At 37.2% G+C, this 144179-nt stretch overlaps 7 protein-coding genes and 4 long non-coding RNA genes across 13 annotated transcripts in view; 9 read left to right on the top strand and 2 right to left on the bottom strand.

Annotated features, from left to right (window-relative positions):
* LOC143412500 (uncharacterized) overlaps nt 1-1168 on the bottom strand; it is a 3548-nt gene extending 2380 nt beyond the window's left edge. Inside the window, exons 1-2 of the long non-coding RNA XR_013093021.1 lie at nt 705-1168; nt 176-328 (exon numbers count right to left, since the gene is read on the bottom strand). This is a non-coding gene — a long non-coding RNA (uncharacterized LOC143412500). The remainder of the gene's footprint in view (nt 1-175; nt 329-704) is intronic.
* Nucleotides 1169-20962: 19794 nt separating this feature from the next.
* LOC143413954 (uncharacterized) lies at nt 20963-22972 on the top strand. The gene is made up of 2 exons (XR_013094516.1): nt 20963-21077; nt 21400-22972. It is a non-coding gene; the product is annotated as an uncharacterized LOC143413954 (long non-coding RNA).
* A 14196-nt stretch (nt 22973-37168) lies between these two features.
* Nucleotides 37169-39887, top strand: LOC143412499 (uncharacterized). The gene is made up of 4 exons (XM_076873405.1): nt 37169-37477; nt 37601-37858; nt 38083-38205; nt 38395-39887. Exons 1-4 carry the CDS (start codon nt 37237-37239, stop codon nt 38631-38633), a joined length of 861 nt encoding a protein of 286 aa, XP_076729520.1. The 5' UTR covers nt 37169-37236; the 3' UTR covers nt 38634-39887.
* A 25381-nt stretch (nt 39888-65268) lies between these two features.
* On the top strand, nt 65269-68558 carry LOC101485990 (pregnancy-specific glycoprotein 22). The gene is made up of 5 exons (XM_004571729.4): nt 65269-65419; nt 65812-66132; nt 66459-66779; nt 67309-67629; nt 67824-68558. Exons 1-5 carry the CDS (start codon nt 65371-65373, stop codon nt 68087-68089), a joined length of 1278 nt encoding a protein of 425 aa, XP_004571786.3. The 5' UTR covers nt 65269-65370; the 3' UTR covers nt 68090-68558.
* A 13298-nt stretch (nt 68559-81856) lies between these two features.
* LOC112431495 (uncharacterized) lies at nt 81857-92029 on the top strand. Its single transcript, XM_076877324.1, has 4 exons — nt 81857-81920; nt 82649-82906; nt 91795-91937; nt 92024-92029. The coding sequence occupies exons 1-4, from the start codon at nt 81875-81877 to the stop codon at nt 92027-92029; spliced, it is 453 nt and encodes a 150-aa protein (XP_076733439.1). The 5' UTR covers nt 81857-81874.
* Nucleotides 92030-92078: 49 nt separating this feature from the next.
* On the top strand, nt 92079-94222 carry LOC112429749 (uncharacterized). The gene is made up of 4 exons (XR_013093018.1): nt 92079-92109; nt 92671-92928; nt 93017-93142; nt 93253-94222. It is a non-coding gene; the product is annotated as an uncharacterized LOC112429749 (long non-coding RNA).
* A 6637-nt stretch (nt 94223-100859) lies between these two features.
* Nucleotides 100860-104720, top strand: LOC101485708 (uncharacterized). The gene is made up of 6 exons (XM_004571727.4): nt 100860-101027; nt 102593-102907; nt 103076-103333; nt 103433-103582; nt 103711-103824; nt 104180-104720. The coding sequence occupies exons 1-6, from the start codon at nt 100979-100981 to the stop codon at nt 104353-104355; spliced, it is 1062 nt and encodes a 353-aa protein (XP_004571784.3). The 5' UTR covers nt 100860-100978; the 3' UTR covers nt 104356-104720.
* Nucleotides 104721-111073: 6353 nt separating this feature from the next.
* On the top strand, nt 111074-121300 carry LOC143413952 (T-cell surface antigen CD2-like). Its single transcript, XM_076877442.1, has 5 exons — nt 111074-111150; nt 117961-118278; nt 118445-118702; nt 118785-118991; nt 119680-121300. Exons 1-5 carry the CDS (start codon nt 111102-111104, stop codon nt 119808-119810), a joined length of 963 nt encoding a protein of 320 aa, XP_076733557.1. The 5' UTR covers nt 111074-111101; the 3' UTR covers nt 119811-121300.
* Nucleotides 113605-116796, top strand: LOC112435142 (uncharacterized). 3 transcript variants are annotated; one of them, XR_013093016.1, is made up of 5 exons: nt 113605-113888; nt 114331-114366; nt 114724-114874; nt 115241-115331; nt 115926-116796. It is a non-coding gene; the product is annotated as an uncharacterized LOC112435142 (long non-coding RNA). The 3 variants fall into 3 exon arrangements; XR_013093017.1 differs by having other exon boundaries at nt 114331-114874; nt 115246-115331; XR_013093015.1 differs by having other exon boundaries at nt 114331-114874.
* Nucleotides 121301-125342: 4042 nt separating the features above from the next.
* Nucleotides 125343-127354, bottom strand: LOC101487913 (uncharacterized). The gene is made up of 5 exons (XM_076877322.1): nt 127105-127354; nt 126218-126538; nt 125764-126021; nt 125615-125641; nt 125343-125533 (listed from the first exon to the last, which is right to left on the bottom strand). Exons 1-5 carry the CDS (start codon nt 127310-127312, stop codon nt 125343-125345), a joined length of 1005 nt encoding a protein of 334 aa, XP_076733437.1. The 5' UTR covers nt 127313-127354.
* A 12153-nt stretch (nt 127355-139507) lies between these two features.
* On the top strand, nt 139508-142154 carry LOC101487627 (uncharacterized). Its single transcript, XM_004571733.5, has 4 exons — nt 139508-139814; nt 139894-140115; nt 140231-140347; nt 141378-142154. Exons 1-4 carry the CDS (start codon nt 139508-139510, stop codon nt 141596-141598), a joined length of 867 nt encoding a protein of 288 aa, XP_004571790.3. The 3' UTR covers nt 141599-142154.
* Nucleotides 142155-144179: the final 2025 nt, after the last annotated feature.

The raw sequence follows: 144179 nt of genomic DNA, 5'->3' as shown, positions 1-144179 counted from the left end.
GATCAATTTTTCTCAGTGGGCCAGTAAATGCATGACGAAAATTATGGCATTCTTTCGGTGGAATCAGTACTCACAGGTAATAGTTGACTGTTTCAATGGATGCAGCATAAAAATCTTTTACTGACCTAATGCAATACATATACACTTTGTAGTTAAAGAATTTTAAAGTTCTTACTGTCATTATGGCAGCTACATCCTTTAGCTTTGTGCCCTGTTCCCCCGATCACTTTGCAAACACTTTCAGCAGACTGTCAGAGAGAAACTCAGCTCCGTCAGAAACCTTGACTGTAAAGGCATGGTTGGGATGCACTGGAATGCTGCATTTCATCTGAAATGACATAAAATTATTTTGAAATAACAGCAGGCACTGTGCTTGGTTAATAATCAGTAATGTTTTGTTGAATAAAAACTGTGTTTCCAGATCTTATGGGATTAAAAAAATCCAAAGATGTTTATTTCTGATTTGCAACCCAAGAACCCACAAGTTACAACCTCATTTTAGTTCAAGTGTGCATTAATGTGAGTCCAGTAATCACCTTTCTGACAATACATACAGGTATAAGTTAAACCTATGGCAGATTTTGGATTTCTCAGTTGTATTAATAGGGTGGTCTATTTGAGTATGCATGCACCTAATAATTATAAAAAACCTATTATAATTAAGTTACAGAAACCTTAAGCGAAAATAGAATATACTTTCTTACCATAACACCTTGAACCCACAATCCATCAGCTGACTCCTGGTGAAATGCAGAATAGATGTGGTCTCTCAATGTGCATCAACAAAAACAAAAACAAAAACAAAAGGACAGCAGGTGAGGGCAGGAGGGGTACGGATGTAAGCTAGCATAATACCGCTGATGATATTAGCTAAAGCTGTTCAATGTCCAAAATCTCACTAACACCACGGTGCAGTAAATACACAATGTAACTGAAGAGTCAGTTGACAAATCTATTCACACAGAAAACCAAATTATGTTATGAGTGCCTCGCAATTAGGTTTAATGTGATATTACGGCTCTTGTGCCAAAGACAAATTCAAATGAAAAAGCGCCAATTCTTTGACAACAGATAAAACAGCAAATAAGCTAACGGCTCTTTTTTAGCATGTTACATGGCGGCACTTTAGACGTTTAACTACATTTGGCTGAAATATGGTAAAAATTAATTCAAAAAATCAAGACATACCAAAAAACGTAGAGTTGGCTGCTTGACTTGACTGAGATGGATGCATTTTTTAAACCACGATCCAAAGCCCGCGAGATGAAATCACGCGTGGTTTCACGAGATTTAACATTGCTATCTTATTGATTTACTTCACCTGAACATGATATGAACAATTTAATACACCCTTTCTGCATATCATGTAGTTTTTACACTATATAGTTACATTTATCTTTAAAACATGAGGCAATTGTGTTAAATACATGCAAGATGCTTACATAAATCCAAGAGATGGCCAGTCCCTTTTTTTCAGTGTAGCACAACAAGACCCCAGCCTGATGGTGGGAATTGAACTCTCTCTGGAATTGAACGCACTTCACTAGTTAGATGACAAAGCATTTGGCTATAGAGAATCATAGTTACTATCGCCGTTTACCCGCACTTCATTGAATTTCTTCACTTTGACAGAGCACTGGGCAGAATTCACATTGTGCCAACATCCACCATGGGCCTTCTCCTGGTCCGCACCAGACCACTTTGCCCAGTGCCGATCAGGGGCCCAAGTCCAAGTCCTTATTAAAATAACTAAACTTAAAGTTTTTTTATTTAGTTGTTTTAATGTGTAATAAAAAAAACTGTTATAGCTTTACATTTAGTGAGCTATCTTAGCTATTTTAACATATGGCGGAGAGTAATGATGGGTAGATTACTTCTAGTGGAGTGTATCGTTCAATACCGACATCTGCAGGACAAAAGAAGTATTGCCGGCAAAGTGGCTAAAGCTTGTGCCAAGAAACTGAACTAGGTATATTTATTCTGACATCTGTTTTCCTGTTTACAAAACCAGCTGATGATAAAGTGCTAATCCAAATGAAAGAGAAGTCTATATATTCCAATTAATTTCAATATAATAAAAATAATATAATTGACTAATACAGTATGTAATGTTTAGAACAGAAAAAATACGTTATACTTTATTGTTATGCAAGGAAGTATAAGAGAAAAATGTGAAATAAAGGGGAAGTTTGGTTTAGGAATTATAAGTGCTTTTGACTGTGGGAGTGCTTGTGTACTTGTGTGTGTAAGGGGAAAAGGCAGATTTTTATTAAGAAATCAGAAGCTTTTGTTTGAGATCAGTTCTCCTGCTTTGGAAAAAACTCTTCCACATGGTACTGATGAGGCAGGAATACAAAAGCATAGGAGCGGAAAAACATATACCTTATTTGACATTATGAGATTACAATGATTCCAGACTGGAGAAAGTGTACTTTTTTTCTCTCTGGTTCCATTGTAACTTTTTTTTTTTTTGCTGGGCCCCCTTTTATTTTACAACATTGCCAAAATGTTATTATTAGAAGTGTTTGTGAACTGAAAATCCATAATGTGGGATACTGTTGGTCCGTGATTTGGACAGCCCAGCGCGTGCTCCCGACGCAGGGAAAACAAATTCTGTCAGTATACCTACATTGGCACCGTCGTTGTGCAGGTGAAGCCAAATACAAGATATGCATCATCATATTTTCTAGCCTTTGGCTTGGAAGAAAGTTGGTTTGGAAGCATATTTTGCGATGCTTCAACCTCTGCTTTGCTTTTATGTGAGAGCCCCCATCAAAAACCTGTCCATTATGCTAGCAGTATTCTTTTTTTTTTCTTTTTTTCTCTCTCTGGGCAGCGATCTCGAATATTGTTCCTGGGATCTGCTGGAGCCACTCACCTAGCTTGGGAGTCACTGCACTTAGTGCTTCGATTACCACTGGGACCACTGTTACCTTAACCCCCTACATCTTCTCAAACTCCTCTCTAAGCCCTTGGTATTTCTCAAACTTCTCATTCTCCTTCTTTCGGATGTTACTGTCATCGCTACATCTATCACTACGGCTGTCTTCTTCTGTTTCTACATCCACTATTTCTGGTTGGTTAGCCAACACCATTTTGTCTGTCTGCAGGACAAATCCAGGTGTGAGGCATGAAGTCATAAACCTTCTTGTAATTAATCCAGTGCACAGGTTGGTTAGCCTAATCTTGCAATCTTGGCTGTCTGCTCGGTCTACCAGGAGCTAATGTTTTGGGCCTCTGGTATTCTTGCCATGTGCCTGTTCATCTTAAATGGCCTGGTCCCATCCAACTTTGCCGGTAGTTGGATGGGACCAGTCCCTTCTGGGGGTCCTTGAGGATCAGGGCTGTCCGGCCTTTCTGAGTGTCTCCCATCGACTAGCTAGTTCATTTGTGCTGCCAGATGCTTATGGAGTGCAGTTAGCTTCTTCAGCCACTAGGCGTGAACTATGTCGGGGCCTGGTGCTGTCCAACTCTTGATACTGGAGACCCTTTCTTGGATGTCTACCACTGTGATAATTACTGGACCCTGTTCAGGGTGGTTGCTGTGATCTGTTTTTAGATTCACTAGCCACTGAACATTGCTGTTAAGGGTTGGTCCTTCTCCAATATGCTCTTCCTGTATTGCTCCACCAAAAGCCTTGGTGGTGCTGTTCTCATATTGTTCCCCTGGTACTACCCAATCTGGAACTTTCCATCACTTTCTCTTAGAACTGAAGAAGCTTCTCAGATGAAAGGTGAAACATCTTCAAGGAAACCTAAAGAGGTCCAGTAGCCATTTTATACCAACTGAACAACTGAATTTAACTTTGTATTAGCAGCACTTGAAGTCACCATCCTGTCAAGAGCTAATGAGTAAGTTCCAGTTCGTCTTCATAAATGCTTGTGCTGTGACAATGTGTGAATGATGTTGAATTGCCCAATCAAATTCTTAAACAAGGTAGGTAATTCATGCAATTTGGTCAGGGATGCACACAATTGCGCCCCGACGGGGCTCCAAGTGAAACTTGTGACTAAAAAAAACCTTCAAGAACGTAATGCATAATGTAAATCCATAAAGAGCAGTACATCTTAGAGCAGCAAAAACAGAGCTCATGACTATATTCATTTTTCTGTGTAGGTGTGTAGGCAAACAAAAAATGTTTGTATTTGTTTAATAGGCCCATTAGATTTCTCTAGCATGTGGTTCAGTTATCTTTGTACAAAAACAGATGTCCTTCAAAGAGGCACTTTTTACTTTCTCACTTTGAATACATTCCACAGCCTGTGCTGCCTGTACTTTTTCATTCTTACTCGAGTAAAGAAGTTGAATCAATACATAAACCAGAGTGTTTTTTTAACGCATGTATTAGTACGTCTACTTAAGTAAAGAATAACTGTACTTTTGCCACCTCTGAAGACACTATGGTCCATACTGTTTAATAAAGAGACCTGTAGGTTGTCTATGTCTGGGAGGCCTTAGTGATTAAGGTATTTTGTGGTGGCATATGTTGTGTTTCGGACTATATAAATAAAATAAAAACACACTGAAAGAGATTATTATAATATTCAAAATAAAGTCTAAGAAAGGTGTAAGGGGTCACCAAATCAGTCTGAAGCAGTATTATTTGTCATGGTCCAGGTGAGTGGCAGCATTTTTCCATAGAGCTACGTGTCTCCACCTCTAGCTGACCTCATTTCCTACCTTGAATCACACCTGGAGCTCATTATCACGGCTGTATTTAAGACCAGTGTTGACCACTACTCTTTGCCAGATTGTCTGCTATCAGCGTTAGCTCACATTCATGTATATAGCTTTCTTTATGATTTACATCCTCAGCACTTAGCTCTTGCATTTATATACAGTGGTTTGCAAATGTTTGGGCACCCCTGATAATTTTCATGATTTTTCTTCATAAATCATTGGTTGTTTGGATCAGCAATTTCATTTAAATATATCATATAGCATACAAACACAGTGATACTTGGGAAGTCAAATGACACTTATAGGATTTACAGAAAGTGTGCAATAGTTACTTAAACAAAATTAGGCTGGTGCGTAAATTTGGGCACCAAATTGTCGTTTTATTGATTTGAATACCTTTAGCACTAATTATTGGAACACAAAATTTGTTTGGTAAACTCATTGACCCTTGACCTACATACACATGTGAATCTTATAAACTTATAAGAAAGGGTATTTAAGGTGGCCAATTGCACGTTTTTCTCCTCTTTGCATCTTCTCTGAGTAGCAGCCTAAAAACAACTCTCGAATGACCTGAAACCAAATACTGTTCAACATCATAGTTTAGAGGAAGGAAACAAAAAGCTATCTCAGAGATTTCAGCTGTCAGTTTCCACTGTGAGGAAATGGAAGACCACAGGCACAGTTCTGGTTAAGGCCCAAAATGGCAGGCCAAGGAAAATCTTAGATAAGCAGAGGTGAAGGATGGTGAGAACAGTCACAGTCAACCCACAGAGCAGCTCCAAAGACCTACAACAACATCTTGCTGCAGATGGTGTCACTGTGTATTGTTCAACTATTCAGCACACTTTGCACAAGGAGATGCTGTATGGGAGATAAATGCAGAAGAAGCCTTTTCGCACAAACAGAGTCACTTGAGGTATGTTTCACACACATTTGGTCAAGCCAGCTTGATTTTGAAATAAGGTGCAGTGGACTGATGAAACAAAAATGGACTTATTTGGACATAACAAAAGTCAGTATGCATGGTGGAAACAGAACACAGCATTTCAAGGCAAACACTTGCTACCCACAGTAAAATTTGGTGGTGGTTCCATCATGCTGTGGGGCTGTGTGGCCAGTGCAGGTACTGGGACCTTGTTAAAGTTGAGAGTCGAATGGGTTCTGGTCAAAATCAGCAGATTTTTGAGAACAATGTTCAAGAATCAGTCACCAAGTTGAAGTTGTGCCGAGGGTGGATATTTCAACAAGATAACTATGGTAAATGGCCTGTATTTGTATAGCGCTTTACTAGTCCCTAAGGACCCCAAAGCGCTTTACACAACCAGTCATCCACATACAGGTGATGCAAGCTACATTGTAGCCACAGCCATCCTGGGGCGCACTGACACTGGCGCCACCACCAGTAGGCAACAGGTGAAGGACACAACGACCAAGACTGTCCAAGCCGGGACTTGAACCGGCAACCTTCCGATTACAAGGTGAACACCTAACTCTTGAGCCACAATCACCACGTTAATCCTGCAGAAGGAGGATCTACTAAATATTGATGTGATTTTTCTGTTGCACTATTGCACACTTTCTGTAAATCCTATAAACGTCATTTCCCTTCTCAAATATCACTGTGTTCGTCTGCTATTTGATAAATTGCTAATCCAAACAATGTTTTATGAAGGAAAATCATGAAAATTATCTGGGGTGCCCAAACATTTTCATAACACTGTATATAAATGCAAGAGCTAAGTGCTGAGGATCTTTTGTTGCCTTCACTGATATACATAGCTTCATATACATAGCCCCTGTAAACAGTTCCCTGCTCCCGTGCACTAGTATTTGTCATTTATATTTAAAAATTACATCTTTGTAAATAAATGTTATTCACACCATTTTTTGAGCCTCTGTGTTTCCATCTGTATATTAGGTCCATTCTGCCCCTTGGCCTCAGCGGCATTGACATTATTCTTTACCAAGAGATGGTGCTATTTTGCAGCATGCTATTACTGGATTAACTGTGTTTTAGTGGCTTATCGGACTTTAAGATTTGTACTATTAAAACTTGAGATTTGCCAAGCTTTAAAGATGACCTATAATTATTTGTATAAGTATAAAATATATCAATTCTTTGCATAGTGTTTAAAAAGTTAGTGGTCATCCGGATTAATAAAAACTAAATTATTATAACTAAAATCTAAATTCTGTAATACAGGTGAACTGATTTCTTAGGAATTTAAGAAATTATTCTCAAAACCCCTTTTAGTATCAATGAGATGTTTCCCTCTCTTCTTGAAAGCTAAAAAGGAAGAAAAACTGATGCCACCTCCTTCCATCCCCTCATCAATAAAACCTAACACAAAGGGTTTCTGTGAGGCGGTTCACTAACAGGACACAGCAGTCTGTTCAGAGCAGCATACGCTGAGCTGAAGCTTGAAAGCCACTGTATGGATCAACAGAAGCTGAACCTTGAACAGACATGGAAGCTGTTGTATTGTTGCTGTTCTTTCGAGTGTCTCATGGTGAGCCAAGTAACATTTTAAAATTAATGCTTAATTCTACATTTCAAAATAGAATAACATGTTTTACAGCTATGGGATCCAGTAAAGTCAGTGAAAAAGTTTGACTTTTTTCTTATGGATGAAGAATCTCAAACACAGAAAAAAATCAACAATAGATCTGTTGAATATAATTACAATTACAGAATGCTTTAACTGTTTTTAAATTACACTGTTTGGTTCCTTGTAATAATAATATCAAATTCTGATATCAATTTCATGTGGATATGCACTTAAAGTAAATACAGTTATGGAAGAAGAAATGTTTAAATAATATATAACTAATTTTAATCACCTGAATTAGCTCCATCACAGTTTTATTAATAATCAAATATGATGGAAGATGTACCATTTTTAGAATTTTTATTTATTTAATCTATTTAGATTTTGGAAAAGCCCTCAGTTATCTACAATATAAATGTGTTTTAAATGCAGTTTTCAGACACTGTCTGTGTAATATCAGTGCAAACACTGTTTATTGGAATATATCATATTTTTTATTTTGGGTATCTACTACAACTGTGGTATATGTGAACAGATTTCACATTAACAACAACTTGTCATAATTATGGGGGCAAGTTAACTGAAACATCAAAGTGTCGGAACTGTTCATTTTTGTCACAGCAGGCATCTTTACATTTTGCAGAAAGACCACAACCATTTAAAATGGCTGTATTATGATGGAGTGCTTAGAGCCACATTATGAAAAAAATATTACTGATCATTGCAAGAATAATGTCCAAATTGTGAGATTAAAGTGGAAAACCATTTGCTCTTGCTCTTGACGAAGGCGGTCGCGGTCGCTGTTGCTTGTCATGTGTTTCTTTGGTGTATTTTTTCATGTGCTATGTGCAGAGGTGTTTTTTTTCTGTTCTCAAACTGATCTCCCTGTTGGAGCTCAGTCTGGGGGGAGTTATTTTTTTCTCCTTATCTTTCCTCATGTGGTGCATTTTCCATTGTTATACCTCTCTGACCTGTCTTCCCCATGTGATGTTTTGTGTAATGTATGTATGGTCGGAGGGTAAGATGGCGCCGCCATTGCGTGCAATAGGTCGGCAGCCTTATGAAATTTCCCCTTGTGGGACTAATAAAGGTATATCAAAATCTATTTCAAATCCAAATGAAGAGAGTACACTTGTTTTAAGACAAACCGCTAGACTAGCTATACTCACTGAGTTAGTGAAATCGTACCTTAGAATCGAGGAAGGAAATGATTCCTCTTTTATTTCATAAACACAGTGTGGTGATCAGTATAAGGACTTTGAAAAGATGGTGCAGAAAGTTGTATCTGATGGAAAAACAATCCAACTTGCTGGAGTTGGCTGGAAAGGAAATGGCTGGTAATGGACAGATGCAAGGCTATCGATGGTTACACCCTTGTGCAATAAAGAGGATGTATGCTATGTGATGTTATACGGCTGATTAGTTTGTTTCACTAATTCATCTACACCAGGCATTTTGTAGAGAGTCTTGCAACCGTAGCAACAACTATAATTGATCACCAATATATATATTTTCTTAATGTGGCTATAATACTCTGTTGTACTATCTGAAGTATCACAGTAGATGATTCAGTAGTAATGATAAGCCAGCATGTACAAGCTAAATTAAAATCATTTTACTGTTTGGACTTCCAGACAAAAATGTCAAAACGTGACACTAATTCTAAAATAGTGCTGCTAGCTGAGCCTTAACACAATGTGCTTCACTCACAGACCTGTGTAATGTTAATGTTAATCTGCATGCCAATAAATACTTCTTCACATAGTGTGAACTGAGACAAATATTTATTAATGTTTCAAAATTTTCAGGTATGGGAACTTCCTGTGATGGCAGACAGGATGGAGCTCAGTGTTATGGAGCTTTGGGAGGAACTGTGGACATTCAACTGATGGACAGCACTGCAGAAATATCTAGATATGATCTGTCAAAGAATTCATCAAAAATACTAACTGTCAGAAATAATACGTTTTCTTCAAATAGCATAGAACATAGATATCTCTTTTTTCCCAGTAATGGAACATTTAGGATCAATGACCTTAGCAGGAATAACAGTGGTAATTATACCCTTCAAACCTTTCATTCAGATGGAAGATCATCAGGTGAGCGGACTCTACAGTTGTTTCTTCAAGGTAAGTTTTCCTTGTTGGAAAACGAAGCACGAATTAAAATTTTTATTTACTATGTATATAATATATGCCAATAAATTTCAGATACATGCATTTTGGACTTTCCCTGTTCTTAATTCGAGAATGTAATATATACTCTTGTTGTAATGAAACTATATACAATTTAATTGAATACAATTTGACTAAACAAAGCAAATAGGCAGAAACTTAAAATTATTACATCAAAATAAAAATTGTAGAGCATGATTAAAGGTCCTACAAGATACACACAAAGAAATGCTTGCAGACGATTTTATGCAAACAAAAAATGAATGCACACAGCATAATTGGTTTGAGTTGGAAACAAAAATTGGAATTCAGGTCAAACACATGGTTTAAATGAGTACTGTAAGGCTATTGTTGAATATAATAAAGACATTTATAAATACCTTTATGGGTGGAAAATAACCTATTTTTTATATATATTTTTTAACATTGGATTAAAAATGATATTGATCAATTAATGAAAAAGCAGAATCTTGAATTACAAATACTAAATTATGCACTGATATTCTCATTTGTGGTTAGGGAACAGTGAATTTCAAAGACAGACAATTTTATGTAGTTGATACACTCTGAGAACAGATATGTTTAATACAACTCACAACTTGTTACATTTGAACATGTGCTTATTGGCCCAGAGACTATTCACTGTTCACACACATTTTGTGTGAATTTTTGAACCAAAAAAATTTCAGAAAAAAGCACATGAATAAAACGTATAAAGTTTTGGAGGAGATAGGTCTGTCAGGAAGATAATGCCCCAAAACATACAACCAAGGCAGCAAAGTAGTGGCTAAAGTAGAATGCTAAGGTCATGAAGTGGCCTAGTATCCAGACCTCACTACTATAAAATATCTGTGGAATGACAGGAAGCTTTCAGTTTCCAAGTGGCAGCCAACAAACCTAAAAGATTTAGAGAGTTTCTGTGAAGTGGAGTTGGCCAAAACCCCCTTGTGAGATGTGTGCAAACCTGGTGACCAACTGTAAGAAATGAATTACTGTTGTGCTTGCTGAGAAGGGTTTCTCCACCAAGTACTAAGTCATGCTTTGCTTGAAGATCAAATACTTATGAATGACATTCGATCAATTTAAATCAAATTCTAACATTTATGTAATGTGTTTTTTTCTGGATGATTGGTTCTCTCTTCATTATAATAAAACTACCATAAGAATTAGAGACTAATCGTGTCCTACAGGTCTTGTGTCCGTAAGTGAGCAAACTTGTAAATTTAGCAGGTGATCAGAAAATTATTATCAATATCCTATGATAGTAACATAAGTCATTTGCGTGTGTGTTTCTCTCAGCTCCTGTGTCCTCTGTCCTGCTGGTTTCTGAGTGTCTGTCCCAGGGAGAGATGAGGGTGTCCTGCTCCTCTGAGGGAGGGGACAGTCCTCAGTACAACTGGACTCTGGATGGACGCACACTGACAGATGCTGAACTCCTTTCTGTAAATAATGAGAGTAACATCATCACTCTGAAACAGCACGTCTCAGGACATCTGGTCTGCTCAGTCAGGAACAACATCAGTAATGTCTCCAAAGAAGAGAGGATATCTACCTGTGGTGAGTGAGATTATTATAAACAAAAGGTAATATTCGGTTTGTATTGATTATGACCACTTTGTACAAATGGCATAACTCATCTAATTGTTTGCTGCATTTTTTCCCATTGTTTGCACCTGGGACATTAACGTGAATGGCTCTTTTTTTCCACTGTATTTCCAAATACATTTGTAAAACCAGCAAACAAAACAAACAAAAACAAAAAAAACGTTTTTACTGAGTTTTTTTGTTTGTTTTGTTTTCGTATGTCTTTCATTTTAGGAGTAGCAGCTTTGCCCCTGATCGGCGGTGTTCTCTCAGCACTGGTATTTCTCTTATTTGTGGGTGTAGCTGTCATCTGTGCTCAGAGGAAAAAACAGAACAAACTCTCTACAAAACAAAAAGGTACAAAACTTCCTTTAACTTACTTCAGTCTGACAAAAAATATTTTCCTTTATTTAATATTACCAAGAAAGTTGTGATTCTTTTTGATCTTTTTGATACCCGCTGTCTTTAACTGGGTTTAAATGGTTGGCAATGGCCAGATGCAAGGATAGCGATGGTTCCACCCTTGTGCAATAAAGCGCATGTTTGTTGTATCACAAGACTCATCTAAACGAGGTATTTTGTCGAGGGTATAACAGCCGTGGCAATTGTTTTGAAACAAGAAATGTAATTTGCACATTTCGACTTCATTCTCAAAGTGACCAGTAATATATATGTGTGTCTAATTTATTTAACTCTTGTTAAGAAATCAAGTTTCATGAAACGTCAAACTATTGTTTTGATGACTCACTGACTTTATTTGCTCAATTTATTTTCTCTGCAGAGGCAGAGAAAGATGATGACCAGGAAGTCACGTATGCTGATGTCAGGGTTATGCTGCAGCAGCAGGGGAAGCAAGTAGAGCAAAGGGTGGAGGCAAAGCCAGAGGTGGAGTACGGCCAAGTCAAGTTTTCAAAGCGACTTCGACACACTGAACCAACAGGAGTTGATTGTATCTATTCCACGAGCACAAAAGGTCCGTGTCAATATAGCTAAAGGTGATTTCCTATCAAAGGAATACAAAATATTAAAACTGATGAATATTTTGAGAAAATGCATCAAGTCTTAAGTTTCCTCTATGTTTAAATACTACCAGTGTCAGTGTTTTCTGCATTTTTATTCTGTTGAAGCTCTGAACAAATGTTATATGGTTGCAATGGAGCAGTTTCTCTTTTCAATTTAACTTTGTTCATCATTTGTTTCACTTCCATGTTTTATTATCATTATTAATGTATACATCTTTATAATAATTAAACATTAAATATTTTAGTTGACTTGTTGGGTCATTACTTAAAAGAAATGTTACTGGGTGTGGAACATATCAATAAACTAAGCAGGGCAGACAGTGATGACTATTTGTTTCAAGCCTATCAAGCCCAAGCCTTATTTATATTATATTTATAGCAAAGCAGACAGTAGGTGTGAAATAAAAATTCCAATAGTTTATTTATTCTTGAAGTAAATCAAATGATGAGACAAAGGAAAACAGATTTAAAAAAACAAACAAAAGAAAACCAACAAAAACAAAACAAACAAAGAAATTAGTAATATCATTGATGGTATGGAATATTAATTCATTAATGTCACAAATTTTTAAAAGGCCAAAATCCGAAACCTCCAATGCCAAAACCAGCAGCTCAACTTAACTTTAACAAAAAGGAAGTAGGGAGAGGCCACTTGGGGACACATAACCAGTTTTTGCCTCCATTTTTAGAGCTGGGGAAGAAAAAGTACTCAAAATAAAGTCAAGTATTTTACAGCCTTGTATTATTCAGACAGTTTCACTGCATGCCTCTTAGAGGTGTTAAGTTCCATCTCTGTTCTGTGATGCAGGAGTTGTTTTGTCTAACAGATGAGTTTTTGTCTGTTCCAGCTGTTATTTGTGTAATACTGTCTTAGTCTGTTTTTGTGTGTCCATGAAAATGTATGTAAGTCGGGTACATCCTTCTATATTTTATGAGGATTCTTCTTCTGTTAATGTATCACTCGTAATGCTCAGTGAGCCTCATTAGGAGTAAGTTTGCTTCTATCAGTGCAGACTCTGCAGTTTTTAATTTTACTACATTCAAAATGACTGTTGACATTACTGAAACTTTCCACTCACTGATTATTATTAGCAGCACTGAATGTGTGCAACAAGCTGTGAAAATGATGTATTATAGCTGGTGTGGTTCTGTCACAGGAAATTTGCGCTCGTTTCATGGGTGTCTAACCAGCTGGGGTGCAGTATGGTGAGGTTTAGCAAGTTACAACAAAGAAGGCATGAACTTAATTCACTGAGCACTTTTTTACTTAACAGGATGGTTCAAAGAAAGAATAAAAAGAATAAAAAAAACATTAACAAAATAGACATTATGAAGAGATCTTTTTAAGTGAAACATTCTTTTGATAAATTAATCAAAATGTATTTCACTCAGTGTTTTCCCTTTCAGTCAGGAAACTTTCCCCTCTATTTCATTTTCTAAGTAACAATAAACTCAGTGAGGAAACCAAATCCAGTGGTATACAAATGTTTGGGCACCCCTGATAATTTTCAGGATTTTTCTTCATAAATCATTGTTTTTTTGGATCATTTAAATATATCATATAGCATACATGCATAATGATATTTGGGAAGTCAAACGTTTATAGGATTTATAGAAAGTGTGCAATAGTTACTTAAACCAAATTAGGCTGGTGCGTATATTTGGGCACCCATGACGTTTTATTGATTTGAATACCTTTAGTACTAATTATTGGAACACAAAATTTGTTTGGTAAACTCATTGACCCTTGACCTACATACACAGGTGAATCCACTTATAAGAAAGGGTATTTAAGGTGGCCAATTGCAAGTTTTTCTCCTCTTTGCATCTTCTCTGAGTAGCAGCCTTAAAACAACTCTCGAATGACCTGAAAACAAAGATTGTTCAACATCATAGTTTAGGGCAGGGTGGGCAACTCCAGGCCTCGAGGGCCAGTGTCCCTGCAGGTTTTAGATGTGTCCTTGAACCAACACAACTGATTTAAATGGCTAAATTAGCTCCTGCAGTTCTCCAGAGGCCTGGTAATGAACTAATCATGTGATTCAGATTTAGTTCCCAAATTTATGCACCAGCCTAATTTAGTTTAAGTAACTATTGCACACTTTCTGTAAATCCTAAAAACATAATTTCACTTCTCAAATATCACTGCGTTCGTCTGCTATATGATATATTTAAATGAAATTGCTCATCCAAACAGTGTTTTATGAAGGAAAATCATGAAAATTATCAGGGGTGCCCAAACTTTTGCATAACACTGTAAAATAGTTTATGCAGATAGTACACCTGTTTTAATTATAACTATCACGACTGCATGTTAATGAGTCTGGTTTTAACTGACTGATTTTTTTTTTAACTAAAATTTCAAGACATAACAGAAAAAACTGCATGTGCGACTGCAGTTTTTATGTTGACCTTTTGTGAGTGTGTTTCACTTCCTTTATATAGTCTCTGGGTACAATAAAGATTTCTCCTTGTATGGTGAAACCAGGCGTGTCGTTAGGTCTGGCAGATCATTTCATGACACTGAGGCTCTCGGTGCTTCTAGAATGTTTCTTGATAGAAGTCACACATTGAGCTAAGGATTCACACATTTCTCATGTTGTTTCACATGTCTATTTTTCATGTAACTGAAACACAAACTTTTTTAAAAATATTTTTCTATATTAGCAAGAAAGAAATGGCAAGAAACAACCAGATATCTGTCACTATGAAAACACCATGCTTGTCTTGGTTAAACAATAGCATGGTTGCTATCCTTTTGTGTTCTCAGAATGTCTACACACATTACCATGCAAGGATAAATAAATATTGTTACAGGGGGACGCTCTTTGTTGCTCTGCAATTCAGTTCATGATTCCCAACAATCTTAGGTTATTCAGTTGATACAAAATCAAGAATTTAAGTACATCAGCGCTGAAGCCTGGTGATATGGCTGTGAACATGTGATTCAGGGACACAGGATCCATTAAAAAGCACTAGATTGTTTATTGACATGCATCTATTGCTGCATCCAGTAGCAAACTTTGGTGACTATTTAACTCCTATAATAACTCTCATAAATTAGGTCTGATAATGTCATATTATGCATTAGTAATTTGTTTTTCTGCAGTCCGATCTTTGTTGATGAGCTGAAATACAGTACGATATAAAGGTCTTGAACTATCCCTCATTTCTTTAGGTGGTTATACCAAAAAATTGACTTTTAAGTGCTTTAGAATTGTGCAAACTGTCTTTGCTTTCTCAGCGCATGTTTGCACATATTTCAACAAGTCACTGCACCTGTTTCTCATTATCCTAGCAATATATGAAGACATTAGGAATGGCTAAGGAGCTTTATACATTAATTCAACCAGGACAGTGCAAAGTTAAAAAATAAAAATAAAAAAGCTAAATGAAAAGGGTCAGCAGTATGAAGTTAGGTCATGCTTGAGATGTCAGGGGCTTTTCTTTCATTAAAAAAAAAAACAAACAACAGACTTGTGTAAAATCGACTAAAACATTAGCCTTTTGAGTTTAGGTCTAATTTACAACAGTGAACAATGATAGCCCACTGTTCACTGATATAAATAAGAGTTGTCATTTTTAACGTAAAAAAATCTATATATTTAAATGGTAAATGGTAAATGGCCTGTATTTATATAGCGCCTTACTAGTCCCTAAGGACCCCAAAGCGCTTTACATATCCAGTCATCCACCCATTCACACACACATTCACACACACATTCACACACTGTGTGTTAAAGGTTGTTCCCTTACTAGTGTGTAATTCTATTTTCCTTTTCTCAAAGCAAACATAAAAAAAAAGGAGTAGAGACCTGTCAGGTGTTTTTAGCTTTCATGAGCTACTTTTACAATCACAAATTGTAGCTTAATTGTATGTTGAGCATTTTTTTTTTTAGATTGGAGTAAAATTCCTGTAACAGTAGTAGGTGTAATGTTTCCCTCTGTTGGTTCATTGAGGTTCTGCAGTCACACTCATTCAAAGTGAACAGTCTCATAACTGACATAAGCCTTAAATAAAACAACAACAAAACAAACAAACAAAATCAGGTGTTTTTGCCTTTATTGGAGAGTAGAAAGGCAAGCAGGGAGTGTGCAGAGGACACTCAGCAAAGGGTGAGGGTTTGTTTTATAGTTACCTCCTCACCCCTGTGAGCTAAACTGGTGCCCTAGACAACAGTAACAGGAGTCGCATCTGACTTCCTGCCAATATGCTAAAGAAATGTAACTGCACACTTAAAGACATGCAGATGTGATTGTAGTGTGATCTTTTTTAAAAATGCCAGCTCTTGTTTTCTCAACCATGAAGATCATTTCCCTCTCTTCATGTCAGTCCAAATGGGTGTCTCAGAAATCTCCAATTCTTGTAAGTTTAAAGAAGAAGTAATGTGTCAACTGCTTTTACCCCATTTCAAACAATACACCGAATATAACAATGCTCTTTTTGGTCAGAGTTTTCACACATCCTCCTGTGAGGCTGCTCACTAACAGGATGCTGTTGGAGGCTGTTGCTGACGGTGTCAACACACACTGAACAGTGAGAAGGCAAAGATATATTTTTAATAAGAATGCATTTAAGTTAGGGCGAGCATGACCAGTGAGCTTGGTTACTGACACATGCTTATCAGATTTGGTATTGCATAAAGAAAAAGTGATGACGGGTGTACTCTCTAGTTGTGCAGTCACCTGTGCTCCAAAGGAAAAAACTAAATGATGAACCCAAAATCCAACATGTTTTACTTGTATTTATTTCTCTCATTTAATTTATTTTTAACAATTACAGATGTAGATATAGTCAGGCTTTAAAACTTAATCACCAAAATATTTAATTTAATTGTTACATTTTTCATAATTAAACAGCCAAAATTAAACAAAGTTTCATGGCCAATGAGGCAGGCTCAACTCAAACATACGTCTCAAAGTAAAAGTTCAGTGTGTTTATTCACAATGAAGTCGATAATGTTAAACACAGTGCAAAAAGGGGAAATCCTGCTCCAGGGAGGAAGGGAAAGGAATACAAGCATCCAATAATCCAAATACATGTTTGTTTGTTTGTTTGTGTGTTTGTTTGTTTTTAAATAAAATGGACGTTTCTTTCTAAACGAACACAACAGCTCATAGCCCTTTACTTCAAAAACATGGATTAATCAACTGCAGACACTACACTCTGGAAAAAAGAGAAAAAGACAGCAGGTATATAGTGGAAGCCTGGTTGTCCCAGGTTTACACTGCAACTTGAAAGCAGCTTACATTTGTGGATCTGTGGGAAGCTGGCAGCATTAAATGTTACTCAAAACCCCCACTGGGCATGCAATGTGATGTGCATCTCAAGCTATTTGTCCACACAAATTTAACGTTTTTTTTTTAACCAAGAGCAATGTTAATTATTTGTACACACAGAAAGGTTTTTGATAGGTGAGCTGAACTTAATAAAATAATGAGTAGTTATCCAGGTTTTAATGTACGCATTTGTAAAATAGTTTCACTTGTGGTCAAATTGCTTCATATTTGAGTGTGGATTCAAACACATGCACGTGACTCCTCAAAAGTTACACACAAATCATAGCACACATTTATGAAGCTTATTTTATGCAGGTGGATCATATCATACACATGTGTAACCCTTTAAAGACACATTTCTCTCCATAGTTTCCAGCATTATGGGGAACATTAAGTCATTTCTGTTAACTGTTGCCTTCAAATGCCTGTTTGTTCTAACCCAGTTTCTTCTCAGTTCTCCTAGTTACTTCCCCGTACTTCTACAGAAACCTTGCCAATCTGGACAACTGCTGCTTGCAAAAACATTTATCTCTATTTTCTGTTCTGACACCAATTCTCTGTAAACTGTCACAAGAAGGACTTCTCCCCCAACTCTCTGATAATTGCCAGGTGCCTACACACTACCTCCAATACATTTGTAAAGCTTAGTTTACGCTTGAGGATTATGTCATACAGATTTGGAATCCTTTTGAGACATATTTGCCTTCGTTGCATCCAGGATAAGTCCCACCTGAGCACAGCCAACAACAACAAGAGACAGACAGAAGGCCAACCTGGTGAAGTCAGCCAGGGAGGACTGAGGGACTATGACAGGGTTGTTACATTTTACATTTTAATGATCATGAAACTGATCTTGTGGCAGGCAATGGTGCTAGTTTCAGTCATCATGTAGCTGTAGTGTTTACAGCTGAGAATGAGCAATGAAACATTTCTCCCACTGAATGCAGGGCTGTATTCAGATTCTGGTATGAATGAATATTGGCAACAACAGTCATGAAAACCACTATTCACCCTATAAACTACAATCCTTAAAATGGTGATGTTAATTTTTAAAAATGGTTTAAGGTGTTTCTGCTTCCACTGTGGATGTAAATGCATTTACCTGCATGAGGAACATAAACTACATGTAAGTCACTAAAATATGAACTTTAAATGAGACTTTTGTTGAATTGGATTAAGCCAGTGGCTGAATGTAATAGACACTATGTGATGGGATAGTGGTAGTTGGTTGCAGATCTAAAAATAGTCCAGTGACAATGTAAATAATGACTGAAAAAGCCTGTGGAAGCTCTATGAGCTTCCTTTTATTTATGCCAAATAAGGTATATGTTGCTTTCACTTCCTTTTTTAGATTTACACATATGCAGTGAGAACACGATTTCCAAGGAGCCATTTATGACCAATAAGTATTGGAGATATGTGCATGCCATTTAATAAAGCACTCTGACAACTTCCAACTATGTCAACACACATTGAACAGTGAGGAGACATGGAAGCTGTGCTTGGCTTGATGGTGATTCTACTGGGAGTGCCTCATGGTGAGCTGATCAAGGTTTTTTTTTAAATATAAATAATTATTAATAATATGTTACATATAAGCAATGTGTTTTGAACCAATACCATTTTTTAAAATAAGGGATGTTAAAGCAGCTCTACTAATACTTGAAAAAAGAGATTTGTGCTTTTATTTGTTTTAAAAAATCAGGTTATATTCTTTTTGGCAAAATCTACAGTTTGTAACCCTTTGAGAAGAGCTTTAGTTTCTTTATGGACATGTCTCTAATTTTAGTAGCAGTGGCCCTGAATTGGATAAATTGAAGAAAATGGATGAACAGGCATTAGGTTAATTGGTGACACTACTTTATCTGCAGTGTAAATTTGAGCAATAATTGCATAGGTGGAAGGAAATGGATGGATGGATAGTAGCAGTGGTAAGATAAACATAATAATGAGATTTTAAAAATTTAAGACTGTTCTTTGTTTCTGCTTCTTTCTTCTTTTTGTTGTTTCTGTTAAATGTTACTTTGTTCATATAAGCACTTTATGTTATTGTGCCATTTTTGTATCTATTTGTATTTTTTCATGAAAATATTAGCATTTCAACTGACCTACTGAACTCTCTATAACTATCTGTAGGTGAAAAGAGTCTGAAAAGTTCTTCTATAGACATGGTATCCATGTTTTAGTTTTAATTGCCCAACAAATTTTATGGTGTTCGCTTTGGCCAAAACTGTGGAGGATCTGTTTAACTGTTTATCTTGGTTATTAACATGATTGCACTCTTGGAAACATTACTGTGGTGATTACTTGCACCTTGGAAAACTACTTCTGCAAAGTAGTCTGAGATTATATATTTATGGCAGTAGTACAATGCTCATCATTTTATACACACTCAATCAAAATAATGGATTATTCAAATATGCAGTTTGGTATTATGTTTCAATGTGGTAGTTCAGAAATATTTGTAACACGTACAACTATTTTACAGAAACTAACGAATTACAAATGTTTTTCTTTATTAATGTTTCAAAAGTTCCAGGTGTGGAAACTCACTGTGATGGCAGACAGGATGGAGCTCAGTGTTACGGAGCTTTGGGAGGAACCGTGGACATCCAGCTGATGGACAACACCTCAGAAATATCTAGATACAAAGTGTTAAATAATTCATTAAAAATACTAGATGTGAGAAAGAATAAGATTATTTCTAATACCATAGAACATAGATATCTTTTCCCCAGTAATGGAACATTTAGGATCAATAACCTGAGTAGGTCAGACAGTGGTAATTATACCCTTCAAACCTTTGATTCAGATGGAAGATCATCAGGCGAGCGGACTTTACAGTTGTTTATTCAAGGTAAATGCTTCCCTGTTGGGAAATTAAGCCATTAAAAGGTCTGAATTTAACCTTGTTTTGGTCATCTAAATATCTCACAAATCTCACATTTTAGATATTTGTGTTTCATGCTTTATACTTGGTTTTCATTAGAGACTACAACGAATGACAAAGATCCTGATTTTTTTTTAAAATAAAGATCATCTGTGTGTTTTTCCTCAGCTCCTGTGTCCTCTGTCCTGCTGGTCTCTAAGTGTCTGTCCCAGGGAGAGATGAGGGTGTCCTGCTTCTCTGAGGGAGGGGACAGTCCTCAGTACAGCTGGACTTTGGATGGACGCACACTGACAGATGCTGAGCTCCTTTCTGGAGATAATGAGACTAACATCATGACTCTGAAACAGCACGTCTCAGGAACTCTGGTCTGCTCAGTCAGGAACAACGTCAGTAATGTCTCCAAAGAAAAGAAGATATCTACTTGTGGTGAGTGATAGTAGGCGATAATCACAACTTTGACAATTAATGTCACTTTTTATAATGGTCATGAATTATCTCTTTTGCTCATAGGGTTCATTTTCATTAACTGCACCACAGTCAATGGGACAATGATATCGGGGTGGGTGCATAAAGCCAGTAACACCCAGTGTGTTGAACCAGCACAGATTTTTAAGGGTAAGGAGAACGGAGCTGCCATAAGTGATGACATATGGTGTATTAGAAATTGAAAACTAACTACATCCACTGGTGTCATTTTCTTATTTATCCCCATTTAATTTTTTCATAAAATCGTGTTTTCTGACTCAAATAACAGCTCTTTTTTAAAAATTTATGAAACAGGAAATTTGCCACTAATTGGTGTTCTCACGACGCTCATCATTTTCTTACTTGTGGGTATAGCAGTCATCTGTGCTCAGCGGAAAAAGAAAAACAGCAAACATAAAAAACAAAAAGGTACAAAACTTCATCTTTTTCCTCACTCACAATGCTCAGATTGCTTTTTACTCTTTTTATAAAAATAAATAATTATTGGAAATTTTTAAATGAAACTTTTTTGATGACTTAGCAAGATATGCCAGTTAGATACGTGGATAGTGTTTAACCAGCTACCTTTATCACAGAAGACAGATCTGCCCTACCATAAAGTCTAAAGCTTGCTAATGAACCCATTTCAAAAGTCATATTTTGTGTGAATCATTTTACATTATTTCCAGTCTTTGTGATAAAACTAACCAACTTTTTCTGCCGGCCCACCGCTCTACTTGCTATTCCTCAGAGGAAGAAGATGACCAGGAAGAAATCTTTGCTGATATCAGGGTTGTGAAACGGCAGGCGAAACAACTGGAGAGAAGAGCTGAACTAGAGTTTGGCAAAGTCAAGTATTCAAAGCGTCCTCGGCAGACGGAACCAACAGGAAATGCTTGTTTGTATGGCAACGTCCATAAAGCCATGTAATTTAAGTGGTCAGTGCTTATACACAGACTGCACAGCTGAAAGCTGATCAGTGAGGAGCTGCTGTCAAGATGTCTAACTATTTTTCGTTAAATGTGATTTCCCATCAGAAAAATAGACTATCAAAGGTGATACTTACTGATATAAATACTTACTGATATTTACTTTCATTGCACTTCCAATCTCTTGATTTAGTATGTTGCACAAATACTGTGAGTGCTTTCTGCATATATTCTGTGGAAGCTCTCATAGAACATTGTTATTTAGGTTATTGAGGGGAGGATCTAATCGTTAATCCAAGATGGCGCCAGTGTGCTCGGCAGGCTGGGCCCTCTACTGTTTGGAGTATCAGATCTCCTACCACTGTTATGCTGACAACATTCAAATCCATTTCCAATTGTCTGATGACCTGCCAGCTTCATTGAATCGTTTGTCTGACAGCTTGAGAGAGTTCCCAGTGGCTGTCAGCCAATTCTCTCATTTTAAATGAGAAGAAAACTGAGATTATGGTGTTTGATAGTCACACTCCACAAGATCAGCTAGCTGCCTGATTTGGTCCCTTTGCTTGCTTCTTAACGATACTGTAAGTAATCTAGGTGTTTTCCTGGATAGTTCATTTAAACTGGATAAACAGGTTTCCTTTGTGGTTAAATCTGGCTTCTTCCAATTGCGCCAAATTTCCAAGGTCAAACTTCTAATACCGTACAAAGATCTTGAAAAACTTATACATGCCTTTGTGACCTCCAGATTAGATTATTGTAACTCTCTCTACTCTGCACTCCAGCTCGCTCACCTCCAATGGTTACAGCTTGTTCAGAATGCTGCAGCTCGTCTTCTAACTGGAACTAGAAAGTTTGCCTCCATTACTCCTGTGCTCTCTGACTTACATTGGCTGCCTATTAAATTTTGTATTGATTATAAAGTTCTGCTGCTTACTTTCAAATGCCTAAACAACCTTGCGCCCGACTATCTCACCAACCTCCTCAGTCTTTATACTCCCAGCTGTTCTTTGTTATCATCTGGTCAGTGACTACGGGTGATTGTGCCATTGCCTCTGTAGCGCCAAACCTCTGGAATAGTCTTCCTGCTACCATTCATGTTTCTGAGTCCATTCAATTCTTTAAAGCACACTTGAAAACTTACCTATTCAACCTGGCTTTTCCAACTTGCTAATTCTCACCGCTCACTAACTGCTGTATCGTTACTCATTTCTCTGGATTGTCATGAATTCTCCCTACCCCTACTTAATAATGCCTTTGTTTGTTTCTCTATTTTACCTTGTTTTAATGACTTACTGTTTAGTGTAATCATTTTACTGTTTATTCCTTACTGTGAAGCACTTTGGTGTACCCCCTGAATTTAAACTTGCTATATAAATAAAATTGTATTGTATTGTATTGTATTGTATTTTTCTCTTTCCATTTGAATTTGACTTGTTTTTGACTTGGTAGAAGTTGGACCAGATCATCCAACTCAATTCAGTTTTATTTATATAGCACCAAATTACAACATGTTGCCTCAAGGAGCTTTATATCATTTGGTAAAGACCCTACAATAATACGAAGAATCCTTAAAACACAAATAAAGTAAAAAGGCTGAACACTTGGATGTTTATAAGACATCCAGATATCAACAATTCACCGTTAGTTGGCAAGTGTCCTCATTAAAAACACTGATGTTCAAATTACATAAAGGACAGGTGTGTGAGTCACTTTTTCATCTAAACATGTTTCAAATTGCTGCAAGTTGGATTTTACTTGGATTTGGCCACTGATATTAGTAAACAGAGGGACACTTCCAGGCTTTTTCAGCCTCAGAACAGGGGGATTGTTAACCTGCTGGTCCGCTGTTGTGCACTTTTTATAAGATGGTTGTTATCACAAAATACATCAGAAATTTGTTTAGCTCATCTTGAAAGTTGTAACATTAGTGGTGATTGAGCTATATCACTTCAGTCTACCATGAGATGGCTGGCCATTTAAAGAAAAAAACCCTCATTATTATTCATTATTAGTCATCATTATCACAATTACCTGGGTTTACGTACGTCTTAGAAAAAGGTTGTTCACAAACTCGTGTTTTTTTTTTCTCTGTTCCTGTTATGACACCAAGCTCAATTTTTCACACTACACTCCTCTTGTTTGTGCTCCTCTCATGTTGCCCTGCACTTATACCTTAACGGTTTATTTTGCTTTACTTGTTTTGCATTGGTTTATTCCTGCAACCATTTTTATCCCATTATTTTCCTTAAAGTGGTGTACTTGCACATTTTTAGTAAGGACCACACTAGATATGTCAATAACTTCAATCTACAATCATCACCCTGTGAAATAGGAAAGGAAACTTCCCATAAACAGGAAGGGAAAATTCATGCTTCTTCTTTTTGACAAAGCTAAAATTTGTGTTTACCTTGGGTGTGTGTGTGTTTGTTTCCCCGGTAAAGCAACAGAAACAGTGCACCAACAATAGAAGGTCACAGGAAGTGCTGGTTATGATTTACTGCATAGAAAGGATAAAATGGTCACAGGCAGTAATCCTACTTTTATTTCAGAGTTCCGTTTTTAAATTCTGGCTGAACTCAATTCAATGCAATAAAATTGTATTAATCCTGGTTCCAGGTCCAAGGTTGGCCCTGAAGGAAATTGGGTGTGTGTGTGTGTGTTCCGTGTTCAGCTGAGAGAAAGTGTCCCTTCACCCAGTTAGGCAAAAGTCAACAATCTTTGGTCGACGTGGGGTGGCCTTAAGGGAGGGGGAAAGAGAGTCAGAACAACAATCTTGTTATCTAAGGGAGAATTTTGTTATTTCTGCCAGTTTTTGCCTTGAGCAACCAGCTGGCGCCAGGGGGGCCGCATGAGTTGAGGATGGTAGTTGTTTTGGTTAGTGCGAACAAACTGCATCCAATTTTACAGTTGGTCTAATCTCCATTACTAGTCACCAGGTCTCTCAATTCCCATTGCAGAGCCATTAGCTTCTCCAAGATTTTGCCCATATGCATTCAATAAACAGTCTGAACTGTGTTTTAGTCCATTATAGTATGAAATAAATAAGATGGACCATATTATTATTTAATTATTTTTCTTTGGTGGTTTCTAAGTACAGGTCATCTTCCACTTCCATTACCTATGGTGTGCCACGTGGTTCTGTATTGGGACCTTTATTGTTTCTAATATATCTACTTCCTCTTCAGCATACTTTGACCCCTTTAAGGACATTTGCTATCACTGCTATGCAAATGACATACAGTTATACATTTCTTTTAAGCCCCAAGATGTTTCTAAGCTGTAGATTCTAAATCAGTGCTTAGACTCCATTAAAGGTTGGATGGCTGACAACTTCCTTCAACTTAATGAAGGAAAAACTAAAGTCCTTGAATGTGCTCCTGACAGATTTGCACCTAAGACAATGAAAGCTCTTGGTCCCCTTTTGACATTTGTGAAATTGTCTATCAGCAACCTAGAGGTAAACTTTTAACTTGGCTCTCACTTTGGATGTTCATGTCAAATTTCTGCTTCGGTTTTGCTTTTATCATCTAAGAAACATTGTTAAATTAAGCCCTATTGTATCTCACACCAAGCTGGAGATTGTTACACATGCATTCATTTCATCACGTTTAGACCATAGTAATTCACTGTTTATATGTCTATGCAAAAACTCCCTTGAGTGTCTGCAGGTTGTTCAAAACACCGCACACACAGCATACAAGACGGAGAACTAAGGGAGACAGGGGAAAACTTCACCCTGAGAAACCCTTTGCCACTGTGGCCCCCAGACTGTGGAACGCTCTCCCTCTGAGCTTAAGATCTGTGGACTCAGTAGTCTTTTTTAAAAAAATAACTAAAAACTCATCTTTTTAGAATTGCTTTTGGTTAACTTTCTATCTGTCTTTGTTTTATGCCTTGGTATTTCTGTGTGAAGCATTTTGTGATCTTTTGTCTTGAAAGGTGCTATATAAATACAATTTTACTTTACTTTACTCAAAGTCCTAACAAGAATATTATTTGCGGTTATTTTTAATACTTGAATATAAGCATAGCCATAGAAAATATGTAACTATCCATTTTAAACTAGTTGAAACCTCACAATTTTACACAATTATATACTCATGTATTTGTCTCATATGATTCTAATTACAGATGTAGGCCTTTCAGTATCATTATTTTAATCAGTAATGACATGAAACATTTGACAGAATTAAAGTAGGAAGTTTAATTGAGTTTTTTCTTGTTCTGTATTTAAAACATTTCAGTTAACTGTCCTTCTGATGTCCTCCACAAATTAATTTTTTTAAGCCTTTGCTGCCATTTTGATAAACAGTTGTTCAAGAAAAGGTAAGAAGTGAACAGATAAGTATGAAAAGGTGTGACGTTTCCCTCTACTGGTTTACAGATGCGTTACTGTTGCTTATGATAACGTCTGTATTGAGTGAAGTTCATTATTATTAGTTAAATATAAAACATACATTTCACCCCCACATTTCTTCTTATAATTATGAGTTCAGTGTGTTCTTTGAGTCTAACAAGAGTGAAAAACTTCATGAACTTCATAAAACTAAACATGATGCCTTCCACCCAAGAATGAGCTTTGTTTTCCACTCCAATCGCTCATCTCTGTACCCCTGTGATTTCAAAACAGCCATATATAAAAAAAAAACATCAACAACAAAAAAAAAAACCCTTTCTGTACATTAAAATCATTCGGCACCGCAGACTGTTGGGAAGAGCTACCCACTGTTGCTGTGGATTTGATGCTTTAGAGGTGACCCTTACAGACTGGTTGGCTATCCCAAGGTAGGTGGTTTGTAGTGCATAGAGTTAGCTATTTAAAGCAACAGTGAGTGTTTTCACCACGGATAGCCATGTAGATTGTTCTAGATCTGATGTAGATCTGCGTGATTTGGCACAATGGATAGCTACACCAATGCATCCATGTACTTCAGCACCATAGACAGCTACACCATGGGTGTTAGTGCTATGGACAGCTACCCTAGTGTGTCTGTGTGAGAAGAAGGTACAGATATATGTTAAAATATGTAGAGAGTAAAAGTAAAAGTTCTCAGAAAAAAAATTTAAGTACAGTAACAAAGTATTTTTACTCTGTTACTTTCCACCTCTTAACCACTATATGAGTTACCAGGATGCTAGTAACTCTGTCAAAAGGATTTCCCTCTGTTTAGTTTCTTTTGTTGCTCAATCTGAAAAAAGGTATTTTTTTTCCTGTCTTTTTAAAGTGTATATATAATTTTGTTTTAATGCTATACTTTCCTTTGTACATACATCATGATTTGCGCTGTTTTCATTTAAAGTAATAAAAAATGCTCTTCTTTCTCAGTCACTATTTAGTAAGGAGAGCTGTTACTGGTGGGTCTTTTCTTATATTGTGGGGCCATATAGTGTGAAGTTCTTTGTGGTGAACTTTGCACACTGACAGAGGCTCAGCTCCTTTCTGGAAATAATGAGACTAACAACATCACTCTGAAACAACATGTCTCATCTCATCTGGTCTGCTCAGTCAGGAACAATGTCAGTAATGTCTACATAGAGCAGAGGATATCTACCTGTGGTAGGAACTAACAGGAGACGATTGTTTGTATGTCAGCATGCATAAAATCAGGTGATTAAAGTGATCAGCATTTTTACACAGACTACACCGCTGAAGGTCCACAGAGGTGATGTCGAGATACTGAAAGGTCTATTAAATAATGAGATTTCCTATCAGACAAATTATCAAAGCTCATAAATATTGAATTTCATACATTTCACTGTTCTTCCACATTTTGAATTCTGCTTTAATGCATCCAGTCTTATGTTCCTGCTATGAACCTCTGCTAGAACAAAGTTTATGATTGTAATTCTCTTTTAATTTGAACTTGACGTAACAAAGTACATTTTGTTTCATGTTATTTAGTTTCATTGCTGCATAACACTTTTTGCTTCATAATTTAAATACAGTTCAGATCAGATGTCACTATGTAGCGCCAAATCATAGCATCTCAAGTAATATCACACAGTAAAACATTAGAGTATATTAAATTTGAGCACTGTCAAACTACCTGTTATAGAGATAATAATTCCAACAGCATTTATGATACTTGGTCATCAGGCTGGGATCACTGGGGCAGCACAGGTTCAACACTGTTGTAGTTTATTTGGACTTACAATACCCCTGGGGCAAGTTTAACACAGTTTTGTTGTTGTTCAGAGGTGCTAGTGTTTTTTAAATCAGCATCAGTACAAATATCAAAGAAATGTTCAAAGGCAGAACAACATTTATGGAGCCCAGTCCCGTGTCTGTAATCATGTTGCAGATTTTTTTTTGTTCAGTTCATATGTTAGATAAACAACCAAAGACACATTTAAGCATAAATGTAGTGACAGTGCCATTATTCTTGGTGTTAAAATCTCTTTATGACATTAAAAATAAAGCTTCTGTTTTATATTTGCTGAATTTTAATTTACTATATATTAATACAGTTTGCTTTTGCACAGACATATATTTATAAATACTGATGACTTTGCTATGGTTGAATGATGCCATTAATTAGTTGTTTCTCATCTCTTTGGAGTCTTTTTCACTTCAATTGTTCATCAACATAATTGATAAAAAAAAAGGTTTTAAAATAATTAAACATTTATTGCTTCTTTCTCTGCATTTCTATTCTAGTCACATCCTGCCTGGTCTGAGTTCACACATTCTTATCTGAAGATGATCAGTAATAACAAGAAATGGCAATAATGACAAATGCTTTCAGTTAGTACTGAAATACTGTGAAAGTAGTCACATCCTACCAGATCTAAATTTGCATGTTGTGATGTGAAACTGGTCACGAACAGGAAACGTGGTCAGTGTAGGGTGCGCCTGTTTGCATCTGTGTAAAGGAGAGTTTGTCTGAAGGAACCTGTGTTTGGACTGTAGTTGATGCTATTAGGAGTCCTTTAATTACCCCGGTGGTATTAGAAACAGCCCCTGTATAGATTTTGATGTAGACTGTTAGAGTCATAAGTCAAAAAAAATAATATATTACACTTTACTCGCTATTTTCCTTAAAAATAATGCTGCATTACTTGATTACTCCCTGCATTAACAATTCATTATAATTTTTACTTTGACGTACAAAGGAAGAGGATGTTTTTTGGTGTAATTTTAACTGTTTATGAATAATCACTCTTTCTCCTTAAACTGTCACTAGTGAGGAAGCACTCTGACACTGCTGACTGCATCAGCACACACTGACCAGTGAGAAGAGATGTATTAAAAACAGGAGCTTTAATATAGTTGTTTCCTGTTATTTTTGTATTTAGAAACCGTTCAGAAAATTGTCATTTAATGTGTCATTTGAACTGTTTGCCCAGTAAGACTTTTTGGTGTCAGGTTTCCCTCTACTGGTTTACAGAGGTATTGCATTTGCTTACAAATAAGTTCAGTGAGTGAGTCAGAGAAACTCTTATTTTTCTTTCTTTTATTCTTTCTTTCTTACTTTCTTTCTTATTAAAAAAAACGTGTACTTATTATTATGAAAACAGTGCTTGTAGGGCAAAGCTTCACAAAACCTACATGCAAAGCATCATGTTTCTCTAAATCATATAAATAGTATCGGATGATTTAACCAGAGGAGAGCAACTGAGGGGAGCTTCACAACAGGAACATTACAGAGACAAAGCATGACATTTAGACAAGTGTGAAATGGCAGCACAGTGTGGCTGTATTGTGGGATGAAGGCACAAACGACACGGGTGCTCTAGTTTTTTCCTCTGACTTTATTCACCACAAAACATGAACTGAACACAGCGAAACCCCTCCTCCCGACCTGGGTGTGAGTGGAGCCCTCTGGTGGGCCATCAGAGTATTTACTTTTATTTTGTATATGTACTTTGCTCACATGATCTGAATCTGTCAAGGCTAATGGGAAGAGGGACTCAGGAGATCACACTTCAGTGCATTTTATTTACACTGGAGTAATATATATTTAACATTAACAAAGTAGCATGTGAAACAGTGCTCCAGGGAGGGATCCAGGGAATCCACAACTCCAAAAAATAAAACATCTCAAAAACAATGTTTAAATAAGGACATGGCTTCACATTGCGATGAGTGTGGAAGTGATGGTAACACATTTCAATCAAGCTTCACTGCATTTCTTAGATTGAACTAAGAGTGTTTTAGATGATTATAAGCCTTTATTACCAAAATGGGTGGCGAGAAGGAGAGAGAAAGTTTTTAAGACCTGTGTGTGTCTGTATGGCAATAAATACTTGTTTGTATGGTCTAAACTGAGACAGATGGGAGCCACAAAACCACTATTTCTGTTTTAGATCAACATTTGCATCTGTTACCACAGTCATTCTGGTAAGAACTGAACACTCAAAACTGTGACATTTTGTTGTTTGCTTTTTGTCATCTAGCCATGTTTGACCTTAATGGCCTTGAATTATTCAAAAGATTCAAGGTTTAAAGCTAAAACAAATCTGATCTACACTACAACAGCACAAATGACGCAGGAAGTTTGGAGCCTCAGCGAGGATGGAGGTGTAGCTTTTTTTTTTAGTTTTTTAGGTTCCTTAACCTGCCAAATAAGTGCATAAGGGGCCATTTGCAACATCTTATGAGGGTTTTTACCACTCTGAGTCTCACTGCACACTGATTTAGAGACAGTATGCTGAATACAAGCAAGTTTAAATGGTTTAAAGCGTCACAGGAACCATGGCATTACAGCTCTGATCAGTTTCTCAATCATGAGCCTGCTTAGCCTGTACCTGACCTGTGATCTGATGATCCCTAAGCAGGTGGAAAAAAATCCAACTTTTATTGGCAGGTGTCCTGTCCTTCAACAGGATGTACATGAAATGTCCTAAACCAGGGCGCCTAAAGAAAACCTGTCAGGTTTCATCCTTCCAGAGGGGTAGACATTTTTGCATATGTCATCATTTATTAATCTGTTCTCCTTATAAGCAGGCCTGCTAAAGTGCTGTAAAACACCTCACTGAGAACAGTCACAAAGTGCGCCTCTCCAAATTACAGTGGGCTTCGGAGTAATTAACCTATTTGGGACATGTAATCACATTAGATGGTAAGTCCCTCTGTATAAAAAGGACTGCAGCGATTCAGTCCATTCCAAAATCACAAAGACAGTTTTGGACATAAGATCATATTGCTGACAGTGGATGCCCAAATATGTTGTGCGACAGGCTCCACTATCAGCAGTGGTTCAGTATACAAATTTCACAGCTACTTGACTGACAAATTCTTTTGGACTCCTGCACTTCTGTATAGCAGCTAGACTGCTTCATACAGTGATGCCAGTTCCTAACACCTGAGAAACTTGAGCATCATCCTCATTTCCCTTGTAAATATAACAACTAGCTGTAAGTTCCTTTGTTATATCTACTGATTTCTGACACTTTGAAACTCTTAAAAAGAATTTTGTGGTCATTTCACAAATGATTTTGCTTTGAACCACCAGATTAAACCTTCTTTCAAAAGTGCACTGTAAATACCTTTAGGATGTTTTAAATATCACAATGTTATTGATGCTGTTATATCAGACAGATTTCTCCTGTCTGAAAGGGAGAGGCAGTACAGGCTTAAGAAAGAAAAAGACTCAGTAATAATAAAAAGGGTGGCGATTCAGATGAAGATGAGTGGGTAGGATCCACAGAACAGTAGAGACATCATTTAGGGACAAGGTGGCAGTGAGTGATTTAATTATTGAGTATGCTTAAACAACATTTTTGAACTTCTTAGGGTAACTCTCCTGTCTGAAAGGGAGACACAGTACAAGTTAAGGAGAGAAAGGCCTCAGGCTCAGTATCACACCTGGCTGGGAATCCTGGAGGGAGGAGTTAAACGATAAGCATGATTGGGATTCACAACTGACATTGTGAAAGGAAGGAATTGTTAGAAATAAGTTTAATTATGTTTCATTTTTAAATTAATTGCAATTTATACTGATAATAGAGTTAATACACTCCTCATTAGAAGGATACAAGCATCCCATGGTGTGAAGGGTTAACAGGTAAGAAAGTTGAGTGTTTTTAGGTGAAATTGCTACACGCTTACACAACAGAAAGGGAGAGGATGCCTTGGCCTTGTGCGGGGGTATAAACTGTTGTTCCAGTAATGATGATGGCGCAACAACAAATAGAAACTATAAGGTGTCAGTTAAAGCTGACATCAGCGAGGAAATTAAACATGTCTGGTAACAAGTGCAGACTTCCTGTGTTGTCTCACACAAGCAGCGCTTTCCACACCTGCCTTGCATATTGTAATCAACTGTGGAGTATTTCAGATTGAAGCTTGCAGCAGTTCTCATCATAGATCATGGATCATTGTCTATTAAGAGAAATATGTCTCATTAGCATTGTAAATGTGTACGATATGACCCACAAGCGTAAACTAGGCTTTACAAATGTGTACAATGATTCATGTGTAACTTTTGAGGACTCACATGTGCGTGCTTCAATCCACATACAAATCTGAAGCAATTTGGCCACATGTAAAAATATTTTACAAATGCATACATCCAAACCTGAATAAATACCAGGGGCAGATCTGCTTAAAGTACTTGAACTTAATACATTCTGGGTAGTGATTAGTATTCATTCAGGTTTGAGACATATTTCTCTCAATAGTTGCCATAATAGGGAACATTAAGTCATTTCTGTTACCTTGCCTGCAAATGCCTGTTTTGGGCTAACCAGTTCTTTTTTCAGTTCTCTTAGTTACTTCCTTTGTACTTCCACAGAAACCTTGCTAATCTAGGTGACCTTAGACTACCTCCACTGCTCCATTCAGTCCCAACTCAAGTAAGACTGTTAACCACCCACTGGCTTTTTAAAATTAATTAAATCGACCTTTCGGACGCCATTTAATCACTTTATTCCCCTCTAACAAAGCTCCCGTGTGTCAGTCTGCAGTGCTGCAGAGTTCCCCCATACACTCCCTTTAATCCAAACAGACATGACAAAATGCACAGTGGACTCCAACACTCATCTGACAATCCATCCATGATCTGACCTTTCCAGCCCAACTGCCTGATCACGTTACGCTCAAAAAGGAGGGTGAGCAAAGCAGTACACATTACTGACTGGTACCCCACACTAATGGGATTATCAGGTTGTGATGAGTCCCTCACTGAGAGGCTTGATGGGGATAATGTGTTGGAAGCCATCAGTGAAGGAAAAGAATCGCCCAGGCTGGAGATCTTGTACAATATCAAACCTTTGTATAACTATGCACGCACTGGCTTCCTGCAGAAATGATATGGGATTTGGGATACAGTCAAGAAACTAAACACTTGAGTTCAGAACGCCATGCTTTGAGTTTTTGCGAGTTTATGATTTCTTGTGGTTTTGACGAGGGATTTGTTCTAACTCTGTGTTGGTTATGGTCTTCTGTTCATTCATATTCACCGATACTTTTTGGGTTTCTTTGTTTTTTGTTTCTTTAGTTTCGTGCTGAGTTTTGGATTATTTTGGGTTCAGTAGTTCCCTTTTGTGATTCCTTTCTGTTCCTCCAGTCTTTTCTCTGCGGTTTTGTCAGCATGACATCAATTGTAATGACATATACCAAACTTAATTTCCTTTATTGGGATTGTCCTCTTAACTACTCTGTTTACATTTTTTCAAACTGAAGAGTATGAAATGAATAAATTGTATATCTCATATCTCAATTCTATATCTTCTATGCTCAATATATTTTCAACTTCTTATTTGAGAAAACAGGACGTTTTGTCGACACGTGTGCATAAACATAGTTCTTACTTCCATTTTTAAGGCAGAGTAAGAGGAAGTATGTAAAACAATAGTCCTGCCATAACACTCGGACAGTTTCATTGCAACCCCCTCAGAGTTGAAGGTTCCAGCTTTGTTTTATAATGCAGAGAGTACTTATGCAGGGTTTGCTTTTCTCATAGATGTATTCAGTGCATTGATGGAGTTAGGGTATGTGAACCATGATTTCCTTAGATGATTTTTCACATTTCCAGTAGAGTGCTTATATATGACCTCTCTGCATTGAATCACATCTGTTATTAATCTCTGTCTCTCTTCCACAGCATGTCTTTTATCCTGTCTTCCTTCTCTCACCCCAACCGGTCGAAGCAGATGGCCGCCCCTCCCTGAGCCTGTTTCTGCCGGAGGTTTCTTCCTGTTAAAAGGGAGTTTTTCCTTCCCACTGTCGCCAAAGTACTTGCTCATAGGGGGGTCATGTAATTGTTGGGTTTTTCTCTGTATCTGTGAAGCGCCTTGAGGCGACTTTTGTTGTGATTTGGCGCTATATAAATAAAATTGAATTGAATTGAATATGTTGCTTACTTAGGCTTTGCTGATGTGTGCATCCATTGCAACATAAGTATATCATTTACATCCTATGTTTCTTGATCATGATTCTTCTTCTATCCATGTTCGCCATCACTCCTCGTGCTTACTGAGAGTAATCAAAAGTAAGTGAAAAATTGCAAAGCCTCCAGTGTGCAGAGTCTGCAGTGTTTAATTTAAATACATTCAGTGACATTCTGCTATTTACCACTGAAAACCTGTGTTATTACACATTCATTCTAAACACATTACGAGCCGTTTACGGAGAGAGATTTAAATTTGCATTGTTTTCATTTGTTTTCTTTATTCAAATACTGTAAGCAAGTTCTATTACTTTTGAGTCTGTCTGCTTTGATGGGTAAAAAAAAATATGTTTTTTGTTTTTGTCTAGAGGACATTGTTTCACAGTTTCATGTTGTGGCAGTGATTTGCATCCATTTAGTATTTACAGTTTACACTCTTTCTTTATTGTTTATTTCTCTTTCTTTCAAAAAGCAAACTTACGCAAACCTGCAAACATAAAAAGACGTCTCTCCTGCACACACTGTAAAGACCATGAAACAACAAAGCTCTCCCCACAGAAACCTCTGGTCTATTTTGAATTACTTCCTGTTTTTTTTCTTAAAATTTATATATTAAGACCATATGTGAAGGCTTTATTGACACTTGAAAGTTTTACCCCAGTAAAGAGTATTGCCTAGATTGTCTATAGATTGTCTATAGATTGCATAGGTAATTCCCCCAAATTACACCAGTTGAGGGAAAAAGATTCATTAACATTTGAGGATATTTCTTGAGATCAGTTCATTACAGCACACAAGCAAAAGCCTGCCTCACTTCTCTCTATGTCACTTCTATTTGTGTGGGCAAGTGGAAGTGAGTCACTTTATTTCCTGCTCTTGTGAAAACACCCTGTCTGTATCATCTACTGTTTGTTGTCAGTTTGCCTGAGGTTGACAGGAGGTTCAGCATTTGTTAATATTTTTCTATTATCTTTATTCTTTTAAGATTAAATCCACAGTGTTGATATATGAAGAGGATGGAACAGTTTCTTATTGTTGTGTTATTAGCAGGAGGAACTCATGGTAAGATTGTCTTCATAAAAAACACCAAACATTCACATTTGTAGTGTGATTCTTATAAGCTCATGTTCTTTTGAATGCATCTTTTTCAGCTTTCTTTCCAGTTGATGAAACTACATGTGATCTCAATGCAAACAGATGTCCATGCTCTCCTCTTCTTAAAGGAACTGTGTATATCCAATGTGATGTGATGGCTAATGCTAGTGGCCGTGATGTGAAGTGTTTGAAGGTGCTTCCCAGGGTGAACATAACTGTGTTTAATCTCAAGAAAGAAAAAATAATGATAGACAAGGAATTTAACAACAGACTACAGTTTATGAACGGGACACTCAAGATCACAAACGTGAAGAGGAATGATTCAGGTCAATACAGCATTGAGGTCTTTAATTCAAATGGAGTCCAAGAGAAAAACATTGTTTTCACCCTGGATGTTAAAGAAAATGGCAAAGTTGAAGGCAAGTTATATAACTTATTCTTTATTGCATAGTTTTGATGTTATTATAAAGATAATCAGACATGTAAACATTATGTGGCAGTAGAACTGTTAATCAGTATACATCACTTGGGCAACAAAATGATAGAAGATGAAATGACAAAAAATAAGCATATGCACAGAGCAAATGTACAGTGAACAGAATAGAACAGAACATTTCCTGATATATTATTTGTCTATCTATTGATGTTTCCAGTTATTTTTGCAACATGTGGACCACTACTCATATTCATAAATTAATCATCTTTTATTTCTCAGTAACTACCACGTAAACTTAAAAGGCACACTGAAACTTTCCACTTGGTCATTGATTATTATTAGTTGCATTAAATTTAAACATTAAGGTTGGAAAAAGAAGCACTGTAGCAGATGATAAGAACACAAGTAAATCAGAAACCATTAAAAAGCAAAGAAGAAACAAAGCTGAAGTTCTCAATAACTGGGTTCACAAAATAGGGTTGGAAAGAATAACAGATGAGAACAATAATAAATTGGAAACCTTTAAAAAGCAAATCTCACTGAAAAAGATGTACTTGGAGTGTATCAACGTGGATTTCCTGACACCGAAATTGGGGTCAGTTAATAAAGTTTTCGACCCCAATGTAAACTGCGTAACGGTACCTAAGAAAACCACACAGGCATTATGATTGTTGTATTTTTAACCTAATTCTGCAGCCTCAAAACCAAGTGGCTCGTTTCACATTTGAAACTTCTATGTTGCAAATACATAGACTTAGTTTGTGTTTGCATAAAAGTCTAATCATCTTCACATACAGGCTAATATTTTTTTAACTGAACCAAACTGTTACTATTAAGCTGCACATAGCTGTAAAAGACAATGACGGTTTTAGTAAACTTTGAGTAGGGCGGTTCATTTAGCTCTGTATTCACCAGCTCTTTGTTTGCTTCAAGCACTAAAACCACTTGATTCATTTTAGGAAAAGATCCTGGTTTGGGCTACTGGAATACATTTTAAAAGTAACCTTCCCATCACTGCATGCTCAGTGCCCAAGTGCTGTGTCAGCTAATGTGATGTGTGTTGCACCTTTCCACTTACTTGCTTGCTTTTCTTTAAATATTGATGCCTCTTTCTGAGATCCTTTCAAAATGAATATGCAGTAAAAAACAGCTTTGAGAAATTAGATCATTAAATAATCTGTAAAAGGTCAAAATACAAAAGATTACAAGAGCTTTGCTTTTCTCAGTTTCCATTTTGGAAAAATCACTTAATAACGGATTAAAATAGCCTTATTTTACAGCAGGTATTTTAAATGCTTGTAGAAAAGCATGGGCTTAGTGTCACATCCTCATTATCATCATGGTGTGACAGTAACTCAACATGCATATCAGCAGAACTCTGAAGCTACAGCAGCTAAATTAAATTCAGTCTTTTTTTTTTCATTTTCATTTGTGATTTTCGATTTTCCAGTTAGAATTTCCAAATTTTCATTTTGAAAAAGATCAGCACAAGTAAAATAGAACCCTTGCTGTGTTTAAGTCATAAACCTGTGTAGTGCTCATCGGCATGAGCACTAAATATTTCTTCACATAGTGTGAAGTGAGACAGACAGTAGGCACAAAACATTGACGATTGTTTTAGGTAAACATTTGCAAAAGCTGCTGCAATCCTTCTGGTAGGGACTGAATACTCCAAAAGTTTACAGTTTTGCTTTTGTTTACTTTTTTTATTTGCAGGTTTGGAAACTTGCTGTGACATTAAACAGCATGGAGCTCAGTGTTATGGATCTTTAGGTGGAAATGTGGACATCCAACTGATGGACAATACCTCAAAGACATCAAAATACCAATTGATAAAAAATTCATTAAAAATACTAAATGTCAGAAATAATAAAGTTCTTCCTAATGCTGAAGGACAAAGATTTGTCTTTTCTCCCAGTAATGGAACATATAGGATTCCTAACATGAGCAGGAATGACAGTGGTAATTATACCCTTCAAACCTTTGATTCAGATGGAAGAGCATCAGGCGAGTGGACTTTACAGTTGTTTATTCAAGGTAATTCCTTTTAATTAATAGAAATGTAATATTGCTTTAGTAAGCTTTAGAATTTTCTGCTTTTGCTGTTTTTCATTAAAGGCCAACTTAAAGACTTAACTCATCTGTATGTGTTTCTCTCAGCTCCTGTGTCCTCTGTCCTGCTGGTCTTGGAGTGTCTGTCCCAGGGAGAGAGGAGGGCGTCCTGCTCCTCTGAGGGAGGGGACAGTCTTCAGTACAGCTGGACTCTGAATGGACGCACACTGACAGATGCTGAGCTCCTTTCTGTAAATAATGAGACTAACATTATTACCCTGAAACAGCACGTCGCAGGACATCTGGTCTGCTCAGTCAGAAACAACGTCAGTAATGTCTCCAAAGAGGAGAGGATATCTACCTGTGGTGAGTGAGAACGTGATGAAAAAAGGTTGATAATTAGTTTTTGTTGATTATTTGTACTTTCATAAACCCTCAGACTGTTTGAGGTACATTCAATTAAAATGAGCAATCAGTAAAACAGTGATATCACATCAGTAAATCAAGTGGTCAGCTGTAATGGTATATTAGTAAATTAGTAAAAACATGCATTTGTTTACTTGTTTGTTTTTTATGTCACTTTATTTCAGAAGCAGGTATTTTGCAAGTGATCGGTGGTGTTCTCTTAGCACTGCTAATTTTATTAGTTATTGGTATAGCAATCATCTTTGATCAGAGGAAAAAACAAAACTACAAACCTACAAAAGAAAAAGGTACAAAACCTCATTTTTACTTCACTCAGAAGTATCATATTTTTGCTAAGACTATGTTGATGCCGCTGTCATGTAAATTCAGAAATGGATAATAAAGGCATTGTGTTTGTGATTTTTAGTCAGAATCAGAAATGACAGTGAAAATCAGAAGTCAAACTAATGTTTTAATTTGATCTTACTACTCTGCAGACGAAGAGGATGACCAAGTGGAGCTCAGAGCAGCAGTGAATTTGCAGGCCGAGATTGAGCTGGAGTTCGATGTCGAGATTGAGAGTGAAGATGAAGATGAGGGTGAGGGCGAGGGTGAGGCAGAGGCAGAGAAAAAGGTGGAAGTGGAGTATGCCCAGGTCAAGTTTCCAAAGCAACCTCGACACACTCAACCAACAGGAGATAATTATTTATATGCAACAGTCCGTAAAATGAGGTGATTTAAATGGTCGGTGTCTTTATACAGACTGCACCACTGAAGGTCCACATGAGGAGGTGACATCAAGACACCTAAAGACACTTTTAATTATCAGGCAAATACACAAAGCTCAGCTGATTAAAACAGAGCATCAATGCATCCAGTTTTAGGTTCCTTCCGTGTTTAATTACAAGCAATATGTGCGTTGTCTGCATTTGCATTGTGTTAAAGCTCTGATAGAATTAAGGTCATGATTGTAGTCATCCTTTAAATGAAAATGATTAAAGTAAAAAGTGTGGTGAACATTTCTATGAATTTCTGTGCAGCAAAAACTTGAAACAGTGATAAAGCATCAATGTAAATAAGGCCCAGCAAAGGCTCTTTAGACTGCTGGCAAACTTCTATAGATATGCAACAGAAAGCATCATCTATTGTAGTATGACAGTATGGCATGGCAGCTGCACGGCACAGGACAGAAATGACATGGCCAGGGTAGTGAGAACAGCACAGGGCACTGTGGGAAATCTTCTCCCAGATCGGGACTCTGTGTATGCTTGCTGTGTCCAGAAGAAAGCCAGCTGCTTTGGTGCAAATCCCACGCACTTGAGTAAATGACTGTTTGTCCGTCTGCCTTCTTGAAGGTGGTTTAGGACTAAGCAAGAAGCATTAGACTGAAGCACACTTTTTCCCCTAGAACAATGAACTCTATCACCCCCTGTGGACACACACACACACACACACACACACACACACACACACACACACACAGGACAACTGCACTTTGGAACATGTAACTACAATGCTACCGTATTTTCCTGTTCTGTATATTTATATATTATGTATCTTTCTGTGCTTTGTATACTAGTTGGTATTAAGCTGACCACATGCAATTCATGCATATGTGACTGCGTAATAAAGGAAACAACAAAGGATCTTTGACTCATTTAAATCTTTGAATCAGCCATTCAAAACAATGGACAATGCACAACAGAGCTGTAGGTGAAAGTTCAGGCAGGGTGGAGAGGGTGAAGATGAGTGTCAGGGTGATTTCTGAAAGAAGGATATTGGAGCTAGAATGAAAGGGACAGTTTCCAAGATGGTAGTAAGACCTCCTATGATGGATGGAGTGCTGATTTGGAGACAGAAACAAGAGACAAAGCTGGAGGTGGCAGAGTTGACAATATCAAGATTTACAGTTGAGTGTCCAGCATGCACAAGATTATAAGTAATTATATCAGTGGGGCAAGAAAAGTAGATTTAGAATGTAAAAAAGTAAACTGTGAATTTGTTTTAAGAATAAAGTGCTAACAAAAATGTTATCTGTGATGTGTGATGTACTTCTTGATCTGGTCCCTGAACATACCTGCAAAGGATGCAGCGTTTCCAGCTCAGAGTAACTCTTTATTACAAACTATGAACAATGCTTCTGATGTTGTCCACTCAACTCAACTGATGTAGGGCACCAGCTCCTTACTGTTAGCTTATCTTCTCTGCCACACACACCCTGGTCACAGCATACTCCTGTGTACTGTGAGACCAGGACGTTGCAAGTGTTGATCTTAAGCTTTAATCCACTATAAATAAATTCATGTAAATAAATTGTTGTGGGAACTTATGAAGATGTGTTTTCACTCAAGGAGTCAAGTTTGTAAAAGATTGATCTCCTAGCTGCAGGTAAATGTTTGGTCTCCCAAAGAGAAAATCTGACCGGCTCTAGTGATGTTTTCATTATTATTATTTTGGATCTGCTTGAATAAAATACTGCTTATAATGTGTTACCAAAATGAACATCATAAGTTCAAAAATATTGGCTGGTTCCATTTTATAAGCTATAGCTGTGAGTATGTGGAAACTAGTGTGTTTATTATCAACTGGTAAGGATTATTTCACAAAATCAAAATATGTTTACTTGACAAGGATAACAAGTTGAAATCGCAGAAGGGAATATGCAGTTTTGATTCATCTGTGATTATAATGTCACATTACAAACTTCATCATTCATTAATGCATATATATATATATATATGTGTGTGTGTGTGTGTGTGTGTGTGTGTGTGTGTGTGTGTGTGTGTGCGTTTGTGCGTTTGTATGTTCTGTTTACATCTCCTCCAAAACGTAAACCCTAATTTCTATGCTTAATATATTTTGGCCTGATTATTTGTAAAAAACTGGTATTTTTGCCAGATTGTCCCAGGGTAAAAACTGATGAGATGCCCAGCTGTACACAAGTATGTTGCCTGACATGTGCATAGACATAGTTGTATAATTGTAACTTTTATTACCGCTTTCAGAATAGAAGATCCCATCCTTGCTCTGTAATACGGGAAGTACCCATGTAGGTTGTTTTTTTTCTCACGAATGAGTTTTTCTCAGTTCCAGTTAAGTGGTTGCATGTGTATTACTGCCTTAGCTTGGTCATCCATTCAAATGTAAGTAAGTTATATGCATCCTTCTTTTGTTGACGTTCACCATCACGTTTTATGTTTACTGTGTGTAACTGTACAGAGTCTGGAGTATTTAATTACACTACATTCATACAGACTGTCTGACATTTAACTCAATGTTTTGTGTTATTACATGCCTATTCTATTCTATTAGCACATTTCAAGTGATGTAAAGCTTAAAATATACATTTTAATTTCCTTTTATCAAAATAATATTTTTACAGTGTGCTTTGATGGATATCTGTGTTTTAATATTATCTGGACAGCATTGCTTCACAGATTCATGTTGGGGCAAAGATTTGCATCCTTTTAACAAGCTGCTTTTTACCTGGTTGTCTACATTTTATTCTTTATATATTGTTTATGTAACACTGATGAAGCGCTAATGAATTAATACAGGCTAGGTATTGAGTGAAATATTATTGTCCCATCCTTTCTGAATAAAAATGTCTCTTCAGCACACCCATGAAGCTTACTAAGCAGTATAGCTCTCCTCACAAGAACTTTTGTAATACTTATGAATGAACTTGTGATTTTAGCTTTTGTGTGTCGTTTTCAAAAGTATACATTATGTGAAGACCAATTCAGTGTTGTTTAAACTTAGTTATTGAAATAGTGGAGGAAAATGATTTGTTCACATGTGGTACATATTTCTTTCGGTTTGCTACAGCAGCCTGTATCATTATTCTGTGTGCTGGCAAGTAGAAGTGATAGTTTCTTTTCTGTTTTAGTGAAAACATCATGTGTTGTCACCGATTTACTTTTTCCTGTCAGTTTGGGTTTAGGTTTGTTGCAGATTTATATCTGGATTTGTTCATAATTTTCCAGTCAATAAATGAAGAGCATGGAGCAGTTTCTTATCATTGTTCTATTAGCAGGAGGAACACTCGGTAAGGTTTTCCTCATAAAGATGACAAACATATACATTTTTAGGATTAATAATTTAAACTTGTGTTTTTTCATGCTTTTTTTCCAGCTCTCGTTGCAGTTGATGAGACTACTTGTGACCTCAGGATGAACACAGGTCCATGCTCTCCTATTCTTGAAGGAACTGTGTATATCCAAGTGATGACTAATGCTAGTGGCCGTGAAATGAAGTGTTTGAAAGTGCTTCCCAGTGTGAACATAACTATGTTCAATCTGAAGAAAGAAAAAATAATGATAGACAAGGAATTTAACAACAGACTACAGTTTATAATCAAGAACGGGACACTCAAGATCACAAACATGAGGAGGAATGATTCAGGTCAATACAGCATTGAGGTCTTTAATTCAGATGGCGTTCAAGAGAAAAATATTCATTTCACCCTGGATGTTAAAGACAATGGAAAAGTTGAAGGCAAGTTATATATTTTGAAGTTATTATAAAGTTAATCAGAAATATAAGCATCTGTCACAACGGGACTGAAGGGACTCAAGCGCAGGCTCTGGGTCGTGAAAAATAAAGAGTGTTTATTTACAGAAACACCAGTTGAGCTATTTACAAAGTGAGGGAAAAGACAGATTCCGGGAATCCACACGAACAGGGAAAGACACTTGCACCAACACACGCTCCTAGGTCCACGCTCCTAGGTCCACACTCCATTCACGCTCCACGCCACATGCTCCTCTTCACTCTCCACCAATCCACAAGAAACACAAAGCTGGCTCCAATTCTCACACACTCAGTCACGCAGGTAACACGTGGACAGGTCCAGGGAAATCTATTCACAAAGATACGAGAAGATTACTACGGGAAGATCGCTAGAGATACGAGAATAAACAAGGCCGGGGTTAACACTGACAAGAGTTGGCAACGGTCCAGTGACGAGAAACACAGAGCTGACATCTTATATAGTTACTGGAACATTGTCGAGTGATGAGCCACAGGTGTGAGATTACGAACAGGTGCGTGGGCCAAGGGAGGGAGCCCACAGGTGAGCTCTCCCCAGGCAGTAGGAGGAAGGAGGGACAGTGAGGGAGGGAGAGAGAGAGCAGGAGCAAAAAATCTAAACAAAAACATGTGTAGTCACACTGAACCGACCGGTTAGAAACAGGGACCCTGACAGCATCATGCTGCAGTAAAACTGCAAAACAGTACCCACTTGTGCAACAAATGATAGAAGATCTACTGAAAAAACTACAAAGACAGATGCAAATGTTTCATGCTGCTTGATGTTTCCAAATTCTTGAAGAGAATGAATGGAAAATTTTGCAATATAGTATTTGTCTATCTATTGGTATTTCCAGTTATTTTCACCACACATGGGCTGGTATCCATTTTCATAATGTAATCTTTAACTTTAAACTGTAAAGGGACACTGAATTTTTAAACATGGTCACTGATTAGTGTTAGCTGCACTAAATTAGTACTTTAGGCAGTGAAGAAGAAGTATCATAGTAGAAAATTTGCCAGGAATGAAGCCAATCATTTCCATTTGAAGTGTGAATAATTTAAGCTCATGTTCTTTTGAATGCCTTTTTTCCAGCTCACGTTTCAGTTGATGAGACTACTTGTGACCTCAGGACGAACACATGTCCATGCTCTCCTATTCTTGAAGGAACTGTGTATATCCAAGTGATGACTGATGCTAGTGGCAGTGAAATGAAGTGTTTGAAGGTGCTTCCCAAGGGAAACATAACTGTGTTCAATATAAAGAAAGAAAAAATAACAACAGACAAGGAATTTAACAACAGACTAACATTTATAATCAAGAACGGGACACTCAAGATCACAAACCTGAAGAGGAATGATTCAGGTCAATACAGCATTGAGGTCTTTAATTCAAATGGAGTTCAAGAGAAAAATATTCATTTCACCCTGGATGTTGAGGACAATGGCAACGTTGAAGGCAAGTTATATATTTTGAAGTTATTATAAAGTTAATCAGAAATATAAGCATCATGTTGCACTAAAACTGCAAAACCGTACAAATCACTTGTCCAACAAATGATAGAAGATCTGAGGAAAAAAACTACAAAGACAGATGCAAATGTTTCATGCTGCTCAATGTTTTCAAATTCTTGAAGAGAATGAATGAAAAATTTTGTGATATAGTATTTGTCTTTCTATTGGTATTTCCAGTTATTTTCACCACACATGGTATCCATACTCATAATTTAATCTTTAACTTTAAAGGGACATTGGACTGTTAAACGTGGTCATTGATTAGTGTTAGCTGCACTAAATTAGTACTTTAAGCAGTGAAGAAGAAGTATTATAGTAGAAAATTTGCCAGGAACGGAGCCAATCATTTCCATTTGAAGTGTGAATAACTTAAGCTCACGTTCATTTGAATGCGTCTTCTCCAGCTCTCATTCCAGGCGATGAGACTACATGTGACCTCAGGACGAACACATGTCCATGCTCTCCTATTCTTGAAGGAACTGTGTATATCCAAGTGATGACTGATGCTAGTGGCCGTGAAATGAAGTGTTTGAAGGTGCTTCCGAGGGGGAACATAACTGTGTTCAATCTGAAGAAAGAAAAAATAACGACAGACAAGGAATTTAGCAACAGACTCACGTTTATAATTAAGAACGGGACACTCAAGATCACAAACGTGAAGAGGAATGATTCAGGTCGATACAGCATTGAGGTCTTTAATTCAAATGGAGTCCAAGAGAAAAACATTCATTTCACGCTGGATGTTAAAGACAATGGAAAAGTTGAAGGCAAGTTATGCAACTTACTCTTTATTGTATATTTATGAAATTGTTATAAAGTTAAACAGAACTATATAAGTATCATACGTTTTCAGTGTGTCTTTTTGATTGGTGTCTGACACTACCAGCTATGGTGGTGTGCTGAGGTTTAATCTACAGGGTGGGCCATTTATATGGATACACTGTAATAAAATGGGAATGGTTGGTGATATTAAAGTCCTGTTGTGGCACATTAGTATATGTGAGGGGGCAAACTCCTCAAGATGGGTAGTGACCATGGGGGCCATTTAGAAGTCGGCCATCTTGGATACAACTTTTGTTTTTTCAATAGGAAGAGGGCCATGTGACACATCAAACTTATTGGTAATGTCACAAGAAAAACAATGGTGTGCTTGGTTTCAACGTAACTTTATTCTTTCATGAGTTATTTACAAGTTTCTGACCACTCCTAAAATGTGTTCAATGTGCTGCCCATTGTGTTGGATTGTCAATGCAACCCTCTTCTCTCAGTCTTCACACACTGATAGCAACACTGCAGGAGAAATGCCAGCACAGGCATCCAGTATCCGTAGTTTCAGGTGCTGCACATCTCGTATCTTCACACCATAGACAATTGCCTTCAGATGACCCCAAAGATAAAAGTCTAAGGGGGTCAGATCAGGAGACCTCGGGGCCCATTCAACTGGCCCACGATGACCAATCCACTTTCCAGGAAACTGTTCATCTAGGAATGCTCGGACCTGGCACCCATAATGTGGTGGTGCACCATCTTGCTGGAAAAACTCAGGGAACGTGCCAGCTTCAGTGCATAAAGAGGGAAACACATCATCATGTAGCAATTTCAAATATCCAGTGGCCTTGAGGTTTTCATTGATGAAGAATGGACCCACTATGGACAAACCATCACTTTTGTTGTTCCAACAGTCTTGGAGGGATCCGTCCAATGTGGGTTAGTGTCAGACCAATAGCGGTGGTTTTGTTTGTTAACTTCACCATTCACATAAAAGTTTGCCTCATCACTGAACAAAATTTTCTGCGTGAACTGAGGGTCCTGTTCCAATTTTTGTTTTGCCCATTCTGCAAATTCTGTGCGCCGATCTGGGTCATCCTCGTTGACGCGCTGCAGTAGCTGGAGTTTGTAAGGGTGCCATTTGTGAGTAGCTAAAATCCGCCGAAGGGATGTTCGACTAATGCCACTCTCCAGTGACATGCGGCGAGTGCTACGCTGTGGGCTCTTGCTGAATGAAGCTAGGACAGCCACTGATGTTTCTTCATTAGTGACAGTTTTCTTGCGTCCACATTTTGGCAAATCCAACACTGAACAAGTTTCACGAAACTTAGCAAGCAGTTTGCTGACTGTAGCATGGGAGATGGGTGGTCTCGTAGGGTGTCTTGCATTGAAATCTGCTGCAATGACCCGGTTACTGCGTTCACCAGATATCAACACAATTTCGATCCGCTCCTCACGTGTTAACCTCTTTGACATGTCAATGGCTGTGAACAAAGAGAAACATGAAAGAATAAAGTTACGTTGAAACCAAGCACACCATTGTTTTTCTTGTGACATTACCAATAAGTTTGATGTGTCACATGGCCCTATTCCTATTGAAAAAACAAAAGTTGTATCCAAGATGGCCGACTTCTAAATGGCCCCCATGGTCACCACCCATCTTGAGGAGTTTGCCCCCTCACATATACTAATGTGCCACAGATAGGACTTTAATATCACCAACCATTCCCATGTTATTACAGTGTATCCATATAAATGGCACACCGTGTATATAAGAACAATAAACTTTATTTACATGGCACATTTATTAACATTTATTAAGGTTATTCACAGAAAGGGTTGGAAAGAATAACAGATAAGCACAATAATAAATCAGAAACCATAAAAAAGCAAAGCTCAGTGAAGAAACCAACTTGGAGTGTATCAATCTGGATTTCCTGACAACTGAAATGGTTAATCAAGTATTGAGCCACAATGTTAACTGTGCAATGGTAGCTGAAAAAGTGCCAGATGCATTATTTTTTGCACTTGTAACCTGATGCTTCAGCCTTATAAAAAAAGTGTCTGTTTCATATTGTGTTACAAACTCAGTGACATCATTTTTGATGGGCACCTTTGTAATTCCAAAAAATGTAGGTAATGCTTTATAGTAAATCGGTTAATAAATAGTAAATTCATAGATAAGTAATATATTAAAAGAGCTTGCATTTGCACAGTCACCTTCCTTTGGGAAAACAACTGAACAACCTCTATTAAACCATTAAAATGTAGTTCACAGATGAAATGTAAAAACTTGTTCTGACTTGTAGAAAAACACTGGGAACCTGCTACATTTAAAATGGCTTAAAAAAGTACTAGCTTTGAAATGTACTCAAAGTAAGAAAGTAACACCAACTCCTTGAAGAACATTCAAAACTTTAACTTGTGAAGCTAGAACTAAACAAACAAAAAACCTAAAACACAGGGAATACATCAAAACAGCTTGGAATAACCAAGGAAACACAAAGACACAAGGAAGGATAAGCAAACGCACTGAAAACGGATGTAATATATACATGAGGGTGATTAGGGAAGAAGAAACACATGGGAAGCAAAACCAAATGCACTGATCTCGGGACGAACAACTGTCAAAATGAAACAGGAAGTACACAAACACGTGACACAGAAACCTGGAGAAGAGCGGGGGAAGAAACAAGGAGACAGATAAGACCACAGGCTCACACAAGCGACACAGGAGTGTGACAAAGACACAAGAGGAGCCTCACTAAACAAGAACACAAGACTAAAGCTGTATAAACTTGAACTTAAATCATCATTATAATACAAAGACCTAATAAATCTGATTTAAAAACATGAGGACTTGCATGTAAACTTCTAATTTCCAGTTGATCAAATACACTTAGAGCTTTTTTAGACTTAGAGCTTTTTATTGTCATTGTGCAGTTTCTTGCACAGCGAAATTGGGTAAATACCACTGAGCAGTCCTTGACTTTATATCTAACATCTCTTCTTCCTCTGCCACTTGAACCCTTGACTGTGGCACACAGTTTTTCCTCTTTGATTTCCCCTGGTGATTAACACACAAACAGGATTGTATTCCATGCGTTACTGCTTAGGCACAAATCGGTTTGATGTTTGAACGCATGTACTGATGAGAAATAATAACTCCTCTCAAATATGTTAAACCAATAATAAAAAGCCTGTGTTGAAAATGTAAGGAGTAGAACAAAATTTTTTAAAAACTATTCAAGTAAAGCACAGATACCTGAGAATTCTACTTTAGTACAATAACAAAGTACAAATACTTTCCAACTCTGTATAGTATCAAATAGGGCTGCTCAATTAATCGAATTTTAATCACGATTACGACCTGGAATTTCAACGATCATTAAAAATGACTGAGCCGATTATTAGCCCCTCCCTCATTTATTCGCGACACCTTAAAGGCCGGTCCGTGAAAATATTGTCGGGCATAAACCGTCCGTGGCGCAAAAAAGGTTGGAGACCGCTGATTAAGAGGACCCGAGGGAAGCTCGGAAAGCTAAGCAGAAGTTATTTGGAGAGTGACTGCCGCTGGTTGAAAAGAGAGTTTAAAAAAAAAAAAACTTCAGTGGTGTTGCACACTATTTTATATTATTTTTTTAAAGTCATTGTTAACCCTTTAAAGCCGGTCAGAGCAGCACGCTCCGTGTTGTGTAACTATTTTTAAATCCCTGTAGAACCTGAACCGTGTAAGCTAGCGCAATAATTTGTTTTGCATATGAAACCGGAGGAGTTGTACTTACATCTGATGCCATCAGCTTGTCCTCGGTCACGGTTTCCTTCCACATATAGCTTTGCAAAAATTGCATAAAAAGCGCTTGCAGGAACAAAAACATAATATTCCAGAAACACGCTTTGCCGATCCATCAGCTGTTCGTAACACTTCCCAAGACTTTGTGGACTGGTGCCAGCTGAACTACCTCCAGATCAACGCCAGTAAAACCAAGGAACTGGTGGTAGACTTCCGCAGGCACAAGCATTCTCCACTGCAACCACTGAACATCCAAGGTATGGACATTGAGGCTGTGGACAGCTACAGGTACCTTGGTGTTCATCTGAACAACAGACTGGACTGGACTCATAACTCAGACGCCCTCTACAGGAAAGGGCAGAGCAGGCTGTACCTGCTGCGGAGACTCAGGTCGTTTGGAGTGGAGGGCCCACTCCTGAAGAAATTCTATGACTCTGTTGTGGCTTCTGCTATCTTTTATGGTGTGGTCTGCTGGGGCGGCAGCATCTCTGCTGGGGACAGGAAGAGACTGAACAGGGTGATCCGAAGGGCCAGCTCTGTTCTAGGATGCCCTCTGGACCCAGTGGAGGTGGTGAGTGACAGGAGAACGGCGGCTAAGCTGTCATCCCTGATGGACAACATCTCCCACCCCATGCAGCAGACTGTGACAGCACTGAGCAGCTCCTTCAGTGGGAGACTGCGGCACCCACGGTGTGGGACGGAGAGATTTCGCAGGTCTTTCCTCCCCACTGCTGTCAGACTCCATAATAAAGACTTTAACTGATCAAGCACACACATCCATACATATGCAATAATACTAAGTGCAATAATCCTTTCTGTCATCGTTGTATTTTTACTCAGTTGTATATAGTATTTGTATTTGTATTCTATTTTTATCTTATTGTATATTTATTTTATTTTATTCTACTGTATATAGTATTTTATTTTATTCTATTCTGTACAGTTGTGTACTGTATTTATTCTTATTGTATTCTAATTTTTGCCTCATAACTTTTGCACTGTCCACTTCCTGCTGTGACAAAACAAATTTCCCACGTGTGGGACTAATAAAGGTTGATGCACATGCTGTTTTCTTTGCAAATTTGCATCATAGGATTGTTTTTTGTTTTTCCTGCAGTATATAAAAACTGTATCTCCAAAATAAAACTATGAAGACACTCAAAATAAATTTCCTGTTGTTGTAAACTATTTTTTGCAACTTTATTGTATTTAAAGTTTTGAGGGATAAGCCTCTTAAATTTCTCCAAGTAGAAATATATGTAAACAAAACAAAAGCGATTTTCAATTTTTTTTGTAGTTTATTGCACTTTTTTGCAATTTATGTAATTACTATGGACTTAATGCATACATATTATTAAAATATGGGCTATAACAGTTGTATTGATGTATAGCAACTTGAAATGCTCCCACAAATGGCACTACAGCATGTAAAAAAAATAATATAAGCTCTGGTGGACTTGGTTCTATAGTAGGTCTTAAAGGGTTAAATAAATATCGTCAAATAATCGTGATCTCAATTTCAGTGAAAATAATCGTGATTATCATTTTTGCCATAATCGAGCAGCCCTAGTATCAAACAGGAGTGACAGTGATAATTATACTCTTCAAGCCTTTGATTCAGATGGAAGAAAATCAGACGAGCGTATTTTACAGTTGTTTATTCAAGGTATTTTTTCTGTTCTGTTGGCAAACTAAATAATATATCACAAAATATCAAATACATGTATTTTGTTCTTTCCTTGTTTCTTTTTAGAGACTATAGAAAAAGACAGAGATTCTGATTTAAAATCTAAACTCATCTGTGTGTTTCTCTCAGCTCCTGTGTCCTCTGTCCTGCTGGTTTCTGAGTGTCTGTCCCAGGGAGAGAGGAGGGTGTCCTGCTCCTCTGAGGGAGGGGACAGTCCTCAGTACAGCTGGACTCTGGATGGACGCACACTGACAGATGCTGAGCTCCTTTCTGGAAATAATAAGACAAACATCATCACTTTGAAACAGCACGTCTCAGGACATCTGGTCTGCTCAGTCAGGAACAATGTCAGTAATGCCTTCAAAGAAGAGAGGATATCTACCTGTGGTGAGTGAGAACAATACTGATAAAAGCTGATTCTTAGTGTAATTTTTTTTTAAAAGTTATCTCTTTATCTGCTCATAGGCTTTGTTTTCATCAGCTGCTCATTATTTAATGGGACACAGATGTCAGGGTGGGTGCATAAGTCCAGTAATACCCTTTGTCCCGAACCAACAGGAGACCCTTCCACGGCCACACAAACTGCAGTGGGTAAGGAGAATAACATAGTGTCAAATAATCCGCTTTGATTAAACTGCCATCAATAATGACCCAAGGTATTATTAAAGAGGGAAGATTAACTCTGATGAAGGGGATTAATTCATGGTTTTTTTTCCCTTTGTCTTATAAAGTATGGTATATAAGCAAAATTCTACAATGACTCTTCTTTCACCGCTCTAACTTGTCATAAATATTTTGTTTTTCTGCACAGGTGCTTCCTGGTTCGTGTTTGGTTTGAAAGCCGCTGTGGTAATTATATCATTAAGTGGAATTTCGCTCTATTTCGCTTGGAAGAAAAAAACAATATTGGAGGGCCCTGCTGTCCCACAAAGGATGGAATATCCAGATAACTCTGTTTTGATGATTGCATTGAGTTCTCACTCCAACACATAGTGTCACTTTTCACCTGTTGTACATTTCTCATGTGTCCTCATAGGCTTGTAAATAAGCATTAGTGGGGGTTTTTTCATTCCACATTTTATTGACAGCTTAGTATATTTTTAGTATATGTCAATATGTTTTTTGTGTTTTTATTATTCAAGAACAGCAATCCAGCAAAATATAATCGAAGTGGAAAATCAGAGAAAGATCTTTGTCTCCTTCTTTCATGTATTATTTATTTTGCAATTGCATTTCATCTGTCTACTTGAAATATATTCCAAAAAGACATTAAGCACATATGTTAGTATTTTTTTATCATGGTGGCTGTGTGGGTGCCAGAGGTTGGACACAAGACTTAGGCTACGTTCACACTGCAGGCGAAAGCGCATTAAATCCGACTTTCTTGACCCTATGCAACCCATATACGATCATGGTATGACAGTGTGGACAGCACAAATCCGATATTTTCAAATCCCACCTATGTCACTTTCGTATGTGGTACTGAGTCCGATACATATCTGATGTTTTAGAAAGCGACTGCTGTTTGGATGGTCATGTTCATGGTCATGATCATTCAATCCATCTTTTACGTCACTTACACAAGACAGACACCAATTATCAGCAAAGACAAACGAGAAAGCATGGCGGCGGAAACTGGAGACGGAGGGAGTCAATGGACAGAAACTGAGGTTTTGGACTTGATTACCATAGGGAGACAATTCTTTTCCGGGCTGTGTTCGAGTGCATTGCCAAAGAAATGGCTGAACGAGGGAAAAGGCGAACGTGGCTACAGTGTCAGAGGAAAGTGAAGAGCCTTTGCTTTCTAAATGGTATTCTTTTTAGGATTGGGAAACATCCGACTGGGTTATGGGATTGGTGTAATGCTATGGAGACGGTTGAACATGTGTTTATTAATTGCAGGAAGTATGTAAGTCAAAGGAGAGTGCTGAGGTTTGAGATGAATGGTGGAATGGAACATTTTTTGTTTTTTGTGGGGTTTTTTTGTTTTTTAAGAAGAGGCTCCAATGATTTTTAAGTGAAGTGAGAGTAAAAGCCAGTAGATGGCAGTAGTGCAACATCTTTGGATGCAAGCTGCCGTTAAAACCGACAGAAGAAGAAGAAGAAGAAGAAGAAGAAGGAAAATTAAACAGGGACTAACAGACACACACATGTGTGGGGATAAACAGAATGAATATTAAAAGTACACACTAGAAAAATACTAAACTATAAAGAAGTAACACTTAAGTCATAAATTAACAGAAAGAATCATTAGTCCAAAACCAACTTTAAATGCTGGGTAAGAGACACAAGGACCATTACAGTTTTTGTTGTTTTTTAAATTAAATTAAATAATTGATGGATAATTGCTTAATTTAAATCAATAATAATAATAATAATAATAATAATAATAATAATAATAATAATAATAACAATAATAATAATTATTAGTCTACATAAAAGTGTTTCCCATCAGTGTTAAATTGATTAATATTTTTGCTGTATACGGCTGAGCTAATTTTAAATACTTTATTATGTGTTTAATGTGAAGCTTCATATTTTGTGTTTGTAGTGGCAGTTGTTTATTAGCTCAGAAACACAGGCCTATATCTTGATTTTTCAAAAAAAAAAAAGCTTGTTTACTTCCTGATGCTACCTGTATTTCCATATGAAGTGCAGGTCAGAACTGATCTCAGAACAGGGAAAGCAGAGCCACTGGAAGCCTATGTGGCAAGCTTCTAGCAGATCTACCATCAGTTTACAGACCAAAAGTTTATCTACAAAGTACATGCGCAAACGACCAGGAACACGTTACTGACCTCTCAGTTTGCCCAGCTCCAGTTATCATTCACAGTAACCAGATTGCGCTACACTTTGCTATGAGATGAAATAAGCACAGCTTTGACAGATGACTGTAGCCACAAGGTGGCAGTAATGTCAAGGATAGATGCACTTATTAACTGACGGGCGAGGAGCAGTGCTTTCTGATATCAAAGTAGCTTTAAATTGCTTTGCTTTTCCTGACAGAATACTACTGATAAAATATGAATTTATTAATTATCTGCTAACAAAAATATTATTTGTGGTTATTTTTGGCCTGTTTCTATCAATATTTCAAGCAATCTTTGACAGCATTTTATTTCCTGTTCAGTTAACTGTCTTTGTACTGTGTCATCAGCTTATCCTGTTAAGCTTTGCTGACATTTCAACTGTGGGCTGTTTCATTGAACAAAAACCTATCATCAGTATGCAGAGGTGTGAGGTTTCCCTCTACTGGTTTACCAAGGGGTTACTGTTGTTTATACATAATGTCTGTACTCAGTAAAACTCTTTGTTAATAACGTGCCAGTAGTTGAAATAAATGATACCTATAGAAGAAAAGCTATGTAAGACTGAAATTCAAAGCATAATATGTCTTCAAACCATAGACAACCAGTGTTGGGTGAAGGAATTGAACCAGAAGAGAGCGAGTGAGTTGAGCTCTGCAACAGAAAAGTTACAAAGCAAAGGCATGGGTGTTAGACAAGTGTGAAATAACACCACAGTGTGAATGTATGTATTTGATCACTTTGCATGTATATTTCTCCTTTCTGCTAAGAAGGTGTGAAGAGTTTCCTTTGCCATTTCATAAGGTTGTGAATTATAAACATTGAATCAGCAATTTCACAATCTAAAAATCTCAAAAACATTATTTTAAATTTTTAAAAATTTTCAGGAAACTCAACATTAATCACTATCAATAGAATTTATGACATGACTAGAAAATCAAGAGTTGTTCTTTTTGTTGTCAGGACACATGAAAACGTATTTTTACTATTAAGCCAAAGTGCTACAAGATCGAGTTGTAGTTGTAGCTGAAGATGTTCATTCTCTCAGGGGGGGAACTGACTGGATCCTCTGACATTTTGATATACAGCTGTGAGATTGCGCAAGTCAGTGTGTTTACTGTCACTACTTAAGTTGTTGCATGTTCTTTCTCAATGTGAAGATCGTTCTAAACTACAGATAGAGTGTGAAAGTATACTATGGTGAAGGGTCAGAATATAAGCAAGAAGAAACATACAGAGGCTCTTCGTGGTAAAAGCTGCATCTGAGCTTGTCGTGTGTGTAGTGACCCTTACTGTTGTGGTTACAATGACAATCTTTTCTTTTATGTTAAAACCTAACATCTAACCTCAACACACTGAGCAGTACAACAATCATTAATGTCTGTAAATGTGTTTTGAGCAATTAAGCTCAGATGTATCAAATAAAATATTTATAGCTTAATTATACATTATAATGCCTGTCATGTCTGTGTTAAACTGGCATCAATTTGTTTGTAAACTTCTTTTTTTGGGTTATATCTATTTAAAAGAAAATATTACAGTCTCAGTGAAACTGCATTATTAGTTGGAGTATAAAATGACACGACTGGTTTTGGGAGTTTAAGTGTCACTAAATTGATACACAACTTCTCTCTCTACAGTTCTATTGTAGTTACATCCTGCCTCGTGTGAGTTTATGCATTCTTATCTGAATCTGATCAGTAACACCAAGCAATGGAAACCAATGAAAACTGAGTACAGTTTATTTGAAGCCGATCACTTACAGGAAACATGGTCATTCTAAACTGGGCCTATTTGCATCTTGGTAAAATAAAGGAGCTTATCTGAAAGTTGCCTGCTGAGTCCACAGAGGCTGAATAGTAAAGAAGAAGCATAGAAGCTATGTTTGGAGTGTAGGTGATGCTATAGGAGACTCTTAAGGTGAGCTGTGTTTACTTATTTATAACCTGCAGTCAGTGTGACAGAACAGTTACTGAATACATTTCGATATCCTGTGTTTTATACATAAACACAAAGCTGAGAACAAAAGTTGAAAACCAACTCAAAGCTACTTTAAAGTGATCACCTCAGTGATTCGTCTGTAAAAACGCGAAGAGGGTTTGCTGGTGAATCAGCCGGCCATTCCAAAAGTTAAACAATACTGCTTCACAGTTTCATGCTGTTGCAATGCTTTGCATCTCTTTTTTCTTTCTATATTGCTTATTTCCCTTCCTTTCATGCAAACCTAAGCACTCAAAAAGGCATCTCTCCCTCACAGCCTGTAAAGACTGCTAAGCAACAGCGCTCTCCCCCCAGGACACTTCTACACTATTTGTGAATTGTTGCCTGTGCTTTCTAGGAAGAAAACTCAAGACCATCGTAAACAAGAGATATTGTATGATAATCACCCTTTAAAAGTTTCGCTTTAGTGATACTGTCGCGGCCTTTTACGTTCCAAACACCAAAAAAGTCCAAGAAAAGGCTGTGGGTGGCAACGGGAGGTTTGTTTTAGAACGCACTTCTGACTCCATTGTTTAAAAATCATATGCCGTTTATTTCGTGGAAAATTACAAACAGAAATCAGCCAAATAACTTCTTAAAACTTAAAATTAAATGAAAGTTAACTTAATTTGCTTTAAAAACTTTAAAAGTGTTCCAAAAATCATTTTCTAACCCTCCCGTCTTCCCATCTGACATTTGGCAAACAAAAAACCTCTTTACCACACCCATCCAGGGTGCTCTTAATCTCTTGATTAATGGGAGGGTCCATAAGCTAATAAACCAATCACTTTCCAAAAGCTTCTCCAATAAAATTTATTACAAATTTACATAACAAAACCAGGTCAGTATATTCTTACACCTTTAAAGAAAAAACAAAAATGAATACAAATTGCATTTTATAAACATTCAACAAAAATGGCCACAACAGATAAAGTGTTGTCTAGACTCAGTTTTGCAAGTACAATTAAAACAGGGAGAGGAAAATGAGAAGGAGAAGTAAGACAGTTTAGCTTATTTTATTCTTTTTACAAAAATACTGTGTCTACATCATCACCCATTTACTGTTTCAGTGTGAACTAAAGGTCCCAGCAGATTTATAGCCAGATTTGCTCATAATTTCATTTCATTTTTAAAGTGCATTTTTTTAAATTTACTTTTCAAGATTCAAACCAAAGCATGGATGAATAAGGATCATGGAGCAGTTTCTAATCCTTTTGCTAGTAGTAGCAGGAACTCATGGTAAGATTGTCCTCAAAATGATGCCAAAAATGTACATTTGGAGTGTGAATAATTTAAACTCACAATCTTTTGAATGCATCTTTTCCAGCTTTCTTTCCAGTTGAGACTACATGTAATCTTACCAAGAACACATGTCCATGCTCTCCTCTTCTTAAAGGAACTGTGTATATCCAAGTGATGACTAATGCTAGTGGCCGTGAAATGAAGTTTTTGAAGGTGCTTCCCAAGGGGAACATAACTGTGTTCAGTCTGAAGAAAGAAAAAATAACAACAACAGACAAGGAATTTAACAACAGACTACAGTTTATAATCGAGAACAGGACACTCAAGATCACAAACATGCGGAGGAATGATTCAGGTCAATATACTGTTGAGGTCTTTAATTCCAATGGAGTCCAAGAGAAAAAAATTAATTTCACCCTGGATGTTAAAGACAATGGCAAAGGTGAAGGCAAGTTATGTAAGTTACTTATGATTTTATAGCTTTAAAGTTATTGTAAAGTTTATCACAAATCATATAAACGCCATCTGAGTAGAACTGCAAAGCACAGTGTACATCACTTGTGCAACATATAACAGAATTTCAAAGGAAAAACAACTTTAATGTTTAAGGTTTCCAGATTCTTGAAGTGAATGAACAGAATGTGTGATATAACATCTGTGTATCTATTAGTATTACCAGTTATTTTAGTTACACATGGGCTGCTATTAATATTACTGATTTAATATTAAACTTTATGCTTTAAAGTCATACTGAAGCTTTCCACTTGGTCACCAATCATTATTAGCTGCACCAAATGAGAAAATTAAAGTGTCAAGCACAAGTATAATAGTAGATGTGGTTGTGATTGTGCTGCTTTCACACAAGTTTTCCATGCAGCTTTTTTTGGGTGTCTAACAGCTATCATCTCTGGTGTTGTTTGGTGAGGTATAACAATATATTGTACTTTTTTTTACATAGCACAATTCTTAAGTAGCTTCTGCACAGAAAGAATAAAAAAGATTCAAAAATAAGAACAAGCTTGAATGAGAAACGATGAAAGAAACAAAAAAAGTTCTGAAGACCTGTACTGAGGTCAGTTAATGGTATTTGTGTTTTAAAAAACTCCTGCCAGATGCATTATTGTTTAAAAAAACAATAATACCTCATTCTGAGATAACTTCAACATGAGTATGCGGTTAAATTAATTATAGCAATGAGAATTTTAGTTATCAAATTATATGGAAAAGTAAATCTAAAACTTTCCTTTGCTTAATCCTCTGTTTTTCCCATTTTGGAAAATCACTGAATTACTGATATTAATCCATTAAAAGGTTTTTTGTTTGTTTGTTTGTTTTTGTTTTTTTGTAGAAAGGCTACAGGCTATGTACAACATTTAACATTTTTTCTATTTTATGATGATGTGACTGTGAAGCTACAGTGACCGACAGCAACTACTACTTGGAGGGCATTGAACAATGAAAATTGTCAATGTTTTGATTGTGTTTATTTTGTTTATTTTTTTCTATTTATTTGCAGGTGTAGAAACTTACTGTGATGGCAGACAGGATGGAGCTCAGTGTTATGGAGCTTTGGGAGGAACTGTGGACATCCAGCTGATGGACAGCACCTCAAAAATAACAAGATACAAACTGTTAAAGAATTCATTAAAAATACTAGATGTCAGAAATAATAAGGTTATTTCTAATATAGTACAAGATAGATCAGTCATTCTCCCCTGTAATGGGACATTTAGGCTCAGTGACCTGAGCAGGAATGACAGTGGTAATTATACCCTTCAAACCTTTGATTCAGATGGAAGATCAACAGGCGAGCAGACTTTACAGTTGTTTATTCAAGGTAAATAATGAGAGTAAATTTTTCTCCGATTGGGAAATGATGACAATTTGTAGATAGAAATTTAACATTGTGAAATTTATTTTTCATTTGAGACTATAACGAATTAGATTTTGATGTAAAATCTAAACATATTTTTTTAACCTTTTGTATTCAAGGTAAACATTAATAGTAAATATTAAATGTTAAAATACTTTAATAATAATAAAAAAATAACAATAATAACTATCCTCTATGGGAAATTGACAACAATTACACACACACACACACACACACACACACACACACACACACACACACACACATATATATATATATATATAAACACACACATAATAGTTTTTTGGTAATTTATATATTTCACAAAATTTCATGTATTTTGTATTTTCCCTGTTCTTCATTGGACAATATAAATAATAACGCGCATCTTAAAATCAATAGTCATCTGTGTCTATTTGTCTCAGCTCCTGTGTCCTCTGTCCTGCTGGTCTCTGAGTGTCTGTCCCTGGGAGAGAGGAGGGTGTCCTGCTTCTCTGAGGGAGGGGACAGTCTTCAGTACAGCTGGACTCTGGATGGACGCACACTGACAGATGCTGAGCTCCTTTCTGGAAATAATAAGACAAACATCATCACTCTGAAACAGCACGTCTCAGGAGATCTGGTCTGCTCAGTCAGGAACAACGTCAGTAATGTCTTCAAAGAAGAGAAAATATCTATCTGTGGTGAGTGAACACATTATTAATAAAAGCTAAATAGCAATTTGTGTTTATTATGGGCACTGTAAGGTTTTCATAAATCTTTCGATTGTTTGCTCATTTCTATTGTTTGCACATTAGTCAACAGGGCACAAATATCATATCCATCCATTCCATTCTGCTTATCAGGGTGGTGGAGAGGGCTGGAGTCAATCTCAGCTATCTTAGGGCAAGAGGCAGGCTACACCTTTGACAGGTCCCCAGACTGATTTAGGGCTAACACAGAGAGACAGACAACCATTTCCACTCATACCTATGGGATATTTACATTAACCAGTTAACTTAACCCAACTAATATCATGAAATCAAAATGTCAGCAATGATGACTGGTACTTTAGCAAATAAAAATGGAGTTTTATGAAGTGGATTCACTGATGTTTATTTTCTTTGTTGTTTTCTTCATTTGTTGACTTATTTGTTTTTATGTCATTTATTTTTGCAGCAGTAATTTTGCTATTGATGGTTCGTGTCCTCTCAGCACTCGTGATTTTCTTAGTTGTGGGTATAGCAGTCATCTGTTTTCAGAAGAAGAAACAAAACAACATATCTGCAAGACAAGAAGGTACAAAACTTTCATTGTGCTCACTGCACTCTGGTTGTTTATTGCTCTTTTTATAAATTGATAATACATTTAAATATATAAAGAATAAAATTTGCTCTTGCTTTTTTTTTAAAAAAAACAAACAAACAACCGTTTTACTTTCTTAAATATTGATAAGGAATGTCTTGATGCATGCTCAGTTATTCAGTTAAGTAAATCCCAAAAGGTTGATTCTGATCATGTTGATAAAGAAGTCATGTGAACTCACAAAAAAGACAATTTTAAATCAGTTTGTGTGTGATTTTTGCTCAGAATCTGAAATGACATTAAAACATGTTTATCATTTTCTGTTTCTTTTTAACTCCTGTCAATCTGCATAAGTCAAACTATTGTATTAATGACTTACTGAGTTTTATTTTATCTTCTTGTTACTCTGCAGAGGAAGAAGATGACCAAGTGGAGGAAAGAGCAGTAGTGAAGGTGGAGGTACAATACGCCCAAGTCAAGAATAAAAAGCTATGTAGGCAGATGAAACCGACAGGAGGTGATTGCTTGTATGCAAAGGTCCATAAAGGTAATTTAAGTGATTGCTGAGTTTAGGTGGGCTGCAACACTGAAAGCCCATGGAGGGAGAAGGTGATGGAAAGATACCTAAAGGTTTTTCATTTAATGTGATTTCACATCAGACTAATCATCAAAGCTCATTAATATTGATTTTCATTACTTCGAGTTCCAAATTACGACAGGGCATCAATGCATCCAGTCTTAGATTCTTAGATTCTCTCTATATTTAATTACAGAAGCACTGTATGTGTTTTCTGCATTTGTATTTTGTTGAAGGTCTGATGGAACAAAGATTGTGATTGTAATAAGGGAATTTCTTTTAATTTGAAATTGACTAGTTTTTGACTTTGTAATTGTGGAAATTAATCATCAGATTAAACTGTTGCATGACTGCAGTGCAACCAGTACTCTGGGCAGTGATAAAACATCCAAATTCCAGCTTCTCTTATAGAATTATTATTTTTAAAGAATAATTAAACACATTGTGTTATTTGGTGTCATCACTACTAAGCAGTACTGGCAGTATAACAAACACACATTCTTTATACATTTAAACACAAATCAGATCAGATTTCTTTATATGCCACCAAATCATAACATCTCATGAAACACCACACAGTAAAACCTTAGAGTATTGTAGATTTGTGCACTGCTAAACTACTTTTTATAGTGATTAAAATAAGCATCAGTTTTGGATCTATGGGCACATGCGCAACACAGTGGAAGCCTTTTTTCACTTACAACAACCTATAAATGCTTTGAATATGTTTATACTGGACAGTAAATTGACAATAAGCTTCAGCACGAATATCAAAGAGATCTTCAGAGTCAAGATAACATTTAATCAGCTCAACTATGCTTTTATAACTATGTTCTTGCTTTTTTATTCAATGTCAATATTAGATAAACAACAAAATGCACATGTAGAGATAAATTTGGAGACAGTGACATTATTCTTTTTTGTTTAAGATTGTATTATTGTGCATTTGGTAATTTACAGAAATATTTAGATATACTGAAATGCACGTCTAACATAAACTTTGAGATGGTTGAATGATGTTGATAATTATTGTGTTACTGATGTCTTTGGAGTCTGTTTCACATCCACATCCTATCAGCATTACTGATGAACAAAGCTCTAAAGTTATTAAATATTTAATATTTTAATCTCGTTGACTTTTTGTGTCATTTTTAAAATAAAAAAAACAAAAACAAAAAACAAAGGTTTCAGTGAGCTATCCTTATAATTACAGATCATACATCTCTTTCAATAATCTTTGGCTCCAAAGGCTAATAACTACTTTGTGTTGACCATTTAGGATTATTAAAGTAAGCATGATAGTCAGTGGTGAATATATTCTCCAAGCCTACTATTGATACTGATAGTAAAGCAGACAGTCTCATTATTGACAAAATTAATTGTGTTACAGTATCTGTGAAAAATGCGCAGAAAAGTGCACATTGTTTTTTGCATTTGCAGCCTGATATTCCAGGATCATACATTACGTGATAAAAAACCTAGCTGGATCTTTTATGTTGGAAACAGTTACACAGACTTTGAAGGCTACTACTTTTGTGTGCATTTTCTGTTTCACACAGTTTAGTTTTACTTATATCAGCTTTTTGTTAGATTTAAGCACTAAAACCTCAAGATTAAATCTGTCCTATTAATAACCCTTTACCTTAAAAAAACAATGGAGGTGTGCCGAAGCAGCTATGTATCTACAGCTTTTTAATAATACTTACTTTTAAACTGTTACCAAATTCTACACTTGAATAGAGAGAAACAGCTTTAATCTGAAAACAGTCATCATCCCAGTCTGTGCTCCTGATAACACTGTCTGTTGTGTACAGAGAAGTGAAGCAACATAAGAGGTCAGGTAAAACTCAACACGCCAGCTCATCATGTATTTAAAGGGTTAGTTGTATTGGCAATTACAGACCATGTTTGTGTTTCAATCCGATCCTATCATGAAAAAATGGATACAGGAGGCCAACTCAAGGGGTTCAGCACAGCAGGATGTCATGATTCGGCTGTGTGGCAGGCAGGAGAGGACCCAAACGCAAACTCACGGAGACAAAACGTAAACTCAAAAACACAGCTTTAATGCTGGCAAAAAGTGGAACACGAAAACAGTACTAAACTAAACTGGGAACGCTAAACATAAAGTATACCAGGAACCACAGGGCGAATCACACACAGCATGAAGGAGACTACGACACTGACAAAGAGAAACACAGGGCTTAAATACACAGAGGGATAACGAGGGAATGAGACACAGAAGGAGGGCACAGCTGGGAGAAATCAGGACTGACGAGACAAGCAAAGCAGGGCACATTCACATAAGACATGGAACTTCAAAGTAAAACAGGAAGGATCACACAGAGACGCGAACTTGACACAGTGGAGACAGCAACTAAGAAACACAGAGACATAAACCATAAGGCAGAGGACTCTAAGAACTGAAAGACACAGAGGGGAAATCAAACATGCAGACACAGACTTACACAGAACAGAGGGGACACAGAGAAACATGAAGGGCAAGGGATCGAAACTAGAAACCATAAAATAACTCACACAAGTACAATATTACAAACATCACAAGGAACTAAAAACGCTGGGTCAGGGGACCCAGGACCATGACACAGGATAGATGCAACAGAGCAAGGGAGAAACTGCAAAATGGAGATCAATGATATCTGGGACCTGGAAAGCATGGCAGGGAGATCATGAAGTTGTTTTGTTTTTTTTGGTACCAGTGTTGGTTATGGAGAAGGAAAAGTAACAGGTGAGTGCATGTGAGAGAGTATACCCCTATAATACTGCTGTAATGGTTTCTAGAGCAGTAAGACTGTTATGGACATGAATGCAACATACCGTTGGACCGCTAATTATAGGGAAGGGTCAAAAAGGGTCAAAGACTTTTAAAACTCACTGAGCAACACAACAATCATTAATGTCTGTAAATGTGTTTTGAACAAGTAATATGTTATTTAAATGTCTCAAATAAAATATTTATAGCTTAATTATAAATTATAATGACTGTCATGTCTGTGTTAAATTAGAATCAAATTTTTCATTAACTTCTTTTTTTTTGGGTTAATTTTATTCAAATGTAAAAATTAAAGTCCATTAATTAGTTGGACAATAAAATGACATGACTTGGTTTGGAATTTTAGTGTCACTAAATTGATAAACAACTTCTCTCTCTTCTCTCTCTGCAGTTCTATTATAGCTACATCCTGCCTATTGTGATCAATGGAAACCAATGACAACTGTGTTCAGTTGTTAAGATTAAAAAACTGTGAAGCAGTCGCATCCTGGATGGTCTGTATTTACCACAGGAAACATGGTCAGTGAAGGCTGGGCCTGTTTGTATCTTGGTAAAGTATAGGACGTTGTCTGAAAGTTGCCAGCTGAGTCAAAAGAGGCTGAATAGTAAAGAAGCACAGAAGCTATGTTTGGATTGTAGGTGATGCTATAGGAGACTCTTAAGGTGTATAATTATTTAAAACCTGCATCAGGTGTGGCATTAGGTACAGTTAGTGAATACATTTCGATATCCTGTGTTTTATACATAAACACAAAGCTGAGAACAAAAGCAAAGTTGAAAACCAACTCAAAGACACTTTAAAGTGATCACCTCAGTGATTCGTCTGTAAAAACATGAACGGGGTTAGCTGGTGAACCAGTGCTTCAAACACACGTCCGCATCACTGCAGCCGCCGCACCAATCCGTCTGTTGATCTCTGGCTCCCTTTTCCCATCACTTGCGAACAAGACCCCGAGACCATGGAAAAAGACTTTCGGACTGCCTCGAAGAGATTCTGGCAAACCGTCAGGCGTCTCAGGAGTGGAAAGCGGTGCTCTACCTGCACTGTGTATAGTGCTGGCGGAGCGCTGCTGACTTCAACTGAGAAAATTGTCAGGCGGTGGAAGGAATACTTCGAGGACCTCCTTAATCCCACTGACACGTCTTCTAAGGAGGAAGCAGAGTCTGGGGATGAGGGGAATGACCCGCCAATTTCCGGAGGCGAGGTCACTGAGGCAGTTAAACAACTCCTTGGTGGCAGAGCCCCTGGTGTTGATGAGGTCCGCCCCGAGTTCCTGAAGGCTCTGGACGTTGTAGGGCTGTCCTGGTTGACATACCTCTACAATGTTGCGTGGAGATCAGGGGCAGTACCTGTGGACTGGCAGACCGGGGTGGTGGTCCCCATCTTTAAGAAGGGGGACCGGAGGGTGTGTTCCAACTACAGGGGGATCATACTCCTCAGCCTCCCTGGGAAAGTCTATGCCAGGGTGCTGGAAAGGAGAGTTCGTCCGCTAGTCGAATCTCGGATACAGGAGGAACAATACGGTTTTCGTCCTGGTCGCGGAACACTGGACCAGCTCTTTATCCTCTCAAGGATACTTGAGGGTGCGTGGGAGTTTGCCCAACCAGTCTGTGTCCAGTGTGTTTTGTGGACTTGGAGAAGGCATTCGACCGTGTCCCTCGGGGTGTCCTGTGGGAGGTGCTGCGGGAGTATGGGGTGTCTGGCCCGTTGCTACGGGCCATTCGATCCCTATACAACCGTTGCAAGAGTTTGGTTCACGTTGCCGGCAATAAGTCGGACTCGTTCCCGGTGGGTGATGGGCTCTGCCAGGGCTGCCCTTTGTCACCGATTCTGTTCATAATTTTTATGGACAGGATTTCTAGGCGCAGCCAAGTGGCGGACGGTTTTCACTTCGGTGGCCTCAGAATCTCATCTTTGCTTTTCGCAGATGCTGTGGTTCTGTTGGCTTCATCGGGTGAGGGCCTCCAGCTCGCAGTGGAACAGTTCGCAGCCGAGTGTGAAGCAGCGGGAATGAGGATCAGCACCTCTAAATCTGAGGCCATGGTTCTCAGCCGGAAAAGGGTGGAGTGCCCACTCCGGGTCGGGGATGAGTTCCTGCCCCAAGTGGAGGAGTTCAGTGTTTAAACCTTGAGTGATGCCCTATCAATTAGTGAATATTGTGTACAATACTGTGCATGGATAGTTAATGTCCAACATGCTATCTGACAAGACCTGTTTGGAATACATAAATGATTTGGATGAGTGAGTGACTACTTTCGGTAATATACACAATGTTGCAGAAAATAAACATTATCTCAAACATTTTTAGGCAGAAAAAAATTATACTTAAAAAAAATTGAAAATGGTCAGACCTGAATACCATGAAAGGGTTCATTTCACTGCTCACACATGTATTCAATTTATATTCGACCACTAGATGTTGCTTTTGAAGACCCTTTTTTTTTGACAGTTTTTTTTCTTTTCTTGATAGCAAAATGGGGATCAAATATGATGTCACTTCCTTTCATCCTCTCAGCGTGTGAAAAGTGAAGTACCAGCTGACAGCAGCGTGTAGCACACACACTTCTGTTATTGAAGGAAAAGTGACTGACTGGATCATAAGGGGCTGTACAGTGAGCAGACATGGAAGCTGTCATTGGACTGTTGTTTATGTTACTCGGTGTCTCTTATGGTGAGCTACTAAACTTTTTGTTCTTCTTCATTAATGCTTAATTTTATAATAAAAAAAGAGGTTTTGCTGCCACGTGATCTGGCACCATCAATAAAATTAAGCTGAATTCACCAAAAGATTTGTTGAACTGCAGTTTATGAGTTTTATTTTAACACTTTAAATGATTTTTACTTCCTTTACTTATATTTCCTTAAAGATTAACGACACATTCTGAGATCATTTTAATGTGAAAATGCGTAAATATAGCTATGACATATAAACTCATTAAATAACATGTAACCTTATTTTCAGAGTCCTTCGGGGTTTACATTTTGACTAAATTAAATTCAGACACTGATTTTATCATCTCGGTTTGATTTTGACTTTGTTCATTTGTTCACTTTTTTTTGCAGGTGTGATCACTCATTGTGATGGCAGACAGGATGGAGCTCAGTGTTATGTAACTTTGGGAGGAACTGTGGACATCCAGTTGATCAATAGCACCTCTGAAATACCTAGATACCAGTTGTTAAAGGATTCATTAAAAATACTAGCAGGGAGAAATAATACAGTTATGTCTAATGCCATAGAGCATAGGTCTCTCATTTTTCCTAGTAATGGAACATTTAGGATCAATGACCTGAGTAGGAATGACATTGGTAAATATACCCTTTTAACCTTTGATTCAGATGGAAGAAAATCAGGCGAGCGGACTCTATATTTGTTTACTCAAGGTAATCTTTTTTTGGTTAATAAAGCTGCTACTTTATATAAATATAAGATTTTTTGGTAATCTTTATATCTATATATATATATATATATATATATATATATATATATATATATATATATAGCATTTTCTGCTTTCTCTGTTCTTTTTTAGAGACTATCAAAATGAATTTGAACAAAACAATAGCAAATACATTTTTATCTTACTTTATATTTAATTTTTTTTTAACTATTTAACTAATATGGAGCTGAAAAATACAGCTATGAGAGGTGAACTTGTTAAATAATAAGTAAAAGAATAAATTGTTTACTTTTTTGTTTTCCTTTACAGGTGTGGAAACTTACTGTGATGGCAGACAGGATGGAGCTCAGTGTTATGGAGCTTTGGGAGGAACTGTGAACATCCAGCTGATGGACAGCACCTCAGAAATACCTAGATACCAGTTGTTAAAGGATTCATTAAAAATACTAGATGTGAGAGGGGATAAGGTTATTTCTAATACCATTGCACATAGATATCTCATTTTTCCCAGCAATGGGACATTTAGGATCAATGGCCTGAGCAGGACTGACATTGGTAAATATACCCTTGAAACCTTTGATTCAGATGGCAGGACATCAGATGTTTGGACTCTACATTTGTTTATTCAAGGTAACATTTTCCCTGTTGGGAAGTGATGCAGCTACTTTACATACATTTGATAAGATTTGCAGCATTTTTGCACAACTATCCCCTGTTTCAGGAGTACTCAAACCTTTTCTTTGTGGGTTAAAATTTCGTCCATTTTCACTTCCTGCATTCATTTTCAATGAATAACTGCCACATGAGAACAGCTTCCGAAAGTCAGTTTTTTAGACCCTAAGAACAGCAAAAAAATTGAGGTTTTGCATAACAGTTAGATACATATTCTGTTTTTGATTGCCAGCAGGCCTGAGTAAACAACAAACTACTACTAAAACAAAATGACAGTAGCCACAAAACCACTATTTCTGCTGATGGAATTCAGTCATTAATTTGTGCCCACCTGTGGGAACCATATGAAAATAATCATAAATAATCATGAAGCTTACAAATTTCTGTTCATTGTAAACATTTGCATATGCTACTGCAGTCTTTCTGGTAGTAACTTAACACTCAAAAGTTTGACAGTTTTGCTTTTTGTCTAATTTTTTATTTGCAGGTGTGGAAACTTACTGTGATGGCAGACAGGATGGAGCTCAGTGTTATGGAGCTTTGGGAGGAACCGTGGACATCCAGCTAGTGAACAGCACATCTGAAATACCTAGATACTACTTGTTAAAGGATTCATTAAAGATACTAGATGTGAGAGGGAATAAGGCTATTTATAATACCATAGCACACAAATCTCTAATCTTACCCAGTAATGGAACATTTAGAATCAGTGATCTAAGCAGGACAGACAGTGGTAATTATAGCCTTATAACCTTTGATTCAGAGGGTAGATCATCAGGCGAGCAGACTTTACAGTTGCTTATTCAAGGTAATTCCTTTTCTTCTCAATAAAGCTATTAATAGATATAAATTTAACAATGTTTTGCTGATCTATACAATAAATATAAAAAATGTTCAGATGCATGTATTTTATGCTTTCCCTGTTCTTCATTTGAGACTGTAAAGAATTTTCACAATTCTAGTTTTTAAATCTAAACTGATCTGTGTGTGTGTTTCTCTCAGCTCCTGTGTCCTCTGTCCTGCTGGTCTCTCAGTGTCTGTCCCAGGGACAGATGAGGGTGTCCTGCTCCTCTGAGGGAGGGGACAGTCCTCAGTACAGCTGGACTCTGGATGGACGCACACTGACAGATGCTGAGCTCCTTCCTGGAAACAATGAGACTAACATCATCACTTTGAAACATTACATCTCAGGACATCTGGTCTGCTCAGTCAAGAACAATGTCAATAGTGTCTCCAAAGAACAGGAGATATCTACCTGTGTTGAGTGAGAACATTGTAAGCAGTATCCAATAATGAATCAGCAATTCAGTCACTGTAGTTTCACAGCAATCCAGGTCATGTTAGTCTTGAGAGCTAGAGATACTTGTACTTCACTCTGCCACACAAGGTGCCCAAGTGCTACAGCCTGTATTAACAATAAGTAAAAGGACTGTTCTGCTCCAAAACTGTTGCTAATTTTGACCTCACGTGTGAGACGACTCGTAGACATTGTGAGATATTGCTTGTGCCTTGTGCAGAGTGTCCTACCTCAGCAGAAGGTGATATTATCATTATTCATGCCAGTATTTATAACTTTACTAATTATAGAATTACCTGTTTGTGTCTCAGAAAATCACACACAAATTATCACATACATTCACTTCTATCTGCAAAAAATTCAAATTAAGGCTGGCAAGAAACAGAGACATGATGCTGTTCATTTTGTCTGTATGAATTTATTAAAGACAGTTAATTGAACTCCTGGATTACTTCAGTCTTTCTGACAGTAGATTTAGGCCAGACTTGTATACCACCAGCATTTCAACATATCTTTCACATGTAGCATTTCTCACACCTGGGACTTTATATGAGTCAATTAGCCACAGAAAACATTTGGAAGCACTGCTGCTTCTTTAAAGATCAAAATACCTCTTAACTAAATTTTCTGAGCACATTCCTACTAGACCTCACATCATTGGAAGGAAATCTTTGGGCAATACCTACTTTTGAGTGTACTCAAACTTTTTGGTTTCAGTTTGAATCAACACACTATTTTGATTCCTCCATCAGAAGATTGTGGCTGTGGATAATACATGGATGTTCAACATCCTCTGCACCACATGCAGCTAAACACTTTCTCCGATAAATGTTTCAGCTACATTGACACCAAAAATCTTTACCATCTCATACCACACCTATATTCATTTTAGAATTTTATTGTGTTGTATTAGGTTTTAATCTTTTTATTTTTGTATTTTCTATAGCAAGTTTAACAGGTTGTTATGTGATAACATATAGCAACAATTCTTTTTCATATGGAAATTTTTTTTTAAAAGCATTTCCACATGAAACAGGAATTTGTGTTTTACTGCAGTCAGTCTGAATTACTGAACTGAGATGATGATGGTAAATCATCCTGAATGTTTCTGTGTCATTTGTGTCAAATCATTATATTCCATTTTTGTTCAGTGGAAATACCCAACAATCTACCTGGGAACCCACTGAAGATGTGCTTTTCACTACTTAGACATACTTGCACAAACACTCACACATAAACAGAGTTAAAGAAAAAATAATTTGCTTGGTGTTTTCAGATGCAAATTGCCCTTATTTACTTTTCTGAACAGAAATTGAATGTTATGCTTGTTCAGTATCTGACTTCTCAGGGAAACTGGCTCAAATATGGATATAAAAATGTAACATCAGTTTGTTATTTGCCAAATAAGGCAAAGAAGACTTTTTTTTCCCATGTCCCAACCCATTAGTCAAGGGAATAAAAAAACATGGAGACAAGTAGACAAAACACAGGGAGATCAAACAAACAGAAGATATAACACAGATGAGACAAAGACAGACTGGACATGAGAAAGAGATCAGATATAAAAAGAAACGAACTGAAAACCTGAAACATAAGCATGCAAAACTCAAAGTCCCTTAGAAACTAAACATACGTATCTCATATAGTTCCATTAATGAATAACGTTAAACAAACCTTAAACCCTGGGTCAAAGATCCAGGACCATACCAGGCATTTTTCAGGTGGGCCGATGCACTTGTGGGCTGATGGGTGAATAATTTTTTCTCTGCGTTGATGTAATTATACAGGCTACAGCTGTCATTAAGGGCTGCTGTGCATTATTTTCATGAGCAAATGCAATACCCAATCAAATATCCTAATGCAACCAGTCCCTTCCATGTGCATTCATGCACTATGCTGAACACAGTTTAGTGTGGTAGGAGTAGAGAGTAAAGATGGATAAAAAAAAAAGCGAAAAAGTGGAGCTGAAAAGCTAAGAAACAAAGAGAAAAAAATAGAAATAAATGCATCAAAAGGTGTCAAATTAACCAACATGCTAGCTATCGTGGCTACAGCAGCTGCTGCACCATTAACAGCTGTGTCAGCAAACCTGTGCAGTCAGAGGAATCTGTTATTGCTAGCATGGGCAACTACAAGTACAATGAAAGACAGTTTGGCATCTCTCCATTGGCAGTATGTAGATTTTTACATTAAAATTGCTTTTATCTTTTATTTTAAAGTTACAGAGATATGTACAGTTGTATAAAAGTTATATATTCTGTAAGGTGCAATATAAGCAGCAATTTAATCATATATATATACAGGGAGTGCAGAATTATTAGGCAAGTTGTATTTTTGAGGAATGATTTTATTATTGAACAACAACCATGTTCTCAATGAACCCAAAAAACTCGTTAATATCAAAGCTGAATGTTTTTGGAAGTAGTTTTTCGTTTGTTTTTAGTTTTAGCTATTTTAGGGGGATATCTGTGTGTGCAGGTGACTATTACTGTGCATAATTATTAGGCAACTTAACAAAAAACAAATATATACCCATTTCAATTATTTATTTTTACCAGTGACACCAATATAACATCTCCACATTCACAAATATACATTTCTGACATTCAAAAACAAATAAAACAAATCAGCAACCAATATAGCCACCTTTCTTTGCAAGGACACTCAAAAGCCTGCCATCCATGGATTCTGTCAGTGTTTTGATCTGTTCACCATCAACATTGCGTGCAGCAGCATCCACAGCCTCCCAGACACTGTTCAGAGAGGTGTACTGTTTTCCCTCCTTGTAAATCTCACATTTGATGATGGACCACAGGTTCTCAATGGGGTTCAGATCAGGTGAACAAGGTGGCCATGTCATTAGTTTTTCTTCTTTTATACCCTTTCTTGCCAGCCACGCTGTGGAGTACTTGGATGCGTGTGATGGAGCATTGTCCTGCATGAAAATCATGTTTTTCTTGAAGGATGCAGACTTCTTCCTGTACCACTGCTTGAAGAAGGTGTCTTCCAGAAACTGGCAGTAGGACTGGGAGTTGAGCTTGACTCCATCCTCAACCCGAAAAGGCCCCACAAGCTCATCTTTGATGATACCAGCCCAAACCAGTGCTCCACCTCCACCTTGCTGGCGTCTGAGTCGGACTGGAGCTCTCTGCCCTTTACCAATCCATTTGGCCCATCAAGACTCACTCTCATTTCATCAGTCCATAAAACCTTAGAAAAATCAGTCTTGAGATATTTCTTGGCCCAGTCTTGACGTTTCAGCTTGTGTGTCTTGTTCAGTGGTGGTCGTCTTTCAGCCTTTCTTACCTTGGCCATGTCTCTGAGTATTGCACACCTTGTGCTTTTGGGCACTCCAGTGATGTTGCAGCGCTGAAATATGGCCAAACTGGTGGCAAGTGGCATCTTGGCAGCTGCACGCTTGACTTTTCTCAGTTCATGGGCAGTTATTTTGCGCCTTGGTTTTTCCACACGCTTCTTGCCACCCTGTTGACTATTTTGAATGAAACGCTTGATTGTTCGATGATCACGCTTCAGAAGCTTTGCAATTTTGAGACTACTGCATCCCTCTGCAAGATATCACACTATTTTTGATTTTTCTGAGCCTGTCAAGTCCTTCTTTTGACCCATTTTGCCAAAGGAAAGGACGTTGCCTAATAATTATGCACACCTGATATAGGGTGTTGATGTCATTAGACCACACCCCTTCTCATTACAGAGATGCACATCACCTAATATGCTTAATTGGTAGTAGGCTTTCGAGCCTATACAGCTTGGAGTAAGACAACATGCATGAAGAGGATGATGTGGACAAAATACTCATTTGCCTAATAATTCTGCACTCCCTGTAGAGGATATATATATATTAGGGGTGCAACAATACTCGTATTGGTATTCGATACAGTGCTTTCGGTTCGGTACGCATATGTACGCATATATCGAACAATACAAAATTTTAATTTTATTTTATTAACTTTTCTTCTGAAGATGCTGTCTGTGTTGAGAGCTCAGTGGATCTGTGTTCGACTTCTCCGCCTAGGCTGCACCGTTGAGCGCAGATCCACTGAGTGCAGCACAAGCTAGCGAGACAGAAGTTTAGCTCATTGCAACATGGCAACTGCCTCAACGCTACCCAAAATTGAACCTCCCCCACCCTCATTCAGATCTGGTGTTTGGAACTATTTTGGTTTTCATGTGAAGCAAGACCCTGATGGTAAGCGCGTCATGGACAAAAGTAAAACAGTATGTCGGATGTGCCACACAATACTCAATTACATTTGTGGGAACTAGTGCGTTAGCGCAGTTAGCTCATTAACGTGTTGACGCCGTCCAGCCCCACACGCGGGGCAATCCGCGGTAACTCGTTAACGGAGATTTGCGGCGTTATGGCGTTAATGTCATTTTAACGAGATTAACGCTGACAGCACTAGTGGGAACACAACGAATATGACTGCACGTTAACGCCGACATCATCCTAGTGCAAAGACAAGTGGAAGCAGACAAAAACAACAAGCACGCATGCAACAAGCTTTACCCGAGTCATTTAGACAGCCGTTAGCTTATGATTCTCCTTATGGGGACCTGATATGTTTAATATGCTGCTGAAAGTATACCCCAGAAGAAGCGTATAGTATAGCTTTTATTTTGCAAAGAGCCATTTCTCTGTAATAGACTCTATTTTCCAAAGATGAGTGATTTCTCGATCAGATAGATTTATTATTTTATCCCTTTGTTGTTTCAGCAACATTAAATTTAAAAACTGTACTTTTGAATTAATATATATATATATTTACAATTTTAATAAATGACAAATTAAAAAGGCATGAACATTTTTTTGTATCAAAAAAATATTGAACCGTGACACCAAAGTATCGAACCGAACCGAACCGAACCGAACCGTGAATTTTGTGTATCGTTGCACCCCTAATATATACAGTATATGTATATATGTATGTATGTATATATATATATATATATATATGACTGGTCTGTTAGTTCAAAGTAGCCCTGTACCACTCGAACAGTTTCACTGCACCTCTCTCAGAGTGCTAGCTTCTATCTCTGCTCTGTGATGCAGGAAGTACCCATGCGTGGGTGTCTTTCTCACAGATGAGTTGTGCCTGGTTCCAGTTGAGCGCTCGTAAGTGGGTTACTGCCTCAGCCTGTGCTGATGTAGGCATTCATTAATTTGAAAGTGAATCATGTTTATCCTTATTTCCTTGATGGTAATTCTTCTTCTGTTAATGTTTAACCATCACTCCAGCCATTTACTGACGTAAGTAAGAAATTAAATGTTTTTATTTTTTTAATAAAGTACAAAATATTCAACCTATTTTTCAATTAAAAATTAAAAGTGATTACAAAATTGTAATGTTTGCTTTAACATGTCTGCAATTTTTAATTTAATTACATTTACAATAAAGATTCAAGGCATATTACAGATGCATACATTTAGAATACCTAAATTAATCTTCTTTACACAAATACTGTAGGCAATTTTGAATACTTGTGAGTTGTGCATCTACATTTTCATATTGAATTCAGCCTGCTTTGATAGATATGAGGATTCAATGTTTTAATATTTTCTGGAAAACATTACTTCATAGTTTCATTTTGTGCCAATGATTTGCAGCATTTTAACAAGCTGGTTTTTCCTTGGTTATTTACATTTTATTTGTTCTATACTGTTTATCTCCTTTCCTTTCAGAAAGAAAACTCATCCAAACATACAAACATAAAAAGGCATCCCTCCTGCACACCTTGTAAAGAGTGCTCTTTACAGGGTGTGCAGTACAGCAGTACAGCTCTCCCCACAGGAAGTTCTGAAGTATTTGTGAATTAACTTGTCACCGCACATGTTGCCTGTTCTTTCTCAAAAGGATATGTCAAGAATACGTGACATATACTTTTTTATACTTGCATTGATATGCTGTGAAAGTGTCACCCTACAGTGTTGTCTAGAGACTCAGTTTTGCTGATGCAATTAGAGCAGCGATAGAAAAGTAAGATATGTATGTTAAGGTATGCTGAAAAAATACTGTCAACAGTATATACGTTATACTGATTTATACCCAGCTTTGTTCATCATTGTCTACAGTAATTTTTAAAGATTAAAATCACAACGTGGCTTAATGAAGAGTATGGAGCAGTTTCTTATCATTGTGCTTGTGGCAGGGGGAATTCATGGTAAGATCATCTTCATAAAGAAGCCAAGTATTAGTATTTGTAGTGTGAATAATTTCAGCTCATGTTCATGTGAATGCATCTTTCCCAGCTCACGTTTCAGTTGATGAGACTACATGTGACCTCAGGACGAACACATGCCCATGCTCTCCTCTTCTTAAAGGAACTGTGTATATCCAAGTGATGACTGATGCTAGTGGCCGTGAAATGAAGTGTTTGAAGGTGCTTCCCATGGTGAACATAACTGTGTTCAATATAAAGAAAGAAAAAATAACAACAGACAAGGAATTGAACAACAGACTACAGTTTATAATCAAGAACGGGACACTCAAGATCACAAACCTGAGGAGGAATGATTCAGGTCAATACAGCATTGAGGTCTTTAATTCAAATGGAGTCCAAGAGAAAAACATTCATTTCACGCTGGATGTTAAAGGCAAGTTATATAACTTATTCTTTATTGTATATTTTTGAAATTATTATAAAGTTAATCAGAAATATAGCCATCTTGTTGGAGTAAAACAGAAAAACACAGTACACAACCCCTGTGCAACAAAGGGTAGAAGATGAAAACAAAACAACAACAAAAAAAACTACACAGATAGATATAAATGTTTCATGTTGCTTAATTTTTCCAAATTCTTGAAGACAACAAATGGGATATTTCTTGATTTAGAATTTGTCTATCTATGGGCATTTCCAGTTCTTTTCACCACACATGGGCTGGGATCCATATTCATTATTTAATCTTTAACTTTAAAGTTTAAAGGGACACTGAAATTTTAAACGTTGTCACTGATTAGTGTTAGCTGCACTAAATGAGTACTTTAGGCAGTGAAGAAGAAGTATTATAGTAGAAAATTTGCCAGTAATGAAGGCAATCATTTCCATTTGTTGTCTGAATAATTTCAGCTCATGTTCTATTAAATGTGTTTTTCCAGCTCTCGTTCCAATTGATGAGACTACTTGTGACCTCAGGACGAACACATGCCCATGCTCTCCTCTTCTTAAAGGAACTGTGTATATCCAAGTGATGACTGATGCTAGTGGCAGTGAACTGAAGTGTTTGAAGGTGCTTCCCAAGGGGAACATAACTGTGTTCAATATAAAGAAAGAAAAAATAACAACAGACAAGGAATTTAACAACAGACTAACATTTATAATCAAGAACGGGACACTCAAGATCACAAACCTGAGGAGGAATGATTCAGGTCAATACAGCATTGAGGTCTTTAATTCAGATGGAGTTCAAGAGAAAAACATTCATTTCACCCTGGATGTTAAAGACAATGGAAAAGTTGAAGGCAAGTTATTGTAACTTATTCTTTATTGTATATTTTTTAAGCTATTGTAAAGTTAAAGTTAATTGTTCATGATTTCTTGTTTGTTATTGTTACTATCGCCAAGCCTCTGCACTTGGGTCCTCTCGTAAATGCTTGATTGCATAGTGTACACTTTAGCAAACAGTAAACAGAAAACCGCAATTTCTGTTTTTGTTAAACATGTGCAAATGCTAAATGAAAAGAAAAACTGTAGTTCTTGTAGGTACTAAACACTCAAAATTGTGTCAATTTTTCTTCCGTTTACTTTGCATTGGCAGGTATGGGAACTTACTGTGATGGCAGCCAGGATGAAACTAAGTGCTATGGAGCTTTGGGAGGAACTGTGGACATCCATCTGGGCAGCATTTCGGAAATACTTGAATACCAATTGTTGAAGGATTCATTAAACATATTTAATGTGAAAAAGAATATGATCAGTTTTAAAACCACAGAACATAGGTATCTTTTCCTCAGTAATGGGACATTTAGGATCAATAACTTGAGCAGGAGTGACAGTGATAATTATACTCTTCAAGCCTTTGATTCAGATGGAAGAAGATCAGACGAGCGTATTTTACAGTTGTTTATTCAAGGTATTTTTTCTGTTCTGTTGGCAAACTAAATAATATATCACAAAATATCAAATACATGTATTTTGTTCTTTCCTTGTTTCTTTTTAGAGACTATAGAAAATGACAGAGATTCTGATTTAAAATCTAAACTCATCTGTGTGTGTTTCTCTCAGCTCCTGTGTCCTCTGTCCTGCTGGTCTCTGAGTGTCTGTCCCAGGGAGAGAGGAGGGTGTCCTGCTCCTCTGAGGGAGGGGACAGTCCTCAGTACAGCTGGACTCTAAATGGACGCACACTGACAGATGCTGAGCTCCTTTCTGGAAATAATGAGACTAACATCATCACTTTGAAACAGCACGTCTCAGGACATCTGGTCTGCTCAGTCAGGAACAACGTCAGTAATGTCTCCAAAGAAGAGAGGATATCTACCTGTGGTGAGTGAGGTCTTTGTAAATAATATCTAATACTGAATCAGCAATTCAGGCAGTGTAGGTTCCCAGTCATCATGGTAGTAGTCTCGAGAGCTTGACAAAAGACAGAAACTGGTCTTTTTTAGATATTTGTACTGCTACTGTAGTGTGAATATGTCTCTGCTCTGACTTGCCCTTGGGAAGTTAGCGACCAAAATGGTCAATTTGTACACCTTTCATAAATCATTTATTTATGGGCTATAAGCTTCATTTTCATTGATTGCATATTAATCAGTTGGACAATAATAATCACTGATGGCACATTAATAAATTAAAACTTTAATGCAATGAATTTATTGATGTAATTGTCTTTATTTTCTCCTTGTGTTTTGCCATAAAAACACATGTTGACTTGTTTTTTTTTTTAAATTTCATTTATTTTAGGAGCAGGAATTTTAACACTGATGGGTGGTGTTCTCTTAGCACTGATAATTTTCTTAGTTGTGGGTGTAGCAGTCATCTGTTCTCGGAGAAAGAAACAAAAAAACAAACCTACAAAACAGGAAGGTAAAAAAAACTTTGTTCTTTTAATAATTACATATAACAATTTTTCTGTTTGCTGTTTTTTAAATAAACAATTTTTATTCTTTGCCAAAAGTTTGTTGATACATCAAAAAAGCCAGAACTGAGCAAAATTAAAAGTCATGTTTTGTGTGCATTTTGGTCAGAATCAGTGAAACCATTTCACAATTTTCAGTCTGCTGAAGAAATGATGGTAAACTTCTGTTTAGACCTCAAACGATTATTTTAATGACTCACTTATGTTACTTTATTCTTCTTGCTTCTCTGCCGAGGAAGAAGATGACCAGGTAATAATGTTTACTGATGTCAGTCTCACACAACAGCAAGGAAAGCAAGTTGTCAAAGAGGGGAGATAGAGGTGGAGACAGAGTAATCCCAAGTCACCCACGTGATTTACCCAGGGTTGTGAGTTTTATGATGTTTTGGGGTTTTACTCATTTTTCAAATTAATTTTGTTCAATGGGGCTTTAGGTTCATTGTGGGTAATGGTGAGTTTGGTGTTCAAGCTCATTAATCTTCTGTTCACATTCTACCTTCTGTTTACCTTTGAGTGTCATCTATAGATCTATATTTTTAGTTCATTTTCATTGGGAGTAACCAGGATGGACAAGAGTAGAAATTAGTATATTAGAGGCACAGCTCAGGTTGAGCAGTTTGGAGACAACATGGTTGTCATGTTGGACATGCAGAGAGCTGATATGATAGGAGAGGATACTAGGGATAGGAAGACGGACTGCTGGGATGGCCCCTAAAAGTATCAGATGGAAAAAGAAGAGGTATTCCTGACCTGTCCAGACAGTTTATAATAAAAGGGTAAACCTCATCTTCTGTTTCTGTCCTCTTATTTTAATATCTCATTTTCTCCATATACTGCATTGTATATAAATGTAATCATGAACACAGGTTATAAACATTGTACAAACTGCTTTTATTAAAAAATGAATTCATTAAAATATGTGCTGCAGTCTGTGTTCATCAGTCCAGATTTAAATGTAGTGACACAGTAGAATATAACAAAAATAAATAAAAGAATAAAAATGAGGCTTTTCATTTTAAAACCTGCATGTGTGCTTGTGGTTTGTGTAGTAGCACTTACTATTGCTTCACTGTGTTTCCTTCTGTGCACAATGACGGTTTTACCTGACATATAACATCAACGAACAGAACTTCAGACAACACTTCAAAACTGAGCAAAACAACAAGAAATAATGTCTGTGAAGGTGTTTCAAGGTTTGACGGAATCTGTTATTTATATTTCTTAAATTAAAAACAATTGTGGCTTAATTACACACTTTTTTGGTAATTTTTGTGTACTTCAAAGTGCTTAAAAACCCCCTTTAACTTGTTAATTTAATTTAGCTGTAAATATCAAGTGTTGGACAAGTTGGACAATATTGCACATAATGTCATCTTTGTATATATCTATTTACTTACTGTATATAATGTTTTTCTCTATATATTTTGCACAGTCGAGGAGCGTATCAGGTCACATTTCACTTCGTGTTATACTTGTATAACTATGTACGTGAAAAATCCTGAATTGAATCTTGAATAAAATTACAAAATTGGTTTAGGAGTTTTAGAGTTTTAGTATTACTAAATTAATGACTGCAGTCTGTCTTCTCAGTCTCTGCAGTTGTATTGTAGTCACATCCTGCCTGGTCTGAGTTCACACATTCTTATTTAGAAGCTGATCACTAAAACAGGAAACATGGTCAGAGGTTTTGCCTATTTGTATCTTAGTAAAGTACAAGGTTTACTTAAAAGCTGCCTGCTCAGTCACAAGAGGCTGAATAGTGAAGAAACACAGAAACTGTGTTTGTGTAGGTGATACTATTAGTTGTCCTTTGTGGTGAACTGGGTTTAATTATTTGAAACCTGTAGCAACCGTGATATTAAAGACAGTCACTAAATAGATTGTAATGAACGTTATGTGTGAGTTCACTAGGGAAGCTCTGTAGTCACTCATTTGCCTGCTTCTCTGTTCTCTACCTCACTGCCACTTTCCCACGCTGTCAGTCTCAATACCGTCATCTTTACTCTAGTCCAATCATCTTCTTACTCACCTTCTTTGGGCTAATCAGTGTCCACTGCGCTCTTTATCATTCTCCTTTCCTCATTCATGCAGTTTTTTCAGCTTTTTACATGTGGCATATCATTAATATATATTTACATGTTATATATCAGCGCAAGGTCGAAGATTTGGTTTTGGCATTGGTGGGGGGTGGGGACAGATGATTCAGCCACCGAACCCTGCCATGTTTCTTTTTTTTTTTTTGTCTTTGCTTCTTAATGCAAAGAGGAGAAATATACTTGCCTACATATGCTATTCTACATGCTTTTAAACCATTTAAAATCACAATTCATAGTTTTATATGTGAATTATATAATGTTAAATTACTATTAAACAAATGACTAAGTATTTTAGACTTTAGTTTACCTCGGCCATATTCCATATAAATCAGGTATTCAAAAATAAAAATAGTTTCAAATACAATCATGACAATAAAAGAATATGACTTTAAGGACTTAACAACATTACTTCATATTATAGTACACCAACATCTCTTATACAAAACTACTCATATAAGATTACCACAAAGTAAAAGATCTCTCAGAAAAATTATGCAACATTTTAGGTAAACTACTGCCCCTATCAAATCTGTGAGCTGGGATTTTTTATTCTAAACATGAACTACTGTTACAGCAACAGACATGGACTACTGGTGCCCCACACAACAACTCAATGTCCACTATGTGAAGCAGCCAAACACATGCCTTCTCCTTTCGTTAGCTGAGATAAACTTCTGGCATATTTGTTTTACATCTATACTGTCCAGTCTCTCCTGGTGGACAGGTTATTCATGGTTACATACAATTTTAGACTGATGTGGGCCAAGCCTAGCACATACTTACCAACTTTGAGACCTCAGAATTAGGGAGACATTCAAAAGGGCTGTTGGGGGTTGGGGGGTGGGAGTGGTATACATATACACAAAAAACTTGAATCTTACAGTGTTTATTTATCAAATAGAATAAGTTAAATGTCACTGTTATTATTGTCCGGCCGGAAACAGGCCGGGGGTGTCCAAATTCTGAAGCTGCGTCCACCAGAGGACCCGGCCTTCGCAGTCATGGGCCGGGTCCTCCATTTTTTTCCTGAATTATGAAGAAATATGGGCCCCAGTTGGGCAGCACGTAGTGTGGGCTGCCCATAATAAGCAGAGAGGGTTCCACAGTGGGGCCAATTGTACATATAGTAGTATTTCCACACTCTAAGGCAGGGGTATTAAACTAAAATTTGAGGAGGTCCAGTTGGAGAAAATCTTCTCAAGCAGAGGTCCGGGACACGTCCTCCCTGTCAGGAGCACGTTGTTGGGCGGTGAAAGAACTGGTTAAGATCCTTGTGGATTGATCATATTGGGCTCTGAGACTGCTAATTTTCTGGGACCTGAGTTCAGACTTGGGTGGGTATGATTGTTCAAAGGCTTTGTGCTTTGCCTCATAGTGGCGTTTGACATTGCCACTTTTAATCAGTGCCACGGTTTCTGAACATATGAGACACACTGGTTTGCTGCTTGCGGCTGGAGGAATGAACATATATGCGTCGGTCCATTCAGTCTTGAAAGTTCTATTTTCTCTTTTTTGAAAGCGCCATAGTTGTTTTACCTCTTGTGACTCCACCTCACGTCTTGTCTCCCTGTATCGTTTATCGCCTCGCTTGTCATTCGCCTCTCACCGTCTCTTTCCTCTGTCTGTCTGTGTCTGCATTCAGCGGTGCGATCGCCTTGAATGCACAGATTTGATTGGCTAAGTAGTGTCACGTGGGTGGCTTAACTCGCACTCGCTTGGTTTGTATGTTCCCTGGTCTAATACAATGTAATGTTACCGCTTAAAATTGAATCGCCCCATCAAAATTAAATATAATTTAATATTTTGTTAACTATAGGTCCGGGTCCACATAGGATGGCGTCTGGGTCCGGACTCGGACACCGGTCCGCCTGTTAGTGACCCCTGCTCTAAGGCTACGTCCACACTAGCCCCGATAAATTTGAAAATGGTGCTTTTGTCTGAAACGCCAAAATGGAGAAAGAAAAGATGTGTTTTCAAATGACAACGTATTAGTGTGGACATGGCCTAAGTGTGGGCTGCCTTACATGAGCCCCTAAGATGTGCCCCACATTTCACACTAATATACAGTACAGTACTTCTGATATTGAACATAAAATACTTTTGGTTTTAAACAAGTATTTTCAACATCATGAACAGAAAGCGAAAATATAACATGAAGGCAGTCAGTTATAAATAAGTTGCGTAACCGTGTCGCCTCAGTGAAGACATAAAGTCAGACTATTTAAAAATGTGTTGATTATCAAAAAGTAATCCAGTGCAACCAATGATATGAAGCGAAAATGAAACCTTTATAAATAATTCCGAAATCTTTTCCCCCTAATTGTCTATATTTATTTGTGTTTGTGGGGCCAAAAAAAGAAACAAACAAACAAAAGAAAAGAAGTTGTTAAGTACAACATCAATGAAACCTGACACCAAAATTTTTAAGAATTCTTCTCTGAGGCTAATCGCTAACAGGGCACACTGGAGCCTGTTCAGACCAGCACACACACGCCTGTTTCTGAGTAAAAAACTTTGAAAGCTGCAGACTGTATCAACAAAGGCTGAACACTGAGCAGACATGGAAGCTGTAGCTGGACTGTTGATGTTGTTCGGAGTTTCTCATGGTGAGCTACAAAACTTGCTTAATACCTAATCTTATAACAATGAGATGTTTTGCAGCCACGGAATCTAGTACAGTCCATAAAATAAGTTTGGAACAAAAAGAACAACAACAACAAAAGACAAATTTTTCCAGCTTGCTTGGCCTGCTTTTCTTTAAACATTAATGTGCCATTCTGAGATCATTGAATATGCAGTAAACACATATAAGTAAATACAACTATGACAAATTACCTCATTAAACAACTGTTCTATTTCATACCAGACATTTTTACTTTTTTTCTTGTAGAAAAGTACAGGCTACTTAAAACATTTGATGATGGTGTGGTAAGGCAACATGCACAGCTGCAGAGTCTAAACGCTACAGCAGCTAAATACAATTCAGACATTTGTTTTGTCGTTTGGAAAATTGCAATTTTCCAGCTAGGTTTTGTAAATTTTCATCTTGATGAATATCTGCACAAGGAAACTAGAGCTGCTAACTTACCCCAAACTATGTTTCAGTCACAGACCTGTATAATACGTATCTGTTCACAAATAAAAGCTTTACATTAATGGACTTAAACTGACAATCGTCAGAAAATGTAACCACAGTCCTTCTGGCAGGGACTACAAACTAAAATCCACAAGTTCCCGTGGACAATTTTCAGATATATTTTTTTGCTTTCCCAGTTATTCATTGGAGACCAAAATCCTGTCACGGTATCAGAATTGATCTGTGTGTTTCTCTCAGCTCCTGTGTCCTCTGTCCTGCTGGTCTCTGAGTGTCTGTCCCAGGGAGAGATGAGGGCGTCCTGCTCCTCTGAGGGAGGGGACAGTCCTCAGTACAGCTGGACTCTGGATGGACGCACACTGACAGATGCTGAACTCCTTTCTGGAAATAATGAGACTAACATCATCACTCTGAAACAGCACGTCTCAGGACATCTGGTCTGCTCAGTCAGTAATAACGTCAGTGATGTCTTCAAAGAAGAGAGGATATCTACCTCTGGTGAGTGAGGTCTTTGTAAATAATATCTGATAATCACTCAGCAATTGATATGCTCACTTTGTATATCTTTAGCAAATTACGTGGGTTTCTTTGCTCATAGGCTTTATTTTCATTAACTGCACTTCAGTCATCAGGACACAGATATCAGAGTGTGTGCATAAAACTAATAACACTGTGTGTACTGAACCAGCAAAGAGTTCTGTGGGTAAGGAAAAAGAAACTGCCATCAGAGATGAATCATGATGGATTAGTAAGTGAAAACTAAGTAGATCCAATGAAATCAGTTTTTTCATCTTTTGTTGTCTTTTATCTTTGAAACATGCAATTTGTCATTGATTGGTGGTGGACTCTCAGCTCTGGTAATTTTCATGGCTCTGGGTGCAGTTATCATCTGCTCAGAAAAAAAGAAAAACGACAAACGCCTAAAACAAAACGGTAACAAACATCTTTTTTTTCTTTCTCCCATTACTCAGGTCGCTCTTTTTTGCATTTTTTAAGAAGATAAACAGAATAATTGAGCACTTTTAAATAGTTTTTTTTTTATTCTTGCTAAGAGTTTATTGATATCTGTTATGTGTCAGTTAAATATGCAAGTATTGTTAACCAACTACCTTTAACACAAAGTGTTTGAAAGCAATTTTGCCCAGCTTTGTAAAGCTTAAAGCTCCCAAAAGAATGTTAAAAGTCATGTTTTATTTATTTATTTATCTATGTAAAATGCAAATCATTTTGCATCTTTGTGGTAAAACGAACTTTTTCCATACAGTGACATTTTTTGACTATTAGCAAACAGTTTCATAGAACATGAAAAATTCTTTAATCATTCACTGACTCTATTTGCTGCTCTGCAGAGAATGGAGATGGCCAAGAAGTCTATGCTAATGTTGGTGTTGTGGCAGGTGAAGCAAAGGGAGAAAATAGCAGAGCTGGAGTTAATCAAGTTTTCAAAATGAACTTGCCAGACTGAAACAACAGGAGATGGTTTTGTTTATGCTAACATCCAAAATATGCACGATAATTTAAGCGGTCACTACTTTTATATAGACTGCATCACCCAAAGTCCATGGACGGAGGAGGTGATGCCAAGATGCCTAGAGGTCTTTCAGTTAATGTGATTTCCCATCGTACAAATATAAACCATCAAGGATCATGCTTATTGATTTATTAATTTATCTTATTTTCACTGTATTGTGCAAAATGGTTCTGTTGTTAGGGAACCTCTGCATTTACTGTTACACTACTACTGTGACTGTTTTCCACACTATTTTTAAATAATTACATTTAAAATCATTACACTTTGTAAAAAATTCAGTGCAGAAAAAGTTTTGGTCATTGATAAAAGATCTGAATGCCCACAGCTGACTTTTCAGTTACAGAAGAAGAGAACACGTTATATTAAAGTTTTGTAGTTGTATTTTTTCTTTGATATCTGCATAATAAATTTTACAGTCGAAACAAAAATAATTTCCTAACTTATTTAAGTACGGTTGTGGTGGGTTGTGGTAAGTGGTGTCACTGCAGGAGAGGGAGCACCTGAACAGCATCCGCAATCACCCTTCACCAGCTTAAAGTCTGTGTTATAACTGTTGTCATTGCTGTTGGTGGTGATGTGTGTGGCTGGCAGCTGTAGAGCTGCAGCCATGTGTTTGTGACAGCAACCGTGAGAGAGTAAAAGTGTCAATAAAGTATGCTGAAAAGCATGTTCATGTATGAATCATCAAATCTGCTGTGGTATGTTTACAACAGTTTAGTTCAAATTTATGTAACATTACTTCATAATGTATGTCATCTCAAGAAACATTACACAATAAAACCTGCCAGCATCATATATTTGAATCTCAGACTGTGTTGATTTTTTATCATAGAGATCACAATAACAATATTGATTATATTCTGTCATTTAGGGAAGTTACGTGATCTGCATCTTGTCAACTTAATTGTATTTTCAATTAGCTCAGAGCCAGTTTACCACAGAACCCTTTAGGTAAGAAGATCTTTGACACTGTATTACAAGCTCAGTCTCAATTCAAATATCATCAAAATACAAAAACTCAGAATAAGATTTATGCAGCTTAACTCTGCTTCTACAGTCATGTTGAAGCTGAAGATGAAAAACTAGATACAAAGAAACTGTCAGCATGGTTAGAGTGGTGTAGTCTCTCCTTTTTTCTGCTTGTCATCAGAAAACATCTGTGGCATATTTACATATAAAAATTAAACTGTTAACCTGATCTAGGGCATATAGATTTTAGGAATTAATGTGTAAATAGTGTTCTTAAAGAGAACTTTATAAAAATGTCACAAAGTAAAATGGCCTGTATTTGTATAGCGCTTTACTTGGTCCCTAAGGACCCCAAAGCGCTTTACACGTTCAGTCATCCACCCATTCGCACACTGGTGATGGCAAGCTACAATGCAGCCACAGCCGCCTTGGGGCGCACCGACAGAGGAGAGGCTGCCAGACACTGGCGCCACCAGACCCTCTGACCACCACCAGTAGGCAACAGGTGAAGTGTCTTGCCCAAGGACATACGACCAAGACTGTCTGAGCCGCGGCTCGAACCGGCAACCTTCCGGTTACAAGACGAACTCCCAACTCTTGAACCACGATCGCAACAAAGTAGATAACGCTTCTTTCTCTACCAAAGATGTTATGTGAAAATACAGGCTTTCATATATTTTCCTTACGTACAGCTACACTGTAATATTTGTTCATTTGTAGAATATATCAAATAATATACTCTGGACTGAAAATCTTTATTGAATCTCTCCCTCGTTCTCTCTGGCTCTTTTTAGTGAAATTCTAGCAGCTTAATATCAGATATGACCACCATTATTCTTCAACACAGTATGAACTCTGTTAAGTAAATCTTCTTGTAATTTCTTTAAGTAGCTTTCAGGAATAGTTATCCAGGGTTCTTCAAGGACATTCGACGCTCTTCTTTGAAAGTTGGCTGTGATTTCTGCTGTTCTTTCAAGATGATCCTACACTGCTTAAATAATGGTGAGTTGCAAGTTTTGGGGAGGCCAAACCATGACTGTCCAGTCCTGGGTCAGTAACCCAGAGTTTGGATTTATTTTATTATTATTATTATTAATCTGTGACTTCATGGTTTATGATTACTAGTGTTTTGGTTTCTGTTTAAGCACTCTAGTCTTTCTTTGCTCTGGTAATTCTAGTTTTTTAAGTTTTGTTCTGGTGCCCCCATGTTTAGTCTATGTTTAGTTCTGTCCTCCTGTTTGTCTTGTTCCCCAGTCAGTAGTGTCTCATGTCACTCCTGTCCCTGTACTCAGTGTTCTCTCTGTTCAGTATCTAGTGTGGGTCTCTGTGTCTGTCATGTACTTCCTGTTTTATTTTGACTGTTCTGCTCTATGTTCAGCCTCTGTTCCCCGTCTGGTCTGTGTAATTAGTACCAGCTGTGTTTCCCTTCTCTCCCATTTCTTGATTAGTTAGATTACTCCGTCCATCCCAGTTTATATGTTCTGTTTCCCTGTTTTGACACCCAAGTTTGTACAGCACAATAAAGCTGCCTTGTATTATTGGGAATAAAGAGAGCTCAGTTTTTATCATATTAAGAAAAACTGTTTTGTTTCTCCTAGTGAATACTTTGAATTGATCCTTTAACATCTGGTATCTAAATATTTCTGAGCTGCTGCCCGTCAGTTCAAGGTCCACAGTTACTCCGGAAGGAAGCAAAACAAAAACAAAAAGAATTTAAATATTTATTTAAAACAAACATATTTTTTCTGGATCTGTTTGTATCAGTTGAAGTAAATAAATTATATGCAAAATTTATATAAGTCTGTGAGTAAAACACAGAGATCTGACAACAACACTAAAGAACATCTAAATATTAGTTTAATTGAACTTACCTAATTAGCTTATCCTAATAATGCGATGCATTGTGTTTGTTACTTAAGATGATGTGACGGAAAGGAAAAAGTAAGTGATAAGAACTGCGGACATGACCAGACTTACTCTGTGACCTGCCTTTGTTTAATTTCTGTTTGCTCGATGGGGAAGTTCACACACGAATCCCACAGGCAGGTTAGGGTTAGGGTGGCTGGTGCCAGTCACAAATCTGGATAAATGGTGAACGTTGCATCATGTCAAATATGGTAATATGTCAAACACATATCACTTGTGTCAGGGGCCGTGTTAACAGCAACCTGTAACAGAACAGTAACAAATATCTTAGAGGTGAAGTATGTGCAGAAACAACAGCAGTGTGTGAAAATGATGAGAATGATTAATGTGTTACTGATTTCAGAACTGTATTAAGAGTGGTGAGAATAACATTTCTGCTGTGAGAATTGTGCAAATGCAATCAATAAAAACTGTAATATCAATTTAGTTAAGCTGTTACACACACTTCAAACCTACCTGACCCCTGTGAGGATGCCACCTACAAATATGTCACTGCAATAATTCAGAACAAATAATCTGGCAAAACTTAATAAGTGTAATTTCCCAATTTCAGATTGATGACAGAATATGGGAAAGCATTGTTTTTATGATATTGCTGTAAACATCAGTGCAAAAATGCTTTGAAGCTGTATAATTCTTAATCACTGGAGGGCGCCATTATCTAAAAATTGAGCTGATTCCATTATGAATTCAGTGTTCAGGTTTTAAAATCAAATGTTACATTTCAAACCCAGTTTGGCTTAACTATGTTTTTGTTGAGTGAGTCAGGGGTGACAGAAGAATAGCAAGAAGAATGAGACATGCTATGATTTATGGTTTGGATCTGGATGTTAAGATCTTCAATGGTAGTAACCCGAATGTACAAGACTCAAAATAAGTATATCAGAGGGAACAGCTCAGGTTGAGGATTTTGGAGACAAAGTTAGAGAAGCAAGTCTGAGAGGGTTTAGACATGTGGTGAGGTTTTTAAATACTGGAGAGGTGTAATCGAGGGTGCTGAATATCGAGCTGCCAGGCAGGAGGAAAACAGAAAGCCTGCAGAAGTTGATAATCTACCGTGGTGACCTCTGGAGGGAGCAAACAAAAGAAGATGAAAAAGCTGTGGTTTTCCTGATCTGCCCAGGCAACTAATATATAATATCAGAGATTATATTTCAATCTCCACACACATATTCTGCTTTGGATTTCTTCTTTCAGCATCTATTTTCCTCAAAATACTGTATCATATACAGATGTAATAGTTTGAACGCACCCACATTGCCTAAACTATTTTTATTAAAAATTAAAAGCAAAAAAATAAAACATCAAAAGGCATTGTGTACCCTGTGCTCATCAGTCTACATTTTAAACATAGACATAAACATAGAGCAGGAGCACAATATAACCAAGAAGAGTTATTGAGAGGCTCTGTGACACTTTTTTTGTGTTTCACTTCTTTCTGTGTGCAGTGATGGTAACAGTTGCTGTGCAATGACATTGATGTCTCCTTTTATGGCGAAACCTAACATGAGACCTCGACACACAGAAATTTGGTACATTTCAAAACCACTGAAAAACACAACAATCATTAATGCCTGTGAAAGTGTTTCAAGGTTTGACAGGTAAAAATAATTGACTGTTTTTCATTAAATTGGTAGGCAGCTTCTTTCTTTTGTCTCTCTTTGCAGCTCTATTGTAGTCACATCCTGCCTGGTCAGTGTTCACACGTTCTTCCACCAACAGGAAACATGGTCAGTGTAGGTTGTGCCTTTTTACATCTTGGTAAAGTAGAAGAGTTTGTCTGAAAGCTGCCTGCTGAATAGGCTGAATGGAGAAGAAACACAGAAGCTGTGTTTGTGTAGGTGATGCTGATATCATATTATTATTTTATATTACTGATGATGCTATTATTGCATCATATCTGTGGTGAGCTGTATTTAATTGTTTGAAATATGCAGCAGCTGGGGTAATAAGTGTTGTCACTGAATCGATGATAATATTATCTTTAGTGTTCTGCAGCTTAAAGGTTGAGCTACACTTATGATAAATTTATACAAAAATAAAATTCATTATAAGTTTTCCTTGGATTTAAAGTTGCCTGGATATTAAATGAAAGCTCTCTTTGCTACAATCTCCACTGATGTTTGTGGATGATTACTATTTACACTTATCACATGTAAGGAATCACTCGGACAGCTGAAAACTGTACCAGCACGCATTGAACAGTGAGAAAAGATGGAAGCTGTGCTTGGATTGATGATTGTTCTACTGGGAGTTGCTCAGGGTGAGTTTTTCAGCATTTGAGATGCAACACTTTTATAATGTAAAAATCTTATATATCAACAGTGTGTTTTGAAGCCATGGCATGTGTTAGTACATTTGACTACTTGAAAACAGCCAAAGGATCTCTTGTCTTTTATTTGTTTATAAGTTCAGCTTATTTACAGTATGCACTTAAGGTAAAAACAAGCAGTGCTGAGTTATAGTCATGTTGGCAAATACAGATTTCCAACATGACTAATGTGTTCATCAGTTACAGTAGCGGTATGATGCAGTAGTGTTGAGTGATATATTTTTTAAAGTTTTTAACTGGAAAAAATATAGCTGCAGATAAATGGAGAAATTCTTTACTTTGTGCATTCATTTTTAGAATTTAGGCAGTTTTTGTTCATCCTTGCTGCACAAAACCAACTTCTTCTTCAACTTCTTCTTCTTGTAGTTTTTGTGGTTGAAATGGAATTACCTCATAATGGAATCTTTTTACCTATTTTCTTTTTCCCACATCTAAGGATGTTTACTTTTCCAACTAAATGTTAAAACTTTAAATTAAAATTTCGTAAGGTACAAAAAGTAGCTTGGTTTATTCAAAATTTTATTGCCATGATTTCGTAATTGTAGTTGTCATAGGTGACATATTATACACTGTTTACTTACCAAATTGCTTTAGTAGTACTCTATTTTCTGCACTATAAGGCACATTTAGAATGCTTACATTTTCTCAAAAATCAGCAGTGCGCTTTATAATCCGGTGCGCCTCATGTATGAATTCTGGTTGTGCTTACTGACCTCGAACCAATTTTATGTGATAAACCGTGCTCAAAAATCTGTCAAAAAGATTTTTAGTACGACTTTGGTAAGCTACGAAGCCGCACTGCTGTCGGAGCATTATGGATAACATAGTCAGGAGCCTCACGGAGTCTGTTCAGGTCCTAAAGATAAATGAACACTGGGCCATCACTGGGAGTTAAAAACCTTCTAAATGCTTTCATCTTTAATATAATGATCAGCATTGCTGCTTTACCAGGTGTAACAATTAAGTTCAAAATCGAGGCATCCATGAAAACAGAATTTATTAAATTTAATGGAGTTAGAAGTTAGCAGGGAGTTAGCTCGCTAGTTTCCACCTAAACAGGATATACCATGTTCTGACTGAAAGATTTCGTAAACAAATTAAGACGTACAGCTCTGCTATCACTTCCGACATAAATGAAGAGAGAAACTAAACAGCAGTGACGTTTGTAATGTACAGAGATGGGCAGTAACTTCCAGTCAGAGAATGTTGCATATAATTAAATTTTTGCTAGATGCATAAAGTTAAAAGATTAAAACTAACAAAACAAGTTTTAAAAAGAGACTTTTCCATTTGGTTACATTTTGTATGATGGATTATGTAGAAAAAGTAGAATTGGGCTGAAAGATCTATCGCTTTATCACCTATTCAGGTTGTAAATTGTGTTTTTAAAAAGTAACTAAGTAATTAATTACTTTTGAAAATAAGTAATCAGTAAAGTAATGGGATTACTTTTGGGGGGAAGTAATCAGTAATTAGCTACTGATTACTTTTTTCAAGTAACTTGACCAACACTGGTAATGTACACTATATAAATGGTGTATATAGACAAAGGCATCTCTTAATATTTGAATTCAGGTGTTTTCGGTTACATTGCCGCAGGCATATTAAATCAAGCACCATACAGCCCACTTTTACAAACATTTGTGAAATAATGCAAAGCTTTAAAGGACTCCATGAATTGATCAAATAATGAAATAATACAATAAATCAAAATTCAAAGTATAAAACTAGGGACAAAAATTTTATAAAAAATAAAATGAATTGCAAATAGCAGTAGTAAAAAGACGAAACATGAACATAGCTATCAAGTTGAAGCCTTCAATTTGACACTGTTATAAACTCATATTGTGTTTGTCTCATATGATTCTAATTACAGATGTAGGCCTGTCACTGGTATTAGAGTAATGATGTGAAACCTTTCAAGTATAAAACTAGGGACTGCTCTCACTTCCAACATAGATGAAGACAGAAAACTAAATAGCAGTGACTTTTGTAGGGTTACTAAAGTTGGGCTGGTTGGTATATAATGATTTGCTACATGATCGCTAGTGACACAGCTATGTTAGCACAACATAAACAGTGAAGCTAGAGGATGAATGCTAACTTTTTTCCACTCAATAAAAGTTAATGTAAGGGTTCCCGATGGTATTCGGACAAATGCAATCGCATGGCAGGATGCTATAAACAGACCAAACTTCAGTCAGGAGAACAACTGAGATAACCCATCCACAATAAAGGTTAGTCATTAATATACTGCAACAACACAGGAATAGAGCAGCTGAAAGAAGATTCAACATTCATGAATCAATGGTATGGAAATGGAAGAAAGAAAATATGGTATATTTAGTCGTTAAGATATCTCTAAATTTTGGACTTTACTACTGTAACGTTGCAAGTTTGTTGCAAAGTTTGTAGTGACCATGTTTGCAGTGACCGTGTACTGGTGCCTCTATTACCTGTGACATATAAGACACAATGCCAGGTATAATACCTTGTTTTTACACGTTATAACCAATTAACCCACTGTGAGTGAAATATTCAGAATTATTTTTTAATTGCTTCAGTGCTGCTTAATATCTTTTTTTATTGTTGTTGTTTTTTTTACAAAAATATTTTTTGAATTTGCAGGTGTGGAAACTTACTGTGATGGCAGACAGGATGGAGCTCAGTGTTATGGAGCTTTGGGAGGAGCTGTGGACATCCAGCTGATGGACAGCACCTCAGAATTACCTAGATACCAATTATTAAAGAATTCTTTAAAAATATTAGATGTGAAAAATAATCAGGTTAATATGATAGGAAACAGGTCTACCATTATTCCCAGTAATGGAACATTTAGGCTCAATAACCTGAGCAGCAATGACAGTGGTAATTATAGCCTTAAGACCTTTGATTCAGATGGAAAATCATCAGGCCAGCGGACTTTCAAGTTGATCTTTCAAGGTAATTTTTTCCATTTCAAGAAATGACTACAATTATTATATATAGTGCTTAACAAATGTATAAAAACATCAAACATTTTAAACTTTATAGATAAATACTTTATAGTGTTTAAAATATAATTTGGATTAAAGGGCTAATAAATATTGGTGCATGAAAAATCATAGAAACATAAAAAATATATTTGCTAATCATCAATAATGTTTATTTAAGGCAGGTGTGGTATAAACGTTGCATTAGATGGTAGCCTAATAAATGTGTTAAGCCCTGTAAATGTAACATTATTTTGGGTAATCTACATAACATATCATCTTATATAATATATCTCATATTCTGTGTGGTATAGATGGTCCTTTACTTTACAACATAAACAGCTTGAGGCAACTGTTGTTGTGATTTGTTGCTATTAATAAAATTAGATTAGATTAGACTGAATTTGAATATTTAATTGAAAATTCTAAATTTAACTGTATTTTGTGGCTACAATTCTCTTCCTTATATACTATTAAGAATGAACAGTTCTGACATATAATATCAAAACTCATCTGTGTGTGTTTCTCTCAGCTCCTGTGTCCTCTGTCCTGCTGGTCTCTGAGTGTCTGTCCCAGGGAGAGATGAGGGTGTCCTGCTCCTCTGAGGGAGGGGACAGTCCTCAGTACAGCTGGAGTCTGGATGGACGCACACTGACAGATGCTGAGCTCCTTTCTGGAAATAATAAGAGTAACAACATTATTCTGAAACAGCACGTGTCAGGACATCTGGTCTGCTCAGTGAGAAATCATGTCAATAGTGTCTCCAAAGAACAAAGGATATGCACTTGTGGTGAGTAAGAACATGATGCAAAAATATCTTAAGAGTTATGAGTTTTACATTTGTTATAAATTATTGAAACAGCAAATGAATTCCTCAGGATTCATATTCATTAACTGCACTTTATCTGATGGGACACACATTACAAAGTGGGTGCTTGCAACCAAAAATACCCTGTGTATTAAACCAACAATGGGCCCTATAAAAGTCTCTGACACCCCTCTAGGTAAGGAATCAATCCTCTAGTAGTATCACTTACTCCAATGGTAACTCAGTTATACATAAGTGAACCTGGTCAAAGCTCTAATTTAATGTGATATTTGTGTCTCTGAACAGATAACTCCTTACTTTTATGTGGTTTGAGAGCAGTGATGGGAATTCTCTTATTAATTGGGATTTTCATCTACTTTGCTTGGAAGAAAAAGAAAACTTTAAAAGCTGAAGTCTCTGCTGCCCCACAAACGATGGACTATCCAGACAACTCTGTTCTGATGGTTGAAATGAGAAGTTCTACTTCTTGCAATGTGTAGTGTCAACTTTGATCTACTGACATTTCACATCTCTGTGCGTGTGAAAATAACACTTAGATGACACGTATCTCTTGTTTTTATTCACTAATCATGTTTTACATTTACACAGCTTACACTGAATTACCATGAGAAGGTCTGAGTATCTTATGCATTTGTATTCTGTGGAAACTAATATAACAAATGTTGTAACTATAAGTAGAGTAATCTTTTAATCTGAGACATTTTTTGGCCTAAAATCAAATACATATTACATAATTGCAAATAGAAATAATCAACCCACCAGAAACTACTGTTTGTACTAAACTGAATTTGAGCACTGTTGCAAGTGGTTGAAATCAACATCACTGATTCATACTGTGTACTTTTCTTTTGTTATTGCTACACTGTAACAATATATTTGCAGGACAGGTTTATTTATTGCTGCGTTTTCTTGCTTACCTTGTGTATCTGTCTGGTTCTGCCTTTTCTGTGTTTCCTTAACTTTCTGTCTTTGTGTCAAGCTCATATGTCATAGTCTAGGTATTAATGTTAGTCATTTCCTGTTTTAATTTGCCATCCCTTGTGCTTTGTGTTCTGTTTTGTTTCTCTTATTTCATTAGCCTGGGATAAGTGTCTGTACTCCCACCTCTTGCCTGTTCCCTCATCTTCCTATATGTTCATGTATGGCCTCAGTCTCATTTAGTTTCATGTTCTGTTCTTCCTCTAGACAGTGTGCCTCTTGCTGTGTGTTCTGCTGTTCATGTGTCCTACCAAGTAAACCTAGTTCATTAGTTCCTGTTTCTACCTTGATTGAATTATTCTATTCTGTATTTTAGTTTTTGTTCATTTAGCAATAAAGCTGTTTTGAGTTTAACTTCTGTCTTTGCGTCCTAACCTTCCTGCTACACAGCCAGTGACATGTGACACAGGAAGCATGATGTTTAGAGTGTGAAACAATAGCACAGTGTGACTGTCCATATCTTATCAAGATGTACAGTTTCAGAGCTTCTGCTTATAAGCAGATATGTCCACTTGCTTAGCCAAGTTTTGTTAAATTCAACCAGCAATTTTGTAAACAAAACATCTCAAAACCTTTGTTTTTAAATGGATACATGGACTGATACTGTGATGAGGTCAGAAACTGCAATAGATTTCAAACTTGTAGATGACTACTGTAAAACTGTTAACTATTAAATAGGTCAGTCCAAGAAAGCGTTGATGATAAAGAGTATTCTTATTGTTACAGCAAGTGTAAAATACCCTAAAAAACCTTTTATTGTCAAGAGCTGTTTATTTTGGGTTCCTCTAATACATTTAGGGCCTTTGAGGTAGTGCAATAAAAACTACATTCAATAAAATCACTTTAAACAGAATATGGTCAGACAAAGCTTTAAATGGCCAAAAAAAAACCCAATGAAAGCAGCATTATTTATATGTGTCAATGGAAGGAGCCATTATGTGAGATATTTACAATAGTTGTCTTGGTGTTATGCCTCCAATGTTCAGGTCTTAAAATGAAACGAGAAGCACTCAGAGTGTGCAAACCTCTACTAAGGCATTTACTTTGAAAGGAATAGTATTGTACTCAATTTGTTTACATTTATTCCTTTAAATGTTTTTGAAAAGTTTGTAGTACAATAAAATGGAATAGAGTAGACCGTTTTTGTCATTGTACATGTACAACCTAATTGCGGGTGCCCCACGCCACCTGTACAGGAATAAAATGAAGATAAGATGAAGAGAACGTGGTAATGGAGGATTTTTAGTGACTTATCAACCACAGCACATTCACCATTGGAGGTTTCACAAGCAACAAGATGAGTAATGAGAAACCTAAGCCAACTCCACCCTTCCTTGCATAGCCTAGGTGTGGGGGGTCTGGGTGGAGGCACAGGAGAGACACATAGCTACTCTCAGCTCATGCTTGAAGGTGACAGTTTGTGGCAATAATGTTCACTCTGTTGGGTTGTCAGGACAAGTGCACAGCAAAATCTCCAGTGTTAAATTAACACTAGAGAGTGTCTATATGGGTCCATACCTCTGAGTGTTAAATACAACACTGTTGAGTGTTAAATTAACACTTTTGACAGTGTTATATGTTTAAAAGTAACCTAGTCAATTTTGAAGATTAACAATGGCTAACACTGAGCAGTGCTGATTTTCTAACACTGGAATATTTCTAACATTTTGAGTTATTACTTTTAAAATATTTTAACTCAGTTACTAACTCAGTTACTTTTTTGAAGAAGTAACTAGTAACTAATGCCACAACAACCATGCCACGTTCACAGCCACAAAATCAGCTTTCTTACGTATTTGAATGCTCAGTTTGAACTTCAGCAGGTAATCGTGATCATGTCTACTGTCGTGTTGGTTGGTTAGATTTGTGTTAACTGGAAGAAACCAGCAGAATAAGGCTTAGAGAGGGGTGGCCATCTGCCGCAACCAGTTGAGGGCGAGCAGATGAAGACAGGACAAAAACACACTGTAGAAGAGAGCCAGAGATTAACAATAACTAATAATTAAATGCAGATTGGTGTAGAAACACATTGTGGAATAATGTCTGGAGTGGTGGAGATATGCTCTGGAGAGAATAAGAGTGAAATTCAGTAGAAACAAGACATAATACATGTGTGTGGATGTCAGGGAGATGGGTGAAAAGGTAAAAATGCAACAAGAAAAGGTAGTGATAGTGGATGAATTTAAATAACAAAAAATCAAAGCAACAGACAATGCATTAGAGAGGTAAGGAAGAGAGTGGTGGCAGGTTAAACTGGGTGGAGATGAGTGTCTGGGCTGATATGTTACAGAAGAATAGTAGCATAAGTGAAAGGGAAGCTTTATGAGATTATAGTGAGACCTGCTATGATGCATGGTTTGAAGAGTGTGCTGTTGTCAAAAAAACAAGAGACAGAGCAAATTTAATGTTTTATTTCCTTTTTCTTACTTTAGTCTGGCTTCCTTCATATATATATATATATATATATATATATATATATATATATATATATATATATATATATATATATTTATCTTCATCAGTACAGACTTATAATATATGGGAAGAGCACAATACAATCAATACGAATAATAGCTCGATTATGTAACAGCTACATGTGTACTTGTGGTTTTGTATGGTGACTATTAATGCTGATTGACTTCATTTTATTCATTATTAGAATCTACTTGCATGCACATAACCTTAACACACAAAACTTCAGCAACACAACGATCGTGAATGTCTGTGAATGTGTTCTGAGGTTTGAAGTATTCTATTTTTTAAATGTATTAAACAATATATATATATGGCTTTATTATACAGCGTATTTTTGTCATTTCTGTGTTCAATTAGCTTCAAACTGGATATAAATCAGTTGTAAATATTAAAAGTACTTTTGAGAATTGGGTTTCTCTGACATACATCTTGCCTGGTCTGAGTTCACACATTTTTATTTGAAGCCGGTCACCAACAGGAAACCAGTTGTGCCTCTATGCACACAGTGTGCAAAGAGGCCTGCTTGCATTTATCCTGTGCTGTTTGCATCTTGGTAAAGTAGAGGAGTTTATCTGAAAGCTGCTGGCTAAGTTGACAGAAAGTGAACAGAGAGGAAAGAACTTAAAGAAGTCCAGACGCTTTTCTTTCCAAGCTCCTTAGACTACGATGACCTGGATGACTGAGAACCTTCACAGACAAACAGAGAGGAAACACGAAGCTACATTTGGACTGCGGGTGGTGCTATTAGGAGTTTCTTATGTTTAGCTCTGTTTAATTATTTAAAATATGCAATAGCTCTGTTATCAAGTACAGTCACTGAGTAGCTTTTAATAACATCCTTTGTGTTAAGTTCTGCAACTTAAAGCTTCACCTATGCTTGTAAAACTTTACACAAAAAATAATTCATTGTAATTCTTGGTACATTTTGATGTACCACTGACTGTAACTATAATTGTGGCTGATGTAGCTGCTGTATGATGAGGCTAATTAATATTTATACTTTGACAGCTACTGAATGTGTCAATAGACTCTGTGAGAAGCAAAGTTGGGTGATTTTGACACCATCTATTGATATCATGTTACTGTAATCACATTGCAATTTTCATTACACTGTTATGACCCCTCATTTGTCTGTGAAGTCTAGGGGGCACAAGGGTGTAACACACAAGGGCAACAGCACAAGCCATACATAAGCCCATAAACGATGAGTCAAAGATTTATTTTACAATTTTACAAACAACTATTTACAATTAACTTAAGTAGGAGGAGAAAAGGAAGCAAATTCATCTTCAGGGTCTCCAAGGACAAAACAACAAACAAAAAATCCTCCTGGAAAGAAACGAACACACTAAACTCTAAAGTGAAACAAAAAAACACAAACAAAGAAAAACAAAACAGCAGAAAAGGTTTGCATGAATAAAAATAGTGAAGGAACCATCACTATCTACTGGCACGGATATCAGTGAAACTGAGACAGGGAAAGTGGATTCAGAAGGTTTGTCTTTTAGATGGGAATTTTGGGGGATCTTCCCTAAAGTCACTGGAACAGTTTCAGCATGTTAGTATAACACAGGCGTGTCTGCTTCCACCGTGCAGGTGTGTGGAGAGTCTGGTGTAATTTATGCTGCTTTTAACTTAACCCTGACCTGCAAATTTTGCTGAAAACAACTCTGTGTGGGTACCAACACTAGCACTTGTCAGCAGGTTGAAAAAAAAAAAAAACACTGAACAGTTTTCCTATCATATAGCGTTTTTATGTTACTTTGAGAAAAGAAGAGGCTCGGAACTGTGTGACAACATCAAGGACAAACACTTTTAGCAGCCCTCACACATTATGTCCAAACAGCAGCTCAGCAGGGATAAAACTGAGAGATATCTGCTTAGCCTTGTGAGCAGCAAACAGCAGGAAAGCAAGACCTTTACCCCAGTGTCTCTCAGTCTCAAGGCAGTATTTGTGCATCATGATCTTTAAAGTTTGATGCCAGATGTTTGTTTGAGGCTAGAGATTTTATTTTCGAAATACCTAAAGATTGCAGATCCACACAATCAACAATTACACACTCTAAAGACTCACCAACTGCAGAATGATAGGAACAGGTTGCACAAAGTGGTCACACTTACCAGCAATTTGACAAGTGCTACAGGTTTAGCTACATCAGTTTTAAGACCCAGCCAGAAAAACTGTTCCCAGCACTCAGCCAATGATGGAGGATGCGGTCATGTTTTTTTAACTTCTAAATGATCAGACTGTGAATGTTCATGGGCTAGCTGCAACACACCTTGGCTGTACCCCTTGGGAACTACCATCTGCCATACCACACCCTAGTCCTCATCTTGATTTTCCTGCTTTAACTTAGGCCCATTTGTGCATAAACAGGTCATCTTTCAAGAAGATGCCTTTTTTCTCACTTGTTGTTTCTGTTACTTTTATAAAATATTTAGCAAGTGTAGCATCAGCTTTCTTGGCTTTCCTCGGGGATCCATTGACATAAGTAATTAATGGAAGACTTACAGATGTAGCATTAACTGTGTTCTGATCACAGACTGTGGACTCTGAAGGGCTGACTGGGGATAATTTATCCTCTGTCAGGTAAAGAGAGAAGCCCTTAACTTTTCTCTGACAGTGTTAGTGAGCTCACTGTGTGTTTCTAATTTTAGAGATAACTTAGATAACTGCTTGAAGAAAGCGTGAATAAATTAGTGCACTAATTGTGGTCTACCAAGTGATGCACAGCACTTCAGAAATATCTAGACACCAAATAAATACATTTGCTCTAAGTTTTTTTCACTTTTTTTCCAAGTGACCATGATAACATGAGAAACTTAAGTTAGCTTGAGAACAGGAACATTACAGTGAAAAAGCATGCTTAGAAAAGTGTGAATAGCACAGTGTGGCTGCACATATTTTATCACCTTGTACAATATGTGTACTTCCTTTGCATTGCTGTGAACCAGGGGTGTCAAACTCAAATACACAGTGGGCCAAAGTTCAAAACTGGAACAAAGTCGCGGGCTAACGTTAATATTTATTGAAATATATTTATTCCTCCAGATATAAGAATGAATCTTTTCTTATGGACTCAAACACATTTTGCTAAAAACTGAATATGGAACAAGCAAAGCTTAATACTAAACAATATATATATTAGCTGTATAATACCAGTAGGCCAGCTCTGATAGTAATTTGGTATTGCTTCGCGGGCCAAATGTAATTAGGCTGCGGGCCAAATTTGGCCCGCAGCCTAATTACAAGCATCTTCAGTAACAAAACATCGTGAAACTCGAGTCTTTAACTAAACAGAATGACATTGTGATAGGATCCGACACTGATTGTAATACATCTCAGTGCATCTGACCACTGTGAAGCCATCATATACAAACGGGTCAGTACAAGACGTCAACATAAGAGAGCTGACAAATTGTTAACCCTTTAAAAACTGAGCCATGAGATAAGTGCCAGAAAATTCTAAATGTTTGAAAGTTGAGAGTTTCAATTGCTTAAAAGTGTATTGTGCAATTTATTTAGGGCTTTCACAGGAAAAAAAATCACACAGATGATATAGAATTTTAGAAAAAACTAAAAAAAAACCTGTATGTATCAAATATGATATACTAGACAATAAGGGGTTCTCAGATTGATGACAGAATAATATCAATATTATTATTATCACTATGTTAACCAGTGTAAAAATGCCCAAATATAATTTAGCATGGACAGAGGGCATGGACAAAAGAAAGAAAAAAGAATCTCACATAACTAATTGTTGTCAGTGTTCATGGAAACAAAGGTGTAACTAGGCAATGAAAAGTTTGAAGCAGTATTATTATTCTGTTCCAGGAGAGAGTGCCATTATATGAAAGAACAGTTATTCCTCCAATGTTCAGGTTTTAAAATGAAATCATAAGAACTGAAATCCAACTTCATTGCAGTTGTTACAGTATATGGGTGACGTATTTTGGTGGATTATACGTCTTGTTAAGATTTGTACAGTTATACTTCACATGCTAAAAATCTGAAATGACCCCTTGTTCAGCTTTAAAGATGAATGAATGAACCATTATTTAATTTCAAGAATACATTTTAGAACTGTATATTTTATTCAGTAATCTTAGATTTTAAACATGGAGTTAACTGCTATACTGCACAGTGTGTGTAAACACAAAATGTGCTGGTTGACCTGTTTGTCACGGGTTAGACATGTTTTTTTTTTTTACAGTGTTTATAGATGAATAGATTATTTTTTATGGGCCAATTTATATTTTAGGCATGCTCAAAACATCACTTAGTAATAAATAATAAATGCTTCCCCTCCCTTCCTCGCAATCCATCACACATGAATCTTTTTTCTTGAAAGATAAAAGAGGAAGGAAAACCGACACCACTTCCTTTTATCCCCTCAGTGCATGAATATACAAGTACAACTTCAAAACCGGACGCCAACGTTTTCACTCGCCTCTGAGGCTGCTTACTAACAATTTGGAGTCCGTTCAGAGCACCACACCCACCTTTGTTTTTGATGGAAAAGCTGCTGACTTGATCAACACAGGCTGAACAGACATGGAAGCTGCAGTTGGACTGTTGCTGGTGTTGCTTGGAGTCTCTCATGGTGAGTAACTTATTTTTGTCATGTTGTCTCTACTTATTAATTTCATAATCAATAATATGTTTCCTGCCATGATTAAAAAGGAGAGAGAGAGAAGAAAGAGCTATATTTAGCTAAAGATATTTTGTTCAACATATGTTGAACACAAACTATAGATCCTGTCATACTATCGATCCAATACCAATAACAGTGCTGGTATCAATACTATTGATATTTGTGACAAAACATACTCATTTGAGTGCCCTGTTAACGAAGGCTATACCTTCATTAACAGGCCATATAGGCTATAGCAATAAAAATGAAGTAAGACTATGATGGTATAACAATAAGGCAACATGTTTCATCAACAAAACCCTAAAGCTACAGCAGCTAAATCATGCGAAAATGCAGTGTGAATGCCATGTAGTGGAATCTGAAAACAGCAGAAGAAGGAGAGCCATCTGTTGAAAAAAGGTGTAGAAGCTGAACTCTGCTTTATTTGAAAGACTATACTGAAGAGTGTCAAGAAATCAGCCCATTTTGCTGACAGGAACCACATTATCAGTGTGATCACCAGTTTTGCTTGCCGGGCTGAGCCATGTTTTAGCTCGGTGAGATGAGCAGCCGTTCTCAGACCAGGAGGCCAGGGTTCGAATCCTGCTTATGGCAACATTTTCTTCAGTTAACACTTCAACTGTTTAAACTTTTTTCCACACAAATTTCAGCTTTTTCACCTCTTTTTAGCAAAAGTTTCAGTTTTTCACTACTTTTCAGCACAAATTCCAGCTTCTTAAGCTGTTTTTAGCACAAACTTCAGCTTCTTTTCCTCTTTTCAGCAGAAAGTCTGCTGATTCACCTCTTTTCAGTACAATTTTCAGCTTTTTCACCTCTTTTTAGCACAATTTTCATCCTCTTCTGCTCTTATAAGCACAGTTTTCAGCCTTTTCACCTCTTTTCAGCACAATTTTCAGGTTCCTTATCTCTTTTTTGCTGAACATTCAGCATTTTCACCTCTTTTCAGCAGAATTTAGCTTCTTCTGCACAGTGCACATTTTTTTCCTCTCATCATATCTTTGTTTCAGACAAGAAATGGTTTGGCGCAGTAGGATGCGCAGCTGCTGTGAGATCTGGTGGCAAGGGTTCGAGTACTACATGGGACAGATGCTGCACATCTTCCCTGCTTACATGTAATCTGCTTTCTTGACACTCTTCAGTGTAGTCTTTCAAATAAAGCAGAGTTCAGCTTCTATACCTGTTTTCAACAGATAGCTCTCCTTCTTCTGCTGTTTTCAGATTCCACTACACGGCATTCACACTACATTTTCGCAGGAAGTGCAACTTTTTCTAGTTGTATAATTTGAATTTGTAATTTTCTAGTTTTAGTTTGTAACTGTTCATCAGCACAGGGAAAATAGTGCTGCTAGCTGAACCTTAACTGTGATTCACAGACCTGTATAATGTTCATCTGTGACAGACAGTGGGCACAAAACCGTCATTTTTGGTTTAGGTAGACATTTGCAGATTTTGCCAAACTCAAATTTGTAACTTAAAAACAAACAAACCAACTGTGTATCCTTTTTTGTTTGCAGGTGTGGAAACTCACTGTGATGGCAGATGGGATGGAGCTCAGTGTTATGGACCTTTGGGAGGAACTGTGAAAATCCAGCTGATGGACAACACTTCAGAAATTAATAAATACAATTTGTTAAAAAATACATTAAAAATATTAAATGTAAGAAATAATAAGGTTACTTCTAATTCTATAAGAGTGGATCTTTTTCCCAGTAGAGGAACATTTAGGATCAATAACCTGAGCAGCTCAGACAGTGGTAATTATACCCTTCAAACCTTTGACTCAGATGGAAGATCATCAGGCGGGTGGACTTTACAGTTGTTCATTCAAGGTAAATGTTGGGAAATTAAGCCATTAATAGATTTTTGGTAATCCATATAATACATCTCACAAAATTTCAGATACATGTGTTTTTTGCGTTCCCTGTTTTTCATTAGAGACTATAAAGAATGACCAAATACTATTTTAAAAAACTGATCTGTGTGTGTGTTTCTCTCAGCTCCTGTGTCCTCTGTGGTGCTGCTCTCTGAGTGTCTGTCCCAGGGAGAGATGAGGGTGTCCTGCTCCTCTGAGGGAGGGGACAGTCCTCAGTACAGCTGGACTCTGGATGGACGCACACTGACAGATGCTGAGCTCCTTTCTGGAAATAATGAGACTAACATCATCACTCTGAAACAGCACGTGTCAGGACATCTGGTCTGCTCAGTCAGTAATAATGTCAGTAATGTCTCCAAAGAGGAGAGAATATCGACCTGTGGTGAGTGAGAATATAAATAATCTGATATATATATGATAATTACTAATTCATTAATTAATACAGTAACTTTGCACGAATTATGTGTTTTATTGCTCATAGGCTTTATTTTCATTAACTGTACTTCAGTCAATGGGACACAGATATCACGGTGGGTGTATAAAGCTAATAACACCCTGTGTACTCCACCAAAACAGACTTCTGTGGGTAAGGATTATGGAACTACCATCAGTGATGAGCCATGGTACATTAGTAAGTAAAAAGTAACTTCAGATCCATTGATGTAATTTTCTCCTTTGCTCATTCTCTGTCTTGATAAAAAACCAACATGTTTTCTGATTCAACCTGCTATCTGTTTGTGCCTTTTATTTTTGAAACAGGAAATTTGCCACTGATCGGTAGTGTTCTCTCAGCGCTGGTAATTTTCTTGGTTGTTGGTGTAGTAGTCATATGTGCTTTGAGGAAAAAGCAAAACAGCAAACCTACAAAAAAGGGTACACTTTATTTCATCACTTATTTTGCTCAGATTGCTTTTTTGTTTTTTAGGATATACGGAATAGTAAGCTTTTTAAATACATTTTTGATTTCTTGTCAAGAGTTTATTGATAACTCTGTCATATATCAGTTAAATATGCAGATACTGCTATCCTGCTACAATTAACACAAAAACCTGTGAAACAGCTCTGTCTAAACAAAGCAAAATCCACAAACTATAAACTCTAAAGCTCGCTAAAGAACCCATGTCATATTTTGTGTGACTCATTTTATGTTATCTACTGTCTTTGTATTCCTTTAATCATTCACTTATTTTAATACTATATTTGAACCATCCCTTTTGCTACTTTGCAGAGGAAGAAGATGACCAGGAAGTCTTTGCTGATGTCAAGTTTGTCAAAAGGCAGGCAAACCAAGCTGAGAAAAAAGCTGCTGTGGAGCACGGCCAAGTAAAGTCTGCAAAGCGACCTCGGAGGCCTGAACCAGCAGGAACTGATTGTGTGTATGCTAACGTCCATAAAGTCAGGTGAAGAAGTGCTCAGTGCTTTTGGACAGACAGCTCCACTGAAAGTAGCTGGAGTGAGGAGCTGATGTTAAGATGCCTAAAGGTCCTTCATTTAATGTAAATTCCCCGTATAAAATACAAACCATAGCTTATAAGGTTTAATGTATTGGACTATTTAACTGTCACTTTTGTAATATATCAGGTCATTAACACAACTATTGTTACATGACCTCTTGATTTAATTACAAACACTGAGTGTTTTCTGCATCTGTACTCTGTGGAAGCCTTTGACTAGTTCTTCACTTGGTAAAGGTTCGACCAACATGTAAATGGAAACATGATAAAGAGAAAGCATTTTAACATTTATGAAAATATGACTGTAAATAAAGCGTCTTTTGTACCACACTTGTTATGTGAACAAAAATGTAGCTTTTCATATATTTTGGTTTTTGCACAGATACACTATAACAGTGTAATTGTAGAATATAAATGGGATATACCCCTGAGAGTGAGTACATAGTAGTGGTGGACAAGCAGAAGAGAAAGACTGTAGTGACAGATGTGGCTATACCAAGTGATAGCAACATCTGGAAGAAGGAACACAAGAAGCTTGAGAAATACCTAGGGGTGAGAGGGAAGCTAGAGAAGATTTGGAAGGTTAGGCCAGCAGTGGTCCCAGTGGTAATCAAAACACATGAGGCTGTGACTCCCAAAATGGGCAAGCAGCTCAGAGATTCCATGAACAACATCCGAGATCTGTGTCCAGAAGAGCACAGTCCCAGGAACAACAAAGATCAGATCATCAAACAAATTTAAATAAAAGACAATGATAAGACAAATAAACAGAAAATGGGAGGATAAAATCCAAACCTACATAGCCCTGTGTGAAAAACTTGTGGGACATTTAGAGACCTATTAAGATCTATTAAGATGGTGGTTTATAGCAGTTGACACATGGCTGTGGGTATTAGGGTGTGGAGTCCGCTTGCCTGATATGTGTCCACTTGAACAAAAGCTTTTAGTGATATATTCACCACTAGCTGTCCTTCTCAGGTTATTGATCCTAATTATTGCATTAGTGGGACCACAAACCTGTTTCTGTGTTATAAAGTAGAACCTTATTCTTTTTTCCAGTGAGTACTTTTGATTGATCGTTTAACAGCTAGAATCTAAATATGCTATCTAAATAAAGTGTTATCCATCACTTAAATTGCCACAGATCACCCCAAAGCTTCATAGTGCACCCTGCCTTCACAAAAGGTTTCCTCATCTGCAAATAGAAAAAGAGCAAGCATCACCATTTCGAGTTATCAGTCCCAACCAGAAGGACTCTGACCACAATTTGTAAATGTTAACCAAAAACAGAAAAAAGCATTTGGTTGCACCCATCTGTCTTAGTCCATGGTATGCAAAGGTGCTTCATGCAAGTCTGTGTCTGAAACACATTTAGGGTTCAGCTAACAACACTAAAGAACAGCTAAATATTATAACTGGGGAAAAAAAGTCAATTAAATTAATTCAGTTTTATTTACCTGTTTAGCTTCATGTGACGGCATCATGGCCTGCTGTGTCACCACCAATAATACAACTTACACTACTAATGAAAAAGAGACACTGTAGGGTCACTGTTCCTATCTTCAACCAACAAAAGAATATCATCTAACTAGTAATCCCCTCACACACACTCCTCCTCAGGGTCTTGTCCTGTCTTCTTTTAGGGCATGATGCAGTGGATCAGCCCTCTCCTGTTTGTTATGGTGGGGACTCGGAATTCTTCACAGGTTTTAAACATGTATTAATGTGAAGCATTGTATTTGCTTACTTAGAACAATCTGAAGGGAGGGGGGGGGGGGGGGGGGTGAAAAAGTGACAACTGCTTTTGACATGGCCAACATTACCATGTGACCTACTTTTGTTTCTGTTCACTTAGTGGGAAACTCCCAAACACCCACTCATAAACTCTCACACAAACATACACATGAACACAAAAATACTCCCCACCGGAACGTAAGCATACATTTCAGCCTTGTTATCAAAAAGGGGGTGCATGAAGTTTCCCTTCCTGATTCACTGGATGTTGTAGCTTAAAGATATTTATTATTCAGTAAAACGTCTAGTTTTAAAAAGTGCACATATTTTAACAAAAATGATAATGATAAATTTAGGTTTTGCTTCAGAGAAGGAAAAGAGTGAAAGCATGAGTTTTAGACCAGTGTCAAAAGTTGAGTCTGCTTCACATTGCTGCAGGTGCTGTAGCACCCCCTGGTGCAAAAGGCAGATATCACAGCTGCCATAGTGCCATAATGCTGTCTAGTTCCTTGCATCCATCCATCTTTTTCATTACTGCCATCTTGTGGCCACAATCAGGTATTGTTGCTGAAAGCGACCTTGACCTCTAGGTAAAGGTAACATCTCCAGTAATCTGAAACTCTAATGAATGCGATAACTCGAGAAGGTGACCACCATTCTTTTTAAATTATTAATTTTTTATTGAGGAAAAGAAAGTTACCCAAATTTACCCACTCCTATCTGAAAAAGTAATTACTTCATAACTTTAACAAGTGGTTGTGTGACCCTTAGCAGCAAGAACTGTGAAGCGAGCATCTTAATTGGATTTACGTGTGAACTTTGACTAAGGTCACTTCAAAGCCTTAATTTAAAAAAAAAATATATATATATATTAAAAATATTTATTTATTGAGCCATTCAGAGGTGGACTTGTCGTATTTCTGAGCATGTCCTGAAATTCTTCTTGATGATTTTCTGGTAGAGCTCCTCAGAAATACCTAGATACCAATTGTTAAAGAATTCATTAAATATACTGGATGTGAGAGAGAAAGGGGTATTTCTAACTCCACATCACATAGATCTCTCCTTTCTCAATGCAATGGAAGATTTAAGATCATGAAAGTGAACAGGAATGACAGCGGTAATCATAGCCTTTAAACTTTTGATTCAAGTGGAACATCATCAAGGAAATGGACTTTACAGTTGTTAATTCAAGGTAATTCTTGTTGGTTTAGAATGAATAAGAAGTTTTTAGTTTATATAATTTTTTCAAGTTTTATGGATATCATGTTTTGTTATTATGGTATTTCCCATTTAAAAGCTTAGCAACTGACTAACTGAACTCTACATACAAATTAAGAAATAGTGACAATGTTGTTTTCTCCAACAGTGTCATCAGTCATGATTCCACTCCTGTAGTTTTCATTTTTTTAAAACAAACAAACATGTAGTGTTTGTTTTAGACTGAACTGGAGAGTTTGTGTGACTTATTTTTTTTAGTTAGTTAATAAATTAGTTATGAATGACGTTCATTGTTAGTGTAACTTTGTGAGTGAATTGTGGTTGTAGTGACTGTGTAATAAGGTTCTTTATAGTATAATACAAAGTAGGTCTCTTTTTATTCCCAGTAATGGAAGATTTAGGATCAATAACCTGAGCAGGAATGATAGTGGTAAATATACCCTTCAAACCTTTGATTTAGATGGTAAATGGAAAAGAAACAGGCAAGCAGTCTTTACAGTTGTTCATTCAAGGTAAGGTAAGGAATGAGTTCAAGAACTTGATAGAAATTTAACATGGTTTTGAAAATCTTTATGATTTAACTCACAAAAATACAGTATAACACCCTTTAATCAAACTACCTGCAGCGATGGCACATGGCACAATAGTAAGTGAAAACTAACTCCAGTAAATTGGATTCATTTACATCACTTTGTGGCGGAGGTGTGGTCCCGGGCTCGGGCTGCAGGGAAGGAGTGGTGCAGTGAGCTCAATGGGGCGGTGCTGGCAGGTGGCAGGTGAGAACACAAGTGATGGCGTTTGGTCTGATGACGGTTTTCCTTCCCCTTTTTAGTGAGATGGGAGAGGAGCGGAGGGGAAGCTGGCAACAGCTGAGACCGGAGCTGTCCAGACTGTGGACTGTCACAACAAACGAAAACTCAAAATAAACATGTCATCTGGCTATAAAGAACTGTGTGTGTGTGAAGTGCATTTCACACACTTTCTTCTTTCTTACCATGAGAAGTAAGTGAAAACTCACAGCTCTGCCTAACATGTGATTTTGGTGTCTCTGAACAGATAATTCCTTGCTTATATGTGGTTTGAGAGCAGTTGTGGTCATTCTCTTGTTAATTGGTATTTACATCTACTTCGCTTGGAGGAAAAAGAAAAATGAAAAAGCTGAAGTCTCTGCTGTCCCGCAAACAAGAGGAGATCCAGAGGACTCTGTTCTGATGATTGAAATGAGTTCTGCAACTTACACCAACACCTAGTTTCACCTTTTATCAACTGAAATTTGACAAAACAACACATTTTTGTTTATATTCTTGGCAAATTATGTTCCTCACTTAAGCACCTCATGCTGAATTAAGCTGTGAGGGTTTTCTGCATTTTTATTTGTGGAAGCTTTGATTACAAAGGTTGTGAATGTAATCTGAACTTGGTAAAGGTGGAATCAGTCAAGTCAATTTTTTAATTCAAACATCTGAAACATTTAGTTTCACTAAGCTTTAAACAAGGATTTTTGTCTTAGAAGATTCGGGCTATTTGATTTTGTTTTTGTTTTTTTAAAGAGGAGGATGGCCTGAGACATTTTACTCAACTTCAGAACAGGAACATTAATGTGAAAATCTATGAAGTTCAGACACATGTGAGTCAACAGCATAGTGTGAATGTAATTTATCACCATGTGTAGTGTTGCCATGAAACAACATTAAAACCATAAACTTCAAAAACGAAAGACTAGAGTAAAATCACATGATGTTAACCTTTAAGTTAACTTTTGAACTCTTAATAATCTCATTATTACAAAATTTACCTTTTCTGGTAAAACATTAAATATTTGCTAAATTATGTTTGATCAATTTCATCTGTTTACAGAAATCCAAAAGAAGTGATAAAAGATTAGAAGCGTCTTTACTGAATTCTCTTATTTCTTCAGGTGAATTTTTAAAGTGGACCATCTGAAAAATGTAACGTCACCAAGCTGATTGAATGGACAGTACACAACAGAGGTAAAGAAGAGAGTGCAGGTAGGGTGGAGTGGGTGGAGACAAGTGTCAGGGAAGATTTGTGACACAAGAATACAAGATACCACCGGTTTACAAGATGCAAGTGAGACCTGCTTTGATTTATAGTTTGGAGATGGAGGCAAGAGTCAGAGCTTGAGGTAGCAAAGTTGAATGTGTCAGGATGTTCATTGGAGTGACCTGGATGGACATAATCAGAAATAAGTATGTGGAAGCAAGAAGGAGGAGGAAACTGAAAAGGCAACAAAATGGTACTGACAACGCCACTTGGGGGTGGAGTTACACGCCAGGAAATACGACATTAACTAGTGCAAAGTTTCACCAGTTACAAAGGCACTCATGCTCGTTACTGACGAGGCAGAGGCGTGACCAATCAATTTCAATAAGTTTATTAAACAAACTAACTGAAGATAATATGGAGCTGCACCAAAGAAAACAGAAAATTAGGTGACAGGACTTAGAACACCACAAGGCATTTAATTAAAACACTTTATTACCAGGCATTGCTTAAAAACAACAAGATTCACTGTCACTGTCTTACTCTAGTTAAAATAGCAGCTGAACAAAATAACTAATCAATAGGGTTAAAGGCAGGCCACTTAGAGAAACAACCTACAGAGCGGCAGTGCTACCAGTTGCTCACTCGTGATGTCACACTGCAGCTCAAGGGGTGCTTTTTACTCATATCCTGATGTTTACACTGACATACATAAGAGGGAACTTCATCAAACACGCCTAGGCTGCCAAACAAGCAGCTGTCTCTCTACTAAAACAAAAGAAATTAAAAATAGTCTAAAAAACAAGTTCTAAAGAAACGAGGAACAACTCAGTGAACAATATGAAAGCAGAAGTTTCTCTCTCTCTCTCTCTCTCTTGCTCTCTATCACATTTTACAAGCTGCTGTTATTAATAAAAACAATAATAAGAACGAAACCTCTGCTGTGCCAAGTGTTCATAGTCTACACTTAAATATAGACGAGCGGAATATAACCAGAAGAATAATGGACTGGCTGTTCTTGGTAAAAGATGCATGTGTACCTTTGGTTTTGTATGGTGACCGTTTCTCTTGTTTCACTTCCTTCTACATACAATGACAATCTGTTCTTTTATGGTGAAACACAACACTTAACCTCTATTTATGATAACATTTCAAAACCACTGAGTAACACGGGCATCATAAATGTCTGTGAATGTGTTTCAAGGTTTGATGAAATCTGTTATTAAGATGTATTAAATTAAACATGTCTGGCTTTATTATACACTCTGTTTTATGCCATCCCCATTAAACTTGCTTCCGCGTGCAAATAAACATATTTTAGTTGTCAGTGTAATTTAGCTGTAAATATTACAACTGTCAATGAAACGGCATTATTATTAGTTGGACAATAAAATTACATGATTAGTTTGGGGCTGTTGAATTAAATTTAAATTAAACTTTTCTCTTTTCTTTCTCTGCAGTTAAATTCTGGTCACATCCTGTCTGGTCTGAGTTCATACATACTTATCTGAAGCTGATCAGTATTGACAAGCAATGAAATTTATTGGCAACTGCTTTTAGTAATTAACACAAAAAAATTCTGAAGTAGCCACATCCTGCTTGGTCTAAATGTATATGTTTTGATCTGAAGGTTTCTCATCAACAGGAAACATGGTCAGTGTAGGTTGGGTCTGTTTGCATCACAGTAAAGCAGAAGAGCTGCCTGCGGAGTCGACTGATGCTGAATAGAGAAAAAACATGCAAGCTGTGTTTGTACTGTTCGTGATGCTATTAGGAGTCTCTTATGGTGAGCTGTGTTTACTTATTCAAAGCATGCTGTGCTGTGGTAATAAGTACAAAGATTTTGATGTCGTCTTTAGTGTTACAGTAAGTTCTGCAGCTTACAGGTTGGTGGCATTGTGTTGATGCCACTGGGAGTATCTGAGGATGAGCTGTTCTGCTTTTTCATTTCATGCGGCACTTTATTGATACATCATCCCCAGACCTGGTGTCACTGGACCTTTGTTCATGGGTCTAAAAAGTATATTTACAGTCAAATCATCTTGTTTTTATTCCAAACAAATGCTTGATATTTTAGATAACACATTTTTATATTTCAAAGGTTATGACTGTAATTTTAACTCGTCTATCTTTTAGCGAAAGTGGAATCAGATCATCACTTCAAATAAAGTCATCTGACCAGTGGCACCTGTTTGTATGAAATTGTATTTGAGCACTGGTTTTTTATAATATACTAGTTTTTAAAATAACAACTACAATATGAATAAAAACAATACTGATCAATTCAATTGGTAAAATTATCTCAAACTTCGGGCCTCTTTAAAGTATAAAAAGGGATCAGATACACATTTTGTCACAGCCCGTATAATTTAATGTTATTCCACAGTTAAGATGGGGGAAAATAATTATTTGTATGTTAATAAATGTCAAATATTAGCTACAATACTTTTTTGCTAATGATTATTTACCACTAGAGTGCACATTTATGAAAAAAGAAATACTGTGATTTAAATCCTTCAGCAGTAGTTTTGAATCTGGATTAGTTTTTATAAGCATTTATTGCAAAAGCAATCAGATATTTTGAAGTTTTGTTCAATTAAACTTTAAATGATATGAATGTTAAATGACCCCATGGCACCATTTAAGATTCAACTAAAGCAATATTTAATTCCAACAGTACATTCTGTAATTTGTATAAATTCTTCTGTGATCAGCATTTTTAAATATAACATTAACCAGTGCAGTGCAAAGAATGTTCAAACCATTGTTGCTCAACATGCTGAACTATCTGTTTGACAGAGATTGAAAGCATCCTACTTTCATGTTGTACTCTTTTTAGAGATGAAACATGTGCTATCATTAATTTTGTGTCTATTTTTTCATCTAAACATATTTCTGAAATGTATCATTTCATTTTAAGTCTGGAACTTTTATTTCTTAGGAATTTAAATTGTTACTCTCATATATGAAATCTCTTTTTCATGAAGGTTAAAGGAGGAAGAAAAACTAATGTCAATTCATTCTCCTACTCTCAGCATGTGAGACGTTATTTACCACTTCACTAAAACCTAAAGCCAACGTTTTCATGATTTCTCCTTTCAGGCTGAGCACTAACAGTCTGTTAACTGCAGTCTGTTAAAATCAGTAACATCACAGATTTGCTTATTTGAGAGAAAAGATTTGAAAGCTGCCGATTGAGTCAACATAGACTGAACAGTTGACATGGAAGCTGCAGTTGGACTGTTGCTGATGTTCGGAGTAGCTCATGGTGAGCAACCAAATTTTTTTTATGCAAGGTTTCAAAAATACTTATTTCATACTTAATTTCAGTACAATCAGAATTAGGTCTGAAAAAAAGTTACTTCTTAGTTTTGTCATGCTCCTTCATTCTGATGTTGCCGTCTCTTATCTGGATTTTAGGATTGCTTCATGTATCACAGCTGCTGGTCGGTGGTTATGTCTGAGTGGTTAATGGTTGGCTGTCTGTCTATGTGGAACTCAAAGTTCCACATGACCTTAGTTAGCACTGTTGTTCTCAACCACCTTCAGTGGGGTCTCCTATCGGGATTTGGGGATCATATGCAGCACAAATGTTCTTGTAGTTGGTTGTGCAAGTCAGTGTACGCTGTCCCAGCCCTGTTACTGTACGCTGCTCTGTCTCTGAGCCCTGTTAGATGTGACTCCTTCCTCTAAATTCTAGTGCTTAGGCCCTGTTCTTTTTCTTCCCTCTATCTGTTGATGCTATATCTGCAGGTCAGTCATACATGATGGTCCCACTTCCTGTTCCTTATCACTGTCTGTCTTCAGCTGTTTTGGAGCAACTCACCTCAGGGAGCCATTTTTTTATTTCAACAGCAGCTTCCACATCTGTTCACAGAGTCTCAGACCTTTGAGTGGAAATTGAAGAAATCAGAGGAAGGATGTTGAGTGGCATTGTGAGGAGTTTTCATGTCTCCTCTTGTGGCCAGTTTGTTATTCCAGTTTGGTATCTGATGACGTGAAGACATATATATTGATGGCTCACATTTTTTAGCACCTCTATTACTTTCTGGAGGTATTTGACTGTGTCTGACTTTATTGTGTCTTTATCATGTAGCTCTCGTTAACCTGTTGGATACCCAAGCACTTCTTCTGTGTGTCCTGTATGTCCTTATGGCAACTCCACCCCATCAGTCTCTCTTTACAACCTTTTTGCCACATTTATAAAGAATGACATCCTAGCCTCCTCACTGTACACTGAAAAAAAGGGACTGGCCATCTCTTGGATTTATGTAAGCATCTTGCATGTATTTAACACAATTGCCTCATGTTTTAAAGTTAAATGTAACTATATAGTGTAAAAACTACATGATATGCAGAAAGGGTGTATTAAATTGTTCATATCATGTTCAGGTGAAGTAAGTTAATAAGATAGCAACGTTAAATCTCATGAAACCACGCGTGATTTCATCTCGCGGGCTTTGGATCGTGGTTTAAAAAAGGCATCCATCTCAGTCAAGTCGAGCAGCCAACTCTACGTTTTTGGTATGTCTTGATTTTTTGAATTAATTTTTACCATATTTCAGCCAAATGTAGTTAAACGTCTAGAGTGTCGCCATGTAACATGCTAAAAAAGAGCCGTTAGCTTATTTGCTGTTTTATCTGTTGTCAAAGAATTGGCGCTTTTTCATTTGAATTTGTCTTTGGCACAAGAGCCGTAATATCACATTAAACCTAATTACGAGGCACTCATAACATAATTTGGTTTTCTGTGTGAATAGATTTGCCAACTGACTCTTCAGTTACATTGTGTATTTACTGCACCGTGGTGTTAGTGAGATTTTGGACATTGAATAGCTTTAGCTAATATCATCAGCGGCATTATGCTAGCTTACATCCCTACCCCTCCTGCCCTCACCTGCTGTCCTTTTGTTTTTGTTTTTGTTGATGCACATTGAGAGACCACATCTATTCGGCATTTCACCAGGAGTCAGCTGATGGATTGTGGGTTCAAGGTGTTATGGTAAGAAAGTATATTCTATTTTCGTTTCTGTAACTTAATTATAATAGGTTTTTTATAATTATTAGGTGCATGCATACTCACCCTATTAATACAACTGAGAGATCCAAAATCTGCCATAGGTTTAACTTATACCTGTATGTATTGCCAGAAAGGTGATTACTGGACTCGCATTAATGCACACTTGAACTGAAATGAGGTTGTAACTTGTGGGTTGTTGGGTTGCAAATCAGAAACAAACATCTTTGGATTTTTTTAATCCCATAAGATCTGGAAACACAGTTTTTATTCAACAAAACATTACTGATTAACCAAGCACAGTGCCTGCTGTTATTTCAAAATAATTTTATGTCATTTCAGATAAAATGCAGCATTCCAGTGCATCCCAACCATGCATACAGTCAAGGTTTCTGACGGAGCTGAGTTTCTCTCTGACAGTCTGCTGAAAGTGTTTGCAAAGTGATCGGGGGAACAGGGCACAAAGCTAAAGGATGTAGCTGCCATTATGACAGTAAGAACTTTAAAATTCTTTAACTACAAAGTGTATATGTATTGCATTAGGTCAGTAAAAGATTTTTATGCTACATCCATTGAAACAGTCAACTATTACCTGTGAGTACCGATTCCACTAAAAGGATGCCATAATTTTCGTCATGCATTTACTGGCCCACTGAGAAAAAATTATCTTTTTTTAAAAATAAATGTTCTGGAAACTATATATCCATAAAGTTGATGTCAAACAGGAACTTTTGATATTGCTTTGTAGATGCTGGTGTTGCATGTTGACTGGTTTAAAAAGTCAAGAGTTTTTGTCTGGGATCATTTTCTTCTGTGCTACTGAAAAGTTCACAAATCTCTGTTTTCTTTGTTATAATAGTCAAGGATGACATTAATGCTTGAAGTCCCTCATCAAAGTGCTCCGCATCTGTGTGAAAGACAATTGCAACATCTTGGTGCAGGAGTTCATGGTGAGTGTTTTATGAGTAGGTTGTGGATTTGCAACATTTAGAAATGCATTTAGTTATCCACTTGATCCTCATTGGACTGGTTAGGACCAGTAGTCCTCTTTAATAATTTGAAGTTCACATGAGGCCTGGTAGTGAACTCGGCCACCGGCCCTTGAGGCCCCACCCCTGTATTAGGGGTCACATCAGTGTGAAAAAACTTTAAATTTGTCATTCTAGTGAACAAAGAAAAATCCCACCAGTATTTACATTAGCTTTTGTTTGAAAAAAAAAAAAAGACCAACTGACCAACAGCTAACCAAATTGTGGGGCTGAAAGTCTAAATTCTAACATCTTCTGAGTGACATAACCTGGATTTCTGATGGGCCGGTGTCTTTCTAACAAAAACTAATGTAAAGCATTTGAAATTATTATGTTTTTCACCCTCTCTTAGAAACTCTGTTAGACCATGAATGGCAGCATGGCAGGCCACTCTTTGGCTATAGCTATTTACTATGTTGCTTGCATTGGTTTAAATTACTCTAACATTAGAACTGGTAGATTCAAAAGAGATGAGTTTAAAAAGGAATCTTAAAGAAATGTTTTGTGTTTAACCAGGACTTGACTGAGGCCACTGCACAGATTGAGAAAACCACAATGAACATCTGTCTCCAGAGATGCGCCAGGCAATGACTTTTCTGATGTTGTTCTTCAAGATCTGGATAACGTGACCTTTGCAGTAGCCATGCTGTTTGGACCTTTTTTATTCCTTCAACATGAGTTACCCATCACAACTCTGCTACACTTTTGAGGTGATTCAAAGGGTGGTAATGGAGTTGGATGCAACTCAGCTCTCAAGAAAAGCTCACAACTAAGACAAAACTGCTCCTGCAACGAAGCTCACTGTTATGCATGTGAGTTGATCAGCTCTAGGTGAGAGGACATTTAAATCTCACACTTGTTCTGCTGCATTTTTGAAGCTCAATTCCAGGAGCAGATCGCAGGGTTCATTTTTATATACTATGCAACTGCCATGAGGACGAGCCGTTTTTTTTGTTGTTTGTTTTTCCTTTTGCTCTGTACAAGTTCTCTTTGTCTGTTTGGCAGCATTTTTAAATTTGTCTTTGTATTTTTTCTTTCTTTTACTAGTGAAGAGATGTAGCGTGAACAGTTATACAGTCTAAATATCCCATATGGGTCGTGTGAAATGGTATTTTCAATTTTATTCAGTTGAAGTAAAGAACGTTGAATATTTCTAAGTGTGCTGTTTTGAACCAAGATGTCACAGTATGATCAGTGCTGTAATTTTTGACAGTCACTGTATCAATGTTATTTTTGCATCTCTTGAATAAAGGTTTTGACCTGCAAGTGCTAATTTCTTTAGTTATTGGGGTAAAATGGGTAGTGTTAATAGGAAGGTGTTTGCCAATTCAGTAACCTAATTTAATGTTAATGGAAACTAACATTACCTCAAATTGTTTAGTTATAATTGTTGTTTATTAACTGAATCTTGATGTCAGAGGCCTTAAATAGAATGTTTTGATTTGTTCTTTCCCAACATTTTTCAAAAGAAACAGTCCAATTTCTTTACTGTGATTGATTCCAGAGAACACGGAAGAACTGACATTATTTAACTGTTGATTTATGTAGATTCAGTGGAGGAGTAATGTCAGTTTAATTCTTTACCTACTGTCAATGCAGTGAAATTAGACATTTTGTTTTGAAAGGTTACTGGTGGATGCCAGCAACCATCTTGGAAGAGAACAATACAATCTGTTATAAGGCCTCCATTTGAAAATTGTGTATTTGATACTAGAATATAATAGCAAAATGTAATTTGAAGATAACATGTAGTATTTAAGTGACCAAGTAGTATTGGGTAAAAGTTATTGAATCGTGTTGGGATAACGTGAGAAAATTGTGAAGGATTAAAATATTCCAAGAGCTCAAATTACTTCATCAAAACATGTTTAAGTCACATTTTATCAACACAAATTGCACAAGTTTATTGAACATGAATAAATTGTGTTAATTTAACTCAATTGTTTAAGTTGCTGCCGAAGCAAAACATCTGTGTGCAACAAATGTCCACCATTGAATTAAGTAAATCCAACAACATATTTTTTTCAGTGTAGATCCTGGTGAGGTGGATCAGTGAGTCAGTGTTTCAGTCACTCCTGTCATACAGCATAATGTCATCGATGGACAAGAAGTGGCTGATGGTCACTCCACTCTGATCTTTGTGATATGGACAGTGCATCAAGTGTGGGATATTCCACATTTGATGGTGACTTGAGTTCTTAGTAAATGTCATTAGTGCAATATTAGCCTTGTATAAAGCCAAGCACACATAAATCCAGAAGCACTGAGTTGTAAGCCTCCTCAGGTTGGTCTTCCTGGTCTTATAGTTCTGGTGTACAGGTCTATTAACCATTACTTTGTGCTTTGATCTCCTTTTGTTACCACTTCTGATATCCTCTCTGAAACATTGCTTACATTTGTTAAATAGTGTTCAGTAAAGAGGAGACAAGAAAGCAGGGCACACAGCAAAAGCCCTCTGGCTAGAACTCAGGCTACTGCATCAGGCATGTGGACATCTGTTCATCTACTGAGCAAAACTAACAACTATGACAACTTTATTTTTGTTTTGCAGGTGTGGAAACTTACTGTGATGGCAGACGGGATGGAGCTCAGTGTTATGGAGCTTTGGGAGGAACTGTGGACATCCAGCTGATGGACAACACTTCAGAAATTAATAGATACCAATTATTAAAGAGTTCATTAAAAATATTAGATGTGAGAAAAAATACGGTTATTTCTAATACCATAAGAGAGAGAGCTCATTTTCCAAGTAATGGAACATTTAGGATCAATAAACTAAACAGGACAGACAGTGGTAATTATAGCCTTCAAACCTTTGATTCGGATGGAAAATCATCAGACGAGCGGATTTTACAGTTGTTTATTGAAGGTAAATGTTGGGAAATTAAGCCATTAATAGATGTAAATAAAATATTGTTGTGGTAATCTATACAATAATCTATACAATATATCTCACGACATTTCCCTGTATTCTATGCTTTCCCTATTCTTTATTAGAGACTCTAAAGAAACTCATCTATGTGTGTTTCTCTCAGCTCCTGTGTCCTCTGTCCTGCTGGACCCTGAATGTCTGTCCCAGGGAGAGATGAGGGTGTCCTGTTCCTCTGAGGGAGGGGACAGTCCTCAGTACAGCTGGACTCTGGATGGACGCACACTGACAGATGCTGAGCTCTTTTCTGGAAATAATGAGAGTAACATCATCACTCTGAAACAGCACGTCTCAGGACATCTGGTCTGCTCAGTCAGGAACAACGTCAGTGATGTCTCCAAAGAGGAGAGGATATCTACCTGTGGTGAGTGAGAACACTGTGATAATCACAAATATGATCATTTTGGTCACTCAGTCTTTCATTAATTATACGTTTTTGCTCTCAGGCTTCATTTTCATTAACTGCACTTCAGTCAATGGAAAACAGATATCAGGGTGGGTGTATGAAGCCAATAACACCCTGTGTATTAAACCAACAACAGTCCCCAAACAAACTGCTACGTCTAAGGAGACCGCCGTAGTGTCAAATAAAAACCCCACTAAGATCAAACCCTTCAATCAAACTGTCAGCAGTGATAACCCATGGTACATTAGTAAGTGAAAATAACTTTGCTACAGTAGACTGACTAATGCCAGTTTCTCATTATTTCTTTGTTTGTCTTCATAAAAACTCAGACTTGCTGACTTGTTTTTGTCTTATTCTGTCCTTTTTACCACCACAAACAGCCTATTTACCACTGATCGGTGGTGTTCTCTCAGCACTGCTCATTTTGTTAGTTGTGGGTGTAGCAGGTGCCTGTGAACACATCATAAAGCAAAAAACCAAACCTACAGAACAAAGAGGTACAAAACTTTCCATTTCCCCACTCCACTTTGATTAATTAAACATATATAATTATTTTAAAAAAATTTAATAAACCTTTTTGCTGTCTTGCCAAGATGTCGCACCAGTTGTCTTGCCAAGAGTTTAATCATACCTCTGTCATATGCCAGTCAAATTTGTTGGTATGGCTAATCAGCTAGCTTTAACACAACAACTAAAAACATGGGGAAACAGCTCAAAAAACGGCAACCCGTGAGTTCACCAATGAAACATTTTAATTAGTTTTAAAGTGCACCAGTTAGAATCACACACACTGCCTTCAACCTTTGTGGTAAAACTAATCAACTGTTCCAGCAGCAGACATGAGAGTGAAAGTTCTTCTTTAAGTCAAACCATTCCTGTACTAATACACTGACTGTAACATTATGTTTGTGCCACCTCTTCCTACTAATTTGCAGCTGAAGAAGATGACCAGGAAGTAACCTATGCTCATGTCATTATCACGAAATGTCAGAGGAAGGATGCTGAGCAAAGAGCAGAGGCGGAGGTGGAGTATGGCCAAATCAAGTTTTCAAGCAACAGAAGATGATTTAAGTGGTTGGAGCTTTTACACCGACTGCACCACTGACAGCAGACCGAAGGAGGAGGTGACATCAAGATGCCAAAAGGTTGTTGCTTCATGTAAGTCTGTGGCTGAAACACAGCTAATGTTCCAGCTAACAGCACATAAAGAACAAAACAAATATGAATAAATTAATGATGACTGAATTCTATTCAGACACTTTAGCTTCCTGTGACACCTTCATGGGCTACTTTGTCCCTACTATAACAACAACAACAACAACAACAACAACAACAATAATAATAATAATAATAATATTATTCATCTTTGGCCTGTCTTTAGATTTATATCTGGGGATCAGCCCCCTCTTCTCTAAGAAATGCAAGTGTCTTAATAAATCTGGATAAATGTGAAGCAAACATTGTATATAATAACATGGGAAGAGAAGAGAGAAAAAATCCTAATGATATTGTTCTGGTGGACTAATGCAGAGTCTTCATTTGTTTTTCCTCTTCTGTTCTCAACCACTCTTTGAGATCAGTGTTTGATAACGTCCCTGCCGCCAGTTTACCACCAAGAAAGAAGTGGTTGCAAATTCTGTCTAACAAACACCATTTTAACCTTACCACTGTGCTCCACACTCGTGTCCAGGTGTCCCTGTTGCTTGACGGTCAGGTTTTTAAATGGTCATATTTGACTTTAATGTTTGAATCCAGATTTTAAACATCCTGTCATTTGGATAGGAACATGGCTATTTCTATAGGTGACTGACTTCTCTCTGTGTGTTGTTCTCTCATTATTACAACTGAAACAGTTTCTGAATGTGTGCTGTCAGTTATTTTATAAAAGAAGGCAAGATATAAAATACACATTTTACATTTTGATGTACACTTGTATTACTATACTTTGAACTGTGTTTTTACCTTAATTGTACATATGTGGCTTTTTTAGGAGAATGGAACCTGTTTTGGGGAAGATTTCTGAAGCTTTTGAGTAACACAAGTAACTCTTATTTGTATCTTTTGTTATAGCAATTAGTTTGCATGTTTTTTACAAGTAGACGAGACTTCTGTTTAAGTATGTACGACAAAGAAATCATATGTTGCAGCAATTTTCACATTAGTTGTTTAAAATAGTAATTCTGAGTAGTCTTTACAAAGTGAAGAGTAGATGTGACTTATAATAGCCCGTACTCACTTAAAGTTTTTATCTTTGCAAACAAAATATCACTATTAAGCTCAGTCTTTAATTTCACACCAGTATAAACCAGTTTTAAGTTTGTCTAATGTGATTCTAAATTTAGACAGGCCTGATGATGCCATGATCACAAGCAGTATTGATTCAAAAGCCTTTGGTGACCACTAAGAAGTGAACATAACTTTAAACTTATCAGTAAGAAGATGTGGAAGTTTCCCTTCTTGTTCCATGGTGCTTGTTGTTGTTGTTCCTTAAAGATGTTTGTTTAATAAAGCTATTAATTAAAGCTTCTCAATAAAAACATGCAGTTGTCACTCTCAGTTAGGCAGAGGACTCACTCGCAGGACTCTGATTTTTAGAGAGAGGGTGAAGGATTTATTGTGAGAATATATACATATATACAGTGGAACAGGTAATACAGGGCTCCAGGGGGTTTGGGGGTCCGAAGGTGAGGGAAGGTCCAGGGAAGGCACACACTCTCCTCTTTTACAGTCTGTGATTCACTCAGGCAGTCCAATCATGCTCATGCCCACTCACACACATCCACAGGAATCCAGGCAGCAGGAGAGATGGGCAGGGAAAACTATGTTAGAAGGAAACTCTGGGAAATGACAAAAGATACTCAAGAGGCGAGGCAAGGCAAGGCAAGGCAAGGCGAGGCGAGGCGAGGCGAGGCGAGGCGAGGCTAGGCTAGGCTAGGCTACACTGACACTAGGTAGTGCAACAATCCAGCGAGGAAGCAGCATCTCCTGCCGTCTTAAGTAGTCTGCCAGGAAAAATGCTTGCGATGAGAAGCCAGAGCAGAATCAGCATGAATGAGCCACAGGTGTGCTGTGAGGGCGGGTTCAGAGGCAGGGAAGCAAAGTCCAGTTCTGCCTTGTTGGAGAGGCTGAGACAAACACACACCACACCCTCTCCAGATCCTGAGAACCATGACAGCAATGCTCTAAACAATGATGAAGCAATGTAAAACATGCATGCAAAGCATTATTTAACATTAAATCCTAAGTCTTGGGCAACCCCAATGACACCAACAAACACCAACAAAATAGAGAAAAAACCTGACCTTCAGACCACACTGCAACATAAAAAAGTGTTAATACACATATTTTACTCTTTGTTATCTCTGAATCTGTGATGAGGTACTAATAAGTTACTAAACTCCTTCCTCCTACACTAGTACAGTATCATTGGGGACGCACAAATAATGATTCTGTGCAGTGCCCCCTGGCATAAAAGACAAACATCACAGTGCCCAATTCTTTTTTCTTATTTTGGTGTCTGCCTTTAGGGGTCACCACAGGCGATCATCTGCTTACATCTCACCCTGTCTCTAGCATCCTCTCCTATCACACCAACCCTCTGCATATCCTTCTTCAGGATATCCACGTGTTTTCTCTGTGGTTTTTTCATTTTCTTTTCCCCTGGCAGCTCAATCTTTAACATGTTTTGTGAAATATAGGCACTATCCCTCCTCATGTTTAAACCATCTTACCGCACGCAAAATGCAAAAAATAGATGAATAAATGTCCTAAAATGTTTTTAAACAATACTGTAATTTTAGAAATGAGTGATTTAGGAAGTTGAGATAAATAAGTAAAAATAAAAATGAATAATAGTTATTGTTTTTTCAACACAGTTGCCAGAGCTATAGCTTCCACAGCCATCACGCTATCACAATAGCACAGAAATAAATATGAGACACTGAGTTCGTTCTGCTTGTAAAATTAAAAAATAAAATCAGATACACAAACCTGTTAAGCATGGACTGAGTATGTACTTCACTGTACTTTTATTTTGTTAAGGTTTAATGTACTGTAGTTTCAAACTATTTGGTATGGGAAAATGTTGCTGTACTGGTGGATTTCTTTAATATTGTAAGTTCTTGACATTAGTGTAAAGTCTTTTGTGAAGGAAAATACAATAAAAGCAAGGACAGTGTAACGAAGCAATGATAAAGTCCAAACATTTCCCACTAGAGGGCGACATTGTGTAAAAAATACTGAAAATTGTCATGCTGCTATTCCCACAATAGGAGAAAGAGGGTGATTTGTACCCCTTGTTTCTAGTGAACCATAGAAGAAATCAGTCATGTGACTGCACATTTTTGAAGAGTCAGCCATTTTACTAATCCTGCAAATAAGAGAACCTCATTACATCAGAATATTTAAGTTCAAAAACGATTTTTGCCTTTCAAGGTAAAATTTCTGTGATCAAGGTTTTTTGATTGTTTTGTCTAAACAGTTACAGACAGGTTTAAAAACATTTCACAAATGTTTTAGTGCTTTGGTAAGCTACACTGTGAGTCTATATGGTGTGGTGCTTTGTGCCCAACTTATGAATATTTTAAATATATTATTTTATTGATTGTTTTTTATTATTATTATTACTTACCGTTTTTCACAGTGACATTCTTTATTTCAGACCAAAAATAGAAATAGACCATCATGCCATTGAGTTATAATAGGGAGGACAGGCAGGGCTTTCACTCCTTTACAGGACATGGACAGAGTGAATGATGTGAGAAGGGGAAGTCCATTCATCAAGTGGCGAGGAAGATGAACATATTCATGATGACATTAAAACAATATGTGGAGAAGAAAAAGATAGATGGAAGAGACATAAGGCTATAAAAGGATGTAAAAGATCTGGACTTGTCAATCAAGTGTTATGGAGAGAGAGCTGGCAGAACATATGAAGGCACTAGCAGCATTTATGTGTTCGTTACTTTGTGCATACTCAAAATCCAGTTCATGGTATTTGAATATGCACAAAGAAATGACATTTTGATCCAGCTAGCAGGGATATCAGAGGCAGGTTGGGTTAAGTGTCCATTTAAGGAAAAGTATATAGGGAACAATAATTATTTCCCCTGGAAATGCTCATTATCAGTTATTAAAATGCAGATAGTTCACAAAGAAGTAAAGTTGGGTACTTATTTAGAGTGTATAGCTTGACATATAATTGAAAGTAATTGTGATTGTCATTATGACGTTTGCAGGCAAAATCAAATCCTACAACTACATGGATTGGTTGATGGTGCTGACTGACACTGGTGCAAAGTGTTTAAGGTGAAGTAGTAATGGGATTGTGAATGGAAAGCCCATCTTCACTTTCAAAGACAATTGTGACAGAGTCATCCCTCGAGAAGATGTGCATAAAAAAAGAACTACCCACACCACAAAAACTTGGTGGTACATCCAGAAGGTACAGCAGTGGGTAGCTTCAACAAGTTCATTTGGTCCTTGGCCATTTTTAAGAAAACTGACTTTCGATGTGCTCGTGTGGCTTGTATAAAATTGGCCTTTGATATTGTAAAATAATTTTAAATATGTTAAATTTGTCTAGCTTTTATATAGCATTACAGTTTCTGAGATCAAAATATGCTGGCTCAATTTACCCCAAGGTATTCTCTCCAAAGATGCAACTTACCCTGCATCGGGGTCAAGAGCACTTGTGGCACAACTATATATTTCAGATCCAAAGTGATTGTTCCCAAGCATGCACAACATCCTGAACATGTTTTAGTTGGAAGCATTACTATCATGGCCTCACTTTAAGCAAAATCTTAAAGTGAGTTGTGCCAGTTTTTACTTTAAGTAAAAACCCACCCCACTCTCCCCTACTTATGTTTTAAAACTCAAATAATAAAACTCCAAATATAGAAGTTTTCACCATCCACAAAATATATTGTGCAGTATGTCTAAAAACTTATTTCACATTATGAAACAGTGATCAGTTCAGTTAATATGGTTTTATGTTATCACTGTACAAGAATTAAAAGATATACACCAAGATGCATTTCATGATTATTTTGCCACGTAAGCATTGATCACATTGTTTTTCCACAAAGTGCATGTGACCTGCATTTGAATTTAATGTAAACATTGCCCAGATGGGACCCAGGAGTCTAAAATGACAAAAATCTCCTGCCTTGGGTTGTATTTGTGATCTCAGTCTTTCAGTCATTAACCAGAGCTCATGACAATTGGTGATCTTAGGAACATGAATCTAAAGCTCTTATTCTCTCAGTTCTTTCTTCAATGGACCAGTGCAGCATCTGCATGACTGCTGTTGTTGCCCCAGTTCATTTATAAATCTCCTGCTTCCCCTTCTCCTCTCTCAGTAACTTCATTTGCAGAAAATTAAAAAAAAAAAAAAACTGACACATGAAGTAAACTTAATTCAAAACTTTATTGTTTAAGAATTGTAAAGATTTTGTATTTAAAAAATGTAAAACCCAGAAACCACAGAGCTTCTCATCATAATTTGTGGGGAATAAAAAGAGCAGAAGAATTTCTCTCTAAATGCTATTTTCATGCTTGTGAACCAAAGATAAATAACAGCAAATAAAAGGTGAAACTAGGTGTTGGTGTAAGTTGCAGAACTAATTTCAACCATCAGAAGAGAATCCTCTGGATCTCCTCTTGTTTGTGGGACAGCAGAGACTTCAGCTTTGGCATGTTTCTTTTTCTTCCAAGCAAAGTAGATGGGAATCCCAATTAGCAAGAGAATGACCACAACTGCTCGCAAACCACATATAAGCATCTTATCTGTTAGGAGACACCAAAATCACATGTTAGGCAGAGCTGGGTCTGCTGTTGGTTCAATGTACATTGTTTTCATGTACCTACCCTGATGTCTGTATCCCACTGACAGAGCTGCAGTTAATAAAGAAAAAAATGAAGCATAGTATGATCCAACAAACAAACAGTTCAAGACATAATAACCATAAAAATTTAATTTGTGCTTAATAACTTTTATTCATAAGGTTCTCACTCACCACAGGTAGACAGCCTGTGTTCTATGAAAACATTACTGACGTTGTTCCTGACTGAGCAGACCAGATGTCCTGACATGTGCTGTCTCAGAGTGATGATGTTAGTCTCATTATTTACAGAAAGGAGCTCAGCATCTGTCAGTGTGCGTCCATCCAGAGTCCAGCTGTACTGAGGACTGTCCCCTCCCTCAGAGGAGCAGGACACCCTCCTCTCTCCCTGGGACAGACACTCAGAGACCAGCAGGACAGAGGACACAGGAGCTGAGAAAAACACACAGATGAGTTTAGATTTCAAATCGACATTGCAGAATTAAATCAGTCATTCTTTATAGTCTTCAGTGGAAAAATATGTATAAACCGTAAAATACATGTATGGAAAGATATGGATTACTTCAACAATATTAAAGTTATATTCATATCTATTAATGGCTTCATTTCACAACAAGGAAAACATTACCTTGAACAAACAATTGTAGAGTCTGCTCATCTGATGCTTTTCCATCTGAATCAAAGCTTTTAAGGCTATAATTACCGCTGTCTGTCCTGCTCAGATAATTGAGCCTAAGTGTTCCATTACTGGGAAAAAGCAGAAATTTATGTTCTATGATATTATAAAGAATCCTTTTCTTTCTCACATCTAGTATTTTTAATGAATTCTTTAACAAATGGTATCGAGGTATTTTTGCGGTGCTGTCCATCAGCTTTATCTCCACACTTCCTCCCAAAGCTCCATAACACTGAGCTCCATCCTGTCTGCCATCACAGTAAGTTTCCACACCTGCAACGACACAAAAAAAGGAAACAAAAGCAAAATTATTTGAATGGACTGGCAGCACTAACAAATGTTTACCTGAAACAGAAATGTTGTTATTGCAGCTACTGTTTGTCTGTGTTTTTGTGAAGATGCCTTTATTGTTGCACACATGAGTAGCATGGACCTCTGAATATTTCACTGTTTGGGTAGACATATGGTGCCACAATAAATCAATAAAATCATAGATGGTATTGTAACTGCCATTTAACTTTTTTTTTTAATTTTTCTTACTTTGTTAGTAACTGAAAATGTATTTTTTTTAAAACACACACACACACACAGAACACTTTCTGTTCTTTACAACACCTTTAAAAATGTGGCTTCAATGTTCCAGTTAAAATGAAATTCCATTGTGAAATATGTGTATAAATTAGAGAGACAGACAACAAGAATCATATGAAAATGTTTATCTAGAACATAACTGGTGCTTTTGTGGTTACTGAATGTCGTTAAGTAAATATGCGTTAAAGAAGGCGCAGACAACTGGGGTCCAGGTAATGGTAATAAAAATTCAGAGTGTTCTCACTCACCACAGGGAGATATCTTCTGTTCTTTGAAGACATTACTGACGTTGTTCCTGACTGAGCAGACAAGACGTCCTGAGACGTGCTGTTTCAGAGTGATGATGTTAGTCTCATTATTTATAGAAAGGAGCTCAGCATCTGTCAGTGTGCGTCCATCCAGAGTCCAGCTGTACTGAGGACTGTCCCCTCCCTCAGAGGAGCAGGACACCCTCATCCCTCCCTGGGACAGACACTCAGAGAGCAGCAGGACAGAGGACACAGGAGCTGAGAGAAACACACACAGATGAGTTTAGATTTTAAATCAGAATCTAGGTCATTCTTGTTTCTCTTTAATGGGGAACAAACATAAATCATACAATACATGTATCTGAATTTTCTGTTTCATATCTATTAATGGCTTTACTGTATTTCTAAACAAGGAAAACATTACCTTGAACAAACAAGTGTAGAGTCTGCTCGTCTGATGCTTTTCCATCTGAATTAAATGTTATAAGGCTATAATTACCGCTGTCATCCCTGCTCAGATAATTGAGCCTAAATGTTCTATTACTGGGAAAAAAGAGAGACCCATTTTGTAATACATTATAAAGAATCTTTTTCTTTCTCACATCTAGTATTTTTAATGAATTCTTTAACAGTTGGTATCGAGGTATTTTTGAGGTGCTGTCCATCAGCTGGATGTCCACAGTTCCTCCCAAAGCTCCATAACACTGAGCTCCATCCTGTCTGCCATCACAATGAGTTTCCACACCTGCAAACACACAAAAAAGGAAACGAAAAGCAAAATTATTACAATGGACTGGCAGCACTGACAAATGTTTACTGAAAACAGAAATGGTGTTTTTGTGGCTACTGCCTGTCTGTATTTTTGTGAAGATACATTTATTGATGCAGGCATGTCTGTGACTGAAACATAGTTAGGGTTCAAGCCTTGAAGAAAAGTAAATTACTGTGCTAGAACTGAGAGGAAGAGAGAGAACCATTATATTAATGATACTAGAAGAGGTTTTTGAAACTGACAACTTAAATTCCCAAGAAATTCACGTTTCCGTATTAGGTAGTGTAAGATAAATTGTGACGTCCTATTAAAATTGTTAAAAAAATAAAATAAAATAAAATAAAATAAAATAATGAACTGCATGAAAATATTTTAATTGGCACTGTAGCCCTAAAAACATGGGGTCCAATAGCCGTGTCTCAGCTTAAGAAAATCCAACATAGTTGTTATGTTTCCTGAAAGTGCTGTTCACATGAAGTGATGTCAGAGTTTCCTATTATAATTAAAAGTGTTAATAAAGAAAAAAAGGAATTAAATGAAATTAACTAAAAAGAAAGAAAATGAAGGAAAAGAAAATGAACATGCTCTATATTAAAACATTCCTAAACTGCAGATGTATTCAACAGTTCCTGAATTTATTTTAAAAGAAATACAAAAAAAACAATTCCTCGACTGTTTTCAGCTCACCATGAGACAAACCCAGCAACATCACTATCAATCCAAGCACAGCTTCCATGTCTTCTTGCTGTTCAGAGTGTGTTCATACAGTTTGCAGCATAAATAAAAGAAATGACTGATACTACACATCAGTCGGTGTTCACAAACTGTATGTGGAAAGGTGATAAAGGAAGTAAAACCAAGAGCAGAGACAAAATAACATCAGCTTCTTCTTTCCCACGTTTTGTTTCAGATTTTTTTTTTGTTTTTAATTTATTTTACAAACACAGGAATGCAGAAATATTAAGCCATATATGTATACACTTACAGTCTCATTTAAAGGTTTTTCTTTATTTTCACACATATGGAATTAAGCAGTAAACAAAAAGTGAACTAACTCAAAGCATGTTTTAGATTCTTGAAAATAGACACATGTGGAAAGGTGATATAGGAAGCAAAAGCAAGGGCAGAGACAAAATAACCTCAGCTTCTTCTTTCCCACGTTTTTTGCAGTGTGCATATGTATATATATATATATATATATATATATATATATATATGTACATATACTAGTATATGTATAGTATAGTATAGTAGATACTATATACTTACTGTGCTATGTGTGATGAAAAAAAAAACACAACAAAAAAAACAAGAGCATTGAATGAGAAAGTGTGTCCAAACCTTTGACTGGTAATCAAGTACTCTGCATTGTCCCCTCAGCCTTGTTAAAGCTAGGGCTGAGGGAACCAGAACCTGAACCTTAACATTACTGAAGCAGTGTGGCATCATGTTAACAAAGAAGGAAACAAAAGTCAACATCCAAAAAAGAGCCTGAAATTGTGTTCTTTGTATTTATGACTGCAGATTTAATCAAAAGAAATTTTTAATTTTTTAAATTCTACAATTAAAATACTAATAAAAATACTTCATGATGAGTTACGTTTGTTGCTTTGAATTTGCTGCAACGTCTTTTTTTTTCCTCAAACATTTTAAAATTTGTCTGTGTTGAAACTTACTGGCAGCTGACCCCCAGAACATTCCCTTGACCTTGCTCCTCGTCAAGGTCAGCCACCCAAAGTGTCTCCTAAATCCCCTGATCTCTCCCAGCCTTCATGTCCTTACTCTTTTGCTCCCCTCTTGTTTGAACGTCTTGTTTCTATCTGTCTTTGCTCCCTCCGCCCAACCAAGGCAGCATGAACTGTTTCATCTGTTGCTTTATATGTTGTTTTATCATTTTAGTTTTTTTTATTATGGGTGATTTTTTTGAATTGGTTCTTGTATTAATTCTTGTAGAGTCTGTTATTACTTACAATTTCTTGTATAAACTTGTTCCATGTAGAATGTATCTATCTATCTATCTATCTATCTATCTATCTATCTATCTATCTATCTATCTATCTATCTATCTATCTATCTATCTATCTATCTATCTATCTATCTATCTATCTATCTGTCTGTCTAGTTTTGATTTGTATTTGTTGAAATTGCTGGTTTTCTTTATTTATTTTGTGTTTTCTTTCTGTGAAGTTCACCTGTGTTCAGTGTGTCAGCTTTGGTTTTGATTCACTTCTTGTTTTATTTCTTTGGTCATCTTCTGTGTCTCATGTCTAGTTTTACTTCTTCTCTCTTGATTATTTTCAGCTGTGTCATAGTTTCTCTTCCATGTCATCTTCCCCCATTACTTTTTTGTATTTATACCCTCTGTCTTCAATTAATTCCTGCTATTATCTGCTCTTTTATTCACTGCATGTTTTTTCCTGGACTTTCTGGGATCCTATTCCTATCCTATTCCTCTTTTGCCTCCACAAATCATACAAAATAGTTGTTTTTTTTTCCTATTTGGAAATTAAGCCTTTAGTAGATCTACAATTTATGCTATAATCTCCATATTACACCATATTATAGCTATTTCTATAAATAAATAAATTATAATAAATCTGTTGATGCAGAAGGCTTCAAGAAAGGACAGATATGGCCTTGGCCATCAGGGAAACCAGGAGGCAGTACAGATTGAGACTGGAAGGATACTACAACAACTCAGATTCCTGATGCATGTGGCAGGGCTTGCAACACATCACTGATTTCTAACAGAGTAGCAGCAGGGTCACAGTCCGCTGCAACGCCCTACCAGATGAGCTGAGTGAGTTCTACGCTCACTTCGACACCCTCAACACCAGCCAACATAGAGGGATTCTACCAGTAGAGGCATCACAGAGCTCCTCACTAGTGATGGGAATTCCGGCTCTTTTTAGAGAACCGGCTCTTTCGGCTCCCAACTGGCTCTTCAGGTTGTTTTGTTGGTCTAATTAATTTATTATCAAAAACCATATAAAATTATGCAGAAAAGGAATTACTAATGTAAAAAAAATGTGGTTTTATTTATATACGTTTATATATAAATATATACAGTAGGCCCTAGAAACAAAACACCAAAACACATTGCTAGCATTAACTGAACTTCCAAAACAGAGCTACCTAGATCACTTAAATTACACAGCATATGTCTTTTGTTTGTGTATTTATACACAAACACTCATATGTATATATATATATATATATATATATATATATATATATATATATATATATATATATATATATATATATATATATATATATATATGTAACCAAAACATCACTACTCCTCACTAACTGTGACTTTGACTGAAGTATGCAAGGTTCTGATGAGGGCTAACCCCCAGAAAGCAGCTGGCCCTGACAACATCCCCGGCCCTGCTTTGTGGGTCTGCTCTTCAGAGCTGACTGAGGTGTTTACAGACATTTTTAATGTCAGCTGTGCCCACATGCTTCAAGTTCACCACCATAGTTCCCTTCCCCAAGAAGAACAACCTAACCTGTTCGAATGGCTATCGCCCCATCGCAATCACTTCAATTGTAATAAAGGAAACTTCTTCACTCTTGGACTGACACCGTCCTGGACTTCCTCACAGGCAGACCTCAGGCAGTTAGAGTTGGTACCAGGACATCAGGTACAAAGACAGTAAGCACAGGGATCCCCCAGGGTTGTGTGCTCAGTCCACTCCTGTACACCCTCTTCACCTATTCCATTCCCTTCCTGTGCAACACTTCCATCATTAAGTTCACTGACAACACAACCATCTTCGGGATGATCACTGGTGGAGAGGAGGCTGCCAACACGTGTGTCCTGGTGGCTGGAAAACAATCTCTCCTTAAATGCTGAGAAGACTAAGGAGAGATTGTTGACCCGAGAATGAGGAGTGACCAGAATGCCCCACTATACATCAACGAGACTCAGGTGGAGAGGGGGAACACCTTCAAATTTCAATGCACCCACATCAGTGAGGATCTCAACTGGACCCATAACACACGGGAGATTATCAAGAAGGCTCAACAATGAGTCACAACCTCCATCATAGTGTGGTACAGGAATAGCACCATTAAGGACAGGAATGCTCACCAGTGTGTCAATAAAATGGCACAATTCATCTGTGGAGTACCCCTCCCATCACTACAAGAACATTTACAACACCCAGGTCAGAAAAAAGGGCAGACAATGTCATTGGGGACTGCACCCACCCACAGCACACGCTGTTTACACAGACGCTACAGGAGTTTGAAAGAGAGGACAACCAGACTAAAAAACAGTTTCTATCCGCAGGTTACTGAATCATGACTAATTGTTGTTCACTAACTAATTATTGAACTGTGATTATCTGCCTCAATAACCTGACCTGTAAATTTGCAATTTTGAACATTTATATAAAATATAATACAACTTCATACAAAATAAACAATTTTAATATTTGTACATTCTGAATATCTTAACACTGTGACAGTGTTGCATAACTACTTACACTTATTCATTATTTTCTATGCTTAGAGTTAGAGTGGGGTTTTTTTTTTGGGGGGGGGGGGGGTTAATTAGTTGTTTATTCAGTTGCATGAAGGGAACTTGCAAAGTAAGAATTTCATGCTCAGCGTAACCATTTGTGTTTTGTGGTGACAAAAAATGTCTTGGATCTTGAACATTGAATATGTCATGCTGTCTCTGTTCTTCATTGAAAATGACAGAGTGACCAATATTCTGATTTTGATTTAGATTAAAATAATCATCACATCAGTGATAGCTGTTTATACTAATTTGTATTTGAGCACTGTCAAACTGCTCATTAGTCATTCTGGGGAAGGTGTTAAACATATTGTGAATTTATTTGCACTTGGAATTAGCTAAGAGCCACTTAAAAACACAAATCTTCGGTTTTCTAGACTTTGAGTTACCATTGTATTGATAACCAAATACAGCCAGAAAACTTGTTATTAATCTCTGGCTCTCTTTTTTTTTTTCCACTATGTGTTTTTACATCTCTCTGGATGAAGTCAGTTTATTTATCTCTGACTCTCTTCCAGAGTATGTTATTTGTTCTGGTTTCCTCCCCTAACTCCAGCCTGTCATAACATATGGCTACCCCTCCCTCAGCCTACTTCTGCTGGAGGTTTCTTCCTGTTTAAAGGGAGTTTTCCCTTCCCACTGTCTCCAAAGTGCTTGCTCATAGAGGGTCACATGATTGTTAGAGTTTTGGCTGTTTTATTTGTAATTTTCTTGGGTCTTTTCCTCACAATAGAAAACACCTAGAGGCAACTGTTGTCCAGGGTGAGACAACAAACATCCACAATGTTCAGCAAATACCTCAGGTAGCAGAAACCCAAGAAAGAGGAGGAACCATCATGGAAGGACAGTGCCCCTGCCCGGTATGTACCATCAGCAGACAGAGGAAGTGGCTGACATACAGAAATCGTACCAGTGGCTAGACAAAGCTGGAGTGAAAGACAGAACAGAGGCACTAATCATGGCAGCTCAGGAACAAGCTCTAAGATCCATAGAGGCTGGGGTCTATCACACCATGCAAGACCCCAGGTGCAGGCTTTTTAGAGATGTTCCTGTCCAAGATGCAAGCAGGCATACATGGAACACCATAACCACGTGGCCGGCATAGTATACAGAAACATCTGTGCCGAGTATGGCCTGGAAGTCCTGAGGTCAAAATGAAAGACACCAGCGAGAGTGGTGGAGAATGGCTGAGCTAAGACCCTGTGGGACTTGTACAGATGGACAAATTGGTGATGGCTAATCAATCAGACATAGTGGTGGTAGACAAGCAGACAAAGACGACTGTAGTGAAAGACAAAGTGATACTGAATGACAGCAACATCAGGAAGAAGGAACACAAGAAGCTGAAGAAGTACCAAGGGCTCAGACAAGAGCTCAAGAAGATGTGGAGGGTTGAAGGTAACAGTGGACCCAGTGATAATCGGAGAACTCGGTGCAATAACCCACAAGCTAGGCGAGTGGCTCCAGCAGATCCCAGGAACAACAGTTCTGTTCAGAAGAGCGCAGTCCTGGGAACAGCTAAGACACTGTGCAGGACCCTCAAGCTCTCAGGCCTCTGGTAGAGGACGCAAGCTTGAAGGATAGACCACCCACAGGGGCAAGAGGGGAAGATCATGGTGACATGTACATAAATATGTGACCAGCAATCTAATTAAAGACTGAGTAACAAGCAAGAAACACAAAATGTGTGCCACTGACAAAACTTTTGGAAACAACTGTAACGATTTTATGATTAAATTAAGGTGACGGCACGCTTCAAACATATGCAGAACAGATGTGGCTGTGGTTATACAATTTTGTCTTACAAAGATCAGCTCTCTGTTTCAGTACTTAAGATACAGTGGGGCAAAAAAGTATTTAGTCAGCCACCGATTGTGCAAGTTCCCCCACTTAAAATGATGACAGAGGTCAGTAATTTGCACCAGAGGTACACTTCAACTGTGAGAGACAGAATGTGAAAAAAAAATCCATGAATTCACATGGTAGGATTTGTAAAGAATTTATTCGTAAATTAGGGTGGAAAATAAGTATTTGGTCACCTCAAACATGGAAAATCTCTGGCTCTCACAGACCTGTAACGTCTTCTGTAAGAAGCTTTTCTGTCCCCCACTCGTTACCTGTATGAATGGCACCTGTTTGAACTCATCATCTGTATAAAAGACACCTGTCCACAGCCTCAAACAGTCAGACTCCAAACTCCGCCATGGCCAAGACCAAAGAGCTTTCGAAGGACACCAGGAAAAGTATTGTAGACCTGCACCAGACTGGGAAGAGTGAATCTACAATAGGCAAGCAGCTTGGTGTGAAAAAATCAACTGTGGAAGCAATCATCAGAAAATGGAAGACATACAAGACCACTGATAATCTCCCTCGATCTGGGGCTCCACGCAAGATCTCATCCCGTGGGGTCAAAATGATCATGAGAACGGTGAGCAAAGATCCCAGAACCACACGGGGGGACCTGGTGAATGACCTGCAGAGAGCTGGGACCAAAGTAACAAAGGTCACCATCAGTAACACACTACAACGGCAGGGAATCAAATCCCGCAGTGCCAGACGTGTTCCGCTGCTGAAGCCAGTGCATGTCCAGGCCCGTCTGAAGTTTGCCAGAGAGCACATGGATGATACAGCAGAGGATTGGGAGAATGTCATGTGGTCAGATGAAACCAAAGTAGAACTTTTTGGTATAAACTCAACTCGTCGTGTTTGGAGGGAGAAGAATACTGAGTTGCATCCCAAGAACACCATACCTACTGTGAAGCATGGGGGTGGAAACATCATGCTATGGGGCTGTTTTTCTGCCAAGGGGACAGGACGACTGATCCGTGTTAAGGACAGAATGAATGGGGCCATGTATCGTGAGATTTTGAGCCAAAACCTCCTTCCATCAGTGAGAACTTTGAAGATGAAACGAGGCTGGGTCTTCCAACATGACAATGATCCAAAACACACCGCCCGGGCAACAAAGGAGTGGCTCCGTAAGAAGCATTTGAAAGTCCTGGAGTGGCCTAGCCAGTCTCCAGACCTCAACCCCATAGAAAATCTGTGGCGGGAGTTGAAAGTCCGTGTTGCTCGGCGACAGCCCCAAAACATCACTGCTCTCGAGAAGATCTGCATGGAGGAATGGGCCAAAATACCAGCTACTGTGTGTGCAAACCTGCTAAAGACCTATAGTAAACGTTTGACCTCTGTTATTGCCAACAAAGGTTATGTTACAAAGTACTGAGTTGTATTTTTGTTATTGACCAAATACTTATTTTCCACCCTGATTTACGAATAAATTCTTTACAAATCCTACCATGTGGATTCATGGATTTTTTTTCCACATTCTGTCTCTCACAGTTGAAGTGTACCTCTGGTGCAAATTACTGACCTCTGTCATCATTTTAGGTGGGGGAACTTGCACAATCGGTGGCTGACTAAATACTTTTTTGCCCCACTGTATGTTTCCCCTTTCTTTAGCTCAGAAATGTCCAGTTGTTGAATGTTGAAAGCAGAAGTAAAATGACAGCTCCTCAGTTAATATGACTATAGCAATGTTCTTATTGGTTAACGTTTTCACACATTGTTCTGTGTTGCTGATTTTTAACAAGATGCATTGCAGGCTGTTGCTGACTGGGTGACAGACACGTAACAGAGAGGAGTCATGAAAGCTGTGGTTGGACTGCTGGTGCTGCTGGTCAGAGTTTCTCATGGTGAGTTTGTTTCAGGTTTTTTCACTAAAACTTTATTTTAAATGATTTATGACATGCTTTGCAGAAATAAGACAAAGTGCACGCAATAAAAGTTTTAAATGATCCTTTATTGATTAAAAATAATCTTGAATACTAAAATACTGAAAAGCATTTCCATATTAAATGTGTACACATGCATTTCACACCTCCATCTATTTCTAATGAATTAAGTAAAGTGTGAGGAAAAAGCACGAGTTCAGAAAAGTGTGAATCAACAGCACTGTATAAACTTATTTTATTACAACCTGTACACATGTAGTGCCTTTTTGTGAATACTGAAAATGACATTGATATATATTAACATTAAAACCATCAGTTTCACAAACAAAACATCTCAAAAAGCATTTTAAGATTTAAATGATGTATGAATGGACACTGTGATGATACGGTGATGATGATGATACATGTTGAAGGTATCTGACTACTGTGAAGTTGTCATTTTTCGAGTACAGTAAGAATGTTTCCACAGAGATACTAATAAATGAGACTCTTTATTAGAACAGGCTCACCAAGGTTGGAGATACGCCATAACATAGTGCCTGGCACAGGGTACTGAAATATCTATCCTGAGTGTGGCCTGGAGGTCAAAATAGTATATGCCGCTATAAGTTGTTGAGAATGACCAAGCTAAGATCCCGTGTGATGTCCTTACAGACAGACAAACTGGTGATGGCTAACCAATCAGACACTGTAGTGTTGGGCATCCTGTAAGAAGGCGGCGGCCGTAGTGATAGATGTAGCAAAACCAAGCTATAGAAAGATCAGAAGGATTGGAACACAAGAAGCTAAATTAATACCAAGGGCTAGAGACGATGTAGAAGGTGAAGATAATGGGGAAGGTGGAAGATGCGGAAGGTGACAGCCAGTTAGGGGATCACAATGTCATTCCTGGATTAGTCATCTGAGATTACCAAATGAGCACAGTTGTAGGAACAGCAAAGATACTTCACAGGATGCTCAAAACTCCCAGGTTTCTGGTAGAGGCCTAAGCTTGAAGGATATATTGCTATTGATATATATCACTCACCCACTAAAATCATTGAATCCAGAAGATACAATCACTTCCATGGCCACAGGTGTATGAAATCAAGCACCTAGGTATACAGACTGCTTGTATAAAAATTTGTGAAAGGATGGGTCACTGTTAGGAGCTCAGTAAATTTCAGCATGGTATCATAATAGTATGCCAATTTTCAAGTCCAGTCATAAAATTTTCTCACTAGTAAATATTCTACAGTCAGGTGATTTTAAAAAAAGTCCAGGTGATTGGGAATGACAGCAACTCGGCCACGAAATGGTATTTTATGTGAAATCACAGCACAGGTTCATCAGGTGCACAGTGTGCACAGGTCACCAACTTTCTGATATAGACCTCCAAACTTTGTGTGACCTTCCAATAGCATAGAGAGCTTCATAAAATGGGTTTCCATGATTGAGCAGGTGCATCCAAGCCTTACATCACCAAACACGATGAAAGCAGTCGGATGAAGTGGTTTAAAGCATGGTGCCACTATATTCTAGAGCATTAGACATGTTCTCTGGAGTAACGAACCGCCCTTCTTCATCCGGCAATCCGATGGATTAGTATGTGTTTGGAGAACTCTACCTGTCTGACTGCAATGTGCCAAGTGTAACGTTTGGCAGAGGTGGAATTGTGGTGTTTGGTTGTTTGTTAGGAGTTCAGCTCAGCCCCTTATATCCAGTGAAAGTTAATGCTGTAACAACAAGAAACTTCTTTACCACTAGGGGCTGCCAATAGTTAAAGAAATAGTTTTGACATGGTAATATTACTTTGACGTTTAGGTTAAAATCGAATAGTAAACACTCAAGCCCAGTTTGGTTTAACTGTATGTAGCTTATGATTATTCTCTCATGTAAATTTATTTCTGTAAATATTTATTTTTCTGTTAACACTTGACTACTTTTTGTCTTAATCAAACCTTGTTTAGCGTGAATGACAAATTGTTCCCTCTCCCTCTCAGTCCATCACATCTGGATTATCTTTTTTCTTGAAGGCTAAAAGAGGAAGAAAAACTGATACCTCTTTCTTTCTTCCTCTCAGCATGTGAAAAGATAATTTTAACTTCAATAAAACCTCACCTCAACAGTTTCACACGTTCTCCTCTGAGGCTGATCACTAACAGGATATATTGAGACCTGTTCACGCTTAAGAGACAAAGAGATAAAAATGCAGAACATGGAAGTTGTATTTAAACTGTTCTTGATGTTGCTCGGAGTCTCTCATGGTGAGCTACTAAACTTTTTCCATGTGGTGCCTCAATGTTAACTTCTATATTTTATTTATGTTTTGTGGCTACGGGATCCACTACAGCTAATGAAACATGTATTTTTTTTTCAGTTGAGGGCTTGTTAAACACATTAACAGTTGCAATATTATTTAAGTAAAGTAAATGCAGACAAACTGATTAAATATTATTTAAATATAAATATGCATATCAAGAAGTAGATTGGACATAGCACTATGCTGGCAAAAATACACATTTTAATATTAGGTATTTTGAATCATTTTAAAATTATTAGGGTCTTCTTCACAAACGAAGGTAACAACTTCTTTTATAAACAATTTTATAATTACTGAGCTTTTTTTTTTTCTTTTTCGTTTCTTTTCTTTTGTTGTAAAAAGGCACAGATGAATTGCAGCATTTAAAACATTGACAACAGAATACTAAAGCTACAGCAGCTGTTCTACAAAAGACAAATCAGCTGAAACGTCACTGTCTTTCAGTGACAAACCTGTATAATGCATCTGCAAATACTAAATGATTTGCATACTGTGAACTGAGACAGACACACAGTAGCCACAAAAGTGCTATTTTTGATTTAGGTTAACACTTGCATGCTGCAGATGCAAATGTTTACCTTCTAACAGAGACTGAGCTCTCAAAACTGTGATATTATTTTTTTTATTTTCTTGACTTTAATTTTTTTTTCTTTTTTGCAGGTGTGGAAACTCACTGTGATGGCAGACAGGATAGAGCTCAGTGTTTTGGAGTTTTGGGAGGAAGTATAGACATACAGCTGATGAACGGAACCTCAGAAATACATAAATACAAATATTTAAAGAATTCATTAGTACTACTATATGTGTCAGACAAACAAGTTCTGTCTAATACCATAGGACACAGATCTCTCATTTTCCACGTTAATGGAACATTTAGGATCAACAACTTGAGCAGCAATGACAGTGGTATTTATACCCTTCAAACCTTTGATGCAGCTGCAAGATCAACAGGCGAGTGGACTTTACAGTTGTTTATTCAAGGTAATTATTTTCCCTGTTCGGAGATTAAGAATAGATATACATCTAATAGCAGCATATATGTTCTTCATTTAAAATAACAAGAAATGACCAGGATCCTGTTTTACTACCAAAATTCATCTGTGTTTCTCTCAGCTCCTGTGTCCTCTGTCCTGCTGGTCTCTGAGTGTCTGTCCCAGGGAGAGAGGAGGGTGTCCTGCTCCTCTAAGGGAGGGGACAGTCCTCAGTACAGCTGGACTCTGGATGGACGCACACTGACAGATGCTGAGCTCCTTTCTGTAAATAATGAGAGTAACATCATCACTCTGAAACAGCACGTCTCAGGACGTCTGGTCTGCTCAGTCAGGAATTACATCAGTAATGTCTCCAAAGAGGAGAGAATATCTACCTGTGGTGAGAGAACATTGTGATAATCACAAATATGATCATTTGGTCATTTTGTCTTACATACACAATCTGTTTTTGCTCTCAGGCTTCATTTTCATTAACTGCACTTCTGTCAATGGGACACAGATATCAGGGTGGGTGCATGAAGCCAATAAAACCCTGTGTATTAAACCAACAACACAACTAACACGAGACCCTAAAATGATCACGCAAACTGCTGTGACTGAAGGGACTGACAGAGTGCCAATTGAAAACCCGAATGATATCCTCAGTCCAGCTTTCAGCAGTGCTCAGCTGTGGTACATTAGTAAGTGGAAAATTAATTCTACTACAGTAGATCTGTTAATGTTCTTTTCGAATTTGTTCTTTCTTAATAAAAAAGTGTTTTCTGAATGGTTTGGTTTTGTGTCCTGTTAAAACAGGTATTTTGTCACTGATCAGTGCTGTTCTCTTAGCGTTCCTAATTTTATTAGTTGTGGGTGTAGCAGTCATCTGGGCTCAGAGAAAAAAGCAAAACAACAAACCTACAAAACAAAAAGGTAAGAAAATTCCTGTTGTTCTTACTCATGTAGCTCAGACTGCCTTCTTACATTTTTTCTAAGATTCGAGAAGGTTTAATATCCTTTTGATTTTATTTACAGAAATACACACAAATATTGTTTCTCACCAGCCTCTACCTCTACATTTTTGATTTGCTGCCAAGAGTTTTTAATTCTGGCATATGTCAGTAAAATTTGAGTGCATCATTTATCAGCTGGCTTTAATACAGTAACGAGAAATGTGAGGAAACAGGACTGAGCACTTTTGTTTAAATCTTATAAAAAATAAAATTCAAATTCAAATTTTATTTGTCACATACACAGTCATACACAGTACGATATGTAGTGAAATGCTTAGACAACTGCTCGTGACCTAAATAAAAAAAAAGGCTATGAATAAGATAGGAAATAAATATGAAAAATTAAAAAGGGTAAATTTAACTAGGAAGGAATAAAATATAAATTAAGGTTAAAAATGAAATAACTGTACAACACAAATTAGAATGAAGGGTAAATTTAACTGGGAAAGAATAAGATAAAATATATAAATTAAAGTTGAAAATAAAATAACTGTACAACACAATACACAGTATAGAACTATATAAGAATGTATGAAGAAATATAAATATATACACAATAACAGCAGCTGTACAAGTATTAACTGGAAATGAAGAATATAGTGACCAGTGTTGTGCAATCCACATTATGTCTTGTGCAGTGCAAATATGCTTAAAGTGGTTTAAGTGATGAAGTGAAAACAATGTCCAGAATGTCCAGTGTGTGTGTGTAAGAACTATATGTGTAGGTCAGTACTGTGTGATTGAGAGACCGTATCGCCTGCGGGAAGAAGCTCCTCCTCAGTCTCTCTGTGTTGGTCTTCAGGGAGCGGAATCGCTTTCCTGACCTCAACAGAGAGAACAGTCTGTTGTTGGGATGGCTGAGGTCCTTCACGATCTAAGTTTTGTGAAAAGTCAAACTACTCAGTCACTGTAATAATATGTTTGTGTTACTCCTTCTTGCTACAATATAGATGAAGAAGATGATGAGGAAGTAACCTACGCTGATGTCAGGGTGATGAAACACCGGGAGAAGGAAATGGAGCAAAAATCGGAGGTGGAGTATGGCCAAGTCAAGTTTTCAAAGCGACCTCTGTACACTGAACCTACAGAAGATGACTGTTTGTATGCCAATGTTCAAAAATCAGATGATTTGAGTGATCATTGCTTTTATACATACTGCACAACAGAGTGAGACGGTGATGTCAAGATGCTTCAGGTGATTCAGAAAAATACAAACCATCAAAGCTCATATTGATTTATGGATCTTCTTTACTTTCACTGCACTTCTCTATCACAACAGAACATCAGTACATCTATTGGAGCTTATATTTGTTTTGGTAAATGGACTGGTTCTTATATAGCGCTTTTCTACTCATCTGAGCACTCAAAGCGCTTTACACAACTTGTGCATTCACCCATTCACACAAAGTGCTTCATAGCTAACATTCACATACTTCGATGGATGCATCTGAGAGCAATTTGGGGTTAGTATCTTGCCCAAGGATATTTGGCATGTAGATAGGGGAAGCCAGGAATCGAACCACCAACCTTCCGATCAGTGGATGACCTGCTCTACCACCTCTGCTACAGCCACCCCGTTTATTTTATCACCAAAATATTTGTGTCCCACTTGTGAATGACTATTCTGCCGCTTGGTGTTCCCACAGTACAATCATCCTGTACCCTGTGCTGAGAGAAACACACCCAGATGTCTTTTGATCTGATTTCTTTGTAGTCGTTAATGAAAAAGTGCAAAATACACATATCTGGTATTGTGTGAGATATATCATATATATATATATATTTTTTTTTTTTCAAAAAGTGTTTAATTTAAATGTTAAACTTGACTGATGATTTTCTAACTGAATAAAAGATTTTACATTAATATTTACCACTGTCATTCTTGCTCAGATTACTGATCCTAAATGTTCCATTACTGGGGGATAAAAAGAGATTTATTTTCTATAATATCAGGAATAACCTCATTATTTCTTAAATCTAGTATTTTTAATGAATTCTTTAACTTTTTTAAAGAATTCTAGGTAAATGTTCACACTTCATCCCAATCCTGTCAGCCATCACAAGAAGTCTCCTAACTTACGAACAAAAAAGTAAACAAAACCACAATTGTCATCATGTAAAGGTAATATTGGCATATTTTTACCCAAAGCAGAACTTGTACTTTTGTGGTTTCAGCCTGTCTGACTGTGTTTTTGTAAAGATGCATTTGTTTGTGTGCAGAGGGCATCACTGTGACTGAAATGCATCATTCAAGCGTTCAAAAAGAAAGCTAATTCATGTGTGACTAAGAGGAAATCATTCATCATCCATATAAAAAAAAAAGAGCTTTTGAGACTTAATAAATATCCATATTTCAGTACTTTAAAAAGTAGAATAATGTTAAGGACTGTCTCTGCACAGTTTCCCAGCATCCATGCCCTCACAGGAGCACTACAGGAGGAACAGTACCATCTGGTGGCATGCATTTAAACATCTTTTCCACTCAGCAAGCCAGTGAGGGTATAATAGAGACTGCTAATTGAATGACATACAGACAAAACAAAGCTTCATCACTATTCACTCTTTGTCAACTCAGCAGGCAGCTCTCAGCTGAGCTTCTTTTGCACAGCTACAAACAGGTTGTGCCAGTTTGTAGCTGTCCTGTTAGTGAACAGATTCATGCCCTGTGACAGACTGGCAACCTGTCCAGGGTGTACCCTGCTTCTCACCCTAAGACAGCTGGGATAGTCTCCAGGCTCTCCGGGACAATAAATATGATGCTAATGGTGTATTATCAGTAAAGACATGCCTTTCAGTGTTTATCTAATTTCATATTAATGACCTACAAAAGCAAACTTCAATACAGCAGAACTCTGCCAATTAACTATTCTCTTGATGGACTCGACACAGCCAGATTTGAGGTGTGCAGGTCATCAAAGCTCCAGAGGTGCCAAGTCAGGCTGGCTATAGTTCCAATACATTACAGACAAAATCTCTGACACAGTCTGATACATGTCATAATAGAAAATAGACAGATGGATCTGGGGCTTATATCATACAACCTGTAATTTGTAAAATGAAAAAAAAACTCATAATGCTAAATAAAAACTAATGTACAAAAGTCATGTGTCATTCCCCTTTTTTATATTTTGGCTCCTAAGAAGCCAGGCTTTCTCGTTTAAAAGCAGGATTTAGCAAATATTCGCCAGGATTTCCAGAGGTCTTAAAAAGTATCAGTGATACTCTCTTGCTCTCTCTCGCTTTCTTTTTCTGTTTCATGTTTATATGTGTACATATATAAATACATATGGTGACTTATTAATATATTTTAACAGATTGCAACATTTTATTTGCCTTTAGCTTTTAAATAAAAGTCCAAGATCATTGTCACTATATCATAAACATGTAAACAACAATCTAATTGAAAACTGAAGCAACAAGTATAAAACACAAACTTTGGCCAAAACTGTAACGATAGTGAGTTTTGACTTCATAAAAGTCTTTATTAAGGTGACGACACACTTTAAACATATGCAGAAGAGATGCATCGTCTCACAAAGAACAGCTCTCTGTTTGAGTACTTATAAGGATCGGTTTCTTCTCCTCAGCTCAGAAATGTCCAGTTATGGTATGATGAAAGTGGAAGTAAAATGAGAGCCCCTCAGTTACACCTCAGAGAAAAATAAAGATGACTATAACAATGTTCTTATTGGTTGAAGTTTTCACTCTTTCTCCTCTGTTGACGATCTCTAATAAGATGCATTGCAGGCTGT

The sequence above is a fragment of the Maylandia zebra genome, linkage group LG2 (assembly GCF_041146795.1).
Source record: "Maylandia zebra isolate NMK-2024a linkage group LG2, Mzebra_GT3a, whole genome shotgun sequence".
In the NCBI taxonomy this organism is placed as follows: Eukaryota; Metazoa; Chordata; class Actinopteri; order Cichliformes; family Cichlidae; genus Maylandia; species Maylandia zebra.
The sequence above is the reverse complement of the archived record's forward strand: the minus strand, read 5'-3'. Positions and strand labels throughout refer to the sequence as shown.

What these genes read in the sequence shown, in the direction of transcription:
- LOC143412499 (XM_076873405.1), top strand. Translation starts at nt 37,237, where the DNA reads ATGGACAATACCTCAAAGACATCAAAATACCAATTGATAAAAAATTCA. An exon ending in TTTACAGTTGTTTATTCAAG is followed by an intron (nt 37,478 to 37,600) that starts GTAATTCCTTTT and finishes TGTTTCTCTCAG; the next exon opens with CTCCTGTGTCCTCTGTCCTG. An exon ending in GGAGAGGATATCTACCTGTG is followed by an intron (nt 37,859 to 38,082) that starts GTGAGTGAGAAC and finishes ACTTTATTTCAG; the next exon opens with AAGCAGGTATTTTGCAAGTG.
- LOC101485990 (XM_004571729.4), top strand. Translation starts at nt 65,371, where the DNA reads ATGGAAGCTGTCATTGGACTGTTGTTTATGTTACTCGGTGTCTCTTAT. An exon ending in GTTACTCGGTGTCTCTTATG is followed by an intron (nt 65,420 to 65,811) that starts GTGAGCTACTAA and finishes TTTTTTTTGCAG; the next exon opens with GTGTGATCACTCATTGTGAT. An exon ending in TTTACAGTTGCTTATTCAAG is followed by an intron (nt 67,630 to 67,823) that starts GTAATTCCTTTT and finishes TGTTTCTCTCAG; the next exon opens with CTCCTGTGTCCTCTGTCCTG.
- LOC112431495 (XM_076877324.1), top strand. Translation starts at nt 81,875, where the DNA reads ATGGAAGCTGTAGCTGGACTGTTGATGTTGTTCGGAGTTTCTCATG. An exon ending in GTTGTTCGGAGTTTCTCATG is followed by an intron (nt 81,921 to 82,648) that starts GTGAGCTACAAA and finishes TGTTTCTCTCAG; the next exon opens with CTCCTGTGTCCTCTGTCCTG. An exon ending in AGAGAGGATATCTACCTCTG is followed by an intron (nt 82,907 to 91,794) that starts GTGAGTGAGGTC and finishes TTGAATTTGCAG; the next exon opens with GTGTGGAAACTTACTGTGAT.
- LOC101485708 (XM_004571727.4), top strand. Translation starts at nt 100,979, where the DNA reads ATGGAAGCTGCAGTTGGACTGTTGCTGGTGTTGCTTGGAGTCTCTCAT. An exon ending in TTTACAGTTGTTCATTCAAG is followed by an intron (nt 102,908 to 103,075) that starts GTAAATGTTGGG and finishes TGTTTCTCTCAG; the next exon opens with CTCCTGTGTCCTCTGTGGTG. An exon ending in TGATGAGCCATGGTACATTA is followed by an intron (nt 103,583 to 103,710) that starts GTAAGTAAAAAG and finishes TTTTTGAAACAG; the next exon opens with GAAATTTGCCACTGATCGGT.
- LOC143413952 (XM_076877442.1), top strand. Translation starts at nt 111,102, where the DNA reads ATGCAAGCTGTGTTTGTACTGTTCGTGATGCTATTAGGAGTCTCTTAT. An exon ending in GCTATTAGGAGTCTCTTATG is followed by an intron (nt 111,151 to 117,960) that starts GTGAGCTGTGTT and finishes TTTGTTTTGCAG; the next exon opens with GTGTGGAAACTTACTGTGAT. An exon ending in GGAGAGGATATCTACCTGTG is followed by an intron (nt 118,703 to 118,784) that starts GTGAGTGAGAAC and finishes TTTTGCTCTCAG; the next exon opens with GCTTCATTTTCATTAACTGC.
- LOC101487913 (XM_076877322.1), bottom strand. Translation starts at nt 127,312, where the DNA reads ATGAGGGTGTCCTGCTCCTCTGAGGGAGGGGACAGTCCTCAGTACAGC. An exon ending in ACACAGGCTGTCTACCTGTG is followed by an intron (nt 125,642 to 125,763) that starts GTGAGTGAGAAC and finishes TATTAACTGCAG; the next exon opens with CTCTGTCAGTGGGATACAGA. An exon ending in AGTGGGATACAGACATCAGG is followed by an intron (nt 125,534 to 125,614) that starts GTAGGTACATGA and finishes GTCTCCTAACAG; the next exon opens with ATAAGATGCTTATATGTGGT.
- LOC101487627 (XM_004571733.5), top strand. Translation starts at nt 139,508, where the DNA reads ATGACCAGGATCCTGTTTTACTACCAAAATTCATCTGTGTTTCTCTCA. An exon ending in TGCTCAGCTGTGGTACATTA is followed by an intron (nt 140,116 to 140,230) that starts GTAAGTGGAAAA and finishes CTGTTAAAACAG; the next exon opens with GTATTTTGTCACTGATCAGT. An exon ending in CAAACCTACAAAACAAAAAG is followed by an intron (nt 140,348 to 141,377) that starts GTAAGAAAATTC and finishes GCTACAATATAG; the next exon opens with ATGAAGAAGATGATGAGGAA.